Source organism: Hesperophylax consimilis, chromosome 31 (genome assembly GCF_061612785.1).
Source record: "Hesperophylax consimilis isolate HC1 chromosome 31, BYU_Hcon_1.0, whole genome shotgun sequence".
NCBI lineage: Eukaryota > Metazoa > Arthropoda > Insecta > Trichoptera > Limnephilidae > Hesperophylax > Hesperophylax consimilis.
The window spans coordinates 11,169,181-11,301,813 of record NC_142866.1 but is presented as its reverse complement, the minus strand read 5'-3'; the positions used below and the strand labels follow the sequence as shown (position 1 = coordinate 11,301,813).

Here is a 132,633-nt window from a genome sequence, read left to right as displayed (position 1 = left end):
GTTTGAAATATCGATTCCCAATTCAATTAAAGTTGAGGTTACAATATTTGTCATTTGTTGTGATTTATGGCCTGTGTTTTGAATGAACATGATAGGTGTGGCGAGGGCGGCTGCGGGGCGTGTGTGCTGTGTGTGAACACGCTCTTGCATATCGCTATTTCGTACGTAGAATATTTAGGTACTTAGGAAGTAATTTCTTGTTATCATCTGTGACTTTTTTGTCACGATTGGCCGCCCCTAATATCTGGCCGCCCTAGGCCCGGGCCTACATAGGCCTAAGGGCAAATCCGCCTCTGGAGACTATATAGTCATAGTAGTAGAGTTTCTGAATTTCGAATAAATACGGCGTTGTTAATTACCGTAAGAATTCAATAACATAGTACTGAAAATGGTTAGGTCAGTGGCGGATTAACCCTAAGGCAAAGTAGGCACGTGCCTAGGGGCGCCAGTTACAAAGGGCGCCCCTAGAATTAAAAAAAATATATATATAAACTTAATTTTGTAAGTAAGTATGCACCTGCTTACACAATATAAAAGATTATTTACTTCTGTAGAGATGCAGAGCTTCCAAAGCATACTCGCCTTCTTGATTATTCCTCCATGCCTCCATCGCATGATTTTTTAATAGAAGACCGCTCGCTCGTGGATTCGTTCGCGGGCGTTGCTAGATTGCAGGGCAAAGGGCGCAGCGGGGGCAGGGGCTAAGCGGCCGGCACCGGACTTCCGAACGGATGACGGGGTGACAATCACACTCATCACTTTCAGCTTGGATGTCGCCGGTTACACGCGCTTCTATTGATTACGTACTCGCAGCGGTATTTGTGTGAATTAATTAGTACATTGCGTTTTAGTTCATTACCCAAATAATGAGTGAATTGAAGAAGAAACCTAGTGGTGCAGCTTATAAAAGGAAGGCTAAGGAAAAAGAAGAAAAAAATCAAACTATTATAAAGCATACGAAACATATTGAGACATTTTTTTCTAAATTAAAAAGTGATGATTCGGAATTTTCTAACGCAATTCACAGTGCGTCTTCTACCGAGTCTATTCAATGTGAAATTCCTACTAGTTCTAAACAACACGATTTGTCCATGCTGCCTACTCCGTCAGCCGCGACTGGTCGGGCTACTTCAGAGTCAAGTTAAAAACATAATTTTCACGTAAAAACATCAATTTTAAACAATTCTCTAGCCACCACCCCCCCCCCCCCCCATGAATTTTTTTTTCGGGACAAATTTTATTTTCTTGAAATTCTCTAGCCACCCCCCCCCCCCACGAAATTTTTATTTTCACGTAAAACCCACCTAACTACAAATTCGGCTACTTTAGGTACATGTTAAAATTTATAATATGTGGTCGCTAGAGGGGCGCCGATGAGGTGCTTGCCTAGGGCGCTCTCAACAGTTAATCCGCCTCTGGGTTAGGTACTAACTTACTTATGTTTGTAATTGGGTACCTAAGCCTATTGAGTTATTGGCAGAGATGTGCTTTATTTCAAATAAATCCATTTCAAATGGAAATGCAAAATGGGTATTTTCCATTTTGCATTTTAAATGGTTTTCTAAAAACCATTTTGCATTTTGTATTTTAAATGCTTTTCTCAATGCATTTTCCATTTTAAATGCTTTTTTGCAACATTCTTCCTACTATCTCCACTCATCTTTTTTTCATAAGCCCCAAATATCAGTCGGTCCTCAACCTCGTTATGAGAGATAATTTACATTTGTCAAGTTGCTCCCTGGTAGGAGCCCTGGCAATTGAGTGATACCATTACAAAAAATACTGATTCAAATACTGAACATGGGGCCTTGACGCTGTAATATTAAATGTTAGATAGCAGTTTCTATGTTTTTACGTTGGCAACATTAGTCCAGCACAATTTTTTTGTGGTTTCATAATCCGTAGTAATATGTTTGTTCTACATTGATGTCCATTATTAAATGACAAAATTGTATAATTATTTTGATTGTTTGACCTAAGAAACCATTTTGCATTTTCAATGCATTTTGAAAATAGGTATTTTGCATTTTGCATTTGAAATGCTTTTCTAAAAACCATTTTGTATTTTGCATTTTCAAATGGAAAAGTTTTGACCCATTTCCATTTTGCACTTCAAATGGTTTTGGGTACCCATTTTGCACATCTCTGGTTATTGGGTACCTACTACGAACTACGAATTAAATACCGAAGTACGGGTTTTCTTTAATGAAATCACTTTAATGATTACGATTTCACTAATTATCATAATATTAAAAAAAACTTGACATTTTATGCATAAGTTTGTTTAATGGTGAAAATATGTACCCAGTGTTTTATTTTATGAAATCATAATTAATTTATTTATTAAAAAAATAGTATATTACCATAATAGTATCTTCCGCAAACTAGATTGGGAAAAATATGGTATCAACGTGCAAGGTGCAAAACTGAACCACCTAAGATTTGCAGACCATATAGTCCTATTCGAGGAAAACCCAACGCACCTAAATAAAATGATAGAATCACTAAACAAGGAAAGTGTGAAAGTCGGCTTATGCATGAACAAAGACAAAACAAAATTGCTTACAAACTCTGATCCAGTAACTATAAAAATTGACAACCAACCACTCGAATATGTGTCAGAGTACATCTATCTTGGACAATTAATATCACACAAAGATCAAACCACTAAAGAAATCGAGCGAAGAGTAGCAAATGGATGGAAGAAATACTGGTCTTTGAAAGAAGTCTTGAAATCCAAGGAACTAAGTATGCAAATAAAAAGGAAAGTCTTCAACACGTGTATAATTCCAGTCATCACCTATGGATGAGAAACTTGGGCACTCACCAAACGCCACAGAGAAAAGTTGGAACGCTGCCAGAGAGCCATGGAGAGAAGTTTGACAGGAATAAGAAAACAGGACAGAGTGAGATGTAGCAAAATAAGGGAGATAACTAATGTTGCCGATATAGTTACCCAAATAGACGACCAAAAATGGAGATGGACAGGTCATATGATCCGAGACCCACAAGAGAAATGGTGTAAAAATGTCACTGACTGGTATCCCAGAGATGGCAAGAGAAGTAGAGGACGTCAACACATGAGATGGGAAGACGACCTAAAACTCACGGCTGGACATCAATGGAGAAGAGTAGCGCGTGACAGGTCCCAATGGAAATTGTTAGAGGAGGCCTATGCCAAGAGGCAAACTGAGCTTCGGGATATATTATAACAAACAAAATATTTCTAATATTAATGTACCTAACAGAAGTTCAGAATAAAAGGCTTATTATTATTATTATTATTATATTACCATAAAATCATTCGCTCCAAAAATGGCAATTTTTATGTGAAACCGCACAAGTGTCCCAACTGATCCCGACCGTTGGAGCCAGTGAGACTACAGTATACTGAGGAGTATAGCGCCCTTCATGGCAGCAGGACGCGTCCTAACGCGTCTTCCAACCGTTTTTTGTATTTTCAAGGGAAATGAAGAAAAATCCCTTAAATTATCCTTTCTCTTATTTTTAAAATCAATCAAACCTCATTTTAACTTAAATAAAAACAAACTTAAAAGCAGTTATTAGAACTTTATAATATGTGATTTGAGTGCAGTATTTTAAAAGTGAATATTCGGAAATTTTGCTCAAAAATATTCGATATTCGAAACGAACATCGATCGGTAAATGGAACCTGATGTTTTCAACGGAATTCTCGGAAACTCTGAAGGCAAGTGTTTTGCTAAGCCCAGGGTAATTTATTATCCCGACCGTCGCTTTTGCAGAATGCACCACTATAACAATCACCAGGAACATGATGACATGGAAATGAATGATGGACTCGCCGAACGTCACAGCAGTGCTGCCAGGGTCTCTTATCTATGTGAGGTGTCAGCGCTTTATTAGCAGAAGACACACACCTGGACGGATGACGAACCTCGTGCTGGCACTGTTGGTGGATGCGGTGGACTCTCTCGCTGCAGCAGCTGGTCCAGTTTCTTCACCACAAAAGATTCTTGCTGCAGAGTCTCCATTTTCTATCTTCGTCGAACGTCACAGCGGTGCTGCCAAGGTCTGGTATCTCTGAGAGGATATTGTGTCAGCGCTTTGTTAGCAGCAGACACACACCTGGACGGATGACGAACCTCGTACTGGCACTGTTGGTGGACTCTTTCGCTGCAGCAGCTGGACCAGTTTCCTCACCACCTAGATTTATTGCTGCAGAGTCTCCATCTTCTATCTTCGTGTCACCTGTTCCTGTACTTAACTTAACTTTATTTTTGTAATATTTATATTTTTTGTAATACCTGCATCAACTGTAAAGCGCCGCTGAGGTGATATCTCACAGAGCGGCGCGATACAAATTGTCCAATAAATAAATACGGCAATCCCAATTGGGGCATGTTGCGAGGCTAAAGGTAATGGGGAGGGGAAGGAGATGGGAGGAGGAAGGTGTGGAAGTACCTTACTATTCGGATATGGTCACAAAAACATGTTTCAATTCGTAATGGTGTTCTTGCACCAGGGCGATACTGAGAGTATCTTTCAGTCTGGAACATACCACAAATATACTATATATTATAATTGTGAAATAACACAAATTAATCAAATAAAATTTACATGCGCACGCCGGGATTTGAACCCGCGACCTCCAGCTTTCTAGTTGAGAGCAGAGGCGTCTCCAGGGGTCCAGAAGTGGAAGGTCAATCAAAAAAATATGAATATGAAATGTTAATACATATTGCTAATGCCTAGTGAATATCATAAATAATAAATAAATAAATAATTGTTTATTCCAGAATGTGGGGAGGTTAGTGCAATCCCACACAATCCATAAAATATAACTACAATGTTATATACAGAGATACAATTAAGTACAAATAAAAACGCCAATTTATGTAATTAATTTGCCGGTACCCACCTATTCTGAAGATGGTAGTTCAATATTGTTTAATTTTAGATTATTTATTTACAGATATAACTAATTAATGTTTTTTTTCTTTTAGATATTTTCCTATTAAATGTTTTAATGTCAATTAGTATTAACTCCAAAATCAGTTGATTCTTTATCAGTAGGCTTTAAAAGTAAACAATGAAAGCAAAAGTACCTATACATTCATTTTATTTCACCCCAAATGTCAAATCAACAAATTACAATGCGTTTTCAACGCCGCGGCAAGGCTTATCACCGGAGTATCTAAAAACTCCCACATTTCAGAGCATCTCGAAAATCTGCACTGGCTCAAATGTCCTGAAAGAATCCATTTCAAGGTATGCTGGATGGTATTTTAGTCACTTAACGGAATGGCTCCGGCTTACTTATCAGAATTGTGTATTCCAGAAGATTCCAATTCCCGACAGTCAACCCTTAGGTCAGCAACGTCATCAGTTATCGGAAGGTTGAAGGAAACAAAGCGCACACCAGATACTAAGTTCGGTGAGCGTGCTTTCGCCGTGTCAGGACCTAAAGCCTGGAATGGACTGCCGCATGATTTGAGAATGATCGCAGACTCGACAGAATTTAGGTCTAAACTTAAAACGCACCTTTTCAGACAGTCGTATCCATAATTTCAGAAACCTCCACTTTCACAGTCGACGGCAATTTAAATTAACAAAATGTAAAAAATACTAAAAATAATAATTAAAAATAAATAAATATAAATGATAACAACTAACAATTTGTAGGCTTTTTAAGACAGTTAAAATACAGTTAAATTAAAATAAAAACTATAGCAGACTTAAGGTCATGCGATGACCAGTGTTTTTTGATATAGTGTCCTCTGCGTGCAGTTTTATCTTTTATAAGCATAAACTTTTTAATACAAGTGTGTTTGTCGGAAGTGACTTGCCAGGTAAGTATGTTTTGGTATCTTTTCTAAATAACAAATGTAGATCATAGGAAATAAATTGTACAGCGCCCTTGAGGTGATTTTTCACAAAAACGGCGCTCTACAAATTATCCAATTATTATTATTATTATTAATGCACTGATAAAAATGATAACTTTTGTTTTTAACATGTTTATTTTTCTCTCTTGTAACATAAACTAATTGTCACTTTATTTGAATAGGTTTGTCAGGATTCAATGAAGTGCTTGCGATTTCTTTCGATACGATATCCACAGAATTTTACATTTTAAATTATTCGAAGCAAATGGATAAACATAATTAATATAATAATAACAGAAAAAACTTACGACCGACATTTTTCACATCTCCCTTACCTTAATAATCTTAGGTCGTATCTATAATAATCCGTAATAATCTCTATTTCACCACGGTCATGTCGGAAAACCCCTTGATAATAAATTTTGTATGATACTAAGCATACGTCAGACATGGTAGTGTTTACCTAATTCGTCTGTATAGCAAAGAGAAAGAAAGGAGATAGCTTTGGGATAAAACTTGATGTGACTAGGTACATACAGTAGCTTCTCATTTGGACGCTAGATGGCACTGGAACTCACTATTACCGTATGAATATTAAAAATAAATAGTTATAAATCCTTTGTATATATTAATACTATTGCAGCATATTTTGGGAGGTCTTTGACCAAAAGACCTTTGTAGACGAGCCGCCACTGGTCGAGACCCTTACGCCTCGACCATGGAGGCCGTGAAATGGTTATTAGCTTTAGGCGAGACGGTTTTGCAAGCCGTCTTGAAAGAGACCTCCACCTTCGGCTTGTTATCCCTTGACCACGGAGGTTGTCCGGTATTTGCGTGTACATAAACCAAAATGCTAAGGTTTTCGACCTGAGTATTGTGATTGCGTACACCATTCAAGATGGTTAAGTCCTAAGAAAACGGTGCTGTTATATCTAGCGGCCGTAATGTGGCAGTAGATCATGTCACTAAAATGTTGTCTATAAAAATATAAAACCAGATGGCTTTGATTTTCTAGAGAGCGTCAACAGTTGATTGTGAGCGTAACGTCAAATCCGCCTAACGGAGGCCCCATTTGCATGACAGCCACAATAGCGGTGAATCTAGGATTTAATCATTATTTCCCCAGAAAATATCTTCTCACATTATATTATGTTATGTTCTATTGGAGGAAATACACACTTTTCCTCCAAGCACGGAATGTGGGATAGTACTGCATTTAAAGGTGCTGTACTATTCTAACTCCATGAAATCGGGTAAAAAATAAATAATTTATTTAAAAACCCGCATCATTAATCAAAAACACTAATTTTTTATGTGTGTCCGTCTGTAGATGTAGTTTAATGAATGCTAGAACTCAGATTGACTTTGAAATTGTATCATTTTCAAAATTGAAGTTCTATTAAATTAGGAAATGGTAAAAAAAACCTAGGAAAAAAAAAAAAAAGTTTTTGACACAGAAATTCCAAGTTTTGTTAATTTTTCTTTTTGACTTTTTTTCGTGGAATGCTCAATCCCCACTACCCACCTGTGGAAGCATCGACACTCCACAGACGTTTAGGTTTGGAAACATAGCAAGATGATCAGATCAACGGAGAAATGAATGCCATTAGAAAATATGACACAAAAGTGAACTGCAGAAGAAGTCGGGGATCTCTAAGAAAGTCATGGGAAAATAAAGTTAAAAAATACATTAGTCAGAACAAGACAAGAATAAAAATAAAAGATGAGAAAAATATGAATGTTTATGATTTATTGAATATTATATTACAATGATAAATAAATATTAAATTATAAAATGCTCTACCAAATTAAGAATCGCTCAGAATTGCCCGCCCTTACTATTGGCTATCCGCTGTTCAATGAACGCATTTTTTGCTTGTTTCACTGTTGGTTGTTTATATTTCGCGCCAGTCTCAATGATAAAACTGCTAATCCAGAGCAAGAGAACAATATAAAACCGTTAATAACCATTTTATGTCTGTGGTTGAGGTTAGGTCTTTGGGATTAAGCATTGCAATTTTGTTCCTTCTTTTTGCAGGCATATTTACAAAATTTACAATTATTTTTAAGATATTAAGTTTTAATGTTGTTGTGCAAAACATTAAAGTAAATAAAATAAGAGTTTGATTCTATTTGACAATGATCTTTTACGTTTTTTTTTTTGTTTCATTCTTCAGCTTCATTCTAAATCGATAACATAAATAATTATTCGAAACGTTTCCCGAACTATCCAATTGAAAAACAACCATTGTTGCACACACTAGAAGCGTGTAAAATGAAAAACCGACATTTGTTTATGTCACCATCTCTGTAAAACATATAATATATTCATCGTGTAGTCTCCCCAACGGTCATGACCTAAGCGTCCCTAAGCTTTGTTCGATACCTAATTTTTACTCTGACGAAAAATATAGTGCCAAAATATGTTCTTCAAATTGACCCAGCGAATCGTGTGGACTTGTGAATGAAAGCTTCTATTAGAGACAAAAGATGTCATTACTCGTCACTCGCCGCCGCCGCTGTTTAACATTACATATTAAATAAATTAAGAAAAAGGCCAGTTGTTTTGATACACATTGATTATTATTGTTATAATTTTGGGGGGTCAAACACCAATTGACCTAAGGGAAGAACTGCCACTGCATACACATGAGACTGTTAAGGAATTGGAGAAATTTGATTCCCAACGCAGTGCAAGAATATGCATTTTGTTTAAAGGTCCTTTCCACTAATGGCTATAGCTGTGTGAAATGCTGAATTTAGATAATATGTTTAGTAAATATACAATAGCCTTCCTTCATCCTTGGACAGTGTACCGTGTGGGATGCATATAGACAGATGTGAAGAGATATTGTATAATAATAATATATACCTTGGAGGGGTTTGTGGGTATGCTTGCAGACACGGAGTGGTGTGTGGTATTGCTTTGGATCTATGTTAAGCCGCATGACATATTCTGGCCCGTACCACACCAGCAACTCCATGCCGGCATTGATATTCTTCACAGTCAAAACAACAAAATATTCCTTCTGTCACAGATTAATATGTCTGCTTAAATGACTTGAATAATTAGACGAGTATAGGCACTTTCCACAGACACAATGTTTCTTCTCTGGATGGGGAACAGTGATGGAGTGTCCCTTACTTATGGATGACTGTGGCTTTTAGCATTTCATTCTGTTAGAAATAAGCACTAGATTAGCATAACATTCTTCCAGATTATTCAAATTCTTTGTTAAATAAATATCATTACTTGTGTCTCTTCAGAAAGTAAATTGCTTCATAAAATAATATTTATTCACAATGGCTCATTAATAAAATGTGAGATACAAAGCTGAGAATTTATTTAATAATGATAATAGTTTTAATTTGATGCAAAAGAACCATTTATAAATATATTTAGGTGGCTTCCGTGTTGCAATGCCCAACAAATGAATGCAAATAGCGCAGTATAATATAGGTAGTATGCTTGCTGAGCTGAAGTGTAGAATATTTGCCCCTTGTGTTGGAAGGCCTGCAAGTTCTGCTAGCGGAGTTTGTGCAAACAGTTCACGTTGTGCAGCCAGTTAGCATTGTTCACATACTGCCTTCCTCCTTTTGGTCTGCGCACCAGAATGGTATGCTTGATTGAATAATGGTGATTGGTATATTTGTGATAAATGGTAATTTATAGCAGTAGAACAGTACCTGCCAAGAGTAGTGCAGTACCGTATAGTGGTACAGCCGCAGGCAGAGGTTCCACCGCCCAAGCGCCGCGCCCCGACCCCGGGAATCCTGAGGGCTGCTGCATTACATGCAGGAGGGCAGCCGAGCTGATCCGGTATCAACAGCAGCGGTCCGTGCAACGGTCAGAACATCCGGAAGAGTGACACTTGCAGGTGTATGTGTCGTCTTCTTGCTCAGTTCATATGTAGTTGATCCTTTTCTGTCGTCTCAGCCGCCCCTTCTAGATGAACACTTCAAGCAAGCACGTGTTCATGAAGACAACCAACACAACCCACACCAAATATGAACATATATTATATCTCACAAAGCTCACCTGTCTGGAAGCGTCCCTATCTAATCCTACAAGGCTCGCCATTATCTTCTTCTTCAGAGCGGAGTAAATCTTAGCTTGTTTGTACAAGACGTACATACACTCGGCTCCATGGCGTAGCTCCTTCGTCATAACGCTTTCCTTTTTGGTGAAATTGCCTTTCAAGTTTAGGTTTTCTGGGCCATTTTAATTATATTAAAGAACTGGGTATCTGAAATCTGTGAATTAGCTTTTCACTAAAACTGCACAAAATTGATATAAAGCATAAGATATAAACGCTAAGACAATGAAAAGTTTGGACCTTAAATAAACCACTAAGTGTTATCAATTTCATACTAAAGAACCATTTATAAATGAGCTCAGGTGGTTGCTGTGTTGCAATGCCCTACACATGAGACTGTGAAGGAATTGGAGAAGTTTGATTCCCAACGCAATGCAAGAATATGCATTGTGTTTAAAGGTCCTTCCACTAATGGCTATGGCTGAGTAAAATGCTGAATTTAGATAATATGTTTAGTAAATTCACAATAGCCTTCCCTTCATCCTTGGACAGTGTACCGTGTGGGATGCAGATAGACAGATGTGAAGAGATATTGTATAATAAAAATATATACCTTGGAGGGGTTTGTGGGTATGCGTGCAGACACGGAGTGGTGTGTGGTATTGCTTTGGATCTTTGTTAAGCCGCATGACATATTCTGGCCCGTACCACACCAGCAACTCCATGCTGGCATTGATGTTCTTCACAGTCAAAACAACAAAATATTCCTTCTGTCACAGATTAATATGTCTGCTTAAATGACTTGAATAATTAGACGAGTATAGGCACTTTCCACAGACACAATGTTTCTTCTCTGGATGGGGAACAGTGATGGAGTGTCCCTTACTTATGGATAACTGTGGCTTTTAGCATTTCATTCTGTTAGAAATAAGCACCAGATTAGCAAACCATTCTTCCAGATTATTCAAATTCTTTGTTAAATAAATATCATTAGTCATGTCTCTTCAGAAAGTACATTGCTTCATAAAACAATAATTATTTACCACCTGTAATTAATACATATTATAAACTTTTACCCTCACAATGGCTCATTTAAAATATTATATACAAAGCTGAGATTTTATTTAATAATGATAATAGCATATGATGCTAAACTAAAGAACCATTTATAAATATTTATAGATATTTATAGAACCCATTTATAGATGGCTTCCGTGTTGCAATGCCCTACAAATGAGACTGCAGAAATTGGAGAAGTTTGATTCCCATCGCATTGCAAGAATATGGATTGTCTTTAAAGGTCCTTCCACCAAGTGCTATGGCTGTGTGAAACTCTGAATTTAGATAGATAACTAACTAACCCTCTCTGCGATTCTCGGCAGGGGTAGGTTTGTTCACATACTGCCTTCTTTCGTTTGGTCTGCACACCAGAATCCTATGCTTAATTTAATAGTGGTGATTGTTATATTTGTGGTAAATGGTAATTTATAGCAGTAGAACAGTACCTGCCAAGAGTAGTGCAGTACAGTACAGTAGTACGGCCGCTGTCGGAGGTTCCACCGTCCAAGCGCCGCGCCTCGCCCCGGGAATCCCCTAGGGCCGCTGCGTCACATGCGGGGGGCAACCGAACTCCATTTCTATTGTTTTATTATCCGCTATCAACAGCAGCGGTTCGTGCAACGGGCAGAACGTCCAGAAGCGTGTGTCGCACTCATCACACCCTGGAAACACAACACACACATCATACTCCACTCCACCACTAGACACAAGTACAAAACTTAACTACTCTTAGGGCCGGTTTTATAACCATCCGTTCGTTACGCTTAATACCATTTTTAACTAATATTTGGTCTACCACCTTATTTTGCCGTTTTATAAACGTTCGCCAGGTCAACGATTGGTCATAACCCACTGATTTTGGTGAGTTAAATGGGCAACGACCCGTTTTGTTAGCGCTCAAATGCTTTTTGACAGCTGTCAGTAGGTAGTTGTTGTATTGTTGGTTGTCTTTTGCCCGGCGTTCGCTTATTTGAAACCGTGCACTATTTTAATTAAAAGATAGTAGGTATAACGTAATTTGAATTTGTGAAATGGATTCCTCATCAATTGACAATGTAAAAATAATTTGGTTAGATAATGCGTACGATGCATAAAACTACATAATAATCATAACCAATCCACTACATTATATAATTATTAAATATAAATTTACATAGTTTTGAAGTATATTGTAGAAGTGGGTTAATATTGTGTGAACAAATATTGCAAACCCCTCCAAACTTTCGAAATAACGACCGCTTTTGACAGCTAAAGCAGCTAAAGCATAGCTAAAGTAATAACCATAGATGAAAACAATATCAGAGACAATTATTTACCAAAAACATTGCCAGTAAAAAAACTTTCGGACAAAATGTAACCGTTGACCGCTGATAATGCAAATTTGTTTATAGTACCCAAAAGAAGATAACGAACGGATAGCGGTCCGCTAACGAAAAACAGTTTGTTACGTAACAGAAATTTGGTACTTCGTTTATAAAACCGGCCCCAGGTGTATGCATCTTCTTGCTCCTCCTTTTCTGTCTTCTCAGTCGCCTCTTCTGTATGAATACATATGTACATATATTATAAAGGCACGCTGTCTGAAGGCGTCTCTATCTGATAGCTTGTAACAGTGCCATTATCTTCTATTCTTCTTCTTCCGAGCGGAGTAAATCTTAGCTTGTTTGTAAGACGGCTAAGACGTACATAAACTTGGCTCCATGGCGTATTTCATCCGTCGTAACGATCCATTCCTTTTTGGTGAAAATGCTTCTCATGTTCAGGTTTTTTGGGTCATTTTAAACATTATATTAAAGAACTTGGGTATCTGAAATCTGTGAATTAGCTTTTCGCCAAAACTGCACAAAATTTATATAAAGTAATTAAATATAAATTAGCATGTAAACACTGAGACAGCGAGAAGTTTGGAGTTGTTCGGACTAGTCATGGACTAGTTCAGAGGCGCAATTCAGTCCCGCCAAGTCCCGCGCACAAATAAACTCATAAATATACCACTCTCTGAATAAACTACACTGGTCCTGCGGAAATGGAAAAAGTTGTGTCCACAGAAGAAAAAAAATTTACGAAGTAAACACTAAAATATATATTTTTTAAATCGGAGTTTTAATTTTGTTTAATCAATTAAATGAGTATTTATAATTAAATGAGTAAGAATTAATATCTATGGAACGTGACCCGTGACGTCACCGATGACCGGTCTCAAAAAGCATATTTTTTTACAACCAGCGCTGTATTTTGTATGGAAATCGAGTCGTTTTTAAATCTTAAGATTACCCGCTTTTAACATCGAATAACACGAAGTAAAGTGTTATCATCTCGTCACTAAGTTACCGTATTGAATAAAAGTGAAGAAATGTACGCATGACCGAACCTGATAAAAACCTGCATTAAAATATTTTTATCGGTTCATATGTGAATGTGGACCAGAGTTAATTTATTTATTTATAATTAACGCCACATTAGCCATTTAGACACATGAAAGTTATTGACAGTCATAGTACAATATGGAAAGAAAGAGGAGAAAGAAAAAAAAAGGAGGTTAATTAATTAAAAAATACAGTATGAAGTTATTAAAAGAAATAAAGAAGAAACATAAAACATTTTATGCAGTTCTTTCAAACACGTAATACCCGGAGGTTGAAAATCAAACACATGCGGCGGTGGTGGGTCCAGATTGACCCGGCTGAAATGATGAAATTAAAAGGCTTTTTATGCATTTTTCGTTCATATCCTTACTTTTATATGATATTATGTAGTTCCTCATTAACTCATAACATATCCCTTGTGTTTCTTGTATGAAGATGGAAGTTTTAGAAATTAGTATTCCGTAAATTTTGCGGTTCGTCGATATACAGCGGCGCGGACATCCCGCGCAACAGCTAATCAACGACTGAATCGACGACGGCCCCGACACGGCCGATGCGGGTGCTGGGTGACGGTCAGGGGAATGAGGAGGGCAGTGCGGGAGAGGGGGACAGGAAGCGTTCGTCAGTGGAAACAAACATTTTTATTTCTGAAATAATTATTAAAATTTTCGATGGTGTGCATTTACAAGAATATCGTGTATTATTTAAAATACCAGAAATAAATCACTTATTTGATAACTTCCTTGTGGCTGTACCTCTAATAGAAAGATTTGTAAAGAGAAAATAAATTCAATTTATAGCCATATTAAACGATGATTGCTTATGCAAATATTAGAAAATATTATAATATAATGGCATTCAAATTCAAGTTGAGTATTTACTTTCCTCACACATTTATTGGTCACAATTAAAACCATTGAATGACACACATTAAAAAATACTAAAACTTTTATTTTTCAACAAAACAAATTTAAATTAACAATGTTCATTTAAAAAAACGGAATAAAAGCAATATTCTAAATACGAAAATACAAAAATGATTCGACGATTAATAAAATTTATATACACACACAAAACACCAAATGGATTTATTATTACAAATTCAGCAGCAAAATAATTATATAGCACTACCAATTATAAAAAGTTTAACAGTTTTTTATTAGTTAAAAGATATTAAAAATGCTAAAATTCACAAAAATAATTCATCGATATATTATATCATTCAATAAATGTCATCGAAACGTATATTGCTAAAAATATAGCGGAAGCGATCTCTAGATAAAGCGGAGGGGAAAAAATGCTGCCGGAATAAATCCTCGGTAGTCCAAAGTTCGCTTAGTTCTAACTTTCGGCCGCGATTTCTTCCTGAAGCCAAAAGAACTCCAAAAATGCATACATTTCTGTCTTCGTAATGTTAGGAAAGCTGGAATTTTTCGGATTGAGCTGACAGAATTTATTCGTATTTTCAATAATTTCCTCCACCATTTCATTTGAAATAAACAAATCAAAAGCATCTCTGATGGATACTATGTTCTGGCTACCGTTTTTCAATCCAGGGGTAGAAGAAATAATGTTATGGCTTCTGGTACGTGAGCTGGCTGGTGGCGCAGAATTCCATCGCAATCCGGAATTCGACACGTATAAATGTTGATCTGCAACGGATTCATTCGAATTTCCTACACTAACTTCATTATCACTTCCATTTCCACTTTCAAATATTTCCTCTAATAATATTTCTTCCGGATCACTTTCAAATTCTGGATCCAATGTTTCGAATTCTAAGTCGCCATCATCACTGATCTCACTGTTCGAAATGTTAAGTAGCTTTTCGATCTCATTATCAGATAAATAATTTTGCTTTGCCATTGCGTTCGTACGCTACGAAAAAAAAAATTAAAACAAAGTCACAAACAAAAATCACAATACTAGAAATGTGCCCGAATGGTTAACAACATCTGCGCGGGACTGTGAGAGACAAAGACGGAAGGACAGAGCGAGAGATATGCTGTTTCGTCGGCTGCTCGAATTCAACTGAGAAGAAATGGAGTTTTTGCGTGTTTTTATTCACAATTATTCTTATAACTTTTTTAAAACGTGTCCGATTTTAATCATTTTTGAGTCGAAATGTGGGTAAATATTTGATGAAAGAATAGACCAAAGGAAATTAGCCTAGACGAGATATTTGCGGCAAAATCTTTTTTTTTAAAAACACTGGGTCAAACCAGACCCATCACCGGAGTCGAGGTGTTAATATATGCACTTTTAAAATGTTTAGTCAGTACAGATAAATAATTCGATAGAGGCATTGCCATAGTCTCACTGTTCCCAACCGTCTGGAGCCAGTGAGAATATGGCATCCCTAATTGGGATATGTTGTGAGGTTTGAATGTAGTGGGGAGGGGAAGGAGATGGGGAAAAGTAAGGTGGGGACAAACTTGGATACTCAGATATGATCACAAAGCCATTTAGATTCTAAATGGTAGTAATACTCCAGAGCGATACTGAGAGTATCTTCCACTCTGGAACGTGCCGCAAATATACAATGCATTGTTTTAAATGAGTAAATTGTGTAATAACACAAATTGATCAATGCTTTGATTAAAACTACGCCCAGCACAAAATTGTGATCCTTTGATTTTTGCAACACACACGTTTTCTTTCAAAATGCGTCAGCAGATGAATCCACAACTGGAATTTTATCGTTACATTCTGAACACAAAACTGATTTTAACTTTTCTTGTGCCTAACTTCAAATAAAACTACACCCAGAACACGAAAATGGTTTCTAATGATTTCTGCAGCACGTAGTCTGGCACTAGAATTTGCATTTCAAACCTGAGAATGGTTTTCTTTGAAATGCGTCTAGAGATCGATTCACAACTTTAATTTTTTACATTCTGAAAACAAAACTGGTTTAAGTTAAAAGTGAATTCTTGTGCAATTCCCCAACTTTAATTAAAACTACACTCAGAACGCGAAAATGGTTTCCTCCGGTTTGTGCAGAACAACTAACTTCAAACACAAAAATGGCTTCGATCTAAAATTTGTCTGCCGATGAATCCACAATTCTAATTTTATCTGTGAGTGAGTCCCTGTTTAATTAGCATTACACTTATAATTTCTTAAAACACATTTGATAAAATTAAAAGAGGAAGTTGGATCGCTTATTTATTTATATCTAAAGTGCATTATATATGGTAGAATGGTTAATGTATGCATTCCTGTAACATGGATGCGTGGGTGCACAAGTAAGTATTCGTAAACTATATTATACTTTTCTAGGTTTTGAAATAATGTCTCAAAAATGTATCTGAAACACCGTGAAAGAAAACCGTTCTGGCGTCTGAAAGATTTTTCATGCCCTTATTAAATTTTAAGGCAAGGGTTACAGCATGTAAGTAGGTTAGATACAAAACTAAATTATGTTTGATGAAAAATTGAAAATTTTGATTCGGTCAGATATAAAAACCCAAAATAATCTCCATTTTAAAAGATTGAAGATATTCAATGAACTACCGACGGATGAGTTTCGTAGGTAGTGCCTAAATGCTAGAATGAGTAAGTTTTAAATGTAGTGTAAATTAAAAAAAAATCCTACTCTCCTTTCCTACCTTAAACTTGACAGGTAAAAAAAAACTTTTACATACATGGTGTTTTTTTATGAAAAAACAATACTCATAAAAAAATTACAATGCTAATTGTTTTTAGTAGATGATATTAACATCTAAATGAAAAGCTTAACAGGAAAACATGGTTTATTAATCATTCAAAATAATACGTTTTTAAAAAAGCATGGATTTTTAAGCTTGAAACGTTGCTTTATTTTTGAGTTATGGCATCACTGACTAACTGTCAAATAAAGTTTTGACAACTTGCTTAATTGCCCAATTGTCATCGTTGTCTACAAACATTAGTTCTACTTTATCAACAAGTTCGGCCAAAATTCTAAATTCTAAGTCTAAGGCTCCTATGTGAGTGGTTTATTGGTGGCTCCTACGTCGGGTGGGGTGACGAAGGCACGATTGTCTTCAAAAAAGCCTTCAAAAAGGTTCCTGCGGCATACGTTGGGATAGGTCGTGTTCTTCCTGCGCATGTTCAGTGAATTTCGGCGCATAATGCAGCTAATGCATTTTATTAATAGACACTATTTCGAGTGCATTATAATACTTATCGATTATCGCAGGCTATTTCTCAAATGAACAACGTTAATTTTACTAACTTAGATTCAATTAGATTGTGAATACCTCTTTGCTCAGAGAAATCCATAATGACATACACTTTTCAATTTAACTATAATTTAATTATACATTTTTTTATATGTAAACAAATTATGTGATTTCAAGCTAGTGAGTGAAAATATTTAATATAATGACGTGTGCAGTTTTAAAATTTAAATAACTTTAAATAAAGTATTTAAAAATGAACATAACCCTAATATTTGTTGAATTTTCATTCAACAGAAAAATAAACATCATGGGTATGTGCATGAAACTGAGATTTCCAAAGATTTTGTTGAATTAGAAAATTACTGCCTAGCTAGGTAGGACAGCATAGAAGATGTACACTTCTTCGGAGTGCTCTTTGAAGTATGTTGGCGACCATCTTGACAAACTTCTCCTGTTCCTCAGCCGACCGGAGGAACGGGAAAAACTGCACCTCTACACATTGAAAACCGTTCCACTGATGATTATTCTTCTGAGACCGAAAGGCAAAATCGAGACTGATGTAAAGTTCTTAAGTGGTTCCTAGAAGAAATTTTCTGATTAATATTTTGGTAAAGTATGATATGTTTATTTTTTAATTTTATTTATTTTTATCATCTTATTCATCAGGCGGATAATTCTTGTCTTCTAAAGAATTGAAGCATTTCATGGGTTTAACGATACTTGGTCATATCGTCAGCTTGATTCGTAGAAAGCGTAACTACCATTTGTCAAATTTTACAGGAGGCGCAATAAACTTTGTAGTGAAAAAAATTAAAGACAGGTTATTTATGTTCAGAACATAGCATATTTTTCTGCATTTATTTTCAATCAATTAACATTTGTAATTTAACCTTTAAGGTTTAAAAATATATTTACCAACATGTCCCAATGACATGGTGAAATTTCGTGGAATTTCGGAATGCTCCCGAGGTATCTAAAATGTGCCACACATTCCAAATTTTTTTGGTTATCGTTAAAAAAAATACCACTTTTGAAACTAGATAAACAATGTAAAATTATCTTTGAAATGTTTGTATTTGAAATAAACATTGACATTCATAAAAATAAATTTTTAATATGAAACATGAAAATGTTAACAAAAAAACTTACTGGGACATTTTGACTCGGAACGTCCATAATTTAGAAAGAATTCGATATTCATAAAACACATTGTTTTATGTAGGTAATTAATAAGAAAACTATCACTTCACTTTTTTACACTGTCCATACAATAAAAAAATATAAATAATTTTCAACTGCCTATGAAAAAATCCGTGCATTTGTAGTCATACAATTTGGACATTTTTATTTATTTTATCGATGTAATAATTTATAAATATTTGATACAAACTGTGAAGAATAATTATTTATCTTTCCAATGACGAACAAATCACATATCTACACATTATAGAAAAAAGATAAAAAATATGTGCATAATGTATGGACGCTCCGGTCAGATCTGTCCTTCAGAGGCTCTAATGGAAAATGATGTTTGTGGCTAGTAATGTCCTTTCGAGGCTTGCTTTCTATATTAAAACTGAGTTAGAAAGTTTACTTAATTCTGCAAAATAGTGCCATGGACATTTGTAAACCTTTTACAAAGTCCCGATTGTAGTATTGTGAATGAGTGAACAAACTCCAATCTACAATTAACATGATTACTGTATGCAAACCCCTAACTCACTACATAAAGCGTGCTGTTCCCATTGAGTGATAGTGACCTTTAACATGGTTTTAGGCCGCCTCGCTGAAGGCAGTGTGACTGCTCAACCTCATCTCAGATTCCGACAGAAGAAAGGAAGATTGCATCTGCGATACCTCAGCCAGATACACGGAAGTTATGCTGGGACCTAAACATTCTCGAATATTCCTTGTGAAAGCAATGCGTGAGTTCATTTTACATATTATAATAATAAATAATTCAATATGTCAGCTATCTTATACTAACATTTAAATGTTCCTAACATTCCTTATTTAGCATTTGTTGTAAACTAACTAACTTAATAATCATACTAGAGGTATGCAGAAAGGAAAACCACCATACAACTCTGGATTGGCACACACTACTTGCTACATTTGCATTCATACATCATCTCATTCTGTTATTCTGATTCTTGACATGGCTGAACAATTAGGTTCACTTAGGATTGGTTGTTTGAACAATTCATCAAATTTCAACACTCATTTTCAAGTTCTGCGAAAGATTTTTTCAGGTTCTTTTTTATTTCAGTTCTGTCAAGCAACTAGCCTATAATGATATAATAACAGAACTTGAATACGAGTTTCACAGAACCCGAAAATGAACGTTGAAATTTGATGTATTTTTCAAATTCTCCAGAAATGGAAAGTCATTTGAAAAAATATGTGTGACTTATCTTTATTTGCATTTTGGTAAATGCCCATATAATATAATTTTTTTACAATCGATTATTCATCCAATTACAGCACAATCTTCTCATTCTGACACTCTTAACATTTAGGAAGATAATTATACAAAAAAGGTCTTAAGGTTATTTAAGAGGATTCAAATACATCCACTGTTGCAGAAGTTTCATTCTACAGCACCATTCCTTGTGTCATGCTATGCTGTGCTAGAACATCTGTTTTGCCAGTGGTACCACCACTCGTATAATCAAGTCGTAGCGACCACTATATCTGAATAGCATTCAAAGAGGAATGGACTATCAATAGAATTGTGAATTATATTTATACAAATTATTAAAAGATTTAATAATTATTTATCTTTCCAATGACGAACAAATCACATATCTACACATTATAGAAAAAATATAAAAAATATGTGCATAATGTATGGACGCTCCGGTCAGATCTGTCCTTCAGAGGCTCTAATGGAAAATGATGTTTGTGGCTAGTAATGTCCTTTCGAGGCCTGCTTTCTATATTAAAACGGAGTTAGAAAGTTTACTTAATTCTGCAAATTAGTGCCATGGACATTTGTAAACCTTTTACAAAGTCCCGATTGTAGTATTGTGAATGAGTGAACAAACTCCAATTAATATGATTACTGTCTCTACAATTAACATGATTACTGTATGCAAACCCCTAACTCACTACATAATGCGTGCTGTTCCCATTCAGTGATTGTGATCTTTAACATGGTTTTAGGCCGCCTCGCTGAAGGCAGTGTGACTGCTCAACCTCATCTCAGATTCCGACAGAAGAAAGGAAGATTGCATCTGCGATACCTCAGCCAGATACACGGAAGTTATGCTGGGACCTAAACATTCTCGAATATTCCTGGAGAAAGCAATGCGTGAGTTCATATTACATACAGGGTTTTCCAATAAGAGGTGTTATTTTGATATTCAATCGTAAAAGATCAATGGTTTCGTTGCTTGTGTGGCACGTAGCGCCGTCTTGTTGAAAGTAAACGTTGTCCAGATCAATACCATCCAATTCCGGCCATAAAAAATCATTAATCATCTCTCAATAGCGCAATCCATTCACCGTAACTGTTGCTCCAGCCTCATTTTCGAAAAAGTAAGGTCAATTGACTCCGCCGGACCATAAACCGCATCAAACAGTCACACATTGAGGAAAGAGAGGCTTTTCAACAATAACTCTTGAGTTTTTCGAGCCCCAGATGCGACAATTTTGCTTGTTGACGAAGCCACCGAGGTGGAAACGGGCCTCATCACTCAAGATGATTTGCATTTGATTCACTCAAGTGAATTTTAATAATTTCAATACGTTGTTGAAGCGTGTATCGTACCATTTTTATTAATGGCGCAGTTTCTACTTGTCAAATGTCAAAAAATGACAGCCTCAAAAGTAACATCTACCGAAATAGCGGGTTATTCAAAATAACATCTCTTATTGAAAAACCCTATATTATAATAATAAATAATACAATATGTCAGCTATCTTATACTAACATTTAAATGTTCCTAACATTCCTTATTTAGCATTTGTTGTAAACTAACTAACTTAATAATCATACTAGAGGTATGCAGAAAGGAAAACCACCAAACAACTCTGGATTGGCACACACTACTTGCTACATTTGCATTCATACATGATCTCATTCTGTTATTCTGATTCTTGACATGGCTGAACAATTAGGTTCACTTAGGATTGGTTGTTTGAACAATTCATCAAATTTAAAAACTCATTTTCAAGATTTTTTCAAGTTCTTTTTTTATTTCAGTTCTGTCAAGTAACTAGCCTATAATGATATAATAACAGAACGTGAATATGAGTTTCACAGAACCCGAAAATGAACGTTGAAATTTGATGTATTTTTCAAATTCTCCAGAAATGGAAAGTCATTTGAAAAAATATGTGTGACTAATCTTTATTTGCATTTTGGTAAATGCCCATATAATATAATTTTTTATTATTTTACAATCGATTATTCATCCAATTACAGCACAATCCTCTCATTCTGACACTTTTAACATCTAGTAAGATAATTATACAAAAAAAGTCTTAAGGTTATTTAAGAGGATTCAAATACATCCACTGTTGCAGAAGTTTCATTCTACAGCACCATTCCTTGTGTCATGCTATGCTGTGCTAGAACATCTGTTTTGCCAGTGGTACCACCACTCGTATAATCACGTCGTAGTGACCACTATATCTGAATAGCATTCAAAGAGGAATGGACTATCAATAGAATTGTGAATTATATTAATACAAAGTATTACAAGATTTGCATGCTGTCTAGTTTCTAGGCTAAATCTATTTGTTGCCTCAAGTAAGTCTATATTGTGCATGAATCTCGGATAATTTCCAAGCGTCCACATATAGACGTACCTGATGAATTTTTTCTGGATTAGTTAATTTTCTTCACAATCTATATTAGTCCAGTCAGTGAGGAGTTTTACCTTGCAAAAGGTTAGGTAGTAGCGATTTTGATATATGTTGTTAAGATTGGGACTCTAAGGAAAAAAAAAAGTTTTCGACCTTGGGAGGGTCGAGCTCGACCCGCCATCTTGGATTGAAGGTGCCAAAATTTGTTTTTTTCAAAATAATTGTGAAGTGGTCGTTTTTAAAACCAAATTGTCGAAGGCAAACTTAAAGACAACTAAATTACCTACATTTTTTGTGGAAAGTTTTTTTTTGTAAGTCTAATAGATAACGAGTTACAGTGGCGGAAATGTGAATATTTGTCTAAAAAATAATGAAATTCCCAACATTGTAAATTTTTCGGGTTATTCATTACATAATTATAATAATTTTGCTAACTCATTTCCACACCACCATGAGGTAGAGAACATGTCGAATTTTTTTTATTGTGGTATCCCCAGTAGGTCTACTTCACAGATTATTATTACTATGAATTATGTTACTATAAATTATGTTACTTAATAACAGTCTTCGTCATCAATGTCATCATCTAACTCATTGCCTGTGATACTGAGATTCTGGGCTTCCATTGACAAAATCTCTTCTTCTTCGTCCTCGACATCGATGTGAACCTCTGGCGAATTTCGGCATGTTTGACCATTACAGCACCCACATACAATAGAACACTTCAATCCAGCTTTCCTGCAGCTACATGCAACGCCGCATCCTTTTTTACAATTGCATGAAATAAATTTTAATAAAGTCTCGGGTGCTGGTTTCTTTGTCATTCTTACTGGAACAAGCCCGTTGGTGTCACGTTTCCAGCCCCAGTTTTCTGGATTTTTTTGGATTCCATACCATTTTTGGACTTGATGGTACGTTCTAAATGCATGGTACCGTGCAGCGTCGTTCGTTGGTGGTAAAGAGGCAAGATTGAATTTGCTTTTTGTTGTCGACTTTGCTAAACGTTTGTAGCGGACTTCTTCCAAGGTTTCCTTATCCATGTCACCCCCGTACAAAGCAACAAGAAAGCGTGTTCCTGCAACTGCTATGTCTTCTGGTGTTGCATCATGTTGTTTGAAGATTCCTATCATGGCATTGAGTCTTGTGTCGTTTTGCACAAGCGAACAAAATTTTGTTTTTCCTTGGTTGAAGAAGGACGATGTTGTATCGCAGCCGCTAAAGGCATGAAGAAACAGAATATTCTCAGCCGCCTCTTTGTATTTCACACTATTCGCGGAATACAGTCTTTCAAAAGTTTTGCCTCTCCCAGGTTTGCGAAGATATATACTAATTTTGGGTGGTACATATGCTGTCAGCAGAACTAGGAGATCAACGTCTTCGCCAATAATGAAAACAGCGTCATATGATGAACACAAGGAAATCGCAGTACTGACAATCAACTCATCAGCATCTTCTTCAGCCTGCTTAACTGTAAAATCTAGTCTTTCAAAAGTTTTGCCTCTCCCAGGTTTGCGAAGATATATACTAATTTTGGGTGGTACATATGCTGTCAGCAGAACTAGGAGATCAACGTCTTCGCCAATAATGAAAACAGCGTCATATGATGAACACAAGGAAATCGCAGTACTGACAATCAACTCATCAGCATCTTCTTCAGCCTGCTTAACTGTAAAATCATTCTGTATAATATTGCTTTGTAAGCATCGAAATCAGACGGACTTTGTTATTTTCATTGGCTAAAAATCGTTCTTGTGAAACTTGAACTGGCATTGTTTCATCGAAAAGAACATCTGCAGACATGAGCATCCAGGCAACGTCCTGTAACCAGGACTCAATCAGTGTTGCCAAGTCAGCTGTAGACTAGGATCCCACTATAACAAATCAACATCATCGAGCTACACGGATGATGCTATATAAGTATATTGTAATGTAGAAATACGTTAAAATGATATTGTGTAATATGTTAATACAAAATTTATCAAGAAAACTGGAGTTTTACAATTTTTTGTCAAAATTTTCTTCTTTCAACCGCTGTAACTCGTTACCTATTAGACTTACAAAAAAAAAAACTTTCTACAAAAAATGTAGGTAATTTAGTTGTTTTTAAGTTTGTCTTCAGCAATTTGTTTGTTAAATCAACCACTTCATAATTATTTTGAAAAAACCAAATTTTGGCACCTTCAATCCAAGATGGCGGATCGAGCTCGACCCCCCCAAGGTCGAAAACTTTTTTTTTTCTTTAGAGTCCCAATCTTAACAACATATGTGAAAATCGCTACTACCTAACCTTTTGCAAGGTGGAGCCCTTTTTTATCCCCCACTGACTGGACTATATCAATTTGTAGGTAGATATGTCATGAACTCGCAACTCAAATTACGTATTATTTTAATTTATTAAATTGAAGTCACTACAAAATCCATGTACATACTTGCAGGCGAATCATTTTAAAGACGATACAGTTGTTTACACCAGTGGTCCCCAACCCTCGGTCAGCGGACCGTTACCGGTCCGTTAAAAAAAAACTAAAAAACAATAAAATGGTACCGGGCCGCGAAAAATCACTTATTCTGTTGAAAACATCTTTACGCTACGTAACCGCTGACACAATACCATCGAACACAATTCAATAAAAATTATTAAAAACGCTCTAGAATATTAACATTTAATTTAACCACCCTCAGCGGGCCGCGGTAAAATTTTCAGATGTTGACCGGTCCGCGGTGACAAAAAGGTTGGAGACCAGTGGTTTACACCATTAGTATCCAAAGTTTAATAAAAGGCAATATTATAGCATCTGCCTGGCTTTTGAGCCGGCATTTAAGTTAACACCGAATAACTCTGTCAATGAAAGAATAGTTGGGAAGATTTTCCAAAAGTATCTCAGCAACACATTGTAATAATTAGTAAAATATGTATGCATTAAAATAGGATGTCTGTGTAATTTCAGATTTTTTGTGACAACAGCATCTCTTGTGCAACTGAGCGTGCTTGAGTATCGAAAAGAGTGGGTCTTCCAGGTGAAAAATCCAGGTACATTTTAATTCATTTGAAGAGTTGTCAGTTGTATGAATATGTATGCGTATCATTATGTTATATCGACATGGTCCATGTAAAGTAATTTAAAATAATCGCTTTATTTAAAGTAGCAGATTTATAGAAAGACTATTTTGCATTTGTTGTGTCAATATATTTATGTATATGTATTGAGAATCATGTATTGTTTCATAGTGCTTTCACACAAACGAAGTATTGAATTCAGAATAATTGCGCAGCGATTGAATGAAATATGACTTCTCTAAATTGATTTTTTTGTTTTGAGAAACAGTATCCAACGACATATTTTATGATTGTATTTTTATTTGAAAAAATAAAGTAAAAATGTAGGTTATATTTTGTTCTGCAGTTCCTTAATATATGATTGCTTAGTGTTACACTTCACTCCTGTACTCACTTTTAGTTCACTATAGTTTTTTTTTTGCTCCCTTGGTTAAAGATGTACACTTCTTCGGAGTGCTCTTTGAAGTATGTTGGCGACCATCTTGACAAACTTCTCCTGTTCCTCAGCCGACCGGAGGAACGGGAAAAACTGCACCTCTACACATTGAAAACCGTTCCACTGATGATTATTCTTCTGAGACCGAAAGGCAAAATCAAGACTGATGTAAAGTTCTTAAGTGGTTCCTAGAAGAAATTTTCTGATTAATATTTTGGTAAAGTATGATATGTTTATTTTTTAATTTTATTTATTTTTATCATCTTATTCATCAGGCGGATAATTCTTGTCTTCTAAAGAATTGAAGCATTTCATGGGTTTAACGATACTTGGTCATATCGTCAGCTTGATTCGTAGAAAGCGTAACTACCATTTGTCAAATTTTACAGGAGGCGCAATAAACTTTGTAGTGAAAAAAATTAAAGACAGGTTATTTATGTTCAGAACATAGCATATTTTTCTGCATTTATTTTCAATCAATTAACATTTGTAATTTAACCTTTAAGGTTTTAAAATATATTTACCAACATGTCCCAATGACATGGTGAAATTTCGTGGAATTTCGGGATGCTCCCGAGGTATCTAAAATGTGCTACACATTCCAAATTTTTTTGGTTGTCGTTAAAAAAAATACCACTTTTGAAACTAGATAAACAATGTAAAATTATCTTTGAAATGTTTGTATTTGAAATAAACATTGACATTCATAAAAATAAACTTTTAATATGAAACATGAAAATGTTAACAAAAAAACTTACTGGAACATTTTGACTCGGAACGTCCATAATTTAGAAAGAATTCGATATTCATAAAACACATTGTTTTGTGTAGGTAATTAATAAGAAAACTATCACTTCACTTTTTTACACCGTTCATACTATAAAAAAATATAAATAATTTTCAACTGCCTATGAAAAAATCTGTGCCTTTGTAGTCATACAATTTGGACATTTTTATTTATTTTATCCATGTAATAATTTATAAATATTTGATACAAACTGTGAAGAATAATTATTTATCTTTCCAATGACGAACAAATCACATATCTACACATTATAAAAAAAAGATAAAAAATATGTGCATAATGTATGGACGCTCCGGTCAGATCTGTCCTTCAGAGGCTCTAATGGAAAATGATGTTTGTGGCTAGTAATGTCCTTTCGAGGCCTGCTTTCTATATTAAAACGGAGTTAGAAAGTTTACTTAATTCTGCAAAATAGTGCCATGGACATTTTATTAATTTTTGTTTAAAAACAAAGTGGATTTTTTTTAACGAATTTACGAGTTTTACTATTCCAAGTGGACTAATTTTAATACCAAATGGCATAAAAATATTATTTGCGAGAAAAACGAAGTTACGTCTGTTACGGAGTGTCTAGTCTACGTCTAAGTCTACGAATTAAGCCGACAATATATCCCATTTAGAACTGGCTGATACGATAGTGCGGGAGAGTTTACTTGGAAAATTGGATTTTTAGAATATTTTTCTGTGCATTTATGGCATGAAACTATTCTAAAAATAACAAAATTCTGGAAAAATACCTTTTTTTTCTGCAGGTATGAAAGAGATATTTATGCCAACTGCAAAATAAATATAAGTTTCAGCAAAGACAAATTCCGGGAGTAAGTCTATCTGCCTCTGCCAGCTACTTAACCAAAATGTTTACCATTATGTATTTCAGCGGAAGAACTTTTCCAATTTTCATAAAGAATACATTTTTCAACATCTTTGTGAATGTTCTTTCAAAATCCACACTGAAATTGTTCCGTTCACAGGTTTTTAGTGGGATAGACTAGACTTTATTCTTAAGAAGATATTTATTGAAGACAAACTTTTTTTTAAAGATATTTTGTTCTAAATAAGTAAAAAATCCTCCATACTTTGCTAGTTTACTACTCATGTTTTGCTAGTTTCCTGTCATGGCTACTCTTTGCCCGGGTCTTGCAAACCCTAGTAAGTACATCAGTTTTATTTCTACAGGACAACAAGGGTGATCGACAATGTCAGATCAAATTCTTCTACAATCTCCTTCATCAACTCCAAGCGTCACTTAACGATCATCTCTGACACGACTACTCCCGGTCAGTGTAGATCTCACCCAGCACAAAACCGTCGCCGAATCTGTAATGATCTCCAGAGTTTGAAGATTTCACTTGAGAGTCAGATTTAATCCCTTAAGGAAGGAAAAGTACCAGCATTTACAAGACTTAAAACAGACATTAGAAAAGGATTACCACTCCTTTAACGATAACCTTCCGCATCATTAAAATCATTAAAATGCATCTAAATAGACTGCCTCGACATGCACATACATTGTTGTGTTTTATTTTGTAAATGTAAAATTCCTATCTCCCAAATTTTCCGCTAGGTTGTTCATAAAACTGTTCGCAGAAAAGTATGTATCTTTTGTAAAATGCGTATCTCCATTCTCGGTTTTTACGTAAACTTCCCAACTCCGATTTGAAATAGAAAGCCTTAACTTACAAAAGTTTAATGATTGAAAATAAATTTCCAAATATATTATATGTTCGAAACATAAATAAAAAGAATAAGCCGTCTTTCATTTTTTTTCACTACGAGGTTTTTTGTGCCTCCTGTAAAATTTTACATTTGGGAGTTACGCATTCTACGAATTAATGCGACGATATGTGATTCCCCACAACAATTTTTCGAATTCCATGGGGGGGGGGGTGGCTACAAGATTCCATTTCGGACGCAAAAAATGTTATATCAAAAACCGGTTCTCGTTCTGAGTAGCCTAAATAGCGATAAATCGCCTTCGTTGGCAACACTGGTGACCGCGCGCAAGCTGCATTGTTTGTTTTACCGCGGGCCCGCGACACTTTTTCAAATTTTTTTATTTTTTTTTATTTATTTATATTTTACATGTATATTTACAGAATAAAAATATCCATTAACAAAGATACATTATACAATCATAATTGCCTAATTAGCAATTTAAATTTAGTGATGCGCAGGTGGAAAATGTCGATGTCAGAGGCTAGTGAGTTAAGAAGGCCTATCATTCTTCCGAGAGGCATTGCTGATGGTAAGTTAGTCCTACATCTCGGAAGAATGAATGGTTTGTGTCTACGCGCTCTTGCGAAGTTATCAGGGACGTAAAATAAAATTTTATTCAAAATTTCTGGATTGTTGATGTGACCGTTCAACAAGTTATAGGCCATCATCAGCAACGCAGCTTTCCGCCTGTTGACAAGACTATCGATACCTAGCATTCCGGAAAGGAAGGCTGATGGGTATAAATAGGGATAGTACCCGAAGTCTCTAAGATAAAGATAACGTAGAAACTTCTTTTGTACTTTCTCTACCATAGAAGTGTACGTTGCATCCCCTGGTCCCCATATTATTGAGCCACTTTCCAAAATACTACGTACTAGGCTAAAATATAGCAAGCGAACCACGGCAGAGCTGCAGAAATGCCTGGAGTTACATAGCACAAATCCAAGCATTCTCAAAGCCCTGCTGCATATCGTTTCAATATGAACGTGAAATGTTAAGTGTGGGTCAAAGGTTATTCCCAAATCTTTCGGTTCAGAAATATGTTTAAGAGAACATTGGGACATCCTATAGTTGTAATAAATCACAGTGTTTGCTCTAGTATAGCACATTATGGCGCATTTCTTAAAATTAAAACCTAATTTGTTAATTTCACTCCATACCACGATAGCATTTATGTCTCTCTGGAGCTGTGCGCAGTTTTCTAAGGTCCGGATTCTTAAAAATAGCTTCAAGTCATCTGCAAATAACAAAAATTTCGCAAACTTTATAGCATGATGAATGTCATTAATAAAAAGGGAAAAAAGTAAAGGACCAAGATTAGACCCTTGAGGAACCCCAGAGTTTGTGGGAAAGTACGACGAGTTAGAAATACCATACGTTACGTATTGCTGTCTACTTGATAAATAGCTTACAAATAAATTTAAAATTTTTACCGAGAATCCAAAACGGTCTAATTTATTTAAGAGTATCAGCGGGTCTACGGTATCAAAAGCCTTTGCGAAGTCGTTGTATGAGACGTCAACTTGGTTGTTACCGTCAAGAGCTTGAGATACATATTCCGTAAAGACCATCAGATTTGACACAGTCGATCTGCCAGATCTAAAACCATGTTGTTCGTCTATTAAATAAGGTTCTACTTGGGCGTAGATATATTTATGAATTATTAGTTCGAACAATTTTGCCGGAGAGGAGAGGATCGCTACTGGTCTGTAGTTAGAGACCAAATATTTATCCCCATCTTTATACAGTGGTGTAACTTTAGAGATCTTCCATAAATTAGGAAATGTTCCCGTGCTAAGTGAAAAATTAAAAATGTAAAGCAGGGGTATTAATAAAGGCTCTATACAACCCTTTAATAAAAATGACGGAATAAAATCAGGTCCAAATGACGTTTTCGCTTTGAGTTTTTTAACTGCAGCTAACATATCAGATTTTGTGATGTTAGGAATATCAACATTCTGCGCTGCTGATGATGTATAAGTCCCCGGTTTAAATGAACTTAAATCCGTAACTTGCTGACTGTAAACCGATTTAAAATAGTCCGCAAATGCTTCGGGAATATCAATTCCCGAGTGTGATTGTCCATTCCAAGTGACATGGTCGACAAACCCACCATCACTTCTTTTGGATGAGACATATTTCCAGAACGACTTGGGATCAGATTTGATGTTTTTTTCAATGATATTTATGTAATTTGTATGGGCCAATTGCATACTGCGTTTAACTTTAGCTCTAAGACAACAAAACATTTCACGTTCTCTTACTAGTCCAGTTTTCTTCCATTTTCTAAAATGTCTGAACTTTCGCTTTATATCACTAATAATTTCATTGGAAAACCATTGAGGATACTTTCTTTCATTCTTCGGAATGCGTTTCCTTTTGAAGCACATATCGAAGTAATTATAAATAGTAGAATAGAAATAGTCTACGGCTAAATTAACGTTATCAAAATTCAACAAAAGTTGCCAATCGTGCGATTGTAAGTGATTATAAATCTGTTTAAAATTGCCATTTTCGAATTTCCACCCGCGCATTTTACTCATAAATTTATTATTATCATTAACTGGTTCATTTTTACTTTTTTTTTTCATATAAAGAAACTCTACGTCCAGTGATGGATGGTAAGGATCTTCGCTAACTAGCGAAGAAATAGACTTGCACACATTCAAATCAAAGTTACTCACAATTAAGTCTAATGAACGTCCTTTTGAATTTAATACAAAGTTTTTGTTTGACATTTGAAACAAATCCAATACATACGAAAATTCAGAAGTAGTGTTTTTGAAATTTAAACACGAGTAGAAATTAAAATCACCTATTAGCAGTATTTTTTTGTTATTTAGTAATTTGTGATTTGAGATAATATTTTCAAATAGGCTAGTATACCTTTCAACAGGTGATGCCGGTGGAATGTAAACAATACATGTGTATATTTTCAATCCATTTAAATTAATTTTCAGCCACATATTTTCTCCGTCAGTCTCGAGATGTTGAAGTCTCTCGGCACGAGGTCCATCGTTATTCCGCCGCAAGGCGACCAGTACTCCTCCTCCTCTTGTCTGTCCTGTGTGACGGTCTCTTCTGTGTACTTCATAGCGCTCATCAAACAGCTGTGCATTATATACACTACTGTTCAGCCAGGTTTCTGTAATTACAATGATGTCGGTCTCTTGCCCTAGCACGCTCATTAGGAAGTCCTGCGATTTCGACCTGAGTCCACGGGCATTCTGGTAGTAGAGAGACGAATGAGTGACATCATCATCGCCATCTAGTCACTTCCGGGCGCTCGGTTCCTTATCTTGGTGAGATGCAGTTTGCGGCGTCGCAGTAGTTTCTCGCGGTTTAAAGTACCTGTAGTGTCGTACCGGCACTCCTCGTGGCCACAGGTCTTCCTGCAGGAGCTTTTCATACAATTCCTCCTTTATTCCGATTCGAAATGCAGCGTATTCCTGAGAGTGTGCGACGAATTTTTGAATTTCACAACCCGTAATTTTATTCACCTCTAAATGCTCACGTATGTGATCCACTGTAGTATCCTTTTCAATCCTAGATATAATTATATTCTTGATCCTTGGAACTACTTTCACATTGGAGGTGATCTGAGAGTTACCGACGATCAGGTTCCTCGCTGTCTGTTGACGTTTTTTGCGTTTGATAACCACCCATTCTTTTTTATTAGAAAGAGCTGATTCCGATTCGAGCTCTGTAGCTGGATTCAACTCTAATTCCGATAATTCCGTTTCCTTTGCGAGGGCGCCACTTGCAGAGGTAGCCGCGAGTTGGCTTTGAATTATTTTGGTAGCCGCTCTAGTCCGTATACGTTCTTTGGTCACTGCGTCGGTCGGCGGGTCAGCGGGAGCATTGCGGGGGGCTGCGTGCGGCGGGGGGGCCGTGGCGTTGGCTGTAGCGCCCGCTCTGTGGCGGACGGTAGACTCAGGTGTTGTAGGTAGTTTTGTATCTTCGCCGTTGTTCACAGAATTCACGTTTGACACTTGCCGATTCAAAATTGCCTCCACGCATTTCACACGAGTCAATAGTTCATTAATCATTTTGCTTTGCTGAAGCACAATGCTCCTTAATTCATGGAGCAAGGAATCACTCATATTTAAGCTCTAAAACGCGTAGTAATTTTAAAAAAATTGGCGCGATGTAGAGACGTGTACGTTCCGTGCGATGTGCGACTGCGTTAAATTGGCGGATTGGCGGGTTTTTTGAAAATATTTTGTTTTGCAGTTCCTCAATACATGATTGCTTAGTGTTTCACTTCACTCCTGTACTCACTTTTAGTTCACTATAGTTTTTTTTTGCTCCCTTGGTTAAAGATGTACACTTCTTCGGAGTGCTCTTTGAAGTATGTTGGCGACCATCTTGACAAACTTCTCCTGTTCCTCAGCCGACCGGAGGAACGGGAAAAACTGCACCTCTACACATTGAAAACCGTTCCACTGATGATTATTCTTCTGAGACCGAAAGGCAAAATCAAGCCTGATGTAAAGTTCTTAAGTGGTTCCTAGAAGAAATTTTCTGATTAATATTTTGGTAAAGTATGATATGTTTATTTTTTAATTTTATTTATTTTTATCAATTTATTCATCAGGCGGATAATTCTTGTCTTCTAAAGAATTGAAACATTTCATGGGTTTAACGATACTTGGTCATATCGTCAGCTTGATTCGTAGAAAGCGTATCTACCATCTGTCAAATTTTACAGGAGGCGCAATAAATTTTGTAGTGAAAAAAATTAAAGACAGGTTATTTATGTTCAGAACATAGTTCATTTTTCTGCATTTATTTTCAATCAATAAACATTTGTAATTTAACCTTTAAGGTTTTAAAATATATTTACCAACATGTCCCAATGACATGGTGAAATTTCGTGGAATTTCGGAATGCTCCCGAGGTATCTAAAATGTGCTACACATTCCAAATTTTTTTGGTTGTCGTTAAAAAAAATACCACTTTTGAAACTAGATAAACAATGTAAAATTATCTTTGAAATGTTTGTATTTGAAATAAACATTGACATTCAAAAAAATTAATTTTTTAATATGAAACATAAAAAAGTTAACAAAAAAACTTACTGGGACATTTTGACTCGGAACGTCCATAATTTAGAAAGAATTCGATATTCATAAAACACATTGTTTTGTGTAGGTAAGTAATAAGAAAACTATCACTTCACTTTTTTACACCGTTCATACAATAAAAAAATATAAATAATTTTCAACTGCCTATGAAAAAATCCGTGCATTTGTAGTCATACAATTTGGACATTTTTATTTATTTTATCCATGTAATAATTTATAAATATTTGATACAAACTGTGAAGAATAATTATTTATCTTTCCAATGACGAACAAATCACATATCTACACATTATTCTCTGATTGAATATAACCAAATACAGTTTTAAAGTATTAGTTTATCCGGGATTTATTGTAAATTAATTGTTTATATATTTATATATACACATTGTTGCATTGTATTTATAATAACCATTTCTATTGTTCTCTTTTATGTATTTTGTATTTATATTTTTTTTATCTATGTATATTCTGTATTTATAATAAGTAAAACAATTGTTATTCTTTTGTAAAAGCCGCTATAGTCGGCGTTAATAAATAAATAAATAAATAAATAAATTATAGAAAAAAGATAAAAAATATGTGCATAATGTATGGACGCTCCGGTCAGATCTGTCCTTCAGAGGCTCTAATGCAAGGCTGCCCAACCTTTTTAACAGTTGGGCGAAATTGACGATTTTGAATCACTGGCGGGCCACTGAATACCTGACGGTTCCTATTTCCTGGGGGGGGGGGTTGTTAGAGAATTTCTATAAAACATAATTCCCCACAAAAAAAATTCAAAATGAGTGCTCCCCACAAAATATTTGAAATCCTTGGGGGAGGGGGTTGTTAGAGAATTTCTATAAAACATAATTCCCCACAAATAATTCAAAATGCAAATCCATGGGGGGGGGGTTTGTTACGGAACTTCGCTGAGAAAAAATTCCGCGCACCCAAAAACATCATATCGTCGCATTAATTCGTAGACTGCGTAACTCCAAATTTTTCGAAAATACGTTTTTAATGCCATCTGGTGTTAAAATTAGACCCGCATCGACTAGTAAAACTCGAAAATTTAAAAAAAAATTAACCTTTTAGATAAACACAAATTAGGAAACTGCGTAAAATTATGGTGCCATTTTTACTCGCGAATACTTCGTAACTCCTTAATTCAGTATTGGCCGGTGAGCCGTGCACGCTTGTTGTGTTTTTGACTGAGGAAATTTATCTACGGTGTAATAGTTTTACCGTGAAATTAACTGAGATAAGTTGATTAATCAATTTTGAACATTTTATAACCTTAATTTCAATTGTGAAGTCACGAATAGTGTTTTGTATCTGTAGTCTAAACTGACGTCTTCTGCGCCGTGTGACGCTCTGCCGTAGCTCTCTTGTTTTATGTGCCTCTGCGGTTTCGTAAATACCTAATAGGTCCTTGTTCTGTGATTATCTCTTCTTCAAGGTCACCATCTCTTTGCAAGTGGATCTCCTCCTGATGCATATCCGGATCCGGTTCTTCACTGTCCTCTTCAAACAAACCCAAAATATTTACGGTGGAACGTGCGGCAATTCCATCTCGTCTCTCCTCAGACACAGTCCGTTCTCTGTCAGGCATCTTCCGCGGGTCAAGCACATGTCTCGGTATGCCATCTACTTCGATGTTGTTGACTGAAGTAAGTCCTGTCACCCTTCCATGCACGATGTGCATCTCCCATCTACTGGTTTAACCGCAAGAAGATCGCCCACTTAGAGCTCAGTCAATACTTCCTCTTCTATATTCACTTGCGCAGAAGGGTGTCTCCACGAGTGTGAAGTGTGAACTATACTAGACAGCGCAATACCTCGATCATCCTGACTTTTTGCAGCCAAAGATTGTACAGAAACACTGCCTGCAGGGGATCGCTTCCACTTCTGGCTGCAGTTCTCTTTATTGTTTGATGATGTCGTTCAACTATACCGTTTCCAGCTGGTCGGTATGCCGCGCAAAATCTTTGACGAACATTCCATCTCTTACACTTATCTGTAACACTGTAGGAACAAAATGCAGTACCATTGTCCATGAGAACTACTTTGGGCGGGCCTCTTTCCCGAAACACTTCTTCCAAATGTCTGATAATCGAAGCTGCATTATCTGACTCGATTTCCCGCCACACGGCAAATCTACTTGGACCGCAATCGATAAATGTGAGTAAACATTTCCTACCGAAATGAGTAACATCAACTGCCAAGCGACTCCAGGTTGTCACAACATTAAGATTACCCGCTTCATGGGATGATGGTGGAGGGTCAATTGTCCTGCATTGTACGCAGGAACGCACGCATCTATCGACGTCCTTTCTTCTCGCCTCGGGATCGACCAGCCGGGCAAGATGAAGCGTTCACTTTACTCCAAAGTGATGCTGAGCATGAAGAGTTTCTACGCTTAAAGCACATGTTTGCTCACCAGTTCCACTTTCAAGTCTCTCCCACCTATCTTCACACTCTGAGGAGTCTCTTTCACAACGTTTCCTGTCATGGCTACTCTTTGCCCGGGTCTTGCAAACCCTAGTAAGTACATCAGTTTTATTTCTACAGGACAACAAGGGTGATCGACAATGTCAGATCAAATTCTTCTACAATCTCCTTCATTAACTCCAAGCGTCACTTAACGATCATCTCTGACACGACTACTCCCGGTCAGTGTAGATCTCACCCAGCACAAAACCGTCGCCGAATCTGTAATGATCTCCAGAGTTTGAAGATTTCACTTGAGAGTCAGATTTAATCCCTTAAGGAAGGAAAAGTACCAGCATTTACAAGACTTAAAACAGACATTAGAAAAGGATTACCACTCCTTTAACGATAACCTTCCGCATCATTAAAATCATTAAAATGCATCTAAATAGACTGCCTCGACATGCACATACATTGTTGTGTTTTATTTTGTAAATGTAAAATTCCTATCTCCCAAATTTTCCGCTAGGTTGTTCATAAAACTGTTCGCAGAAAAGTATGTATCTTTTGTAAAATGCGTATCTCCATTCTCGGTTTTTACGTAAACTTCCTAACTCCGATTTGAAATAGAAAGCCTTAACTTACAAAAGTTTAATGATTGAAAATAAATTTCCAAATATATTATATGTTCGAAACATAAATAAAAAGAATAAGCCGTCTTTCATTTTTTTTCACTATGAGGTTTTTTGTGCCTCCTGTAAAATTTTACATTTGGGAGTTACGCATTCTACGAATTAATGCGACGATATGTGATTCCCCACAACAATTTTTCGAATTCCATGGGGGGGGGGGTGGCTACAAGATTCCATTTCGGACGCAAAAAATGTTATATCAAAAACCGGTTCTCGTTCTGAGTAGCCTAAATAGCGATAAATCGCCTTCGTTGGCAACACTGGTGACCGCGCGCAAGCTGCATTGTTTGTTTTACCGCGGGCCCGCGACACTTTTTCAAATTGGCGGATTGGCGGGTTTTTTGAAAATGGTTCACGCGGGCCACTTATAATTCGTTCGCGGGCCACATTGTGGCCCGCGGGCCTGGGGTTGGGCAGCCTTGCTCTAATGGAAAATGATGTTTGTGGCTAGTAATGTCCTTTCGAGGCCTGCTTTCTATATTAAAACGGAGTTAGAAAGTTTACTTAATTCTGCAAAATAGTGCCATGGACATTTTATTAATTTTTGTTTAAAAACAAAGTGGATTTTTTTTAACGAATTTACGAGTTTTACTATTCCAAGTGGACTAATTTTAATACCAAATGGCATAAAAATATTATTTGCGAGAAAAACGAAGTTACGTCTGTTACGGAGTGTCTAGTCTACGTCTAAGTCTACGAATTAAGCCGACAATATATCCCATTTAGAACTGGCTGATACGATAGTGCGGGAGAGTTTACTTGGAAAATTGGATTTTTAGAATATTTTTCTGTGCATTTATGGCATGAAACTATTCTAAAAATAACAAAATTCTGGAAAAATACCTTTTTTTTCTGCAGGTATGAAAGAGATATTTATGCCAACTGCAAAATAAATATAAGTTTCAGCAAAGACAAATTCCGGGAGTAAGTCTATCTGCCTCTGCCAGCTACTTAACCAAAATGTTTACCATTATGTATTTCAGCGGAAGAACTTTTCCAATTTTCATAAAGAATACATTTTTCAACATCTTTGTGAATGTTCTTTCAAAATCCACACTGAAATTGTTCCGTTCACAGGTTTTTAGTGGGATAGACTAGACTTTATTCTTAAGAAGATATTTATTGAAGACAAACTTTTTTTTAAAGATATTTTGTTCTAAATAAGTAAAAAATCCTCCATACTTTGCTAGTTTACTACTCATGTTTTGCTAGTTTCCTGTCATGGCTACTCTTTGCCCGGGTCTTGCAAACCCTAGTAAGTACATCAGTTTTATTTCTACAGGACAACAAGGGTGATCGACAATGTCAGATCAAATTCTTCTACAATCTCCTTCATCAACTCCAAGCGTCACTTAACGATCATCTCTGACACGACTACTCCCGGTCAGTGTAGATCTCACCCAGCACAAAACCGTCGCCGAATCTGTAATGATCTCCAGAGTTTGAAGATTTCACTTGAGAGTCAGATTTAATCCCTTAAGGAAGGAAAAGTACCAGCATTTACAAGACTTAAAACAGACATTAGAAAAGGATTACCACTCCTTTAACGATAACCTTCCGCATCATTAAAATCATTAAAATGCATCTAAATAGACTGCCTCGACATGCACATACATTGTTGTGTTTTATTTTGTAAATGTAAAATTCCTATCTCCCAAATTTTCCGCTAGGTTGTTCATAAAACTGTTCGCAGAAAAGTATGTATCTTTTGTAAAATGCGTATCTCCATTCTCGGTTTTTACGTAAACTTCCTAACTCCGATTTGAAATAGAAAGCCTTAACTTACAAAAGTTTAATGATTGAAAATAAATTTCCAAATATATTATATGTTCGAAACATAAATAAAAAGAATAAGCCGTCTTTCATTTTTTTTCACTACGAGGTTTTTTGTGCCTCCTGTAAAATTTTACATTTGGGAGTTACGCATTCTACGAATTAATGCGACGATATGTGATTCCCCACAACAATTTTTCGAATTCCATGGGGGGGGGGGTGGCTACAAGATTCCATTTCGGACGCAAAAAATGTTATATCAAAAACCGGTTCTCGTTCTGAGTAGCCTAAATAGCGATAAATCGCCTTCGTTGGCAACACTGGTGACCGCGCGCAAGCTGCATTGTTTGTTTTACCGCGGGCCCGCGACACTTTTTCAAATTGGCGGATTGGCGGGTTTTTTGAAAATGGTTCACGCGGGCCACTTATAATTCGTTCGCGGGCCACATTGTGGCCCGCGGGCCTGGGGTTGGGCAGCCTTGCTCTAATGGAAAATGATGTTTGTGGCTAGTAATGTCCTTTCGAGGCTTGCTTTCTATATTAAAACGGAGTTAGAAAGTTTACTTAATTCTGCAAAATAGTGCCATGGACATTTTATTAATTTTTGTTTAAAAACAAAGTGGATTTTTTTTAACGAATTTACGAGTTTTACTATTCCAAGCGGACTAATTTTAATACCAAATGGTATAAAAATATTATTTGCGAGATAAACGAAGTTACGTCTGTTACGGAGTGTCTAGTCTACGTCTAAGTCTACGAATTAAGCCGACAATATATCCCTTTTAGAACTGGCTGATACGATAGTGCGGGAGAGTTTACTTGGAAAATTGGATTTTTCGAATATTTTTCTGTGCATTTATGGCATGAAACTATTCTAAAAATAACAAAATTCTGGAAAAATACCTTTTTTTTCTGCAGGTATGAAAGAGATATTTATGCCAACTGCAAAATAAATATAAGTTTCAGCAAAGACAAATTCCCGGGAGTAAGTCTATCTGACTCTGCCAGCTACTTAACCAAAATGTTTACCATTATGTATTTCAGCTGAAGAACTTTTCCAATTTTCATAAAGAATACATTTTTTAACATCTTTGTGAATGTTCTTTCAAAATCCACACTGAAATTGTTCCGTTCACAGGTTTTTAGTGGGATAGATTAGACTTTATTCTTAAGAAGATATTTATTGAAGACAAACTTTTTTTTAAAGATATTTTGTACTAAATAAGTAACCAGTCTTCCATACTTTGCTAGTTTACTACTCATGTTTTGCTAGCGACATTCTGCAATGGATAAAATCTCATTTGTAAACCTTTTACAAAGTCCCGATTGTAGTATTGTGAATGAGTGAACAAACTCCAATCTACAATTAACATGATTACTGTATGCAAACCCCTAACTCACTACATAATGCGTGCTGTTCCCATTCAGTGATTGTGACCTTTAACCTAACCTAACCTAACTCACTACATAATGCGTGCTGTTCCCATTCAGTGATTGTGACCTTTAACCTAACCTAACCTAACCTAACCTAACTCACTACATAATGCGTGCTGTTCCCATTCAGTGATTGTGACCTTTAACATGGTTTTAGGCCGCCTCGCTGAAGGCAGTGTGACTGCTCAACCTCATCTCAGATTCCGACAGAAGAAAGGAAGATTGCATCTGCGATACCTCAGCCAGATACACGGAAGTTGTGCTGGGACCTAAACATTCTCGAATATTCCTTGAGAAAGCAATGCGTGAGTTCATTTTACATATTATAATAATAAATAATTCAATATGTCAGCTATCTTATACTAACATTTAAATGTTCCTAACATTCCTTATTTAGCATTTGTTGTAAACTAACTAACTTCATAATCATACTAGAGGTATGCAGAAAGGAAAACCACCATACAACTCTGGATTGGCACACACTACTTGCTACATTTGCATTCATACATCATCTCATTCTGTTATTCTGATTCTTGACATGGCTGAACAATTAGGTTCACATAGGATTGGTTGTTTGAACAATTCATCAAATTTCAACACTCATTTTCAAGTTCTGCGAAAGATTTTTTCAAGTTCTTTTTTTATTTCAGTTCTGTCAAGCAACTAGCCTATAATGATATAATAACAGAACTTGAATACGAGTTTCACAGAACCCGAAAATGAACGTTGAAATTTGATATATTTTTCAAATTCTCCAGAAATGGAAAGTCATTTGAAAAAATATGTGTGACTAATCTTTATTTGCATTTTGGTAAATGTCCATAAAATATAATTTTTTATTATTTTACAATCGATTATTCATCCAATTACAGCACAATCTTCTCATTCGGACACTCTTAACATTTAGGAAGATAATTATACAAAAAAAGTCTTAAGGTTATTTAGGAGGATTCAAATACATCCACTGTTGCAGAAGTTTCATTCCACTGCACCATTCCTTGTGTCATGCTATGCTGTGCTAGAACATCTGTTTTGCCAGTGGTACCACCACTCGTATAATCAAGTCGTAGCGACCACTACATCTGAATAGCATTCAAAGAGGAATGGACTATCAATAGAATTGTGAATTATATTAATACAAAGTATTACAAGATTTGCATGCTGTCTAGTTTCTACGCTAAATCTATTTGTTGCCTCAAGTAAGTCTATATTGTGCATGAATCTCGGATAATTTCCAAGCGTCCACATATAGACGTACCTGATGATTTTTTTCTGGATTAGTTAATTTTGTTCACAATCCATATCAATTTGTAGGTAGGTATGTAATGAACTCGCAACTCAAATTACAAATTATTTAAATTTATTAAATTAGAAGTCACTACCAAATCCATGTACGTACTTGCAGGCGAATCATTTTAAAGACGATTCAGTTGTTTACACCAGTGGTCCCCAACCCTCGGTCCGCGGACCGTTACCGGTCCATGCAAAAAAAACTGAAAAACAAGCAAATGGTACCGGGCCGCGAAAAAAAACTTATTCTGTTGAAAACATCTTTACGCTACGTAACCGCTGACACATAACCATTGAACACAATTCAATAAAAAATATTAAAAACGTTCTAGAATATTAACATTTAATTTAACCACCCTCAGTGGGCCGCGGTAAAATTTTCAGATGTTGACCGGTCCGCGGTGACAAAAAGGTTGGAGACCAGTGGTGTACACCATTAGTATCCAAAGTTTAATAAAAGGCAATATTATAGCATCTGCCTGGCTTTTGAGCCGGCATTTGAGTTAACACCGAATAACTATGTCAATGAAAGAATAGTTGGGAAGATTTTCCAAAAGTATCTCAGCAATACATTGTAATAATTAGTAAAATATGTATGCATTAAAATAGGATGTCTGTGTAATTTCAGATGTTTTGTGACAACAGCATCTCTTGTGCAACTGAGCGTGCTTGAGTATCGAAAAGAGTGGGTCTTCCAGGTGAAAAATCCAGGTACATTTTAATTCATTTGAAGAGTTGTCAGTTGTATGAATATGTATGCGTATCATTATGTTATATCGACATGGTCCATGTAAAGTAATTTAAAATAATCGCTTTATTTAAAGTAGCAGATTTATAGAAAGACTATTTTGCATTTGTTGTGTCAATATATTTATGTATATTGAGAATTCAGAATAATTGCGCAGCGATTGAATGAAATATGACTTCTCTAAATTGATTTTTTTGGTTTGAGAAACAGTATCCAACGACATATTTTATGATTGTATTTTTATTTGGAAAAATAAAGTAAAAATGTAGGTTATATTTTGTTTTGCAGTTCCTCAATACATGATTGCTTAGTGTTTCACTTCACTCCTGTACTCACTTTTAGTTCACTATAGTTTTTTTTTGCTCCCTTGGTTAAAGATGTACACTTCTTCGGAGTGCTCTTTGAAGTATGTTGGCGACCATCTTGACAAACTTCTCCTGTTCCTCAGCCGACCGGAGGAACGGGAAAAACTGCACCTCTACACATTGAAAACCGTTCCACTGATGATTATTCTTCTGAGACCGAAAGGCAAAATCAAGACTGATGTAAAGTTCTTAAGTGGTTCCTAGAAGAAATTTTCTGATTAATATTTTGGTAAAGTATGATATGATTATTTTTTAATTTAGCATATAATTTCTGCATTTATTTTCAATCAATAAACATTTGTAATTTAACCTTTAAGGTTTTAAAATATTTTTACTAACATGTCCCTATGACATGGTGAAATTTCATGGAATTTCGGAATGCTCCCGAGGTATCTAAAATGTGCTACATATTGCAAATTTTTTAAGGTTGTCGTTAAAAAAAAAATCACTTTAGAAACTAGATACAATTATCTTTGAAATGTTTGTATTTGAAATAAACATTGACATTCATAAAAATAAATTTTTAATATGAAACATGAAAATGTTCACAATAAAACTTACCGGGACATTTTGACTCGGAACGTCCATAATTTCGAAAGAATTCGATATTTATAAAAACACATTGTTTTGTGTAGGTAAGTAATAAGAAAACTGTCACTTCACTTTTTTACACTGTCCATACAATAAAAAAATATAAATAATTTTCAACTGCGTATGAAAAAATCCGGGCATTTGTAGTCATACAATTTGGACATTTTTATTTATTTTATCCATGTAATAATTTATAAATATTTGATACAAACTGTGAAGAATAATTATTTATATTCCAATGACGAACAAATCACATATCTTCACATTATAGAAAAAAGATAAAAAATATGTTTATAATGTATGGACGCTCCTGTCAGATCTGTCCTTCAGAGGCTCTAATGGAAAATGATGTTTGTGGCTAGTAATGTCCTTTCGAGGCCTGCTTTCTATATTTAAACTGAGTTAGAAAGTTTACTTAATTCTGAAAAATAGTGCCATGGAAATTTTATTAATTTTTGTTTAAAAACAAAGTGGATTTTTTTTTACGAATTTACGAGTTTTACTATTCCAAGTGGACTAATTTTAATACCTGTTGACGCAACAATCTTCCTTTAAAATTGTCCTTGATATTTTCCCATCCTATTACCTACAAGTACCTGTCATTATCCGACAATACCCACGTTTGTGTGACATTTACAACAATAAACTTAACTGTCAAATCAGTTTATTGATGAATCCAGTGTGATGAACATCTCTTTGTGATCATCTCCTGTGAGTGAACCAACATCAACATCGTTGACGAACATAAAAGGGGTAAGTCGGATTCCTTCCTTATTCCCTGTTCACCATCTCTAACCATCGTTGTGTCAACTTCAAGTTCACAATTAATTTTACAGTCCATTCTTGATTCGCCTTGCGATTACATTATTTGGTCCATTTCGAGCAGGATTGAATTAGAAATTAAATTCATTAGATTCAAAATTATTATTGTCGTTGCGTATTGGCTGTTTTCTGTGTAAAATCATTATTCTTACAAATTAATGAGCAAAATGGCAGATAAGAAGGTCGCTATATTGAAGGCTCGTAGAGATCGTATGTTAGCAAGAATTCAAATTACACATCAATTGATTCCTTTTTTAGACCAAGATAAGAAGAAAAGGGAAATCTTTTTAAGCCGTTGTAACAAAGTGTCTGAATGGATAGAAGATATAGAGTCATTACATAATGAAATCGAAGCTATATTAATCGAATCAGACAAAGCAGACGATTGTTCGGAGATTACCACAGTTTCCGGGGAATTGGATGTCTTGTATTTTGAAATTTTATCTGAAAAAGAAAGCCGTAAGAATTTAAACATTAAATTAGAATCAAGTTCTGCAAATAATATTAACATCTTAAAACTACCCGCAATTCAAATCACACCTTTTGATTCCAATATTAAAAATTGGCATAGTTTTCATGCATTATTTGCGAGCTTGGTACACAATAATGCGATGTACACAGACATTGAAAAATTCCACCATTTAATATTGTTACTGCGGGGAACCGCATTGAATTTAGTAAAAACATTACCTTTAATTGCCGAAAATTATCCAATAGCTTGGAATATTCTACTGCAGAAGTATGAAGATAGTAGATTATTATTTACATTTTATGTAGACGAGATGATGAATTTTAAACCGTTACCTAATGAATCGATAAACGGATTAACACATCTCTTAAATACTTTTCAAGAGAATTTATCTGCCTTGAATGCAATGAAACATGAAAACTTATTTAGTAAATTTGTTGCCCACATAATTGTACGATGTTTGGATCAAGACACCAGACGACAATTCGAAACTTCACTTATGCGAACACAATTACCGGAGACATCTCAATTATTTGAATTTTTACACACTCAAATTAGAATTCTTGAAGCATAAAACCCAATCACTACGAACATACCTAAACTAAAGGCGTCGGTTGCGAGAAAGTCCTTATTGACTGCAAGTCCTAGCTCTGACTTGTGCGCTATATGCAGAGAAAATCACTCCATTTATAAATGTACTAAATTTCATGAAATGTCTCCAATTGAAAGGAAAAATCGGATTAAAGAGTTAAATCGATGTTTTAACTGTTTAAAGTTGCATAGATTCGGTGAATGTAAAACACAGTCTAACTGTAAAATTTGCAACAAACGACACCATTCTATGTTGCATTTTGAAACACCCTCAAAGGGTGAAAATGTGACTACCACGTCATTGACTGCAGTCACAAGGTCAAACGGACATGTGAATAAAGCACACACTGTACTATTGAGCACAGCAGTTGTTCACATGCAAAATAAATTCGGAAAGTATGTACCTATTCGAATTATTATCGATAACGGGAGCCAAGTCTCTCTTATAACTCAGGGTTGTGCCAAGAGGCTAGGTTTATCTATATGAAAATATAAGATTCCATTAAATGGATTAGGACAGACAGCTGTCAACTCATGCACAGGTATAACATCATGTGTTATCAAACCTGTTAATCAGCAAGCACCTACGTTATCCGCGACACCCATAGTGATTCAGGAAATTACTTCATGGATGCCATTTGTTGCACTGGATAAAAGTGTGAAATCGCGATTTCTCAATTTAACGTTGGCCGATCCAAGTTTTGATCAGCCGGGTCAAATAGATTTTCTACTCGGCGCCGATCTGTATCCAAATATTTTGGATGATCAATCGCATATCGTTCGGGGTAACCCTAGTGCTTTAAATACAGTTTTTGGCTACATTATTCTCGGGAAAGTTGAATGTCAATCAACCGATTCATCGCCAATGTCACTTTTGACATTGTCCGACATGTCATTAAATGATACAATGAAAAATTTCTGGGAAATTGAAGAAGCTCCGGTCATTTCTGAATTGAACCCCGATAATACCAAAGCGGAAGAAATATTTCAGAAGGAGCATTACAGACAGACAGATGGAAGATATGTGGTTCCGATTCTTTTAAAATCGGACAGTCATTTACCGCAGAATACCTACAGCTTGGCTGAATCACGAATGCGCAAGTTGGAAAAGCGTTTTAACCGGGATGCGACGTTGGCGTCAAATTATGCGGATTTTCTTGATGAATATGAAAGTCTAGGTCACATGAAACGTGTAACACCCCACTCTGGGGCAAATTATCTACCCCATCACGCTGTAATTAATGAAAAAGGTAAAATTCGCGTGGTTTTTGACGGGTCTGCGAAGGCCTCCGATGTGTCATTAAACGACATGCTGTATAGCGGTCCAAAACTACAAACAGAAATACCATACATGATATTAAATTTTAGATTTCATAAGTACGTCTTTACTGCCGACATTTGTAAAATGTACCGGCAAATTTTGATTATTCCTGATCACCGTAAATATCAGCACATCCTTTGGCGCAATTCACCGCATGAACCGATGAAAGATTATGAACTTCTAACTGTAACCTACGGTTTAACATCTTCTCCGTTTTTGGCCATTTCGATTCTACGTCAATTGGCAAGAGATGAGAGGAAAAGCTATCCTGCCGCTTCGAGGGCACTGTTAGAGAATTTTTATGTTGATGATTTGGCGACTGGTGCGGATTCCATTGAATCGGCTCGCCACCTCAAGGATGAAATTGTAGCCATTTTAAAATCAGCCAAACTAGAGCTCAGCAAATGGGCAAGCAATTGTTCAGAATTACTCGAGCATGATTCTGAAACTCAACAACCATTAATGAATTTCAACAAAACTCAATCGAATGTTAAAATATTAGGCGTGTATTGGAATCCCGAAGTTGATTATTTCTCTTATCACATTTCAATACCAAATTCGGCAGTATATTCGAAACGGAATATATTGTCAACCCTTGCTCGGATATACGATCCGCTAGGGTGGTTGTCTCCTGTAATCTTCACGGCAAAAAGGATTATGCAGGAATTGTGGAAGTTGAATGTGGGCTGGGATTCCGAAGTTCCACTCCACATCCTTTCCACGTGGAAAAGCTTTGTGGAACAACTTCCATTGCTACAACATTTACGAATCCCACGTCATTACCATACGAACCTAGATAGTCATTGTATTCTCGTAGGATTTTGCGATGCATCCCAACTAGGTTATGCCGCTGTGACATATTTAGTTGTTAAAAACGATAACTCCAGCCACTTGTTGATGGCCAAATCCAAGGTCGCACCTTTAAAGTCATTAACAATCCCTAGACTAGAGTTATGTGCAGCTGTGCTGCTATCAAAACTTATCAAATATATATTGTCGTCAGTACATTTTGCCACGCAAATTAAAAATGTTATTCTCTTTACTGACTCGACGATTGTCTTATCCTGGCTCAAGACGCCACCACATTTATTAAAAACTTTCGTCGCGAACCGTGTTGTTCAGATCCTTGACAATACACCAAGAGCAATTTGGAACCACGTTAATTCAGAGGATAACAGTGCTGACTATGGGTCCCGAGGTACCCTTCCCGTTCATTTTATAGAACATCAATCTTGGCTTTCAGGTCCGTCATGGCTCCGTAATCCATTCGAGGATTGGCCTACGGCGAGGCCACCATCTATTCCAGTAAGTGAATTACCGGAAATTCAACCCCCGAAACCTACCGTTTTTAGTGTAGAATTAAAATCATCTTCTATTATAGCGATGTATTCCTCATTATCAAAATTAAAGAAAGTCATTGCTTGGATCCTTAGGTTCAAAACAAATTGTCTATCTGACGTTTCCCAAACGGCGAAACAGAGCCTGAATCATGCGGTACTTACCATTGAAGAACTTGACAATGCACTCATGAAGATGATTAAACTCGAACAGGAAGTCTTTTTTCACAACGATCTTATTATATTAAGTTCTAATCAAATGTGTTCTTCTGGTCTTCAAAAATTGAAACCTTTTATTGACTACCATGGTATTCTCAGGGTGGGCGGTAGGCTAACAAATTCTGCACTTCCATCCGAAATCAAACATCCCATTTTACTACCTAAATCTAGTCATTTGACCTGGTTGTTAATTGATTACTATCACCGCGCATATCTTCATGTCGGACCGCGTACTCTCCAATTTCTTATTCAACGCAAATATTGGATTATGTCCGGTCGTACCGTCATTCGATCCCAGTTATCAAAATGTGTCACTTGTTACAAGTTTAGGGCCACCGCACATCCACCTATGATGGCGGATCTGCCATCCTTTCGTGTCCAACCTAGTCGTCCCTTCTCTCGTGTAGGCGTCGATTTTGGTGGACCTTTTCTGCTAAAGGATCATAAACGTCGTGGAGCCAAAACCACCAAGGCTTATTTATGCCTATTTATCTGCATGGCTACCAAGGCATTGCACCTTGAGGTCGTGTCAGATCTCTCCACTGATGCTTTCATCGCATCCTTAACCCGACTTACTAATCGACGGGGTTTGTGTTCCGAGGTCTACAGTGACTGCGGCACAAATTTTGTAGGAGCAAAACGATACCTAACTGGGGTATTCAAATATTTTCATTCTTCACCTCAACGTGAAGTAATTTCAGACTACCTTGCCCAAAAGGGCATTCTGTGGACATTTAATCCTCCCGCCAGTCCGCACTTTGGTGGGCTGTGGGAATCCGGAATCAAATCGGTAAAACATCATTTAGTATGAGTTGTCGGTGATACTTCCCTAACATTTGAGGAGTTTACCACGCTTCTTACTTCCATCGAAGCTATTCTAAATTCACGCCCTCTCTGCCCCTTATCGGTCGATCCAGAAAATGTCGATGCCCTTACACCCGGCCATTTTCTGATAGGAGGATTCCTTTTGGGACTTCCCGAATATGACCTGTCCGATACTGAGTCAAACCGATTAAGTCGTTGGCAACACATACAAAAGATGTCTCAGCACTTTTGGCGACGTTGGAATGTAGAGTACCTTAATACTCTACAACAACGTGCAAAATGGTTGAACGACCAACCCAATTTAAAGATTGGTCAATTAGTGCTAGTCAAGGACGAACGACTTCCTCCCATGCGATGGACTTTAGGGCGAATTATCGCAGTTCATCCGGGGAAGGATGACATTGTTCGAGTTGCCACACTCAAAACAAATAAGGGCAACCTTGTCCGTCCAGCGGTTAAATTATGTCCCTTGCCCATAGAATAACTCATTTTACTTCAATACTCAGCTACATTTTTATCATAGAGCCATAAGTACTAGGTTGCTCTATTAATATGTTTTTTTTTTTTTTCATTTTTATAATTTTTTTTTTTTTGATAAATACACAGAGGATAGCCAATATGCTTGCGTCTCATAATAGTATTCTTTATTTTTTTTGATTGATAACATAGTCCGTGACTATTTGTACCCAAAAGACAGCCGGTGTGCTTGCGTCTTCTAATTTTTATTATATTTTGATTGATCTCATATGCAGTACCGGGGCTATATTTTGTTTGTTAATTTTGTTCCAAAATTAGGTGGGCGGAAATGGTGACGCAACAATCTTCCTTTAAAATTGTCCTTGATATTTTCCCATCCTATTACCTACAAGTACCTGTCATTATCCGACAATACCCACGTTTGTGTGACATTTACAACAATAAATAGCCCAATTTACAACAATAAGAGCCAAATAGCATCCGCATTTAATGAGTTTTTTCTCTCAATAGGAAAAAAGCTAGCAGCTACCATTCCGTAATTCCCGGATGACTGTAATACCGTATTTGCGGAACCGAAGGCTTGCCAATCCTTGTACATGGCTAGGACAAACAAAGATGAGGTACTGAGGATCATCTCTAAAACTAAGCTGAAAGCAGCACCGGGACTCGATGGAGTAACACCATCAGTTCTTAAGACTTGTAAAGAAGAATTAGCGGGTCACCTTACAGAACTTTTTAATTGGTCACTGTCCTCGGGAAAGTTTCCAAATGAATTAAAGCTTGCGAAGATAATACCTATACACAAAGGAGACTGTAAAACATGTATCTCTAACTACCGTCCTATATCACTTCTATCGGTTTTTTCAAAAGTATTTGAGACCATAATCAAAGATAGACTCCTAAAATACATATCTGCGAATAATATCCTTACACCACAACAATATGGCTTTCGGAAAAATTCTAGTACTCAATGTGCCGCCTTTGATTTTATCTCCAACCTTCAACAGTATATAGACCAGGGTGAATATGTGGCAGCCATAATTATAGATCTCAAAAAAGCCTTTGATACGGTCGATCATGAAATACTCTTAAAGAAATTGGAATATTTGGGAATTGTTGGGAAGCCCCTAAATCTCCTCCGAAGCTACTTAGATGATAGATTTTGTCTTGTTGAAGTCAAAGGTGTCTTGAGTGGCTTAGGTAAAATCACATGTGGAGTGCCACAGGGATCAATTCTTGGGCCTCTGCTTTTCTTGCTATATGTCAATGACATAACTAAATGTGGTATCTCTGGAAACCTCCAACTTTATGCGGATGACACTGTAATCTATTATCACAGTACAAGCCTGAGTGACCTGGAGTCTCAAATGAATGTAGATGTCTCAATTCTAGCTAATTGGCTGCGTATTAATAAATTGAGCCTCAATATAAAAAAAACGCACTACCTAACTTTCGGTAATAAGGATTATGTGCCCATGAATATCACACTTGGAACTGAGAAGCTCCAAAATATAGAAGTCACGAAATATTTAGGGCTATTAATAGACTCTAAACTTTCGTGGAATTCCCATGTTGAGCATGTGAAATCTAAAATATCCCCAATAACCGGCGTACTGTACCGACTCCAAGGTCTTCTCTCTACATCTCTACTACGGGCCACATACTATGCGATGATTCACTCCCATCTGAGTTATTTAGTTAGTATCTGGGGCACTATTACTAAAAAACAAATATCAGAAATACAAGTGATTCAAAATCGAGCAATAAGGAATATCTACCGTCTACCGTGGGATACACATATCAAAGATATATATTTAAAGACAAACATACTTCCTTTTACGGTTCTACCTAAATACAATATCACTTGTACAATATTACAAATCATACATAGATCCTCACACACTAACATCAAACCAGCATTTAATTCAGACATACACCAGCACAAAACACGGTCCCAAAATCTTATACACCTAGCATCGTCTACCCACACAACAAAATTTGGTATTAACTCATTACAATATATTGCATATAGACAATACAATGCATTACCTAATGAAATAAAGCAATCAGTAACTAACAAAAAAATATTAGTTAAAACGCTTAAAGATTATTTCCTGAAAATGTTTTTAAACCAGTGAATTTTCGCTCGCTTTCATATGTTGGTTTACTATGTTTCATGTGTATAGATGTCTCTCAGTATTTCTAAAATCTCTATTCTTAACAATATATTTTTCTTTTTTTTTCGACAATGCACTTTTCCTTTTTTATTTATTTTTCTTTTACTTTTCAATATGTTGTATTTTTTTTAAAAGTGTAATATCCTTGTAAAATGTATTTTATGTGTCTGTACTTCCCGTAATGAGTTTTATCTCAACTCATTGGGAATAATGTGTTACTTACCATGTTTTTTGTAATACATTATAAATGAATAAATAAATAAAAAAATAAAAAATAAACTTAACTGTCAAATCAGTTTATTGATGAAGCCAGTGTGATGAACATCTCTTTGTGATCATCTCCTGTGAGTGAACCAACATCAACATCGTTGACGAACATAAAAGGGGTAAGTCGGATTCCTTCCTTATTCCCTGTTCACCATCTCTAACCATCGTTGTGTCAACTTCAAGTTCACAATTAATTTTACAGTCCATTCTTGATTCGCCTTGCGATTACAATACCAAATGGCATAAAAATATTATTTGCGAGAAAAACGAAGTTACGTCTGTTAGGGAGTGTCTAGTCTACGTCTAAGTCTACGAATTAAGCCGACAATATATCCCTTTTAGAACTGGCTGATACGATAGTGCGGGAGAGTTTACTTGGAAAATTGGATTTTTCGAATATTTTTCTGTGCATTTATTTATTTATTTATTTATTTATGCATTTTTGGGAAATCAACAGTTTATATTTTTACAGATTGTACATAAGTAAAATAGCCAAAATAAAACCAATTACGGATTTCCTCCTTGTGACTTTACGTAAGACAGCATTAGAAGAAATAATTAAATTTATGAGAAATGTGAAGTTATAATTATATAAAATAAAAAAATTGTATAAATAATAGAACAAAATAATACAACAAAAATAACAAAAATAAAGGGGAAAAAAAAACTAAAATTTATATAAAATAAAAGATTATCGATACATTGGTAACCATAAGAATACAAACAATATTGTGCATATTAGTTGGTATGTAATTTATTTTAATATTGTTCAATATGTTGTAGAAGACGTGAGTTGCGGATTGAGTATTCAGATGGTTCAGATTATGATCCCAATCAATTTCGTTTAGTTTTGTGTTTATCATTGAATAATCTGCTTTTCTAAATTGTAATACTTGCTTTGTGTTAGTTTTCAGATTTTTATTTTTAATAGGAATTGAAATTAGCAGTGTTTTATGATAAATATCTTCTGGTACTAATGAAATGTTATTGTGAGTAATTTTCAGTTGTATGTTACTTAGAGCTAAATCAAGAATGCGATTATTTATATTATTACTCTGAGAGTTATATTGTTGCAGATTATTAAATGATAAAAATTCTATAAAGTTAAAATGGGCGGGATTTAATGAATTGATGGGTTCAGTGTACATATAATCACAGTTGTCATTTATTGGTAACCAAAGTAAGTGAGGTAGGTTGTAGTCTCCCACTATAATGAAACTGTCATTATTGTTATCCGTCATAATCTGTGATACTTTGTTTATGTGAGAAGTAATATTTATAAGATGTTTATTGTCAGGTGGGATGTACGAAGTACATATGTGAATTTTTTTACCAGGAAGTGATATAGTAACCCATATGTCTTCCGCTTCAGAATCCCATTCTAGTTTTTGATCAGAAATTAATTTACTTTTGACTGCAATTAAAACTCCACCACCGCGATTTTGATTGAGGTTATGATAATCTCTATCTCGTCTGTAAATATGGTACCGTGGATCGAAAAGTTCCTCATTAAAGATTGAATTGTTAAGCCATGTTTCACTGAGACATATAATGTCATAGTTGTTTAATAATACATTTTGAAGAAAAATATGTGTCTTGGTTCTGAGACCTCTTAAGTTTTGATAGTATAATTCTAAAGATTCCATTGTATTAAGTATATAGTGCAGTTAATATAAAGTTGCTGGAAAGTTAGTTGATGGAAATATTGTATGTTTTTAGTTTTTCTAGATCATTATAATTATTTATGCAATGGTGATTTGTGTTTTCATTAAGTCTTACATAAATTTTACAATTTTTGATCCAACAGAATTTGAATTTATTAATTTTGGTAAACTCTCTGACCTTTTTGTAGAGTACTTTGTTTTTATGAGTTAAATGTTCATTTATATAGATCCGTTGTTTTCCATAAAAGTTAATATCCTCTGCTTTTAGGCCCCTTCTTGTCCGGATTGCTGCTATGATTTCGTCTTTCTGTTTCCTGCCCTTTAGTTTTACTATAATATTCCGCGGTCTTCCTTCAATCTTCTCCTTGGGGGTGACTCGGGTGGCGTATTCAATGTCGTCGCTTACTATATTTAATTCTGAATAGATCCTTTTGATAATCTCCGTCAGGTTCTCTTGTTTTTTTTCTGGTATCCCAATGATCTCTATGTTATTAATGCGTGCGTGTTGTTCGTTAGCATCCAATTGTTTTTGTAATTCTTTAAATTCACTTTGTATTACGGCGTTTTGTTCCAGAGTTTTTTCAAGGTTGTTGTTTTTTTTCGTATCAATTTTTTTTTCTAGAGTTAATATTTTATTTTTTAATTCCTCGATTTCTTCTTTATACTCGTTTCTGATGATTTCCAGAAATTGTACCTTAAATTCTTCAAACTTTTTGTCAAGAAGTTGGAGGAGTTGGGTGTCCGTAGTATTTAGTGTTTTTGCAGTTGCTCGTGTAGTCATTTTGGCACGAAATATTAATTAGTATAACTTCACTTCACTATTAAAGCTATTAAAATATAGATATTTAGATTTTAGCTAGAATTTTTTATTTTATTTTGAGATATTTCAAGAGTGAAATAAAAACACGACAGCTGTCATTGAATGTTATTGTTGTAATGAAATGTTGAATGTTGTAATTTATGGCATGAAACTATTCTAAAAATAACAAAATTCTGGAAAAATACCTTTTTTTTTCTGCAGGTATGAAAGAGATATTTATGCCAACTGCAAAATAAATATAAGTTTCAGCAAAGACAAATTCCCGGGAGTAAGTCTATTTGCCTCTGCCAGCTACTTAACCAAAATGTTTACCATTATGTATTTCAGCGGAAGAACTTTTCCAATATTCATAAAGAATATATTTTTTAACATCTTTGTGAATGTTCTTTCAAAATCCACACTGAAATTGTTCCGTTCACAGGTTTTTAGTGGGATAGATTAGACTTTATTCTTAAGAAGATATTTATTGAAGACAAACTTTTTTTTAAAGATATTTTGTACTAAATAAGTTACCAGTCCTCCATACTTTGCTAGTTTACTAGTCATGTTTTGCTAGCGACATTCTGCAATGGATAAAATCTCATTTGTAAACCTTTTACAAAGTCCCGATTGTAGTATTGTGAATGAGTGAACAAACTCCAATCTACAATTAACATGATTACTGTATGCAAACCCCTAACTCACTGCATAAAGCGTGCTGTTCCCATTGAGTGATTGTGATCTTTAACATGGTTTTAGGCCGCCTAGCTGAAGGCAGTGTGACTGCTCGATCTCATCTCATTTTCCGGCAGAAGAAAGGAAGATTGCATCTGCGATACCTCAACCAGATACACGGAAGTTGTGCTGGGACCTAAACATTCTTGAATATTCCTTGATAAAGCAATGCGTGAGTTCATTTTACATATTATAATAATAAATAATTAAATATGTCAGCTATCTTATACTAACATTTAAATGTTCCTAACATTCCTTATTTAGCATTTGTTGTAAACTAACTAACTTAATAATCATACTAGAGGTATGCAGAAAGGAAAACCACCATACAACTCTGGATTGGCACACACTACTTGCTACATTTGCATTCATACATCATCTGATTCTTGACATGGCTGAACAATTAGGTTCACATAGGATTGGTTGTTTGAACAATTCATCAAATTTCAACACTCATTTTCAAGTTCTGCGAAAATTTTTTCAAGTTCTTTTTTTATTTCAGTTCTCTCAAGCAACTAGCCTATAATGATATAATAACAGAACTTGAATATGAGTTTCACAGAACCCGAAAATGAATGTTGAAATTTGATGAATTATTCAAACTCTCCAGAAATGGAAAGTCATTTGAAAAAATATGTGTGACTAATCTTTATTTGCATTTTGGTAAATGTCCATAAAATATAATTTTTTATTATTTTACAATCGAGTTTTATTCTATTCGTCCATTATTCGTTCATTATTTATTTTATTCGTCCAATTACAGCACAATCTTCTCATTCTGACACTCTTAACATTTAGGAAGATAATTATACAAAAAAGGTCTCAAGGTTATTTAAGAGGATTCAAATACATCCACTGTTGCAGAAGTTTCATTCCACTGCACCATTCCTTGTGTCATGCTATGCTGTGCTAGAACATCTGTTTTGCCAGTGGTACCACCACTCGTATAATCAAGTCGTAGCGACCACTACATCTGAATAGCATTCAAAGAGGAATGGACTATCAATAGAATTGTGAATTATGTTAATACAAAGTATTACAAGATTTGCACGTTGTCTAGTTTCTACGCTAAATCTATTTGTTGCCTCAAGTAAGTCTATATTGTGCATGAATCTCGGATAATTTCCAAGCGTCCACATATAGACGTACCTGATGAATTTTTTCTGGATTAGTTAATTTTGTTTACAATCTATATCAATTTGTAGGTAGGTATGTCATGAACTCGCAACTCAAATTACATATTATTTTAATTTATTAAATTGGAAGTCACTACAAAATCCATGTACATACTTGCAGGCGAATCATTTTAAAGACGATTCAGTTTTTTACACCAGTGGTCCCCAACCCTCGGTCCGCGGACCGTTACCGGTCCGTGCAAAAAAAACTAAAAAACAAGCAAATGGTACCGGGCCGCGAAAAAAACTTATTCTGTTGAAAACATCTTTATGCTACGTAACCGCTGACACAATACCATTGAACACAATTCAATAAAAAATATTAAAAGCGTTCTAGAATATTAACATTTAATTTAACCATTAAATTTGACCGGTCCGCGGTTACAAAATGGTTGGAGACCAGTGGTTTACACCATTAGTATCGAAAGTTTAATAAAAGGCAATATTATAGCATCTGCCTGGCTTTTGAGCCGGCATTTAAGTTAACACCGAATAACTATGTCAATGAAAGAATAGTTGGGAAGATTTTCCAAAAGTATCTCAGCAACACATTGTAATAATTTGTAAAATATGTATGCATTAAAATAGGATGTCTGTGTAATTTCAGATGTTTTGTGACAACAGCATCTCTTGTGCAACTGAGCGTGCTTGAGTATCGAAAAGAGTGGGTCTTCCAGGTGAAAAATCCAGGTACATTTTAATTCATTTGAAGAGTTGTCAGTTGTATGAATATGTATGCGTATCATTATGTTATATCGACATTATCCATGTAAAGTAATTTAAAATAATCGCTTTATTTAAAGTAGCAGATTTATAGAAAGACTATTTTGCATTGGTTGTGTCAATATATTTATGTATATTGAGAATTCAGAATAATTGCGCAGCGATTGAATGAAATATGAATTCTCTAAATTGATTTTTTTTTTTGACTAACAGTATCCAACGACACATTTTATGATTGTATTTTTATTTGAAAAAATAAAGTAAAATTGTTGGTTATATTTTGTTCTGCAGTTCCTCAATATATGATTGCTTAGCGTTTCACTTCACTCCTGTACTCACTTTTAGTTCACTATAGTTTTTTTTTTGCTCCCTTGGTTAAAATACACTGTAATTTAATACTAGCTTTAACACTAAGGAATAGACAAAAACCTGAGAACCTGCGCAGAAAAGTCCCACAATGGCTGTGCTGCAAACCGTTTAAACTTTGATTTTCTGTGCAGGGTCTTGTGTTTTTGTCGAATCTTTACCGTTACCGAGCTAAGTTTAACATTTTTTTTACAGTCTAGATTACCATGAGCAATTATTTATTTAATTCTTGCTGCTAATTATAAAGATAAAACTTGTTTTTATTCACAAAAGTGAAGACAATTTATTGAAAGAAAAAAATTCTATGTAATTCTAAGCGCCTTGTAAAACTTAACATTATACCTAGCGTCACCAAATACATTTTCAAAATGTTTATTTTATCCTCATTTTTATTTTGGTACTGTTATTCTAACAAAAACTTTCACAAACAGACAAGGAATTCAAGAATAATCTATACACTTCCACGGTTGATGTTCAGCTTAATGCCACAATGTCAATATGTACAGTAATAATACCACAACCATCAGCGGGACTCTGAAATCTACTTCTCTCCTTGGCTTAGTACTTGCAAATATAACTCTGCCAAATATCAGGCGAGAGATTACAAGAAGGCTCTGCAAAATAGCGCAATACCTTAGCATAATGATGTTGTCTCGCACCCTGTCCCGCAAAACCCTATTCGATGGAAGGAGGGAGGCTCCTCCATTTAGCTCGCGCTCCATAAGAAAGGTGGAAAATATTGAAATAAAACAACAATATTCCTAAAAATACATAAATAATAAGTAGAGATAGGTTTATTTGGAAAAAAAAAATTAATTTAGCAGCAACTTTCCTTCTAAGTTTTTCATTGGTGTGTGGCTCATAAACTTATCCGTGCAAGATTTTGAAGAAAGAAAGAGGTGAATGCTCAAAAATTTTTTTGCTTAGATAGTATTAGGTGATCAAGTTAATTTACCACCAAATAATATATTACATTTTTAAAACACATGGTTATAAAAAAAAATGAAAATGTTCCTTCATATTGAAGTCCAGTAAGTTGATAGTCAACAACAAGCTAAAGATTGTCTGTGTAGTTACTATTATATAATATACGCTGTGTCCGGAAACTCGCAGTATAAGCGAGAAACTTTCCCACTTGTACTCGCAGTATAAGTGGGAAACAATACACTGCCAAACAAAAAACTGGTGACACATTCCTTTCTTTGAGATGTGTGTGGAAGATGAGAACATGTGTGAGGACAATTTTTAACAAATGTGCGGCCGCACACGTGCATTTTAGGGAACATGGTTTAGGAGTAGAGAACATAAACCACAAAAAAATGTTCTTATGAATTCATATTTCCCTCGAAGGTGGCCTTCTTTTTCAGTAAAAATGATTTGGAAGGATTCAGTCTTTTTTTTTGATTACTAAATAGGAACTATATTGTGTTGCGTGCACTTCCATGTACCGAATATGGGATTGTTGCAGTGAATTTTGTTGCGTGCGATTGTTTCCTGCAACTAAATTGCCAGTGATGGAGTGTCCCCTGCTTATGGATGACTGTGGCTTTTAGCATTTCATTCTCTTAGAAATAAGCACCAGATTAGCAAACCGTTCTTCCAGATTATTCAAATTCTTTGTTAAATAAATATAATTAGTCATGTCTCTTCAGAAAGTACATTGCTTCATAAAACAATATTTATTTACCACCTATAATTAATACATATTATAAACTTTTACCCTCACAATGGCTCATTAATAAAATATTAGATACAAAGCTGAGAATTTATTTAATAATGATAATAGCGTATGATGCTAAAGAACCATTTATAAATATTTATAGATATTTATAGAACCCATTTATAGATGGCTTCCGTGTTGCAATGCCCTACAAATGAGACTGCAGAAATTGGAGAAGTTTGATTCCCATCGCATTGCAAGAATATGTATCGTCTTTAAAGGTCCTTCCACCAAGTGCTATGGCTGTGTGAAACTCTGAATTTAGATAGATAACTAACTAACCCTCTCTGCGATTCTCGGCAGGGGTAGGTTTGTTCACATACTGCCTTCCTTCGTTTGGTCTGCACACCAGAATGGTATGCTTAATTTAATAGTGGTGATTGTTATATTTGTGGTAAATGGTAATTTATAGCAGTAGAACAGTACCTGCCAAGAGTAGTGCAGTACAGTACAGTAGTACGGCCGCTGTCGGAGGTTCCACCGCCCAAGCGCCGCGCCCCGCCCCCGGGAATCCCCTAGTGCTGCTGCGTCACATGCGGGGGGCAACCGAATCCGAATCCGGTATCAACAGCAGCGGTTCGTGCAACGGGCAGAACGTCCAGAAGCGTGTGTCGCACTCATCACAACCTGGAAACACAACACACACATTTACACACATCATACTCCACTTCACCACTAGACACAAGTACAAAACTTAACTACTCTTAGGGCCGGTTTTATAACCATCCGTTCGTTACGCTTAATACCATTTTAACTAATAATTGGTCTACCACCTGATTTTGCCGTTTTATAAACGTTCGCCAGGTCAACGATTGGTCATAACCCACTGATTTTGGTGAGTTAAATGGGCAACGACCCGTTTTGTTAGCGCTCAAATGCTTTTTGACAGCTGTCAGTAGGTAGTTGTTGTATTGTTGGTTGTCTTTTGCCCGGCGTTCGCTTATTTGAAACCGTGCACTATTTTAATTAAAAGATAGTAGGTATAACGTAATTTGAATTTGTGAAATGGATTCCTCATCAATTGACAATGTAAAAATAATTTGGTTAGATAATGCGTACGATGCATAAAACTACATAATAATCATAACCAATCCACTACATTATATAATTATTAAATATAAATTTACATAGTTTTGAAGTATATTGTAGAAGTGTTAAAGAAGTTTTAATTTTGTTTAATCAATTAAATGAGTATTTATAATTAAATGAGTAAGAATTAATATCTATGGAACGTGACCCGTTACGTCACCGATGACCGGTCTCAAAAAGCCTATTTTTTTACAACCAGCGCTGTATTTTGTATGGAAATCGAGTCGTTTTTAAATCTTAAGATTACCCGCTTTTAAAATCGAATAACACGAAGTAAAGTGTTATCATCTCGTCACTAAGTTATCGTATTGAATAAAAGTCAAAAAATGTACGCATGACCGAACCTGATAAAAACCTGCATTAAAATATTTTTATCGGTTCATATGTGAATGTGGACCAGAGTTAATTTATTTATTTATAATTAACGCCACATTAGCCATTTAGACACATGAAAGTTATTGACAGTCATAGTACAATATGGAAAGAAAGAGGAGAAAGAAAAAAAAGGAGGTTAGTTAATAAAAAAATACAGTATGAAGTTATTAAAAGAAATAAAGAAGAAACATAAAACATTTTATGCAGTTCTTTCAAACACGTAATACCCGGAGGTTGAAAATCAAACACATGCGGCGGTGGTGGGTCCAGATTGACCCGGCTGAAATGATGAAATTAAAAGGCTTTTTATGCATTTTTCGTTCATATCCTTACTTTTATATGATATTATGTAGTTCCTCATTAACTCATAACATATCCCTTGTGTTTCTTGTATGAAGATGGAAGTTTTAGAAATTAGTATTCCGTAAATTTTGCGGTTCGTCGATATACAGCGGCGCGGACATCCCGCGCAACAGCTAATCAACGACTGAATCGACGACGGCCCCGACACGGCCGATGCGGGTGCTGGGTGACGGTCAGGGGAATGAGGAGGGCAGTGCGGGAGAGGGGGACAGGAAGCGTTCGTCAGCGGAAACAAACATTTTTATTTCTGTAATTATTATTAAAATTTTCGATGGTGTGCATTTACAAGAATATCGTGTATTATTTAAAATACCAGAAATAAATCGCTTATGCATCGCTTATTGCTTATGCAAATATTAGAAAATATTATATAATGGCATTCAAATTCAAGTTGAGTATTTACTTTCCTCACACATTTATTTGTCACAATTAAAACCATTGAATGACACACATTAAAAAATACTAAAACTTTTGTTTTTCAACAAAACAAATTTAAATTAACAATTTTCATTTAAAAAACGGAATAAAAGCAATATTCTAAATACGAAAATACAAAAATGATTCGACGATTAATAAAATTTATATACATACACAAAACACCAAATGGATTTATTATTACAAATTCAGCAGCAAAATAATTATATAGCACTACCAATTATAAAAAGTTTAACAGTTTTTTATTAGTTAAAAGATATTAAAAATGCTAAAATTCACAAAAATAGTTCATCGATATATTATATCATTCAATAAATATCATCAAAACGTATATTGCTAAAAATATAGCGGAAGCGATCTCTAGATAAAGCGGAGGGGAAAAAATGCTGCCGGAATAAATCCTCGGTAGTCCAAAGTTCGCTTAGTTCTAACATTCGGCCGCGATTTCTTCCTGAAGCCAAAAGAACTCAAAAAAATGCATACATTTCTGTCTTCGTAATGTTAGGAAAGCTGGAATTTTTCGGATTGAGCTGACAGAATTTATTCGTATTTTCAATAATTTCCTCCACCATTTCATTTGAAATAAACAAATCAAAAGCATCTCTGATGGATACTATGTTCTGGCTACCGTTTTTCAATCCAGGGGTAGAAGAAATAATGTTATGGCTTCTGGTACGTGAGCTGGCTGGTGGCGCAGAATTCCATCGCAATCCGGAATTCGACACGAATAAATGTTGATCTGCAACGGATTCATTCGAATTTCCTACACTAACTTCATTATCACTTCCATTTCCACTTTCAAATATTTCCTCTAATAATATTTCTTCCGGATCACTTTCAAATTCTGGATCTAATGTTTCGAATTCTAAGTCGCCATCATCACTGATCTCACTGTTCGAACTGTTAATAGCTTTTCGATCTCATTATCAGATAAATAATTTTGCTTTGCCATTGCGTTCGTACGCTACGAAAAAAAAAATTAAAACAAAGTCACAAACAAAAATCACAATACTAGAAATGTGCCAGAATGGTTGACAACATCTGCGCGGGACTGTGAGAGACAAAGACGGAAGGACAGAGCGAGAGATATGCTGTTTCGTCGGCTGCTCGAATTCAACTGAGAAGAAATGGAGTTTTTGCGTGTTTTTATTCACAATTATTCTTATAACTTTTTTAAAACGTGTCCGATTTTAATCATTTTTGAGTCGAAATGTGGGTAAATATTTGATAATAATAATAATAATAATAATAATTGGATAATTTGTAGAGCGCCGTTTTTGTGAAAAATCACCTCAAGGGCGTGATGAAAGAATAGACCAAAGGAAATTAGCCTAAACGAGATATTTGCGGCAAAATCTTTTTTTTTAAAAACACTGGGTCAAACCAGACCCATCACCGGAGTCGAGGTGTTAATATATGCACTTTTAAAATGTTTAGTCAGTACAGATAAATAATTCGATAGAGGCATTGCCATAGTCTCACTGTTCCCAACCGTCTGGAGCCAGTGAGAATATGGCATCCCTAATTGGGATATGTTGTGAGGTTTGAATGTAGTGGGGAGGGGAAGGAGATGGGGAAAAGTAAGGTGGGGACAAACTTGGATACTCAGATATGATCACAAAGCCATTTCGATTCTAAATGGTTGTAATACTCCAGAGCGATACTGAGAGTATCTTCCACTCTGGAACGTGCCGCAAATATACAATGCATTGTTTTAAATGAGTAAATTGTGTAATAACACAAATTGATCAATGCTTTGATTAAAACTACGCCCAGCACAAAATTGTGATCCTTTGATTTTTGCAACACACACGTTTTCTTTCAAAATGCGTCAGCAGATGAATCCACAACTGGAATTTTATCGTTACATTCTGAACACAAAACTGATTTTAACTTTTCTTGTGCCCAAATTCAAATAAAACTACACCCAGAACACGAAAATGGTTTCTTACGATTTCTGCAGCACGTAGTCTGGCACTAGAATTTGCATTTCGAACCTGAGAATGGTTTTCTTTGAAATGCGTCTAGAGATGGATTCACAACTTTAATTTTTTACATTCTGAAAACAAAACTGATTTTAAGTTAAGAGTGAATTCTTGTGCAATTCCCCAACTTTAATTAAAACTACACTCAGAACGCGAAAATGGTTTCTTCCGGTTTGTGCAGAACAACTAACTTCAAACACAAAAATGGCTTCCTTCTAAAATGGGTCTGCCGATGAATCCACAATTTTAATTTTATCTGTGAGTGAGTCCAGTTTAATTAGCATTACACTTATAATTTCTTAAAACACATTTAATAAAATTAAAAGAGGAAGTTGGATCGCTTATTTATTTATATCTAAAGTGCATTATATATGGTAGAATGGTTTATGTATGCATTCCTGTAACATGGATGCGTGGGTGCACAAGTAAGTATTTGTAAACTATATTATACTTTTCTAGGTTTTGAAATAATGTCTCAAAAATGTATCTGAAACACCGTGAAAGAAAACCGTTCTGGCGATTTTTCATGCCCTTATTAAATTTTAAGGCAAGGGTTACACCATGTAAGTATGTTAGATACAAAACTAAATTTTGTTTGATGAAAAATTGAAAATTTTGATTCGGTCAGATATAAAAACCCAAAATAATCTCCATTTTAAAAGATTGAAGATATTCAATGAACTACCGACGGATGAGTTTCGTAGGTAGTGCCTAAATGCTAGAATGAGTAAGTTTTAAATGTAGTGTAAATTAAAAAAAAATCCTGCTCTCCTTTCCTACCTTAAACTTGACAGGTAAAAAAAAAACTTTTACATACATGGTGTTTTTTTATAAAAAAACAATACTCATAAAAAATTACAATGCTAATTGTTTTTAGTAGATGATATTAACATCTAAATAAAAAGCTTAACAGGAAAACACGGTTTATTAATATTTTGAGGTGACTAATAGTTTTTAATTATATTTATTCAATATATAAAGTGTTATTTCTTTATGATACTCAGAAAAAAGTACATTTTTCAAAGCTTTGAAATAATTGTAAGCGATTTTTACATATTTTTGAAGTTTTCATAAAATGTTTATTTAGAAACGCAAATATTTACCTATTACAATACAATACGATAGTGGATTTCATAATCTTTCCAAAACATTTTTTAGAATGAGGCTACGTTTCCCAAAACGTGAGTTATGAAGCTTTTAGCAAAACTCGTAAATAACACAAAAGATATTACGATTTGACAGTTCTCAAAGAAACACATAGTAGACAAAAGTCTTTGTCTGAGAGGTTAATCATTAAAAATAATACGTTTTTCAAAAAAGCATGGATTTTTAAGCTTGAAACGTTGCTTTATTTTTGAGTTATGGCATCACTGACTAACTGTCAAATAAAGTTTTGACAACTTGCTTAATTGCCCAATGTGCCCAATGTGTAGGTTCATTTATGTGCCCAATTGTCATCGTTGTCGAGAGTGGTATATTTATGTCGTTGTCTACAAACATTAGTTCTACTTAATCAACAAGTTCGGCCAAAATTCTAAGTCTAAGGCTCCTATGTGAGTGGTTTATTGGTGGCTCCTTCGTCGGGTGGGGTGACGAAGACACGATTGTCTAGCCAAAAAGCCTTCAAAAAGGTTCCTGCGGCATACGTTGGGATAGGTCATGATTTTCCTGCGCATGTTCAGTGAATTTCGGCGCATAATGCAGCTAATGCATTTTATTAATAGACGCTATTTCGAGTGCATTATAATACTTATCGATTATCGCAGGCTATTTCTGAAATGAACAACGTTAATTTTACTAACTTAGATTCAATTAGATTGTGAATACCTCTTTGCTTAGAGAAATCCATAATGACATACACTTTTCAATTAAACAATAATTTAATTATACATTTTTTATATGTAAACAAATTATGTGATTTCAAGCTAGTGAGTGAAAATATTTAATATAATGACGTGTGCAGTTTTTTAATAAATAACTTAATAAATAACTTTTTATTAAATAACTTTAAATAAAGTATTTAAAATTGAACATAACCCTAATATTTGTTGAATTTTCATTCAACAGAAAAATAAACATCATGGGTATGTGCATGAAACTGAGATTTCCAAAGATTTTGTTGAATTAGAAAATTACTGCCTAGCTAGGTAGGACAGCATAGAAGATGTACACTTCTTCGGAGTGCTCTTTGAAGTATGTTGGCGACCATCTTGACAAACTTCTCCTGTTCCTCAGCCGACCGGAGGAACGGGAAAAACTGCACCTCTACACATTGAAAACCGTTCCACTGATGATTATTCTTCTGAGACCGAAAGGCAAAATCAAGCACTGAAGTAAAGTTCTTAAGTGGTTCCTAGAAGAAATTTTCTGATTAATATTTTGGTAAAGTATGATATGTTTATTTTTTAATTTAGCATATAATTTCTGCATTTATTTTCAATCAATAAACATTTGTAATTTAACCTTTAAGGTTTTAAAATATTTTTACTAACATGTCCCTATGACATGGTGAAATTTCATGGAATTTCGGAATGCTCCCGAGGTATCTAAAATGTGCTACATATTGCAAATTTTTTAGGTTGTCGTTAAAAAAAAATACCACTTTAGAAACTAGATACAATTATCTTTGAAATGTTTGTATTTGAAATAAACATTGACATTCATAAAAATAAATTTTTAATATGAAACATGAAAATGTTCACAATAAAACTTACCGGGACATTTTGACTCGGAACATCCATAATTTAGAAAGAATTCGATATTTATGAAAACACATTGTTTTGTGTAGGTAAGTAATAAGAAAACTGTCACTTCATTTTTTACACCGTTCATACAATACATAAACATAAATAATTTTCAACTGCCTATGCAAAATAGTGCCATGGACATTTTATTAATTTTTGTTTAAAAACAAAGTGGATTTTTTTTTACGAATTTACGAGTTTTACTATTCCAAGTGGACTAATTTTAACCTTTTAAATGCCAGTAGGTAGAAGTGTAGATGTGCACAGCAGGCCGTGAATTTTTAATCAAAATAAATCATTTTTAAATCTTATTTTTATAAATTAAAAACATTACACCTTGAAAGGATATTTAAATGACTTACCAAATTTATTCAATATTCGACGTTTTTGCTTCCCTTCACTTAGATAAATATATTTAAAAAAAAAACGGGACATATGTATGATACAGACGCTCAAAGAAGAGCGAGTAAACTCGCTATTTTTCTATGACTGGCCTGCTGGGCACGGCCAAGAATGCGAGTAAACTCGCTCTTGGCACAGAAGCGGTTAATACCAAATGGCATAAAAATATTATTTGCGAGAAAAACGAAGTTACGTCTGTTACGAAGTGTCAAGTCTACGTCTAAGTCTACGAATTAAGCCGACAATATATCCCTTTTAGAACTGGCTGATACGATAGTGCGGGAGAGTTTACTTGGAAAATTGGATTTTTCGAATATTTTTCTGTGCATTTATGGCATGAAACTATTCTAAAAATAACAAAATTCTGGAAAAATACCATTTTTTTTCTGCAGGTATGAAAGAGATATTTATGCCAACTGCAAAATAAATATAAGTTTCAGCAAAGACAAATTCCGGGAGTAAGTCTATCTGCCTCTGCCAGCTACTTAACCAAAATGTTTACCATTATGTATTTCAGCGGAAGAACTTTTCCAATTTTCATAAAGAATACATTTTTCAACATCTTTGTGAATGTTCTTTCAAAATCCACACTGAAATTGTTCCGTTCACAGGTTTTTAGTGGGATAGACTAGACTTAATTCTTAAGAAGATATTTATTGAAGACAAACTTTTTTTTAAAGATATTTTGTACTAAATAAGTAACAAATCCTCCATACTTTGCTAGTTTACTACTCATGTTTTGCTAGCGACATTCTGCAATGGATAAAATCTCATTTGTAAACCTTTTACAAAGTCCCGATTGTAGTATTGTGAATGAGTGAACAAACTCCAATCTACAATTAACATGATTACTGTATGCAAACCCCTAACTCACTACATAATGCGTGCTGTTCCCATTCAGTGATTGTGACCTTTAACCTAACCTAACCTAACCTAACTCACTACATGATGCGTGCTGTTCCCATTCAGTGATTGTGACCTTTAACATGGTTTTAGGCCGCCTCGCTGAAGGCAGTGTGACTGCTCAACCTCATCTCAGATTCCGACAGAAGAAAGGAAGATTGCATCTGCGATACCTCAGCCAGATACACAGAAGTTGTGCTGGGACCTAAACATTCTCGAATATTCCTTGAGAAAGCAATGCGTGAGTTCATTTTACATATTATAATAATAAATAATTCAATATGTCAGCTATCTTATACTAACATTTAAATGTTCCTAACATTCCTTATTTAGCATTTGTTGTAAACTAACTAACTAACTTAATAATCATACTAGAGGTATGCAGAAAGGAAAACCACCAAACAACTCTGGATTGGCACACACTACTTGCTACATTTGCATTCATACATGATCTCATTCTGTTATTCTGATTCTTGACATGGCTGAACAATTAGGTTCACTTAGGATTGGTTGTTTGAACAATTCATCAAATTTCAACACTCATTTTCAAGTTCTGCGAAAGATTTTTTCAGGTTCTTTTTTATTTCAGTTTTGTCAAGCAACTAGCCTATAATGATATAATAACAGAACTTGAATACGAGTTTCACAGAACCCGAAAATGAACGTTGAAATTTGATGTATTTTTCAAATTCTCCAGAAATGGAAAGTCATTTGAAAAAATATGTGTGACTTATCTTTATTTGCATTTTGGTAAATGCCCATATAATATAATTTTTTTACAATCGATTATTCATCCAATTACAGCACAATCTTCTCATTCTGACACTCTTAACATTTAGGAAGATAATTATACAAAAAAGGTCTTAAGGTTATTTAAGAGGATTCAAATTGTTCACAATCTATATCAATTTGTAGGTAGGTATGTCATGAACTCGCAACTCAAATTACATATTATTTTAATTATATTAAATTGGAAGTCACTCCAAAATCCATGTACATACTTGCAGGCGAATCATTTTAAAGACGATTCAGTTGTTTACACCAGTGGTCCCCAACCCTCGGTCCGGTAAAAATAAATTTTTAATATGAAACATGAAAATGTTAACAAAAAAACTTACTGGGACATTTTGACTCGGAACGTCCATAATTTAGAAAGAATTCGATATTCATAAAACACATTGTTTTATGTAGGTAATTAATAAGAAAACTATCACTTCACTTTTTTACACCGTCCATACAATAAAAAAATATAAATAATTTTCAACTGCCTATGAAAAAATCCGTGCATTTGTAGTCATACAATTTGGACATTTTTATTTATTTTATCCATGTAATAATTTATAAATATTTGATACAAACTGTGAAGAATAATTATTTATCTTTCCAATGACGAACAAATCACATATCTACACATTATAGAAAAAAGATAAAAAATATGTGCATAATGTATGGACGCTCCGGTCAGATCTGTCCTTCAGAGGCTCTAATGGAAAATGATGTTTGTGGCTAGTAATGTCCTTTCGAGGCCTGCTTTCTATATTAAAACGGAGTTAGAAAGTTTACTTAATTCTGCAAAATAGTGCCATGGACATTTGTAAACCTTTTACAAAGTCCCGATTGTAGTATTGTGAATGAGTGAACAAACTCCAATCTACAATTAACATGATTACTGTATGCAAACCCCTAACTCACTACATAATGCGTGCTGTTCCCATTCAGTGATTGTGACCTTTAACCTAACCTAACCTAACCTAACCTAACCTAACTCACTACATAAAGCGTGCTGTTCCCATTGAGTGATTGTGATCTTTAACATGGTTTTAGGCCGCCTCGCTGAAGGCAGTGTGACTGCTCAACCTCATCTCAGATTCCGACAGAAGAAAGGAAGATTGCATCTGCGATACCTCAGCCAGATACACGGAAGTTATGCTGGGACCTAAACATTCTCGAATATTCCTTGAGAAAGCAATGCGTGAGTTCATTTTACATATTATAATAATAAATAATTCAATATGTCAGCTATCTTATACTAACATTTAAATGTTCCTAACATTACTTATTTAGCATTTGTTGTAAACTAACTAACTTAATAATCATACTAGAGGTATGCAGAAAGGAAAACCACCATACAACTCTGGATTGGCACACACTACTTGCTACATTTGCATTCATACATCATCTCATTCTGTTATTCTGATTCTTGACATGGCTGAACAATTAGGTTCACTTAGGATTGGTTGTTTGAACAATTCATCAAATTTCAACACTCAATTTCAAGTTCTGCGAAAGATTTTTTCAGGTTCTTTTTTTATTTCAGTTCTGTCAAGCAACTAGCCCATAATGATATAATAACAGAACTTGAATACGAGTTTCACAGAACCCGAAAATGAATGTTGAAATTTGATGTATTTTTCAAATTCTCCAGAAATGGAAAGTCATTTGAAAAAATATGTGTGACTTATCTTTATTTGCATTTTGGTAAATGCCCATATAATATAATTTTTTTACAATCGATTATTCATCCAATTACAGCACAATCTTCTCATTCTGACACTCTTAACATCTAGTAAGATAATTATACAAAAAAGGTCTTAAGGTTATTTAAGAGGATTCAAATACATCCACTGTTGCAGAAGTTTCATTCCACAGCACCATTACTTGTGTCATGCTATGCTGTGCTAGAACATCTGTTTTGCCAGTGGTACCACCACTCGGATAATCAAGTCGTAGCGACCACTACATCTGAATAGCATTCAAAGAGGAATGGACTATCAATAGAATTGTGAATTATATTAATACAAATTATTACAAGATTTAATAATTATTTATCTTTCCAATGACGAACAAATCACATATCTACACATTATAGAAAAAATATAAAAAATATGTGCATAATGTATGGACGCTCCGGTCAGATCTGTCCTTCAGAGGCTCTAATGGAAAATGATGTTTGTGGCTAGTAATGTCCTTTCGAGGCCTGCTTTCTATATTAAAACGGAGTTAGAAAGTTTACTTAATTCTGCAAATTAGTGCCATGGACATTTGTAAACCTTTTACTAAGTCGCGATTGTAGTATTGTGAATGAGTGAACAAACTCCAATCTACAATTAACATGATTACTGTATGCAAACCCCTAACTCACTACATAATGCGTGCTGTTCCCATTCAGTGATTGTGATCTTTAACATGGTTTTAGGCCGCCTCGCTGAAGGCAGTGTGACTGCTCAACCTCATCTCAGATTCCGACAGAAGAAAGGAAGATTGCATCTGCGATACCTCAGCCAGATACACGGAAGTTATGCTGGGACCTAAACATTCTCGAATATTCCTGGAGAAAGCAATGCGTGAGTTCATATTACATACAGGGTTTTCCAATAAGAGGTGTTATTTTGATATTCAATCGTAAAAGATCAATGGTTTCGTTGCTTGTGTGGCACGTAGCGCCGTCTTGTTGAAAGTAAACGTTGTCCAGATCAATACCATCCAATTCCGGCCATAAAAAATCATTAATCATCTCTCAATAGCGCAATCCATTCACCGTAACTGTTGCTCCAGCCTCATTTTCGAAAAAGTAAGGTCAATTGACTCCGCCGGACCATAAACCGCATCAAACAGTCACACATTGAGGAAAGAGAGGCTTTTCAACAATAACTCTTGAGTTTTTCGAGCCCCAGATGCGACAATTTTGCTTGTTGACGAAGCCACCGAGGTGGAAACGGGCCTCATCACTCAAGATGATTTGCATTTGATTCACTCAAGTGAATTTTAATAATTTCAATACGTTGTTGAAGCGTGTATCGTACCATTTTTATTAATGGCGCAGTTTCTACTTGTCAAATGTCAAAAAATGACAGCCTCAAAAGTAACATCTACCGAAATAGCGGGGTATTCAAAATAACATCTCTTATTGGAAAACCCTATATTATAATAATAAATAATACAATATGTCAGCTATCTTATTCTAACATTTAAATGTTACTAACATTCCTTATTTAGCATTTGTTGTAAACTAACTAACTTAATAATCATACTAGAGGTATGCAGAAAGGAAAACCACCAAACAACTCTGGATTGGCACACACTACTTGCTACATTTGCATTCATACATCATCTCATTCTGTTATTCTGATTCTTGACATGGCTGAACAATTAGGTTCACTTAGGATTGGTTGTTTGAACAATTCATCAAATTTAAAAACTCATTTTCAAGATTTTTTCAAGTTCTTTTTTTATTTCAGTTCTGTCAAGCAACTAGCCTATAACGATATAATAACAGAACTTGAATATGAGTTTCACAGAACCCGAAAATGAACGTTGAAATTTGATGTATTTTTCAAATTCTCCAGAAATGGAAAGTCATTTGAAAAAATATGTGTGACTAATCTTTATTTGCATTTTGGTATATGCCCATATAATATAATTTTTTATTATTTTACAATCGATTATTCATCCAATTACAGCACAATCCTCTCATTCTGACACTTTTAACATCTAGTAAGATAATTATACAAAAAAGGTCTTAAGGTTATTTAAGAGGATTCAAATACATCCACTGTTGCAGAAGTTTCATTCCACAGCACCATTACTTGTGTCATGCTATGCTGTGCTAGAACATCTGTTTTGCCAGTGGTACCACCACTCGTATAATCACGTCGTAGTGACCACTATATCTGAATAGCATTCAAAGAGGAATGGACTATCAATAGAATTGTGAATTATATTAATACAAAGTATTACAAGATTTGCATGCTGTCTAGTTTCTAGGCTAAATCTATTTGTTGCCTCAAGTAAGTCTATATTGTGCATGAATCTCGGATAATTTCCAAGCGTCCACATATAGACGTACCTGATGAATTTTTTCTGGATTAGTTAATTTTCTTCACAATCTATATTAGTCCAGTCAGTGAGGAGTTTTACCTTGCAAAAGGTTAGGTAGTAGCGATTTTGATATATGTTGTTAAGATTGGGACTCTAAGGAAAAAAAAAAGTTTTCGACCTTGGGAGGGTCGAGCTCGACCCGCCATCTTGGATTGAAGGTGCCAAAATTTGTTTTTTTCAAAATAATTGTGAAGTGGTCGTTTTTACAACCAAATTGTCGAAGGCAAACTTAAAGACAACTAAATTACCTACATTTTTTGTTAAAAGTTTTTTTTTTGTAAGTCTAATAGATAACGAGTTACAGTGGCGGAAATGTGAATATTTGTCTAAAAAATAATGAAATTCCCAACATTGTAAATTTTTCGGGTTATTCATTACATAATTATAATAATTTTGCTAACTCATTTCCACACCACCATGAGGTAGAGAACATGTCGAATTTTTTTTATTGTGGTATCCCCAGTAGGTCTACTTCACAGATTATTATTACTATGAATTATGTTACTATAAATTATGTTACTTAATAACAGTCTTCGTCATCAATGTCATCATCTAACTCATTGCCTGTGATACTGAGATTCTGGGCTTCCATTGATAAAATCTCTTCTTCTTCGTCCTCGACATCGATGTGAACCTCTGGCGAATTTCGGCATGTTTGACCATTACAGCACCCACATACAATAGAACACTTCCATCCAGCTTTCCTGCAGCTACATGCAACGCCGCATCCTTTTTTACAATTGCATGAAATAAATTTTAATAAAGTCTCGGGTGCTGGTTTCTTTGTCATTCTTACTGGAACAAGCCCGTTGGTGTCACGTTTCCAGCCCCAGTTTTCTGGATTTTTTTGGATTCCATACCATTTTTGGACTTGATGGTACGTTCTAAATGCATGGTACCGTGCAGCGTCGTTCGTTGGTGGTAAAGAGGCAAGATTGAATTTGCTTTTTGTTGTCGACTTTGCTAAACGTTTGTAGCGGACTTCTTCCAAGGTTTCCTTATCCATGTCACCCCCGTACAAAGCAACAAGAAAGCGTGTTCCTGCAACTGCTATGTCTTCTGGTGTTGCATCATGTTGTTTGAAGATTCCTATCATGGCATTGAGTCTTGTGTCGTTTTGCACAAGCGAACAAAATTTTGTTTTTCCTTGGTTGAAGAAGGACGATGTTGTATCGCAGCCGCTAAAGGCATGAAGAAACAGAATATTCTCAGCCGCCTCTTTGTATTTCACACTATTCGCGGAATACAGTCTTTCAAAAGTTTTGCCTCTCCCAGGTTTGCGAAGATATATACTAATTTTGGGTGGTACATATGCTGTCAGCAGAACTAGGAGATCAACGTCTTCGCCAATAATGAAAACAGCGTCATATGATGAACACAAGGAAATCGCAGTACTGACAATCAACTCATCAGCATCTTCTTCAGCCTGCTTAACTGTAAAATCATCCTGTATAATATTGCTTTGTAAGGATCGAAATCAGACGGACTTTGTTATTTTCATTGGCTAAAAATCGTTCTTGTGAAACTTGAACTGGCATTGTTTCATCAAAAAGAACATCTGCAGACATGAGCATCCAGGCAACGTCCTGTAACCAGGACTCAATCAGTGTTGCCAAGTCAGCTGTAGACTAGGATCCCACTATAACAAATCAACGTCGTCGAGCTACACGGATGATGCTATATAAGTATATTGTAATGTAGAAATACGTTAAAATGATATTGTGTAATATGTTAGTACAAAATTTATCAAGAAAACTGGAGTTTTACAATTTTTTGTCAAAATTTTCTTCTTTCAACCGCTGTAACTCGTTACCTATTAGACTTACAAAAAAAAAACTTTCTACAAAAAATGTAGGTAATTTAGTTGTTTTTAAGTTTGTCTTCAGCAATTTGTTTGTTAAATCAACCACTTCATAATTATTTTGAAAAAACCAAATTTTGGCACCTTCAATCCAAGATGGCGGATCGAGCTCGACCCCCCCAAGGTCGAAAACTTTTTTTTTTCTTTAGAGTCCCAATCTTAACAACATATGTGAAAATCGCTACTACCTAACCTTTTGCAAGGTGGAGCCCTTTTTTATCCCCCACTGACTGGACTATATCAATTTGTAGGTAGATATGTCATGAACTCGCAACTCAAATTACGTATTATTTTAATTTATTAAATTGAAGTCACTACAAAATCCATGTACATACTTGCAGGCGAATCATTTTAAAGACGATACAGTTGTTTACACCAGTGGTCCCCAACCCTCGGTCAGCGGACCGTTACCGGTCCGTTAAAAAAAAACTAAAAAACAATAAAATGGTACCGGGCCGCGAAAAATCACTTATTCTGTTGAAAACATCTTTACGCTACGTAACCGCTGACACAATACCATCGAACACAATTCAATAAAAATTATTAAAAATGCTCTAGAATATTAACATTTAATTTAACCACCCTCAGCGGGCCGCGGTAAAATTTTCAGATGTTGACCGGTCCGCGGTGACAAAAAGGTTGGAGACCAGTGGTTTACACCATTAGTATCCAAAGTTTAATAAAAGGCAATATTATAGCATCTGCCTGGCTTTTGAGCCGGCATTTAAGTTAACACCGAATAACTATGTCAATGAAAGAATAGTTGGGAAGATTTTCCAAAAGTATCTCAGCAACACATTGTAATAATTAGTAAAATATGTATGCATTAAAATAGGATGTCTGTGTAATTTCAGATGTTTTGTGACAACAGCATCTCTTGTGCAACTGAGCGTGCTTGAGTATCGAAAAGAGTGGGTCTTCCAGGTGAAAAATCCAGGTACATTTTAATTCATTTGAAGAGTTGTCAGTTGTATGAATATGTATGCGTATCATTATGTTATATCGACATGGTCCATGTAGATTAATTTAAAATAATCGCTTTACTTAAAGTAGCAGATTTATAGAAAGACTATTTTGCATTTGTTGTGTCAATATATTAATGTATACAGTAGAACCCCGTTAATTCGAACCCCGATAATTCGAAAAAACGCGTAATTCGAAATTATCGCAAAAAAAATTTCCGCAGAAAAATTTTTTCATACAAAATTTTTTTTAATTCGAAATTCGTTAATTCGTAATTCGAAATTTATTTTTGTCCGCACACGAATATTTGTTCGTGTAATTCGAAAAAATTTAATTTTTGCGAAAATAAATCATAATATTTCGTAAATCTGAATCTAAAAGTCAGCCGTGGCGGTAAAACGCCGAAAAATGTATTTTTACGTGGTTATACATCGTCCTAATTAGTATTATTATTTTGTAAATCTGAATCGATTTACACTGGAATGTCGTATTTTTTCAAATTTATTTCGAATATCCGAGTTTAAAGGGACGAGAAAATACATTTTATGCGGATATATGTCGTAATTTTACGAGTTTACGCCAAATATCTGCATTTAAAGGGTCGGCCGCGACGAAACTCGGCCGCGTAATTTCGATTTACGCGTAAATATATCGTATTTTTACTAACTTTACTTCGAATATCCGCGTTGAAAAAATACGGCGCGACGGAAATCGGCAGAAAATTTTCGATCCATGCCGAAATATGACATATTTTTACGAATTTACTTCAAATATCTGAACTTAAAAGGCCGGCCGCGACGAAAAACTGCCAACAAAATTCGATTTACGCGGAAATATATCATATTTTTACGAATTTATTTCGAATATCTGAATTTGAAGAGCCGGCTGCGACGGAATACGGCCGCGAATTCTCGTTTTACGCGGAAATATATCGTATTTAAACGAATTCAAATTCAGATATTTGAAATAAAGGGCCGGCCGCGACAGAAGATTACCGCGAAATCTCGATTTACGCGGAAATATATAGCATTTTTATGAATTTATTTCGAATATCTGAATTTGAAGAGCCAGCCGCGACGGAATACGGCCGCGAATCCTCGTTTTACGCGGAAATATATCGTATTTTTACGAATTCAAATTCAGATATTTGAAATAAAAGGCCGGCCGCGACGGAAAATTACCGCGAAATCTCGATTTACGCGGAAACATATCGTATTTTTACGAATATCTCAATTTAAAGGGTAGGCCGCGACCGAAATCGGCAGCAAAATCTCGATTTACGTCTAAATATATAGCATTTTTACGAATTTATTGCGAATATCTGAATTTACAGGGCCGGCCGCTACGGTAATCGACCGCGAAAATAAAGAAATAATTGGTATTAATACGAATTTACAACTAAAATACCACCCGGATTTGAAGAGGCGGCCGAGAAAATCGATTTTCGGCGTATTTTTTTTTTTTTTTTTCATAAAATTTCGAATTACGTGGGAATTCGTTAATTCGAAATTTGATTTTTGATGTCCGCTGGATTTCGAATTAACGAGGTTCTACTGTATTGAGAATTCAGAATAATTGCGCAGCGATTGAATGAAATATGACTTCTCTAAATTGATTTTTTTGTTTTGAGAAACAGTATCCAACGAGATATTTTATGATTGTATTTTTATTTGAAAAAATAAAGTAAAAATGTAGGTTATATTTTGTTCTGCAGTTCCTCAATATATGATTGCTTAGTGTTACACTTCACTCCTGTACTCACTTTTAGTTCACTATAGTTTTTTTTTTGCTCCCTTGGTTAAAGATGTACACTTCTTCGGAGTGCTCTTTGAAGTATGTTGGCGACCATCTTGACAAACTTCTCCTGTTCCTCAGCCGACCGGAGGAACGGGAAAAACTGCACCTCTACACATTGAAAACCGTTCCACTGATGATTATTCTTCTGAGACCGAAAGGCAAAATCAAGACTGATGTAAAGTTCTTAAGTGGTTCCTAGAAGAAATTTTCTGATTAATATTTTGGTAAAGTATGATATGTTTATTTTTTAATTTTATTTATTTTTATCATCTTATTCATCAGGCGGATAATTCTTGTCTTCTAAAGAATTGAAGCATTTCATGGGTTTAACGATACTTGGTCATATCGTCAGCTTGATTCGTAGAAAGCGTAACTACCATTTGTCAAATTTTACAGGAGGCGCAATAAACTTTGTAGTGAAAAAAATTAAAGACAGGTTATTTATGTTCAGAACATAGCATATTTTTCTGCATTTATTTTCAATCAATAAACATTTGTAATTTAACCTTTAAGGTTTTAAAATATATTTACCAACATGTCCCAATGACATGGTGAAATTTCGTGGAATTTCGGGATGCTCCCGAGGTATCTAAAATGTGCTACACATTCCAAATTTTTTTGGTTGTCGTTAAAAAAAATACCACTTTTGAAACTAGATAAACAATGTAAAATTATCTTTGAAATGTTTGTATTTGAAATAAACATTGACATTCATAAAAATAAACTTTTAATATGAAACATGAAAATGTTAACAAAAAAACTTACTGGAACATTTTGACTCGGAACGTCCATAATTTAGAAAGAATTCGATATTCATAAAACACATTGTTTTGTGTAGGTAATTAATAAGAAAACTATCACTTCACTTTTTTACACCGTTCATACTATAAAAAAATATAAATAATTTTCAACTGCCTATGAAAAAATCTGTGCCTTTGTAGTCATACAATTTGGACATTTTTATTTATTTTATCCATGTAATAATTTATAAATATTTGATACAAACTGTGAAGAATAATTATTTATCTTTCCAATGACGAACAAATCACATATCTACACATTATAAAAAAAAGATAAAAAATATGTGCATAATGTATGGACGCTCCGGTCAGATCTGTCCTTCAGAGGCTCTAATGGAAAATGATGTTTGTGGCTAGTAATGTCCTTTCGAGGCCTGCTTTCTATATTAAAACGGAGTTAGAAAGTTTACTTAATTCTGCAAAATAGTGCCATGGACATTTTATTAATTTTTGTTTAAAAACAAAGTGGATTTTTTTTAACGAATTTACGAGTTTTACTATTCCAAGTGGACTAATTTTAATACCAAATGGCATAAAAATATTATTTGCGAGAAAAACGAAGTTACGTCTGTTACGGAGTGTCTAGTCTACGTCTAAGTCTACGAATTAAGCCGACAATATATCCCATTTAGAACTGGCTGATACGATAGTGCGGGAGAGTTTACTTGGAAAATTGGATTTTTAGAATATTTTTCTGTGCATTTATGGCATGAAACTATTCTAAAAATTACAAAATTCTGGAAAAATACCTTTTTTTTTCTGCAGGTATGAAAGAGATATTTATGCCAACTGCAAAATAAATATAAGTTTCAGCAAAGACAAATTCCCGGGAGTAAATCTATCTGCCTCTGCCAGCTACTTAACCAAAATGTTTACCATTATGTATTTCAGCTGAAGAACTTTTCCTGCCTTGAGCACTCACACAGAGCGGCTCAATATAGCACAAAAAGGAGTATTAAAGACTATACTGAAAGTTCCGCTTAGAACTCCGACAGAAGAAATATTCAAAAACTTCAATGTTTACAATGTACAGAAACTATATTCAAAAAATATTTTATTTAAACTGAAAAAAAACATATCCGAATACTCCACTGCCCAACATAAATACACAACCAGGGCAAAAAGCGAAAATATCCAGATTACTCCCAGTTTGAACACATCCTTTGGACAGAGAAATAATAAATTCCATGCTATAAAATTGTTCAATGCTCTACCAAATGAAACCAAAAAAATAAACGAAATGAGTATATTTAAAACAAAAGTCAAAACATGGCTTAGAGATCAAAGTAATAATCAACTTACAAACATTATGAAGACAATGTAAAGACAATTCAAAACTAAATACAAAAATTTAAGAAAAACTACAGGCCGCCTCAGAACAGGAAACCCTAGTGAGGAGGACTGTGAAAAAAATACAAAAAATATACTTATATTATACTTTAAACCTACATAATGTACAAATTTTGCTATTGATATTAATAAAAAAAAAATAAAAAAAATTTTTTCATAAAGAATACATTTTTTAACATCTTTGTGAATGTTCTTTCAAAATCCACACTGAAATTGTTCCGTTCACAGGTTTTTAATGGGATAGACTAGACTTTATTCTTAAGAAGATATTTATTGAAGACAAACTTTTTTTTAAAGATATTTTGTACTAAATAAGTAACAAATCCTCCATACTTTGCTAGTTTACTACTCATGTTTTGCTAGCGACATTCTGCAATGGATAAAATCTCATTTGTAAACCTTTTACAAAGTCCCGATTGTAGTATTGTGAATGAGTGAACAAACTCCAATCTACAATTAACATGATTACTGTATGCAAACCCCTAACTCACTACATAATGCGTGCTGTTCCCATTCAGTGATTGTGATCTTTAACATGGTTTTAGGCCGCCTCGCTGAAGGCAGTGTGACTGCTCAACCTCATCTCAGATTCCGACAGAAGAAAGGAAGATTGCATCTGCGATACCTCAGCCAGATACACGGAAGTTGTGCTGGGACCTAAACATTCTCGAAAATTCCTTGAGAAAGCAATGCGTGAGTTCATTTTACAAACAGGGTTTTCCAATAAGAGGTGTTATTTTGGTATTCAATCGTAAAAGATCAATGGTTTCGTTGCTTGTGTGGCACGTAGCGCCGTCTTCTTGAAAGTAAACGTTGTCCAGATCAATACCATCCAATTCTGGCCATAAAAAATCATTAATCATCTCTCAATAGCGCAATCCATTCACCGTAACTGTTGCTCCAGCCTCATTTTCGAAAAAGTAAGGTCAAATGACTCCGCCGGACCATAAACCGCATCAAACAGTCACACATTGAGGATAGAGAGGCTTTTCAACAATAACTCTTGAGTTTTTCGAGCCCCAGATGCGACAATTTTGCTTGTTGACGAAGCCACCGAGGTGGAAACGGGCCTTATCACTCAAGATGATTTGCATTTGATTCACTCAAGTGAATTTTAATAATTTCAATACGTTGTTGAAGCGTGTATCGTACCATTTTTATTAATGGCGTAGTTTCTACTTGTCAAATGTCAAAAAATGACAGCTTCAAAAGTAACATCTACCGAAATAGCGGGCTATTCAAAATAACATCTCTTATTGGAAAACCCTATATTATAATAATAAATAATACAATATGTCAGCTATCTTATACTAACATTTAAATGTTCCTAACATTCCTTATTTAGCATTTGTTGTAAACTAACTAACTTAATAATCATACTAGAGGTATGCAGAAAGGAAAACCACCATACAACTCTGGATTGGCACACACTCCTTGCTACATTTGCATTCATACATCATCTCATTCTGTTATTCTGATTCTTGACATTGTAGCAGTGCGTACTTCTGGACGGGCAGTTCCTACCCGATTAGAATTAACATTGGTCAACATTCTACGATTGGCTCTACTGTTTCAAGCTATTGGTGCAGAGCGCACTTCATCGACCTCAGTTGCTTGCTGGACTCGTGGGATTACGGTGTGTTCGTACAGCGCTGGAACAATGAGGGTCTACTGTGCGAACTACGAAAGGTCTTTTTCACTTATATCTTTTAACAATGTACTTATAATTTAAATAGGGATTACTCATTTTAACTTCTTGCGTAGTTATTTTATAACTCGCTGGCGCCCGCTCAGACATTCTTTACAAGATTTAAGTGTTTTTAAATTCATTAATGTTACATGTTCGTTAGTCAAAATTTTATCAAGATGGCGTTATTTTCACGTACATTCTTGTCACGCTCTGAGATAAGTTGTTTGATAGAGTCTCATGTTTATTTTATTTGATTAATCATTTTAATTATTGTTTTAATAAATTAGCGTCTGTTGATATTTAAAGTATTCTATTTTTTAATCATCCTTATCAGTTCTCATCACTACCTTCCTACTTGAGTTTTGCGTGTGCGTGGATGACTAGATAATTGTATTCGGTAATTTGCCAATTAATGTCACAATCGAAAGACCCATCATTAATTTTATACAATGAATCTCTTCATCACGCACCCATAGCATAAATGTTACAAATGGCAGCCCTTGTGGGTGAACCTAAGTTTGACTAATTAATAAATGCAGTATTTTTCTTTCATTGTTTTAATCTTGTATTGGATGTCTGATTTTTTTTTTTTCATAATTTTCTTGTATAATCCCTTGAAAAAGACCTTTCGTTTTGCATGGTAGATGTTCGGGTGTTGTTCGGAATACATCGTGTCACTGAGATTTTATTAATTTTTCATATTACGCAGCTTTGCAATCTGGCACAACTCATGACGTTTTCGTCTTATTATCGTGTTCGTTAGTACGCTGACGTCACACTTATTTTATTTTTTTTGTTTTGCGGTGATTGTGGTTGTTGTATTGTTGCTTGCATGTTCTAATGATTTTTTTCTACCTACCCTGTTAGTTAGGTATGACGGATTCGACCATTGTAACAAGAAGTCGTGCGTTAATCATGTCAAAACCAGAGGATGGCACTTCTTCGGCAAATTCGGCGGTCGCGTCTAACACAGTTCCGGTTCACAAATGGAACTTAACCTTCGACGGTACGGGGAACGTACATAATTTCATTGAACGGGTCAACGATTTGTCGATATCTCGGAACGTAAGTACAGCTTCTCTTTTTTCATCTGCGGTGGAACTTTTCACAGGTCATGCTTTAGACTGGTTTAGAGTCAACCGTTCTTCTTTTAAGTCATGGTCGGACATTGTAATTGCTCTAAAGGAAGAATTCGAGCTACTGGACCATGAAAGACGTTTAGTTGCTCAGATCAGAGCCACGTACCAGCAACAAAAAGAGAACCTGGGTTCATTCATAACACGTGTCTTGACTTTAAACAATCAATTGTCGTCGAAATTACCAGATGACGAAATTCTGGAAATATTGCAATGTAATATGTTACCGAGATACATTCAAAAATTATCGCTCTCTGTCATCTCGGACATTAATTGTCTGAAAAAATTGGGAAAAATGATTGAACTTGCAGACAGTCGGTCTGATTCCAGACCTTCCCCGCCAAATGCAAATACTGTTAATTATAATAATGTTCCTCATTCCTCCTCTAATAATTCATTTAGCAGAGGGAATAACAGAATGTCTCAGAATAATCCCAATTTCAGGAATCATCGTCAATCTTTTGAGTTCAGTAAACGTAGCCCGTCAAATATGAGTTCTAGGGAGGTGAGATGTTTCCGCTGTGGCCGTCCTGGGGTGAAGGCGCCTTCATGCAACTGCCGGCAGGCAAAAAACTAGATGTCCTGGGGGTCCTGTCTACGGGCGGCAAGTCGACACCGTTCGCTGACATCACCGCCAGGCATCGGCTTGCTGTGCTGTCGGAAACCAGAACTTTCTTCAAGAACCTTTGGACTTCGAAGGTGGTGAGTGCGGCTAAAAGGGATGGCCGTCCACACATCATTTTCCAAGTTCTGGGTTCCAACTTTTCTGGCCTTCTTGACTCTGGTTCGCATATCTCAATTATTGGTAATAATTTTCATCGTCAATTTTTAAATCTAGGGTTAAATCTTTCTGTTCTTAAGAAAACATTTTCACTCACTTCTGCTACGGGTCATACTGTGGAGTGCGTTCACAAAATTGCGGTTCCGGTAGTTCTTGGTAACGTTAAGAAAATTTTTAATTTTGTGGTTATGCCAGATATAAAATCTAACATCATCCTCGGTTGCGACTTTTGGAAAGTTTTTAACATTTGTCCCAAGTTAACTAAATTAATGACTAATGACTCTGACAACAGTTGCGTGTCTGAGGTAAGAGGACTGGATAGCTTTGAGAACTTAGATTCATCTCAACAATCAATCTTAAATAACGTTATACTGGAATTTAAAGCCTTTTCTAGTAATCGTTTGGGTAGAACGTCTCTTGAAAAACATGTCATTGACACGGGTGATTGTCAACCTATTAAGCAACGTGTTTATCCGATATCTCCTCATTTATTGCCGGAAGCTCACAGAGAACTTGACAGACTATTAAATCTGGGAGTAGTAGAACCCAGCAATAGCTCGTGGAATAATCCTATTGTTTTAGTGCCTAAGAAAAATGGTTCTTTTAGACTTTGCTTGGATAGTAGAAAACTCAACGCGGTCTCGCGGCGGGACGCTTATAGTCTACCGTTGATATCTGATATCTTAAATAGTCTCGGAGGAGCACGTTATCTATCAACTTTAGACCTTAACGATGCTTTTTTTCAAATCCCGTTAGAGGAAGATTCTAAAGAGAAAACCGCATTTACTATCCCGAAACGAGGCCTATTCCACTTTGTAACAATGCCTTTTGGTCTTCATGGTGCAAGTTCTCGGATGATGAGGCTAATGGACAAGGTTTTGGGTCCGGAGTTCGATGGGAAGGTCTTTTGTTATCTAGATGACATAATTATCATTAGCTCTACCTTTGAAAAACACATTGATCTTTTAAGACGGGTTAAACAAAAGTTACAAGCCGCGGGTTTGACTATTAACGTAGAGAAGTCAGTCTTTTGTCGTGACTCCCTTAAATACCTAGGTTTCGTGATTGATAAGGATGGGTTGAGAACTGACCCGGGAAAAGTAAAAGCAATCGTTGACTTCCCCATTCCAACGTCGCAAAAGAGCTTGCGTAGGTTTATCGGTATACTTTCTTGGTACAAAAGGTTCATTTTAAATTTTTCCTTAATTGCAGCACCTTTGCATAATTTAACCAAAAAGGAGTTTGCTGGTAAAAAATTTGTATGGAATGAACAGGCTGATGCTGCCTTTACTAAATTAAAGAATATTCTGGTCAAGGCTCCTGTTCTTGCTTGTCCCGACTTTAGTAAACCCTTTACAATTAGTTGCGATGCATCGAACACCGGTTTGGGGGCGGTCCTTTCTCAATCGGACGTTAATGGTATAGAACACCCTATTTCCTTTATTTCCAGATCACTATCTGCACAGGAGAAAAATCACTCCACAACCGAGAAGGAGTTAAATGCTATGATCTTTGCACTAGAGAAATTTAGGGGTTATATTGAAGGTTCGCCTATTCCTGTCAAGGTGATCACTGATCACTATAGTCTAAAATGGCTTACAAACTTAAAGTCTCCGTCGGGTAGATTAGCGCGGTGGGCGGTTAGACTACAGCAGTTCAATTTTGAAATAATTCATAGGAGCGGTAAAGACAACATTGTTCCGGACGCACTGTCTCGTGACCCTTTACATGTTGACTTGATTAATCAGTCCTTTTCCACTTCCGACCGTTGGTACTTAAGTTTGAAAGATAAAATTTTGGCTAATCCGGAAAAATTTCCAGCGTTTAAAGTTTGCAATGGTGTCATCTTCAAACACATTCAGAGCATGGAGGCTCTACACAGGTCTTATGACTGGAAGGAAGTTCTCCCAAAAGAGTGTAGGAAAAACGTCATCGTTCAAAATCACGTTCCGCCTTCTTGTGCACATTTTGGCATCTTAAAAACGTTAAACAGGATTAAACTTAAATATTACTGGCCAAAAATGGCAGCTGATGTGAAGTCTTTTGTAAGTAAATGTCATACTTGTTTAGGTTATAAAAGTTCTAACTTACTGCCTCCTGGGTTGATGGGTGACCCGAAACTGGTGCAAAGGCCGTGGCAAATGATTGCGACAGATCTATTAGGTCCTTACCCTAATTCTTACAAAAAGGGTTATACTTACCTTTTAGTGGTTTCTGATTTCTTTACCAAGTATACTAGACTTTTTCCACTTAGGAAAGCAACGGGTAGTGTTATTGCGGAAATTTTGGAAAATGATATCTTTTATAAATTCGGTGTTCCAGATACGATTGTTTTGGATAATGGCCCACAATATATATCGCGTGACATGAAAGCGCTGGCCAATAAATTTCATATCCGTCACTTGTTTTATAATTGCAGATATCACCCGCAGAACAATCCTGTTGAGCGTGTAAACAAGGTGTTGGTAGCAGCCCTGGGTTCTTTTGTGGGATCTGATCACAGATCCTGGGCGTGCCATCTACCTGAAATTGAACTGGCCATAAACACGGCTGTTCATGAAGTCACAGGCTATACTCCGTTCTTCCTTAATTTTGGTAGAGAGATTGTAATTTCGGGAAATGACTACAAAGGTGTAGACTTTAACGCGGAAGACATTAGTTTCTCTAAACGCGATTCATGGGCATCTGATTTACATGAATTAAATGACATTTTCTCCCAAGTTCGCACGTCCTTAAGACAATCATACGAACGTAATAAGGTTCAATATAATCTGCGTCGTAGGGACGTTCAATATGAGGTTGGGGACATTGTCTGGAGAAGGTCATTTGCTTTGTCAGACGCTAGTAGATACTTTTCAGCAAAATTAGCCCCCAAATTTATACGTAGTAAAATTATTTGCAAGATATCGCCGGTTGCTTATCAATTAGCGGATATGACAGGGAAACCCGTGGGAACTTTTCATGTTAAGGATATAATCAAGTTAGAAGAAGCTAACTGACCTTGGGGTGGGTTAATTGATGAACTATTTTTCTTATGTTGTAATCGTTATACTTTTATTTGAGAATTAATCCCTTTTCTCTTGTTATATATTAGGTTATTGCTTGCCTAGCCCTCAGGTTTGCAATTTTTCTTGTGTTCTCTCTTTGTGAGGACATGACTAGTATTTTTGTGTCTTCACATTGAGTGGATTTTTGTATAAGTTTTGTTTTGTCCTTGTGTACATGTGTAGTATGTGTTTTGGGGAGTAATTTGTCCATTCCGATTCAACGCGGGGGATTGACGTTTTTTAATCTCACGCATTGAATCCACATTTTTTTTGGATTTGAGTGCAATTATAGTGTATTGAACATTTTGTGATCTCACGATTTGAATCCATTGTAGTATTTAATGCGTTATCCTAGGGCAGTGAAGTTCACAATCTCAGTTGGCCACTGTTTTGTGCTATTTTTCTGTTCGAGGGATCTTTTAATAGCTGATTTTACTTGGTGAGATGATAATAATTGTTCTTTAATGAATTAAGTACGCGATGGCGACTTTGTTTTGAGGTACGGTTTGTCCTTTCTAGAGGGACATACTGTATTTCAATTATGGCATATACGAAGCTGTATTTCGGTTTAACAGTTCTGTACCGAGTTTGGTCCTCGTGTCATTTTAATTGTGTGCATGGTTGTTCTTTATATGTTGTTCCTTAGTACTTTAGTTTGCCTTGGTGTTGGTTGACTATTTTAATTCATTAATTTAGAAAATACTTCATGCAGTTTTCCGCGATAGCCTCAGATGCTCATAACATTCTATTTTTCTCTGGTTTTAGGAAACCATTGGCATGGTGTTTTCTTTGATTTAGTCATTGTTTAATACACTTTTCAAACATTTTTTAAAATTTTATGTCATAATAATTTATTTATTTATTTAATATTTATTTGATATTTAGTGAGTTTTCACTCGCTCAGGTTATTTGAGATTTACAGAATCTTATTTTTTTTTAACATTTAAAAATTGCATCCTTTCATGAAGTTTCTTACTTTTATTTGCTCTTAATGTCCTTGGCTTGAATTATGATTAAAATGATATTTTTTCATATTATTAAGAATGTAAATGAGTAATTTATTATTTTTTTTTTTTTTTTACATTTTCTTTTAACAAATACTATGCGTTTTCACATGCAATTGCTGTGGCTTCTCTCTGAGCTCAAGATAAGTCGCATCAATTTCATTTGGACTTAGCTGTATTTTTATCAATATTGGGTCATCAAATATGGTTCTGGTTGAGCCGGTCACTTTTATCTTATTATGAATTTGGGTTTGTTTCTGGGATAACTTTATAATTTTTCATCTCTGCTCGCAGAGGGCAGTAACATCAATGTGGATTTAGACGCTATTATTTTCATTTTATAGTGTTTTTTAGCTTCAAATTTAACTTTTGGTGGGCGCTCAGCTTTCTCTTTTAGCTAGACTCGTTTTATAAAATTTTTTATTAAATTTTGTTAGTCTTTACTACAGTTTATCTTTTCATTTGTTATTCTATTCAAGTTTTTGTTTTCACTTCAGTAGTTGTTAAATTCCTTGCTCAGTAATCCATTTTGTCAAGCATAGCATACCTTTCTTTTCACTTGCCTCAAGGAAGTCAGTCGCCTTCATCACTCTTCGGTTCTTCACGTCAAGATAACTCAAGATAATACAAAATTTCAAGATTTACAAACTTTTATCAATTCTTCGAGGAAGCAATTTTGTACAAGTTCGAGCCTTCAGGGAAGCAACATTCTTCTACGGGAAGAGTTTAATAGGATTCTACCTGGCCGTTCACTGCTATCAGAAAGAGGGTGCAGCTTCTCAAGATTGCATTTGTTGTCAACATTGGAGAATGATGATACAATTATCGGGGCTCATTATCTTCGCCAAGCAAGTTCAATCTTTTTCACTGATGTCAGAAGAGGGTCTTTCAGATATTCCATCAGCGAGAATTCTTCCTTCTACTTCCTGGGTGTTGGCGCTTCAATCCTTGCTCAGCGAGCACATCACGGACTTCTACAGAACGTGCTGGACTCTTCTTCTAAGGCATTATCTGAATTTTGTGACTCCTTACCACTTATTGGACTTGGATTTGGAGGCATGAGGAGAAATTCAAAAAAAAAATTATCGTGCCGAAATTTTTTTTCCTTTGGAAGGGGGGTAATGTAGCAGTGCGTACTTCTGGACGGGCAGTTCCTACCCGATTAGAATTAACATTGGTCAACATTCTACGATTGGCTCTACTGTTTCAAGCTATTGGTGCAGAGCGCACTTCATCGACCTCAGTTGCTTGCTGGACTCGTGGGATTACGGTGTGTTCGTACAGCGCTGGAACAATGAGGGTCTACTGTGCGAACTACGAAAGGTCTTTTTCACTTATATCTTTTAACAATGTACTTATAATTTAAATAGGGATTACTCATTTTAACTTCTTGCGTAGTTATTTTATAACTCGCTGGCGCCCGCTCAGACATTCTTTACAAGATTTAAGTGTTTTTAAATTCATTAATGTTACATGTTCGTTAGTCAAAATTTTATCAAGATGGCGTTATTTTCACGTACATTCTTGTCACGCTCTGAGATAAGTTGTTTGATAGAGTCTCATGTTTATTTTATTTGATTAATCATTTTAATTATTGTTTTAATAAATTAGCGTCTGTTGATATTTAAAGTATTCTATTTTTTAATCATCCTTATCAGTTCTCATCACTACCTTCCTACTTGAGTTTTGCGTGTGCGTGGATGACTAGATAATTGTATTCGGTAATTTGCCAATTAATGTCACAATCGAAAGACCCATCATTAATTTTATACAATGAATCTCTTCATCACGCACCCATAGCATAAATGTTACAACATGGCTGAACAATTAGGTTCACTTAGGATTGGTTGTTTGAACAATTCATCAAATTTCAACACTCATTTTCAAGTTCTGCGAAAGATCTTTTCAAGTTCTTTTTTTATTTCAGTTCTGTCAAGCAACTAGCCTATAATGATTTAATAACAGAACTTGAATATGAGTTTCACAGAACCCGAAAATGAACGTTGAAATTTGATGTATTTTTCAAATTCTCCAGAAATGGAAAGTCATTTGAAAAAATATGTGTGACTAATCTTTATTTGCATTTTGGTAAATGCCCATATAATATAATTTTTTATTATTTTACAATCGATTATTCATCCAATTACAACACTATCTTCTCATTCTGACACTCTTAACATTTAGGAAGATAATTATACAAAAAAAGTTTTCAGGTTATTTAAGAGGATTCAAATACATCCACTGTTGCAGAAGTTTCATTCCACTGCACCATTCCTTGTGTCATGCTATGCTGTAGACAAGGGCAGATTCATTCACAATAATGAATCAATTCAGTCTTATTCACCTGGTCAAGTGAACTAATTCATTGAATTCATTAATTTAATTCCTTGATTCGACACTTCATTTTGGTTTTGTACCTAGATTGCTCACATTTAGGAAACTTAAAGAAAGCAATAATGTATCATTTTTTCGCATTCATGTAAATGTGTTCGTTTTGAAAAAAACATTTTAAATAAACACACAAAAAATATCTAATATAGGGAGTTATTTTGTACATTGCAGAAGTTCATTTATAACTTTACTTAGAAAACCTGTATTTGTAAGCTTTACACTTTATAGCACAGAGTTCTTAATTCGAGGAGAGCTTTCGAGTAACTTTAGTAAAAAAAGATATGTCGTTCCACAAAATAAACATGTTACAAACTTTTTAATAAATATGTTATTTTACGAACAAAAATAAAAAGTAATTTTACAAGTCACTAATAAAATCGTTGAAATGGGTGCCGCAAAGGAAACGGAAGGCGCAGGGCGCTGGACCTGGACAGGAATAGTCGGATGTTTATTTTTTAACTGCCATTTCTAAATTGTGGAGCAATGCATCCCTCCATCTACTTCAGAAAAGTAACACCGAAGTTCGATCCTTTTTCTAGAAGACATCTTGGCTATTCAATATGTTGCTTTTTCCTATAAAAAACAAAGGTAAAACATCATTAAACAATACCAAAAATAAAAAGTCCCACTCGATTTTTCCTTTTTTTGCATAGAAAATTTTTGCTGGCAAACTGAATCCAACAATAAAAATTATTATTATCTTTCTTCGTAAAACTATCTATATATTTACTACAAAAAGTAGGTACCTTAAGGGGGGGCTAGGGTTAATTCGTACGAAAAAAGGCATTTTTTTGTGAATTTTTTGTGACAACACAGTTAAAATCTCTTTTTTAAATCTAATAATACAGTAAATTATGACATTTTAAGAATGGTGTATAAAATTTTCACGGAGAAATATAAAAAAATACGGCAATGGCAGCAATTATTCGGACGTGTCTCAAAAAAAAGTAGAATGGTGGTGCCCCTCATAACTCGGTGCTGGGTCATCTGAAATCAAAAAATTAAAGTTCATTCGTTAGATAATAGTTTTTCCCAGGTAACGCTGGGAGGGTTTTTCGAAATTTTAATTTTTCACTTTTTTGGAACACTTTGAAGGGAAAAACGCTATTTTTAGTGAAAAAAATCGGCTAATTTGTTATTGTAAAATAATAATTATTAACAAATTTGAAAAAAACTCTCCAGCGTTACCTCGTAAATTATGTACAAAAATAGTTTTCAAAATTTCAAAAGGATCGGTGCAGTAGTTTTGAAGTTATGACGGGCACCGACTTTGAAAACGGGAGTTGTGGGAAAAACGCTTTAAAGTTTTGAAGACTAAAAAATCTGGTATTAAACGTTTATAAGCAAATTTTATCGGCTTACCTCACACTGAATCATCAATGCCAGGTCCATAAAGGATGTTGCTATCATCCATGATGTCTAAAGCACCTCTTTGCTCCTGTCTACGACGAATCCTGCCTTCTTTAGTTTGTCTCTCAGCTTCCTGCTCTGCTCGGCTTATACGTATGGTCGGGTAGGGGTTAAAATCCGACAGGTATAAAAATACTCGTAACTTCGTCAATTTTGCTCCAATCAACTTGAAATTTGAACACAATATTCTTAACATATTAAGCATTTATTTTAAAAAATTTAAAAAAAATGCAAAAAAAATAATTTTAAAACCCTAGCCCCCCCTAAGATAACCTTTATATAAAAAATATATTATTATCCCACTTTTGTATATCCGACCCGTTCACCTGGAATAAGCTTCAACCACATATATATTATTTTTATTTATTTTAATGTTTGCAAGTACTTACCTCAATGGTAATTTTAAATCCATGCACCAAATAAAAACTAATTGAAAGTCTGAAATTGAGTGGCATACAATTCAGTACAAAAATACAGAAATCAAAACAAATTACTTGTTATCATCACACACAATTCGACAGTCAACTGATCTCGTTTTACGTCTACAAGTAGGCAGGTACATAAAAAACATACTTATAAGAACAATAACGTAAACATTGTTTTGTTTCTAAGCGTAATGCATTATTTTCGCATGTAGAAGGGAGAAGAATACAGGAGATACTTTCGCTTTTTTACTAGGATTCAGATTCCGAAGTAGAAAGTTTTCACCTGACTAGGTACTAAATCGAAGGTTTAGCCACGCGGGAACTAACGACGAACCGATTGACAGTTGACATAGTGCAATGAATTAGGAACTTCTGACTAGTAAGTGTGTTGTGTCTATCTGCGACATTAATGACTTGCGTTCTTGCAGACGGTGCGGACGGACCTGTAACTAGTAAGGAAAGGGACTCGATAACGAATAGGGAATTGGGAACTCTGTCTCGAGTGTCACTGTCTCTGTTCTGTTTTACTTATTCCCTGAGACTGGGATTGGGCGCTTGTCCGGACAGACTTGGTACATGGGACATAGGATTTGTGTCTACGACGGATCACGTCACAACTGAAAACGGAATAAATTCATTAATTCCTTGACTGGGGACTCGATGAAAAGAGTCTTTTGGATTACGGCGCGGGACGCGGGATACTAGATACGCGATTTAGTGCGATAGGGCACAGTACATATAAACTCCGCCATAGTACCGTAATATTATTTAATTAGATTTCTATAAAACCCTATAATATTTAAATCATTTAAAGTGCACATCATTATTAATTATTACCTTATTATCATGAAATAATTTAATTGTAAAATGTTTAGAAAAAAATGCCAAAGATAAGGAATTATGATTCAATTCCTTTTGAAAATGAGAATAAGATCGATTGTGTTACAAGATGGGATTAATTCATGGAATTAATTCAATCAATTTTGCCCACCTCTACTATGCTGTGCTAGAACATCTGTTTTGCCAGTGGTACCACCACTCGTATAATCACGTCGTAGTGACCACTACATCTGAATAGCATTCAAAGAGGAATGGACTATCAATAGAATTGTGAATTATATTAATACAAAGTATTACAAGATTTGCACGCTGTCTAGTTTCTACGCTAAATCTATTTGCTGCCTCAAGTAAGTCTATATTGTGGATGAATCTCGAATAATTTCCAAGCGTCCACATATAGACGTACCTGATGAATTTTTCTGGATTAGTTAATTTTGTTCACAATCTATATCAATTTGTAGGTAGGTATGTCATGAACTCGCAACTCAAATTACATATTATTTTAATTTATTAAATTGAAGTCACTACAAAATCCATGTACATACTTGCAGGCGAATCATTTTAAAGACGATTCAGTTGTTTACACCAGTGGTCCCCAACCCTCGATCCGCGGACCGTCACCGGTCCGTGCAAAAAAAACTAAAAAACAATCAAATGGTACCGGGCCGCGAAAAACCACTTATTCTGTTGAAAACATCTTTACGCTACGTAACCGCTGACACAATACCATTGAACACAATTCAATAAAAATTATTAAAAACATTCTAGAATATTAACATTTAATTTAACCACCCTCAGCAGGCCGCGGTAAAATTTTCAGATGTTGACCGGTCCGCGGTGACAAAAAGGTTGGAGACCAGTGGTTTACACCATTAGTATCCAAAGTTTAATAAAAGGCAATATTATAGCATCTGCCTGGCTTTTGAGCCGGCATTTAAGTTAACACCGAATAACTATGTCAATGAAAGAATAGTTGGGAAGATTTTCCAAAAGTATCTCAGCAACACATTGTAATAATTAGTAAAATATGTATGCATTAAAATAGGATGTCTGTGTAATTTCAGATGTTTTGTGACAACAGCATCTCTTGTGCAACTGAGCGTGCTTGAGTATCGAAAAGAGTGGGTCTTCCAGGTGAAAAATCCAGGTACATTTTAATTCATTTGAAGAGTTGTCAGTTGTATGAATATGTATGCGTATCATTATGTTATATCGACATGGTCCATGTAAAGTAATTTAAAATAATCGCTTTATTTAAAGTAGCAGATTTATAGAAAGACTATTTTGCATTTGTTGTGTCAATATATTTATGTATATTGAGAATTCAGAATAATTGCGCAGCGATTGATTGAAATATGACTTCTCTAAATTGATTTTTTTGTTTTGAGAAACAGTATCCAACGAGATATTTTATGATTGTATTTTTATTTGAAAAAATAAAGTAAAAATGTAGGTTATATTTTGTTCTGCAGTTCCTCAATATATTTTTTTTAATTTTTTTATATTTACTCCACACAGGAGGCCCTGAAGAAAATAATTTCCCTCAGGGCATATGTCATCTTTGGAGATGCTGTGTGGAGGGTCTTTTTGTGGAGAGGAAGGAGTGAACATGGGTCTTGAAGAGTCCCATGTTGTAGGAGGGAGGAAACACAGAGGCCGGCAGTTCGTTCCACAGCCGAGCTGTTGAACTTAAGAACGAATCGTAGAAGCGACCCGTTCTCATGTGACAAGTGTCAACTGTGTACAAATGTTGTTGGGCGCGCGTTTGGCGTGTATATGATTGCTTAGTGTTTCACTTCACTCCTGTACTCACTTTTAGTTCACTATAGTTTTTTTTTTGCTCCCTTGGTTAAAGATGTACACTTCTTCGGAGTGCTCTTTGAAGTATGTTGGCGACCATCTTGACAAACTTCTCCTGTTCCTCAGCCGACCGGAGGAACGGGAAAAACTGCACCTCTACACATTGAAAACCGTTCCACTGATGATTATTCTTCTGAGACCGAAAGGCAAAATCAAGACTGATGTAAAGTTCTTAAGTGGTTCCTAGAAGAAATTTTCTGATTAATATTTTGGTAAAGTATGATATGTTTATTTTTTAATTTTATTTATTTTGATCATCTTATTCATCAGGCGGATAATTCTTGTCTTCTAAAGAATTGAAGCATTTCATGGGTTTAACGATACTTGGTCATATCATCAGCTTGATTCGTAGAAAGCGTAACTTCCATTTGTCAAATTTTACAGGAGGCGCAATAAACTTTGTAGTGAAAAAAATTAAAGACAGGTTATTTATGTTCAGAACATAGCATATTTTTCTGCATTTATTTTCAATAAATAAACATTTGTAATTTAACCTTTAAGGTTTTAAAATATATTTACCAACATGTCCCAATGACATGGTGAAATTTCGTGGAATTTCGGAATGCTCCCGAGGTATCTAAAATGTGCTACACATTCCAAATTTTTTTGGTTGTGGTTTTTTTTAAATTTTTTTTTTATTTATTAACATTCAAACCTGCTAAACTACTTATGTAGTTTGTCAGCAGGTACATAATGACAACATTTTTGCAATAACATGGTGCAATGGTAAACAGTATGTAGGTATGTATAATGTTGATGATAAATAAAATTAACAATAAATGACAAGTTGATTAAATTAAAAAATTGTATAAATATAAATATATGAGAAGCAGTATAAGCCTCATATAACAAAAACAAGCACAAATGAATTTAATATGAACAAATAAATATAATCAAGTGAATATAATGAACAAGTATTTCTATGGTTTTAATATACATAAGGTAATACAAATTTATAACGATTTTCCATTTCCCTAGAATGAGAATTCCAATTAGGAAAACAAGGTCTTCAGTAGTGCATCAATATAAATCCTCAGTATCTAATAGCCATTTCCTTAGATTATATTTGACTTTGGCTGTAAAAACGTTTATATTTTTAATTGTCATTGGTAGTTTATTAAATATTCTTGGTACAATAAAGTTTAGGGTTCTTTCACCGTATTTATTGGTACATTTCGGGACCACCAGTCCTTCATTTTGGGTGAATCTTGTATTATGTTTATGGAAAACTCTTTCCCTATACAAGGAATCAGACAATATAAGATGTTGACTTACAATATTATAAAACAATAATCCTCTGACAGGTAAAACATTCAGAGACTTGTATATTAATTTAGTGTCGTTTCTGTGTGCATTGGTATATTTATGGATTAACAATTTTGTAAGGGAGTTTTGTAATGTTTGGATATAACTTATATTAGTTTTACAAGAATGTCCCCAAGAAGTGATTCCATAACGGATTGTGGATTCAGCCAGAGATAGATAGATTAATTTTAAAGTACTTACAGGCACAAAATATTTTATTTTATAAATTCTACCCACAATAGACCGTAGACGTTTACAAACATTAGTAATGTGTACATCCCATTTCATGTGGCAGTCAATAGTAACACCCAAATATACATAATTTTTGACAAAATCAATGGTTTCACATGAACAGGGCTGTGCAACATTTCTGTGTAAGCAGTCAAAAGTATGTGTATATAACGAAGGGATTAAATTGTATCTGGAGTGTGGTGATCTTATGTGCATAATTTTAGTTTTTTTGGCATTTATTATGAGACCCGCGTCATGAGACCATTTTAGGAGAGCAATAAAATCAAGCTGCATAAGGTTCATTGCAGTAATCAAATCCTCTTGTGATATTACGAGTGCCGTATCGTCTGCGTACACAAAATGTTTAACGAAAGAAAACAATTTACTCATAATTGAGACGTATATAATTTACAAGGTTGGCCCTAAAATTGACCTTTGAAATATATTTTCTTTTGCTAAATTTTTTTAGAATTTTTACTGTTATTTGTCGATCTGATAATAAATTTTTTAACAAAACTAGTAGCTTTCCTCGTATTCCTATTGCATCCATTGTTTCTAAAAGTTTATTTGTATCAATGGTATCAAACGCCTTCGAGTTATCTATGAATAAAACCAACACATGTTTTTTTAAATTTAATTCATGATTTACGTGATTTGAAAATTCCTGAAGCAACATTTCCGTACTTTTTTTCTTTTGAAAACCAAACTGGTTGGGATCTAGCAAGGAGAAGAATTCTAAATATTTGTTAAGTTTTGTAGAAATGTATTTTTCAAGTATTTTTTCTAGGGCTGGCAAAATGCTAATTGGCCTATAATTTTGTACATCTGTATGTTTGCCGCCTTTGTAAATCGGTCTAATGATACTACTTTTAAGTTCATCTGGAATCACTGCTTGTTTTAAAATTATATTGATAAAATGAGTTATGACAGGCCCTAAAATATGTATATATTTCTTAATGTCAAACATTCGAATGTTGTCAATCCCTGGTGACTTTGAATTGTTTAGTTTGCTAACAATGATATTAATTTCTTCGCAGGTAGCTCTAGGTAGGTACATACTATGTTGAACTTCTGTCGGTCTGACGGTCGAAGCTATATAATCACATTTATGTATCATAGAGCTAACACTGCTCGTAAAATATTCAACAAAATTATTTGCTACGGTTTCTTCATTATGCGTGTTTAATATATATTTTGAGATTATTTCGTCACAACTGCTTTTAGACTTGCGTCCTAATATTTTATTTACTTCATCCCAAGTTTTTTTGGTATTTCCGAAATAATTTTTAAATTTATTGTTAAAAAAGGTAGACTTGCATTTAATGATTTCTTTTGTAACCTTATTTCTGTAAGTTTTATATTCTAATTCAAAGAATTTATTGGTAGGAGTATTTTTCCACCTTCTGTACAGTAAATCTTTTTTTTTAATGTTTTCTAATATATCGGAAGTTATCCAAGATTTTATTGCGAGGGGTCTTTTTTTGGGTTTATAATACATAACGATTTTACTTTGTTCATACAAATCCTGAAAATTATTTTTAATTTTAGTGTATAACATATTGCAATCTTGTTCCTCAAGCAAGGTATGCCACTTAAAATTATAAATATTTTTGTCAATTTTGTTTTGGGATAAGATCGATATTTTTTCCCCGTGTTCTACGACTTTTTTCCTTTCAATATATTTAATATTGACTGCAGTTAAAAAATGATCCGCTATGTTGATATTATTACATACACATGAAGAAAGAGTATTGCTTTGTTGACATCCGCTATTAAAACGTACAAATATGTGGTCTAAACAGGAACGAGTAATTTTTCCTGCTAGAACCGCTTCCCTAGTTACGTTACAAATGCATTTGGTTAAATAATTGTCAGACATTATATTTTCATAGGACATAATAAGTGGGTTTTGATAATTTAAAAGATCTAGGTTAACATCTCCTATAAGTACAATATTTTCTCTGGGTCTTATATTAGACAGAATGGAAGATATTTCATTGAGAAATTGAACTTTGTTGGAGTTGGGGGGGCGGTATATTGCTATGATGTTTAAAATATTCTTGTTTGGAAGTGTCATAGAGCCAAGCACACATTCAAAATGATTTGTTTCTATTGACTTCTGTTGAAATGTGAGTTCATCTCGAACGTACAACAATATACCTCCACCCGATTTTTTACTTCGGCAATAATTGTAACATTTAAATCCAGGAATATTATACAGACAGACTAGCTCTGATGTTATAGCCGTTTCACATAACATTAACGCATGAATATGTTTCCAACAAGAATTTAAGTAGACATTCAGAGTATTCCAGTATTTATAAATTGATCTAATATTCAACTGAACAATATTAATATTTTCCATACTATAGTTAGTATGAACATTTAGCTAATCCTGGAAATCATTAGTATTATCGAATTCTACCTCGTCATCTTCTTCAACATAATTATCGGCCATAATCAATAGTGGCAAAGTCCTTGGAAAGGGCAGCTTTGTAGGCCGGGCATGAGTCCTTGTCTCCAGTCGGATGTGCTGCGGGCTTCCCAAACCTGGTACAGGTAGCACAAACTGGCTCGGCGGCAGCTTTTGGGCAGTTTATCCTGGCGTGACCTTCGCCTGCACAGTGTCCACATCTTTGCTTGTCCTTGCAAAACTTGAAAGAATGTCCGATCAATTGGCACTTGGAGCATATTGTAAGGCCAATAAAATCACGGACACGGCACACATTCCAGTCCACAAAAACCTTCTCTTGCTCCACCAACACATGTCGTGTGCGAGCAGGAACCTCGTAGACTCTGTGGCAAGTTGTTCCTGTTCGAGCGCCAGCTAGGTGACTAAGCTTACAATTTTTGATTGTGGACTCTAGGTCTGCTTTGTCCTGTACTCCTGCTAAGGCACTTTTCAGGAAGCACTCGTCTGTTAAATCACGAGGAACGTTGAAAAAAATCACTCGTCGATGCCATTTTGTAGGTAATCTGGCGCTCAGAGTGTCCGAGTTAGTTAGGCAAGGGGTTTTCAAAATTTTTTCTTGATCTTCTTTAGTGGCAGTATGGATCACAACTCCTTTGTTTCGGATACTCCTCATACCCGTAACGCGAATCCCAAGATTTGATGGTCGCAACACGTCCTTTAGAAGCTGCTTTGTACCTTCACTGTCTTTTACAGAGTCCAACTTTGGGAAGATGCATACAGCTGGTTTGGGGGTCCCAACTTTAGGTCCTGAGCGGTTGATTGGTGGTGCCGTCTTCTGAGGATCATTTTTGACCATGTCCGCAAATGAAAGGCTTGCCTCCGTGGCATCAGCTACTCTGCGCATCACCGGTCCCAGATCCGACTCCAGCTGCAAGATTTTTTGAAGCCTATGTTGGTTTTCTGCTTTTTCAATGGTAGTTTCTCCTTTTGCCACCATTAAGTTGGCATTGGCTGTTGCCAGATCAGCTTTGAAAGCCTCTCTTTCTAACAGCAGCTGTGATACTGATCGGAAAACTTCAGATATGTATCCGCTTATCCGTAGCTGTTGGTCCTTTGACACTCTAGACTGCTTTTCCGCAAGGACATCTTGGAGTGCTCTAAGACTGGCTTGTGTGTCGTTTAGTATCTGCACTGAGGACACTGGGATACTATGGGTCTCCTTTTCAGATACGTCTGAATAATCAGATTCGCCGTCAGATTCCTCGTTTTCAGACACTGGAGAAATCAGTTCCGAGGCTATTTTGTGTGATGAGGATGTTGAGGACATCATGATTCGTTTTTTCCGTCGATGGCTGCACTCATCAGGCAAGGGTTGCACTGGGTTGGACATTTCAAAGAACACAAGAACACAATCCTAGGTTAAGTTGCAAAATGTTGTTAAAAATGTTTAAAATCCAGTGAAACAGATATTTTTTTTCACAAACCCAAAAACGCAAAACCTCTGGCACTTGTATCATCCATACAAACACAACTTTCACACGAATTATTCTGCTTTTTTATGATTTTTTGCGAGAGCAAAGTAAACACGAACAGTTGTCACTGTGATTATTGTTGCACGTTAAAAAAAATACCACTTTTGAAACTAGATAAACAATGTAAAATTATCTTTGAAATGTTTGTATTTGAAATAAACATTGACATTCATAAAAATAAATTTTTAATATGAAACATGAAAATGTTAACAAAAAAATTACTGGGACATTTTGACTCGGAATGTCCATAATTTAGAAAGAATTCGATATTCATAAAACACATTGTTTTGTGTAGGTAATTAATAAGAAAACTATCACATCACTTTTTTACACCGTTCATACAATAAAAAAATATAAATAATTTTCAACTGCCTATGAAAAAATCCGTGCATTTGTAGTCATACAATTTGGACATTTTTATTTATTTTATCCATGTAATAATTTATAAATATTTGATACAAACTGTGAAGAATAATTATTTATCTTTCCAACGACGAACAAATCACATATCTACACATTATAGAAAAAAGATAAAAAATATGTGCATAATGTAGGGACGCTCCGGTCAGATCTGTCCTTCAGAGGCTCTAATGCAAGGCTGCCCAACCTTTTTAACAGTTGGGCGAAATTGACGATTTTGAATCACTGGCGGGCCACTGAATACCTGACGGTTCCTATTTCCTGGGGGGGGGGGGGGGGGGGGGGGGGGTTGTTAGAGAATTTCTATAAAACATAATTCCCCACAAAAAAAATTCAAAATGAGTGCTCCCCACAAAATATTTGAAATCCATGGGGGAGGGGGTTGTTAGAGAATTTCTATAAAACATAATTCCCCACAAAATATTCGAAATCCATGGGGGGGGGGTTTGTTACGGAACTTCGCTGAGAAAAAATTCCGCGCACCCAAAAACATCATATCGTCGCATTAATTCGTAGACTGCGTAACTCCAAATTTTTCGAAAATACGTTTTTAATGCCATCTGGTGTTAAAATTAGACCCGCATCGACTAGTAAAACTCGAAAATTTAAAAAAAAATTAACCTTTTAGATAAACACAAATTAGGAAACTGCGTAAAATTATGGTGCCATTTTTACTCGCGAATACTTCGTAACTCCTTAATTCAGTATTGGCCGGTGAGCCGTGCACGCTTGTTGTGTTTTTGACTGAGGAAATTTATTTACGGTGTAATAGTTTTACCGTGAAATTAACTGAGATAAGTTGATTAATCAATTTTGAACATTTTATAACCTTAATTTTAATTGTGAAGTCACGAATAGTGTTTTGTATCTGTAGTCTAAACTGACGTCTTCTGCGCCGTGTGACGCTCTGCCGTAGCTCTCTTGTTTTATGTGCCTCTGCGGTTTCGTAAATACCTAATAGGTCCTTGTTCTGTGATTATCTCTTCTTCAAGGTCACCATCTCTTTGCAAGTGGATCTCCTCCTGATGCATATCCGGATCCGGTTCTTCACTGTCCTCTTCAAACAAACCCAAAATATTTACGGTGGAACGTGCGGCAATTCCATCTCGTCTCTCCTCAAACACAGTCCGTTCTCTGTCAGGCATCTTCCGCAGGTCAAGCACATGTCTCGGTATGCCATCTACTTCGATGTTGTTGACTGAAGTAAGTCCTGTCACCCTTCCATGCACGATGTGCATCTCCCATCTACTGGTTTAACCGCAAGAAGATCGCCCACTTAGAGCTCAGTCAATACTTCCTCTTCTATATTCACTTGCGCAGAAGGGTGTCTCCACGAGTGTGAAGTGTGAACTATACTAGACAGCGCAATACCTCGATCATCCTGACTTTTTGCAGCCAAAGATTGTACAGAAACACTGCCTGCAGGGGATCGCTTCCACTTCTGGCTGCAGTTCTCTTTATTGTTTGATGATGTCGTTCAACTATACCGTTTCCAGCTGGTCGGTATGCCGCGCAAAATCTTTGACGAACATTCCATCTCTTACACTTATCTGTAACACTGTAGGAACAAAATGCAGTACCATTGTCCATGAGAACTACTTTGGGCGGGCCTCTTTCCCGAAACACTTCTTCCAAATGTCTGATAATCGAAGCTGCATTATCTGACTCGATTTCCCGCCACACGGCAAATCTACTTGGACCGCAATCGATAAATGTGAGTAAACATTTCCTACCGAAATGAGTAACGTCAACTGCCAAGCGACTCCAGGTTGTCACAACATTAAGATTACCCGCTTCATGGGATGATGGTGGAGGGTCAATTGTCCTGCATTGTACGCAGGAACGCACGCATCTATCGACGTCCTTTCTTCTCGCCTCGGGATCGACCAGCCGGGCAAGATGAAGCATTCACTTTACTCCAAAGTGATGCTGAGCATGAAGAGTTTCTACGCTTAAAGCACATGTTTGCTCACCAGTTCCACTTTCAAGTCTCTCCCACCTATCTTCACACTCTGAGGAGTCTCTTTCACAACGTTTCCTGTCATGGCTACTCTTTGCCCGGGTCTTGCAAACCCTTGTAAGTACATCAGTTTTATTTCTACAGGACAACAAGGGTGATCGACAATGTCAGATCAAATTCTTCTACAATCTCCTTCATCAACTCCAAGCATCACTTAACGATCATCTCTGACACGACTACTCCCGGTCAGTGTAGATCTCACCCAGCACAAAACCGTCGCCGAATCTGTAATGATCTCCAGAGTTTGAAGATTTCACTTGAGAGTCAGATTTGAAATAGAAAGCCTTAACATACAAAAGTTTTGAAATAGAAAGCCTTAACTTACAAAAGTTTAATGATTGAAAATAAATTTCCAAATATATTATATGTTCGAAACATAAATAAAAAGAATAAGCCGTCTTTCATTTTTTTTCACTACGAGGTTTTTTGTGCCTCCTGTAAAATTTTACATTTGGGAGTTACGCATTCTACGAATTATAATGCGACGATATGTGATTCCCCACAACAATTTTTCGAATTCCATGGGGGGGGGGGTGGCTACAAGATTCCATTTCGGACGCAAAAAATGTTATATCAAAAACTGGTTCTCGTTCTGAGTAGCCTAAATAGCGATAAATCGCCTTCGTTGGCAACACTGGTGACCGCGCGCAAGCTGCATTGTTTGTTTTACCGCGGGCCCGCGACACTTTTTCAAATTGGCGGATTGGCGGGTTTTTTGAAAATGGTTCACACGGGCCACTTATAATTCGTTCACGGGCCACATTGTGGCCCGCGGGCCTGAGGTTGGGCAGCCTTGCTCTAATGGAAAATGATGTTTGTGGCCAGTAATGTCCTTTCGAGGCCTGCTTTCTATATTAAAACGGAGTTAGAAAGTTTACTTAATTCTGCAAAATAGTGCCATGGACATTTTATTAATTTTTGTTTAAAAACAAAGTGGATTTCTTTTAACGAATTTACGAGTTTTACTATTCCAAGCGGACTAATTTTAATACCAAATGGCATAAAAATATTATTTGCGAGAAAAACGAAGTTACGTCTGTTACGGAGTGTCAAGTCTACGTCTAAGTCTACGAATTAAGCCGACAATATATCCCTTTTAGAACTGGCTGATACGATAGTGCGGGAGAGTTTACTTGGAAAATTGGATTTTTCGAATATTTTTCTGTGCATTTATGGCATGAAACTATTCTAAAAATAACAAAATTCTGGAAAAATACCATTTTTTTTCTGCAGGTATGAAAGAGATATTTATGCCAACTGCAAAATAAATATAAGTTTCAGCAAAGACAAATTCCGGGAGTAAGTCTATCTGCCTCTGCCAGCTACTTAACCAAAATGTTTACCATTATGTATTTCAGCGGAAGAACTTTTCCAATTTTCATAAAGAATACATTTTTCAACATCTTTGTGAATGTTCTTTCAAAATCCACACTGAAATTGTTCCGTTCACAGGTTTTTAGTGGGATAGACTAGACTTAATTCTTAAGAAGATATTTATTGAAGACAAACTTTTTTTTAAAGATATTTTGTACTAAATAAGTAACAAATCCTCCATACTTTGCTAGTTTACTACTCATGTTTTGCTAGCGACATTCTGCAATGGATAAAATCTCATTTGTAAACCTTTTACAAAGTCCCGATTGTAGTATTGTGAATGAGTGAACAAACTCCAATCTACAATTAACATGATTACTGTATGCAAACCCCTAACTCACTACATAAAGCGTGCTGTTCCCATTGAGTGATTGTGATCTTTAACATGGTTTTAGGCCGCCTCGCTGAAGGCAGTGTGACTGCTCAACCTCATCTCAGATTCCGACAGAAGAAAGGAAGATTGCATCTGCGATACCTCAGCCAGATACACGGAAGTTGTGCTGGGACCTAAACATTCTCGAATATTCCTTGAGATAGCAATGCGTGAGTTCATATTACATACAGGGTTTTCCAATAAGAGGTGTTATTTTGATATTCAATCGTAAAAGATCAATGGTTTCGTTGCTTGTGTGGCACGTAGCGCCGTCTTGTTGAAAGTAAACGTTGTCCAGATCAATACCATCGAATTCCGGCCATAAAAAATCATTAATCATCTCTCGATAGCGCAATTCCATTCACCGTAACTGTTGCTCCAGCCTCATTTTCGAAAAAGTAAGGTCAAATGACTCCGCCGGACCATAAACCGCATCAAACAGTCACACATTGAGGATAGAGAGGCTTTTCAACAATAACTCTTGGGTTTTCCGAGCTCCAGATATGACAATTTTGCTTGTTGATGAAGCCACTGAGGTGGAAATGGGCCTCATCACTCAAGATGATTTGCATTTGATTCACTCAAGTGAATTTTAATAATTTCAATGCGTTGTTCAAGCGTGTATCGTTCCATTTTTATTAATGGCGTAGTTTCTACTTGTCAAATGTCAAAAAATGACAGCTTCAAAAGTAACATCTACCGAAATAGCGGGCTATTCAAAATAACACCTCTTTTTGGAAAACCCTGTATTATAATAATAAATAATACAATATGTCAGCTATCTTATACTAACATTTAAATGTTCCTAACATTCCTTATTTAGCATTTGTTGTAAACTAACTAACTTAATAATCTAACCTATACATAATCACGTAAACACCTCAGCACAGGTTCTCCTAGTGAGGTGTTCACGAAACATTCAATATTACTCACATACAGTATCACCTTCTCAAACCTACCTAACACACAACATATTATGGTTATAAGTTTGAAATGTATCATATATAAATATAAATAATTATGTGAAACTGTAAATTATATATAGAAATAAATTAAATTAAAATTAAATTAAATTAAAATCATACTAGAGGTATGCAGAAAGGAAAACCACCATACAACTCTGGATTGGCACACACTACTTGCTACATTTGCATTCATACATCATCTCATTCTGTTATTCTGATTCTTGACATGGCTGAACAATTAGGTTCACTTAGGATTGGTTGTTTGAACAATTCATCAAATTTCAACACTCATTTTCAAGTTCTGCGAAAGATTTTTTCAGGTTCTTTTTCATTTCAGTTCTGTCAAGCAACTAGCCTATAATGATATAATAACAGAACTTGAATACGAGTTTCACAGAACCCGAAAATGAACGTTGAAATTTGATGTATTTTTCAAATTCTTCAGAAATGGAAAGTCATTTGAAAAAATATGTGTAACTAATCTTTATTTGCATTTTGGTAAATGTCCATAAAATATAATTTTTTATTATTTTACAATCGATTATTCATCCAATTACAGCACAATCTTCTCATTCTGACACTCTTAACATTTAGGAAGATAATTATACAAAAAAAGTCTTAAGGTTATTTAGGAGGATTCAAATACATCCACTGTTGCAGAAGTTTCATTCCACAGCACCATTCCTTGTGTCATGCTATGCTGTGCTAGAACATCTGTTTTGCCAGTGGTACCACCACTCGTATAATCAAGTCGTAGCGACCACTATATCTGAATAGCATTCAAAGAGGAATGTACTATCAATAGAATTGTGAATTATATTAATACAAAGTATTACAAGATTTGCACGCTGTCTAGTTTCTACGCTAAATCTATTTGTTGCCTCAAGTAAGTCTATATTGTGCATGAATCTCGGATAATTTCCAAGCGTCCACATATAGACGTACCTGATGAATTTTTTCTGGATTAGTTAATTTTGTTCACAATCCATATCAATTTGTAGGTAGGTATGTAATGAACTCGCAACACAAATTACGTATTATTTTAATTTATTAAATTGAAGTCACTACAAAATCCATGTACATACTTGCAGGCGAATCATTTTAAAGACGATTCAGTTGTTTACACCAGTGGTCCCCAACCCTCGATCCGCGGACCGTCACCGGTCCGTGCAAAAAAAACTAAAAAACAATCAAATGGTACCGGGCCGCGAAAAACCACTTATTCTGTTGAAAACATCTTTACTCTACGTAACCGCTGACACAATACCATTGAACACAATTCAATAAAAATGATTAAAAACGTTCTAGAATATTAACATTTAATTTAACCACCCTCAGTGGGCCGCGGTAAAATTTTCAGATGTTGACCGGTCGGCGGTGACAAAAAGGTTGGAGACCAGTGGTTTACACCATTAGTATCCAAAGTTTAATAAAAGGCAATATTATAGCATCTGCCTGGCTTTTGAGCCGGCATTTAAGTTAACACCGAATAACTATGTCAATGAAAGAATAGTTGGGAAGATTTTCCAAAAGTATCTCAGCCACACATTGTTATAATTAGTAAAATATGTATGCATTAAAATAGGATGTCTGTGTAATTTCAGATGTTTTGTGACAACAGCATCTCTTGTGCAACTGAGCGTGCTTGAGTATCGAAAAGAGTGGGTCTTCCAGGTGAAAAATCCAGGTACATTTTAATTCATTTGAAGAGTTGTCAGTTGTATGAATATGTAGGCGTATCATTATGTTATATCGACATGGTCCATGTAAAGTAATTTAAAATAATCGCTTTACTTAAAGTAGCAGATTTATAGAAAGACTATTTTGCATTTGTTGTGTCAATATATTTATGTATATTGAGAATTCAGAATAATTGCGCAGCGATTGAATGAAATATGACTTCTCTAAATTGATTTTTTTTTTTTTGAGAAACAGTATCCAACGACATATTTTATGATTGTATTTTTATTTGAAAAAATAAAGTAAAAATGTAGGTTATATTTTGTTCTGCAGTTCCTCAATATATGATTGCTTAGCGTTTCACTTCACTCCTGTACTCACTTTTAGTTCACTATAGTTTTTTTTTTGCTCCCTTGGTTAAAATACACTGTAATTTAATACTAGCTTTAACGCTAAGGAATCGACAAAAACCTGAGACCCTGCGCAGAAAAGTCCCACAATGGCTGTGCTGCAAACCGTTGTAAACTTTGATTTTCTGTGCAGGGTCTTGTGTTTTTGTCGAATCTTTACCGTTACCGAGCTAGTAAACCGTTATGAGCTAAGTTTAACAGTTTTTTACAGTCTAGATCAGGGGTCTCCAAACTACGGCTCGCGGGCCGTGTCCGGCCCGCCGGTGTCATCCATCCGGCCCGCGACATCTTATGACCATTTTCATCAATCAGGCCCGCGACAACTAATGGCTAAGACCTTACTCAGAAGGGGCAAATTCACCGCGAATTTTTTCGTGCGAATATATATGCTCATTGACGAGGTACTGGGCACCAATACATTGCGTCCACAAGTATAACGCGAAAAATACGGGCGCAAATCGTGTGTAGTTCGCCAGACTTACTTCCAGTTTACGCGGGAACTGCAGAGCGAGTACACGTATCAAGGGAAATGGAGCGGCAAAATTGTGACAAGGAATGGTTCCAAATGCTCGCGCGTTTCACGCTCCTTCTGGATGCAATATACGCGCAAAACGATACGTGGCAAAATCGCCCCCTGGTCTTATTGTTTAAATTGTGATTGTGATAAGGTGGATAAAAAACTCAGAATGATAGTATCTTGGTTTTATTTACATGCTAGGCAAAGCTTAGTGATAAGTATAATACGCAGAATACGCTTGTTCACTCCTTGCTTATCTGCGGAATTTTAGGTTGGGGAGGTTCTTACAAAAACAATCTAAACTTAGTAAAAGTTTCACAAAGAACCATAGTTAAAGTAATCCTTAAAAAAATCTAACTTCTCAACAGAATCACTATTTAAATTATTTCCAGTACTAAATGTCGATGACATATTTAAGCAAGCTTCTATTATTAAAATTTGTAAAGAAAAAAATAATAAAGAATATGAAGAATTTTACACACTAATGAGAAATGGAAATCAATTTATTACACCAAATTTTAAAACAACACAAATGCACAACCGTTATATTTACCAAGCTATAAAAAACTATAATAACCTTTCTTCTGAATTGCGCTGTATTTTCAACCAATCAGAACAAATAAATAAAATCAAACAATTTTTCAAAAAAAAAAAATATTAAAAAATAAATATTTTATATAAAATATATTATAAAATGTAACCTAAGTAAGAATCGTGGCTCCCTTATCAGGCACAAGAGCTCCTCTTTAGCTCGTCAAAATGTAACCTGTAATGTTTTATATTAAATTTAAAAAAAAGAAGACTCACTAAAGCATATTAACTAACAAATAAGTGTAATGAATCTTACTTACTTTATAAACATATAAAATACTAATGGGATTTATGTAATTATGATTTTCCACTGACGATAATTTGTAGTTGTGGATCAATTTTAGTGGTAGCAATTATTAAAAGAGCTTTAAGATGCTCATCGGTTAACTTAGATCTGTAAACATTCTTTGTGTACTTCATTTTGGAGAATGTTTTCTTACACAAGTAAGTAGTACCAAAAACAGAAAATAGCCAATGAGCTAATTTATGCAAATTATCAAATTGTGCCAGCGAAAGACTCTTGTAAAATTCCAACAAAGATGAGTTTTGAAATTTGTTCTTAATTATATCACTGCATTGTAAATCAATAATTTCCATTTGAAGTTCCGTGGTCAAGGTTTCGATGTCGATATCAAGAGGATTTTGAAAAATCTTGATTTGATTCGCAATGATATCAAGGTCTGAGAAACGAGTATCAAAATTTATCTTCAAAGCACTCAAAGCTCCGATTGCAAAATTGACGGAAAACTCAGTCTCAGTTGTATGGCTAAATATTTCACATGTTTTAAATTGCGTGAAACATTTTTTATTTAATTGTGATTGAAACAGCATTATTTTCTGCCGGAACGATTTGACATTAGTATATAAATCAGGGAGAAGCTGATTTTCTCCTTGCAATCTCAAATTCAGTTCGTTCATATGTTTTGTCAAATCGACATAGAATGCTTACTTCCACAGCCATTCGCTATTTTGCAATTCGGTAAGAGGGCGATGTTTTTCATTCAAAAAAATTTCGATCACTGATTGAAGTTCAAAGAAGCGCTGAAGGACTTGTCCGCAACTTAGCTAGCGTACGGCAGTATGATATGGCAAATCATTTTCTCCGATCTCTTTAATAAATTCAAGGAATTCTCGGTGATTCAGCCCAGTGGATCTGATGAAATTAACAATTGATATGACTGGTTTAAAAACTTCGGGCATATCCAAACATTTTCCGCATAGAGACTGTTGATGAATGACACAATGTAAGACTAATGGTTTTGAACCACCATCATTTTCTACAACCTTTGACACAAGAGCCACTACTCCTTTATTTTAACCACACATGTTTTTTCCTCCGTCAGTTGTGATAGATTTCAAGTTTTTCCATCGAAGATTCTTTTTAATAATGGTATTTTCAACACCCTTAAAAATATCTTCACCATAGTTGTGCCGTAAATACTATCAATATCAAGAAGTTTTTCATACACTTCATAGCTTTTATCTACTCCTCAAATAAAAATCAACACATGAGCAGTATCTGACACATCCGTTGATTCATCCAAGGCCAGAGAATACCACTCAAGATGTCCATTTTTGTCAGACAGTTGAGATGATATATTTTCTGCGATGTCTTCTACCCTCCGCGCTACAGTATTTGCTGACAAACTGAGAGTTTTATATAAATTTACCTTTTCAGGGCACATTTCTTCGGCTACTGCAATCACACATTCTTTGATCATTTCTCCATCGGTGAAAGGTTTTCCACGTTTTGCGATTTCAAGAGCCACACAAAAACTGGCACGAGTTACAGCCTCTTGTTCATTATTGAGTTTCGTAAACGAAGATTGCTGCGATTTTAATCCACGCTTCAAAGCTTAAAATTTTTCTGTCGGAGGGAAAGGAAAGGAAAGGAGTTACGCACTACCTTATTTCATAACAGACAGGTCCGCTTCATTCGGTTTCCCCAGGTGGACTGACTCGCGGTCGCCGGTCTCGCCGCTAGCGATGGATATAGGGTACTACCACTAATTATTTCTACTGTAACTACAAGATGTCGCAAGCGTCGCAGTAGTGACAATACAATACAACACAATTTAGTAATTGAACACTAGCGTAAGCGCAGTGTTGCCAACTTAACGGATTTCACGTCATATCTGGGGGATTGGAGGGAGATTGGAGTGAAATGATTAATGAAGAAATATGATCCCTGGAAATTTTATTCTCCACTTTTTACTTTTACTCCCCCCCCCCGTGGACGAAAATATGGGTGTCTAGAAATTAAAACAGTTTTGGCCCTCCGAACTCACTGGAGTAGTCAATGTGGCCCTCCGGCTGAAAAGTTTGGAGACCCCTGGTCTAGATTACCATGAGCAATTATTTATTTAATTCTTGCTGCTAATTATAAAGATATAACTTGTTTTTATTTACAGGAGTGAAGACAATTTATTGACGGAAAAAAATTCTATGTAATTCTAAGCGCCTTGTAAAACTTAACATTATACCTAGCGTCACCAAATACATTTTCAAAATAATTATTTTATTCTCATTTTTATTTTGGTACTGTTTTTCTCACAAAAACTTTCTCAAACAGACAAGGAATTCAAGAATAATCTATATACTTCCACGGTTGATGTTCAGCTTAATGCCACAATGTCAATATGTACAGTGATAATACCACAACCATCAGCGGGACTCTGAAATCTACTTCTCTCCTTGGCTTAGTACTTGCAAATATAACTCTGCCGAATATCAGGCGAGAGATTGCAAGAAGGCTCTGCAAAATAGGGCAATACCTTAGCACAATGATGTTGTCTCGCACCCTGTCCCGCAAAACCCTACTTGATGGAAGGAGGGAGGCTCCTCCAGTTAGCTCGCGCTCCATAAGAAAGGTGGAAAATATTGAAATAAAACAACAATATTCCTAAAAATACATAAATTATAAGTAGGGATAGGTTTATTTGGAAAAAAATAATAAAATAATTTTGCAGCAACTTTCCTTCTAAGTTTTTCATTGGTGTGTGGCTCATAAACTTATCCGTGCAAGATTTTGAAGAAAGAAAGAAGTGAGTGCTCAAAAACTTTTTTGCTTAGATAATATTAGGTGATCAAGTTAATTTACCACCAAATAATATATTACATTTTTAAAACACATGGTTATAAAAAAAAATGAAAATGTTCCTTCATATTGAAGTCCAGTAAGTTGATAGTCAACAACAAGCTGAAGATTTATTATATCTTCAGCTATTAGATCATACATAAAGATAGTTGCCAATAAAAATGTGCGGTGAAAAAAATTAAGACAATGTTAGTAGTTCTTATTCGAAGTATGATACAGTTAAAAATGACCGAGGGGAATAGGGTCCCATTAGCTCAGTTGGTAGAGCACTGTCACGGAAAGACAAGGGTCCTGGGTTCGAGTCCCAGATGTGACCGTTTCCTTTTCTGATTTTTCTGTTTCAGATTTTCGTTTAGAAATCACTAATATTGTCTTCAATATTTAAAGCTAAAGATTGTTTGTGTAGTTACTATTATATAATATACGCTGAGTCCGGAAACTCGCAGTATAAGCGAGAAACTTTCCCACTTGTACTCGCAGTATAAGTGGGAAACAATAAACCGCCAAACAAAAAACTGGTGATATATTCCTTTCTTCGAGATGTGTGCGGAAGATGAGAACATGTGTGAGGACAATTTTTAACAAATGTGCAGCCGAACACGTGGATACCTTATAGGGAACATGGTTTAGGAGTAGAGGACATAAACCACATAAAAATGTTCTTAAGAATTCATATTTTCCTCGAAGGTGGCTTTCTTTTTCAGTAAAAATGATTTGGAAGGATTCAGTCTGTTTTGATTACTAAATAGGAACTATATTGTGTTGCGTGCATTTCCATGTACCGAATATGGGATTGTTGCAGTGAATTTTGTTGCGTGCGATTGTTTCCTGCAACTAAATTGCTTGTTTGCACCTGGACTAAGAAAATACCTAGTAGTACGTTGGTACCCAACATGCTATGAGGTGATAACAATTCTGAAGTGTATGCTGAAGCTAATTGGAGTGTTCTTCAGCGTTCTTATCAGAGGAGAAGTATAACTGAATTAACCACTCGAGCGATTGATTGTGTATATGTACATATACCATATTATTTAATTAATATAATTCCACAAAATATCATGTGACACAATTATATGACTGCGGTTTAAAGCCAATGAATTCACCTATATTTCGCCATTTATTCCATATTTTTAGGTTCCATAAATTTGGCACATTACGACAAGCGATCGCTCTAAACGTTTTTGCAAACTTGCCATAGTATGCCTAAATCGCTCGAGTGATTAAAACGTTTGGTGTGGAGACTGTGTGATTCAAGTAAATCTGCTATATCCCAGTCTATTTAATATCACTCTTGATAAATATGTCAGCATGGTCTGTTTCCTGAAAAAATAGAATGCACAATGTTGAAATGAATAATAAATTTAACAAAAAACACAGAACCACATTAGAACAAAACACAGCAACGGATTCAAAATACTGTCACACAAAAAATAATTCGACAATGCAAACTTCTATACACTTTTTCACGGTTTTATTTTCAGTACATATTGTTATTAGCAAAAAACCAAATTAACTTTTTGATGCCATTCTTTTATTTATTATCTTACATATTTAATTTCATTTATAAAAGTACTCATATTATGCTTTATGAAAATATGAAGTTGGAAGGTTTGCAGGTTCAATTCAAATTGTAAATTTTTATTTATATGGACGCAGCTTTAGTGATTTTGTTTGTTACGTTTGGTGAATCTTTAAAATGGCTCTATAGTTGTTAAAACAGCAGCCAAAAATATGGAATTTCGGAAGGTTTTCATTGTAAAAACATTCTTAAGACTCTTTCAAAACAGAGGTTTAAAGTTTATAAACCAAAGTTGTAAATTTAAATATAATGCCCATAAATTTACAATAGTTGTATTTGATTCTTCTGAAAGGCAGAGCGGCTATAGCGCAATCCCAGAGATTTTTAGGTCGATTTCCATCAAAGCATAGTGATACAATGGTGATATTAACAATGTCTGAAAAGTTTTACAATAATTTCTGTAAAAAAATCACAAGATATAAAATAATAATTAAAATATGTATATTCCATGACCGAGAATGATGATGATTATTGCACCACCAACTATTTTAACGACAAATGTGCAGGTAGTGAAAATAATAAGATTTATGTACTTTAGAATTTTAGAACTTTATATACACATAATGACGTATACGTGGCATCGTAAATAGAAAATATTATTTAATTGTTTTACCTACAAAATTGTCTTTTAAAAAATAACACAACGAATGGAAAACACACAAACAAATTTACAGACTTAATTTAAATACGAAAACCACAGTGGTCAAGTCAAAACAGGACCTGCTAGACTCGGTCAAATATTGTTAGATTATACATATTATGTAACTTGAGAAAGTTTGTCTGAATTTAGGAAATCGTCAATTGCGAAAAGCGTTTTAGAAATCATTTGATTTGGTAGCTAGTTTTAGGGTACCATGTCAAAACAAAGTGATTACATAAAATGGATACACCATAACAACTATGTATGTAGTTGCATTATAATATGTGTAATACCCCTGCGATCTATTTGCCCATGTTGTGTTTGTTTTATTGCTTCTTTGGTCATTTTATGTTTTGTCAACAGTGAGACTCCGGATTACTCGGTACTAATTATGGTGAGTATGAAGAGGTGATGCTGAGAGGTCCCAACATCGATCCAGGTCTGCAAGCATCGACTTCAGAGACTACTGGACCCGGCTTCCCACTTGACGAAACTCTTGCCATTGGCCACTGGCCATTACATTTTACTCTAAACATAGTGTCTGGAAAAAAGTGGTACAGGTGGAAAATTGTGGACAATTTGAATATACATATAACATTCTATTTAGTTATATTTTCAAAATGTGATTCACCAGTTTCCCGCTTGTACCACTAGTTTCCGGACACCATAGCATTACTGCTTGTGCGAATTTGTTATTTCATAAAACTTTGTCAGCATAATTACATTTGTCATTGTTATTCAATTTGAAAGTCAGGGTATCTATTCCCCAGTCTCGATCGCTCGCAATTTCCGCCGAAAGTACATACACTGGTAGAGTTTGTTATTCTTGAGCCTCACCGAAAGTACATACTACACGCCATACGTCAAAATTCATTCGACTTAAACGAGTGGGTCGAAGCAGTAGAGATCGGCAAAACTGTCAAAATCTCATTGCATCCTGGTGAATTGCCTTATACAAAAAAAAAAAAAAAAAATCGTTTCCCGCGTGCAGATTTGCCAGACATCAACTCTGCGTCTGCACCAACCAGCTCTATTAAAAGATTTTTCTGGCATTTCGATATGTATCCACCACCGCCATTCATTTCAGAGAAAGTGCAGTAGCAAATAAAAACGTTGACAGAACGACGCGGCAACGGTTTGTTTTTGACATTTCAAATTAACTCCATAGAAACCTCAAACACATCAGAAACATAGACAATATTCACAGGGTTGCCAACACAGTCATCTCTTCAACCGTGCGACACTCAAGAATGTATAAATAGAACTTATGACAAAAGTCGTAGAGATTTTCGTTCGTAGATGGCGCATAGCGAGTAATTCGTGGTAGAGACTCTGGAATAGACACCCAGGTCTTTCTTCAGAAATGATTTGTTTAAATATAGAAACCATTTTTAACAATCTGTTTACAAAATTTAAAAAAAATCAATCAAAATAATTTGATTGTTAGCTGAATGCTAACAATAATAAATTTTTAAATTATATTGTCGTGAAATTAATTTCTTTCCTACCCTGTTTGTCTGATTTCTTCTCATTTTGTTATGGAGTATTTTTATTGATTTGTATTGAAAATAAATATTTTGAGTGACACTGTTAGAAGTCCCTAGAAATGTATTTTGTATTTATGGTGAGAAGTAAATCTTTCCATTTACTTCACAATTTATTTATTAACTACATTTTTTGTTATTTTAAAATTTATTCAAGTATAGGTAGCTGTTTTCTAAGTGTGGATAATAAGAAGAATGTTAATATTTCTATTTTTGAAACTGACAATTCATGGTGGAATTCCATTATAATATATTATAATAAAACAAATATGAAACTTTTTTCCACACTAATTTTATTGACCGTAACCGGTTTCAGCTCGTTAAAAAGTCTAGGTTTTGTACTGAGAACATGCAAATTTTTCAAAAATACTAAGACATATCTGACTCTCTACAATTCACATGTTCGTCCTCACCTGGAGTACTGTTCACCGGTTTGGAACCCGCGCTATATTGTTTATGTTAACAGGTTAGAAAGAGTTCAGGAACGATTTCTCAAATTCCTCAATTTTAAATCATTTGACATATACAACTCTTACGACGAAATCGAGAAACATTTTCGAATCACGAAACTACTCAACAGGAGGATTGTCGCTGATCAGATGCTCTTGTATAAAATTATTAACTCTAAAGTTGACTGCCCGGAGTTGCTGAACAAAATAAATTTCCATGCGCCAATTCGATACAGCAGACAAAATACCCTTTTCTACATTGATAGATGCAATACCAATTCCAACCAAAATGAATTTATGCAAAGGACATGTAACTACTATAATAATAAATTTGCAAATATAGACACTCGTGCTGACATATTCACTGCTAGTTACTATCACTACAGAATTTCATTGTATCACATTCTAACTCATATTAACCACTGTTAAAATGATTGTACCTAATATTTTAATATTACCTGCGTGGCAACTTTTCCTCATCCCTCTCCTCCCCTTTCCCGTTCCAACCCAAGTCTATTTAAGTATAGTTAAAATCACTTTTATTTATTGCTGTTTATGGTAGGCATATTATAGGTTTATCGTTTGCAGGTTAGTTTTATGTTTCTATATATATCTGTGAACATTAATAATTGGTCTGTTTTTTGTTATTCTCTTATGTATATTATATTACTAAGACTGTTAATGTTCCTAAAATAAATAAATAAATAAATAAAGCCATTGCCAGACTGGTACAAATTATTCTTAGTCTACGGTTTATTTATTTATTTTATTGATACACGATTTAGAGAGTACGTGTGGTTTTTTGTGATATTTCACCCTCCATGCTAGGGATGACCCTGTGTTATGGCGGGTGAATTTTACAGTTTGCGGACAAAAAATCTATACATTACCATAATATAAAAAAGAAAAATGATGTATAGCTAGTTTGGGTTGCAAGAAGAGGATGGAGAAGTTAGAGAAATTATAAGAAGATGAAAAATTTGAGAAATTATTAATAAATAGATCACACTATTATAAGGGGGAGGGGAAGAGTTCCAAACCATTAATTGATCATGAAATATTACATTTTTGGCAAGGTCAAGAGAACCAAACACTTACTTGAATCAGAACATTTCAATAGTTGGAATGGAAGAGTATGTGTAAGACGATGTATGAATGTAGATATATACAGCCTTATTGATAAATGTAGTGTAAATTTTACACAATTGATAAACATCCGTGTATGTAAAATCCTTACTAATAAACTAAATTATACTGATATTTAACAGCCATAAAAAGTTATACACATTGTTTATACAGCGGAAGATTAGTTTATTTTTGTATTTTTCGTTGAATTTAGAAATATTTCCAAGCTTTTTTAAATATGCCATGTGTTATTTCTCTTTCAAAATGTCATAAAAACAAATACCATTTTAGAAACTAGATACAATTACCTTTGCTTTGTTGTTTTGTCATTGAAATGTAAATTAATGTTTAAAAATTGAAATATTTTAATTTTACATATGATAAAAGCTGAAAAAAAACCACATGTATTTTTACTTCAAACGTCGAAATACTTGACAGAATATAAAATTTACTTTACACATTATTTTTATTTACGGATTCCTAATCAAATAATGTGTTTTTTAAATTTCTTATTCAAAAATACATAAAAATATATAAGGATTTTTTTCAGCCTTTTCATTTGTGAAAATAAAACTGAAACTTCGCTTTTTGTCTCGTTTTGAAACAAAAAATGATACTAAATTTACTCAGAATTCCCAGAGAATAACCACTACTTCCTTTTCTACCCACACCTGTCTCTATATACTTGACAATTTAGTTTTTAGTACATTAATTGTCCTGATGAAGAGAACATCGTTCTCGAAACATGTTGACTTTATATAAAAAATAAAGATTATCGTGGTAAAAACAAAGTGTTTTAATTATTTTATTAATAAAATGGTGCCACAAAGTGAAATTGCAAAATTTGAAGAAAAAAATTATATTTTGGATTCATTGTTTGCAAATAAAAGCATTGATATCTTGGGTTCATATTTTCCTAAACATGCATAATGCATTTATGTTATTAAAAACATATCACTTTCATGGAATCCTCATTATATTAACAGTTGATTAATAAGTAATATATAAGAAATAACCTCACTTTTTCAAGGCGGGAATCTCATGCACCAGTCTACCAAAATGCGACATTGCAAGTTTTTTTCCAGCACAGTTAAAGACATTTTTGATTACATAGTAAGAATTAAACACAGTGCAAGCATAGTCTTTATTCAACGTGCAACTAAAACACCGTTTAACGGTTGGGAAGTGTTTTTTTTTATTAGTAAGGCTGATAAGTAATTGATTGTGTTATGAAGATAAGATTTTTGAGGATAATAATAACATTGTGGAATTTTCAGATTTCCCGAATGATGTGAATATGTTTTGTAACAATTTGATTTGTTCAGAGTATTTTTTTTCAGTTGTTTTGTTTTATTTGTATATAAATAGTTCAAGAAGTGTTACATTTATATAAGCGATTTATATAATATTATTTATGCTAAAAATTGCTTAGCAAGGTTAACCAAGAATATCAGATAACCTGAACGGTTCAGTCAATCAATTATTTTTGAAATAATTATAAACATATATTATAGTCTTGTCCAATGAAGTTAAGCAATTGTCGCTGTATTTATTTTTAACATTTATGTAATGATAATAATGTAATACAGGGTGCAGAAAAACAGACAGTGCAAAAACAGACCGTGCAGTTCTTCAAAAGTGTGAGCCCGATGTTTAAATACTTTTCCTTCAGATAAGCGCTACAGAAAGATGTCGCAAATGCTCAAATCAGGTGAGCCCGCAAGATTGAAACAATGAAAGAATGGTCATTTTCCGGTGTTGTCCAAACCATTGTAATGACTGAAAACGGCACAACCCTCTCAACACAGTGACATTCCTCCCGGGTACCTACCCCACCACATGGGACATACCGGACCGTCAAAACCGGACTGTTTGTTTTTCTGCATTCTGTATAAACATACATTTTTGCGCCCCTTTGGTGATTTTGCATAAAAACTGAGCTATACATATTTTCCAATTATTATTATTATTGTTATCATAGAATGTTACTTTTTGCTTGTTGGATATTTTACTAGATAATATTGTTCTAAAAGCGAATAAATTATGTCACAGATACCTTTAAATTGTACACAATTTATAAAATAAAATATAGTCCTATCACCTAGTGAGACTAATACCTACTTAGTGCAAAATGTTTGCTAGAAAAACAAGCGCCGTAAACTTGTATTTTTTTTCTTAACACATATCATTTACAAGGTACAAAATAATTTCTAAATATTTAATTCTAATTTTGATTGGCATATTTAATTATGCCATTGCGTAAAATAAAACCAAATTCTTAAATAAATAATGGAAAACTGTAAAGCATTTTTATCACCTTATTTCAGATCTATTATTTTCCACCTTTCAGTTCTCCGTTCGGTGCGAACTTGGGAAGAGCAAAAAGGAAATGTGTTTAAATTCATAAAATCATTCTTTATGCTGTAATTATACATACAACATTTTTTTTTAAATCTTGAAAGATTTTTGCCATGTAATCAATGTTTAATAGAAAATTTGCAAAAGTGACAATGACCATATTGGAAACAATATTGGTGGTAGTGGAAAACAAGTTTTTTTTCTAACAGACTTTTCAGGTTTCCAAGAATTATTTTTGAATTAATGTACTGTGACGAATCAAATTTTGTCACAAATAAATATGAACGTTAAACTGAGTATGTCCCGCAGTGTGCGCCCAAATACAAAGAAAGTGTTGACAGACGGGGGTTGTAAAGAAAGAAGTGAGAAGTGCGGGGTAGGGCGACAGGTCCTACGAGCTCAAGAAAGAAATACAGTCAAGATCGAGGCGGGAGAGAGAGGAGATCGAGACAGGAGTGGTGGTGAAGTACGCGCTCCCCGCCCAGCGGTGTGATGCTGGGCGGCGGATGAAGAAGTTACACGGGGGTTGTAAAGAAAGAAGTGAGAAGTGCGGGGTAGGGCGATAGGTCCTACGAGCTCAAGAAAGAAGACAGTCAAGATCGAGAGGGGAGAGAGAGGAGACCGAGACAGGAGTGGTGGTGAAGTACGCGCTCCCCGCCCAGCGGTGTGATGCTGGGCGGCGGATGAAGAAGTTACAGTCGAGTCAGAGAAAGTGGTTTTCAAGTGTTATCCTCCGCCCGGCGACGTAATGTTGGGCGGGAGACGAAGAAAGTGCGGAGATCAGACGCGGCCGGGAGGGCCTGAGCTGCAGAACGGCAGAGGCTGCCACCTAGGACTTCGGCCTTACCAAGGCCATCGAACAGAATCAACTCAGTGACAACAGTGTAGCTACAGTGAACAATGACAATGCGAATAGTGAAGAAGTGATCCGAACCATATGACAACTAGTTAAGTTATAGATGTAAGTAGATCTAAGTATAATTTTGATTAAGTATTAACACTTGACAAACCCTATTAAAATCGAGACTTATAATTATTAGATGTTCTTAATTAAATTCACCTCCCTAGTCCCCACCCAAGCGACACGAATTGGCGAGAAGGCAGAACATACGAATTGGTAAGTATAAGAACAGCAATATATTTAAGTATGATTCTGAGCTAGATGCCGGAGGAGATGATAACATGACTATTGTTACAGTACCTGTTGCGAGACCTACAATTCAAGTAATTATTTCAAAATGTGTGTTAAAAAAAATATATTTTTTTGTAATTATGTAAATCATCGATTGCTTTCATAAAAATATATTATTTTCTTTTAATATCCTATATTTGTTTTATCCCATGTCCTTTAAAACTTTGATATCCCTTTTGAATGACCTTAAATTACATTGATTGTTACAGTCATGGAGACACCTTACAAGACAGAAAACTAACTCATGATTGGTGAGTTAACTAGTCATGATAGTAAGCATTGAAATCATTGATATAGAATACCTAGATTGGCCCCTCCACGCCATCAATATCCCGGCCACTTGCATAATTCCCAACAGTGATTGATATCTGTCGGCATATCTAGGGATTCTCTATTGAAAACATAAAAATTATGCTATTATACAGGGACATACTTAACGTACTTTAACCTTTCCTCATCTGTGGTGTGTATTTACTACACATTGCTTCTAATAACTTTAATAACTCTATAAATATAATGAATTCTGGGTTCAGATTTAAGGTATTCCTCCGTTATACATAAATGTATTAAATTTTATTAAAATTGCACTGAATTAAAAAATAATATTTTAGATAGTTTTCAAATTTAATTAAAAATCAGAGATTTTTGTTAAAAATCGGAAACAAATACACCAATACAATCAACCGTGTGATACTAATACGCGAAGAGTGTGCGAGGAAATGACACGCTATTGATGTCCCGCTTTAATTTGCTATGCGGGAACATGAGACATCCACACGTCTGCAGTTGTATTTTGATTTAGACCATCGATACCTGCCGACCGCACAGCTGCGTTTGTGCCAGCCGCCAGCCACTAGCCAGTCGGCCGCAAACCGTCGTTAGATGTGGACTCCTCGCAAGTTTCTTTAGCATCTGCCGATGGTTTTTTCATGTTTTCAGCAATTAAATTACAATTATTATCACTTTTGATATAAAATATAATAAAAATAATCGATTAGCTATGAATATTCATATTTTTCCGAAATTAAATCGCTTATTTTGAAATGTGTATTGACTACACAGCACCGGAAGGAGTAAGGGAAATGTTAACCAGTGATTCCTGACATTATTTGTAGTAAAAAATGTTAATAAAATTTGTCGTGGTGGGAGGTTGGATGGTTATTTGGCTATGTGATCAGTGATGACACGTGGAAGAATTTTTTGAGTTGTTTGATTTTGAAGAAAAAAGTTTGGAGACCTAAATTTCATTACCTTTTTTACTCCAAATAATGTCAGGAATCATTGGTTAAAGTAAGTCAAATACGCCCCTTAACACCCGTATAAGCTGCATTGCCTAACTGAGTGCGATTGGTTCAATATTTGCGCTTAAGACCCAAATTAGTTTAACAAAATGCATCACAAATGTCCAGTAGGAAAAAACGGTTTTGAATTAATACAAATAATTTGTCTTACTACAAAGGTTTTGCCCCAATACAAATGATCTCATTCGATGCTGAGCAATCAGACGAGTCTTGTGTACTGGCACTACATTTTGTGTATTATAGAACTTCAGTTCAGAAATACAACATTTGTATGACTTGCTTGGGGCTTCAGATTTCAATGGTGAGTTACTACATTTGTGTAGGTTAAGTGCTTCGTAATACTACGAATTCTTCAACACAAATTGAATGAAGTGTTTATTTATTTATGTGAAATTACTTAATTTATTTGTATTATGCTTACTGACAACTACTATAATCTGCCGTTATATTTAATAGTTGAAAGTACAATATCATGCTGAATAATTTTCCCATATTCTTAGGTCAAATTTAGTAGTCCGCCGAGTGCATAGATTCGAGCTTTGTACTCATTGGATTTTCTTACTCTTAATACATTCAGTTACTATATTGTCATCTAGCTTGCTAGAGTTAACCATTTTAGCACCAGGGTTCATTATTGCTGGTTTAGGAAATTTAAATTAGTGCTCTGTGCATTTTAGCAAATGTCCGTTGTGTTTCTGTTTGTTTCGTTCTGTTACATTTTTTGTTCGAATAAGTTTACAAAATGGAGTTTTTTCGCAAGCGAAAACACAACATTAACCCGTCAGGCTAATTTATTCAGTTTTACGAACAAACAGCCATTGCCCATAGTGTCAATTTGTTCGCTTTTTGGAACAGCTCATATAATCTCATAGAAATCATTGTATCGCCCTTACCTTCATAATTCGAAATATGATCTAAACCAGAGGTCCCAAACATGCAGTGGACCCCCTTTTACATCTCATGCACCCCTAATTTTTTTTCATGGTGAATGGTCTATATTGCAAATAATTGGTCATAACTGTTAGGACGAGAAAAAAAGGACACTTTACATCTAGAAATTAACCACAAAATTGTTTAGATGAAAAAAAGTAAGGTGAGTCATTTTCAATTTAATAAAATAATCGACTATTTTATGTTTCATTTCAAAATTAAATATTTCAAAAACAATATGTTTATTTTTAATAATAAAATTTGAAATCGTATTTCATCACGTTTCAAAAACAGTCTATCATTTTCGGATAAGAAATATCCCATTTATTTGGATTTTATTGAGAATCAGAAATTCACACAAATTCTTACACTTTCTGAGAACAGAGGTTTGAGGGTTTAACTTTAATCCAAAATTTTTGAACACACCATTGTTTGTTTTTAGGAAAATTTTGTTTTGATTTTTTACATAATATTTTATATGCATGATACTTGCCCAGTTTTTGCAGTGGCAGATTAGTGGGAGAGTACTGTTTTATATAATATGTAAGTACTAAGGTAAAGAATGAGAACAAACCGGTGATAATTCTTTATGTTTTCTTATCCTACTTCTTCCAATGTCTGGTCGCGTCGTCTGCATTTAGTTAAAATCTATCTACGGTGAAAACAGGATACGAGGTGGTGAACATTTCGCTGAGATTGATCAACGCATAAACAGGTATCGTTATCAGATATTATGAATCTATGAAGGTACGACCGGTCAGTGGCTGAGCTGGCTTCGCGTTTGGTTCCTACCTAGGCATTGTGAGTTTACTTCTTTGGCTGGCTAAGTCCTCCATCACGATACAAGGAACATTTTCCGCTTACTGTGATGGTAGAACAAAAATTTTAAAATATTGTTATTCGTAACCCCGGAATATTTAATCAAAATAATCTTTCTTTAATCAAAAAGATAGAATGAAAATAATATTAAGAGATAGTCAATAACAAATTTAAAGAGGCAGCTAATGCAACACTGCATAATAATACCCCGAAAATAAATCGCAATAACATTGTTTATTTTATCTTTAGGTTACGTCTTGTTAGTTATACATACTTATTACTTTCTTTAAGTTAACTACCGTCTCTCTTAATAATAATATTGATAACCACTCGAGCGATGGAGATTTCCGGGTGTTCGATTTTCGATTCAACCACTCAAAATAATTAATATCATACCTCCAAATATTAATTTTGATACATGAACTGCTTATTGCGGCTTAAATCTACCCAGATTTCACTATTTATCCCATGTTTAATTGAATAAAAATAGATATTTGGGGATTTTGTAAGGAGACGAGAATGAAAGATGCCAGGTATCTGCATCGAGGGACTGTGGAATCCAGACATTACTTGCATTGTGCTGAGTGCATGTCTTATGTCTTTGTTTCTTTTCTTACCTCTTCTAGTCTCTAATTAGTCTTTTCTTTCTTCTAGCTTCCTCTTCTTTCATCTTTGTTTTTCTTGCCCCTTCTTGATGTAGCGAAAACTAGCGCAGACCCATGAAACATCACAGGATAGTTTGAATTCTTAAAAAATAAGTTCCAGTTTTGAAATACACAATTAAAATAATTTTCTGTTAAAATACTATATTATAGGTAGGTAGGTACCTATCTTTTTTTTCCACTTGTTTTAATTCTTCATGCAATCAGTACTAATTAAAAAAAAAACACTTAAAAAAATGGCAAATTTGAGTTCCATGAACCAGATTTTATGCAGGACTAATTTGGCACAGCTCATACAACTGATTTGATAATAAGTCAAATAATATAAAATGTCAGAAAACAATAAAGTGTGTTGCGTTGAAAATTTCCTTAATTTTATTTATCAGGTGTTTTTTTTATAGGTATAATAACTTAAAATAATTTTTTTTATGAATAAATAATTTATTACTTATTCATAAAAAAAATTCGAGCATCGGATCATATTTGCGCCGCGGCTGGCAAACAATTTATTTATTTATTACAAGCTGCTCCCCGCCACGCATCACTGTGGCTCAGTATATGTGTGCAGATAGAGAAACAATAGCGCTTGTTGCTTTTAAGTCTAACAGATGGCGCTGTTTAAAAAAAAAGTTTATACTTGCCTTAGGTGATAAAGAAGCACGTTTATACATGTCACAGGTGAGATCTATATAATATGGGCATATAAAAACACACACGTATTTGAATGCAACGTTGTGTCGAAATATCAAAGCAATCGGAAAAGAACTTTTGGAGATTTAAGATTTTGAACCAACGAACATTTACACTTTATTTATAGGTATAGATATTTAGATATGTAGATTGAAATTCCCCAAACTAGGCAAATGCCCGTATTATGGTGGTAACATAATACAAAAAAATAATTAAATAACAATAATATATATATCTATGGTTGTTTGTTTTAACAGTTGGCTTAATACAATAATAATCTAAGCAAATCGTCATCGAATTCGCTCCCCGAATCGCAAGTAACGACGAAACTACGAATTGCATCGGCTGACAAGTAAAACACGCCGCGTACTTAAGAACTAGAGACCACCCGTCACGTGGTCACACGCGTATCCCTCCTGCTGTCAACAAAGGCGATAGGTCAAGAGAGACCAGTTGGAGATGTCAAAGGGTCTCTCCAAACCAGCCTCTCCTGATCCAGCACGCCATGCAGTTGGTGGGCAGGCGCATCCTGAACATATCGTACCCGATGAACCCCTGCTAAGTCACCAAACGTGGCGAACCACTTGAGGTGACCTATGGCAGAGGTGTCGGTTATACAATACATGGTTCCCGGAGCAGCGGCACCCAAACCCGCCTCTCAAATTACCGGATGAACTGGACAAAGCTTGTAATATAGAAGAAAAAATATGTAATAATGTTGATCATTGCAAGCTTGTGTTTAAACACGTAACAAACTCATTTGTAATCACGCACTTAAATATTAGAAGCATAACCAAAAACTTTACTGAATTAATATGCAAATAAAAAACTAAACTTGACTGCAGAGTTCTGACTGAGGCCCATCTCAATCGAATACATTTAGATAATATACAACAATTACCGAACAATTACACGAAAACAGACATTTACAAGAATAGTGGTATAGTTTTATACATAAACCAAAAACTGTATATGCATAAGACTGCTTATGTTTATGCTCGATGAACTTGAAAAGTAGTCAAAAATTAGAAAACATTGTTCTTATTAGTGCCAGGAGTGTTTAGAAAGTGGTTTGAATGGTAGAAAAAGTCGGGACGCCCGAGGAATACTTAACGCAATGTCTACGCACCGGAATGAGAATTAAGAGGAAGCTACAAGCCAAACATGTGTATATTCTTGGTATACCGTATATTATTTATTTATTATTCATTAACGCCCTATCGGGCTTTTACATAGTAAATTGACAGTATATGTAGGTAAGTGTAACATAGTACATGGATAAAATAGCATAACTAAAAACAAAAAAATAAAAATCAAATGACAATACTAAGATTAACATAAATCTAAATGAAGTAATATTGTAAAAAAAGTAAAGTTTCAAGTATAAAGTATGTATATACATTGTACATTCGTATATGCATATAATTATTCATGTTTGTTGCAAAACCACTAAGACTGAAAACAGTAAAATAATTTACTCTTAAGGTAATTAGAAAATAAATATATGTAATATACTGATATATATATAATAAAACAAATGTTTAAAAAAAAGAACAAAATAATAGGTAATAGGCATTAAAATCGCTTGACAAACGGAGTCTAGAATCGTTCGATTTCAAGCACAAAACTGGTATTTATTTAGTTTGTAAATAATTTGATAAGAAAGTAAAAAAGTTAATCAAGTGAAACTGTCACAGATAATCTTATAAAACTGTATTTTTAAAAAGTTGTTTCATTTACGCGTTCATACATTTCTATTGAAAAAAAATTTTTTTTAGTAGTTTACTTTTATATTTTTTATTGAGTAATTTATTATTTTATTTGTATTCTACTCAAGCTAAACGATAGGAAAACCTTCAATTTATGTAAAGCATATTTTATGCTTTTCATAATGTACACCAATTCGTTATAAAGATTAATCAAAATAGCATTTAGCTTCGCCTTAAAGTCGATGTAATTTTGTTTTTGAACGGTAACATTGTGGTATACAGTAGTCAATGGTGAAAGAAGGCAGAGACGCCCGAGAATTACATTAGCAGAATTACACATTGTGGGGTCCACTATTAACTTATAAAGAAGTAAATATGACACTTACAAACTGTCTACCATTACAAATAAGAAATCAGGATTTATCAGATTATTGCTGTATACTAGTGATGCAACAGAGCTCTGCTTCCGCTTCCGCTTCTGCAGAAGTTCCGCAAGTTTTTCACTTCCGTTTCCGTTTCTGGTTCCGCAAACTTTATAACAGAACTCTAAACGGAGAATACAGCGAGGAGCGCGGAGGCGGGGGGCGCGGGGACGACTGGACAGGGGGCGGGACACAAACGTGTCGCAACGAGTTCGTTTGTTTATAGTTTATGTATTTTGGCAACACTGGGTTTATTTATTTAGCGATCCGTCTGATTGACAATCCGTTGTTAACAGACCGATTGCCTTCTCTAATGCATAGACGCAATGTAGGCATGCTGTGTCTTTTCTACAGGTATTTCAATGGAGCTTGCTCCAAGGAGCTAGATCCATTGATTCCTGACGCACCGGTGCACGTGCGCGAAACTTGACGGACACGAACTGAACACCCGTTCACGGTTGACGTTGGCTTCATGAGAACGGGCCGTTTTTACGACTCGTTTTTGTGTAAGTCGGCTCGTATGTGGAATGAGCTACCGGCATCTGTTATTCCTCCCTCCTATAATCCGAGCCTCTTCAAGGCCCGCATTAACAAATCCCTTCCTACAGCCCCTACCTTATTCCGCCTCACAACGCCGCCCAACCGGGTGGTGACATAGTTCCCCTGTCTGTACACTGCACAGGCAGGGACACTCTTGTGAGGTGTCACATAAAAAAAAAAAATCATGATTCTGCATTCTGCGCATCACCACACCTCGTGACAGTCGTGACGTTTAGTAAATCTTCTGTTATTCTACTCTACTTATTAATGTTGTGTTTAGTGCAATCATGAAACCAAAAACAAGTCCCGTTTGGAACTATTTCGTTGAGATTGATGACTCAAGTGCCAAATGCGAACTCTGTCAAAAAGTGTATTCGCGAAAAGGTCGCACGACTACAGCTTTAAAGAGTCACCTAAAATCTAATTTACCACTGTTTAATTTAGTACACTGTTTAAAAAATATAATTTACCACTGTTTAATTTCGAGTACTAAAAGTACAAAATACAAATTTAACTAAACAAATCTTAAAAAATAAAATTGTGCTTTTTCTTCATAGTATTAACACTTCCGCTTCCGCTTCTGCTTCTGCTTCCGCTTCCGCTAAGATTTACTTTTGACATCTGTTTCCGTTTCTGCTTCCGTTAAGACACTTCCGTTGCATCACTACTGTATACCGAACACACGGCTCGAAAATTCAACAATTTATTAAGAACCTCAAAAATCTAATAAATAATAACACATGTCAAAATACTATAGTGACCGGTGATTTTAAAATAAACATCGCTCAAAACTCAAACAGCGTCCAAAAATAATTGAAAGACTAAATTATTGGCAGAATTCTTGAAATTATTCAATGTACATAACTCAAAACGATACGAATTCGAGTTATTCTCAAATAGGGAGGTATTGATTAACACCAAGAAACATGTCATCTATCTATCTATATAAATTATGTACTAAATACACAATTTGGCTGTCCTGAAACGGGAATCCTTCCCAGTTGGACAAACAAAGGTTAATTTTGTTTGTAATTTATATATACAGGGTGTATCGGCACGTACCCGACAAACTTTAATCAGCTATTCCTCAGCACATTTGGAGTAAAAAATGTTATGGGCGCTTTGCTGTCCGGTAACATTTTTTTCCAATAAAAAAATAAATAAATAAAAAATCCTCACTCCGTCACTGTCATTTGCATTGTTTCTCGTGTTCAACAGCTGTTATTAGCAAGTGTGTCAAAAAGTGTCCTCGCTCTTTCGTACACACTAAATAATAATATGTAGTTAAAAATGAGACGAATTGTGCCGTGCCATTTCGTTGTGATTGTAAAAGCGCGCCAACGTAGGTACGTACGTACATTATTCAACGAAACTCGAACAAAATATTGTCAGACGGGTTTTCAAACTTTGACAAAGGATAAAACATTGGTGACATGTGGTGAAAATATGAATGGTAATTTTTTTATTAAAAAAAATGTTACCGGACAGCAAAGTGCCCATAACATTTTTTACTCCAAATGTGCTAAGGAATAGCTGGTTAAAGTTTGTCGGGTACGTGCCGATACACCCTGTATATAAAAAATAAAATAAAATAAAATAAATAAAACCTTGAAATTTTGACACAACGTTGCTCGTTCCACAACGTATGTGGAACGAGCTACCGGCATCTGTTTGTCCTCCCTCCTATAATCCGAGCCTCTTCAAGGCCCGCATTAACAAATCCCTTCCTACAGCCCCTACCTTACTCCGCCTCACAACGCCGCCCAACCGGGTGGTGACATAGTTCCCCTGTCTGTGCATTGCACAGGCAGGGACACTCTTGTGAGGTGTCACATAAAAAAAAAAAAAATTCAAATACGCATGTGTTTTTATCTTAATAAATAAAAATCACGTGTCACTGTGTTCGTACACGCTAATCTCCGAAACCGCCCAACCAATTTCAATGAAAGTTTGTCAATGGTTGGTACTAACTTAATATACAGGATAGTTTTGGAAAAAAAAAATTATTCAACGAAATTTCTTTTTGTGTTCAGATTTCTCATCCAAAAATACATTCAACTTCAAAATTTAACTTTCCTACACAGATGGCGGTCTGTGGCAGGAAAACGTCTTATATTATAAAATGCATAAAATTTAAATTCAAAGTTAAATTCTAACTAGTTTCTAATCTTAATAGTATATAAAAATTCAGCCTCGTATGTTTGTGCTCGCAAAACTCTAAAATTAGTCGACCGAGATCGCTTAAATTCAAAGTTTGTTGTTATAAGTGCCAGGAGTGTTTAGAGATGTTTAAATGGCAGAAGTCGGGGACGCCCGAGGAATACTTAACGCAATATCTCTGCACCGTAATGAAATACGGTGTTAAGATTTGTTTGGACTTGATTAAGTCTTCAATAACAGACGCATGGTTTTTTTGTTTTTACTGCAGAAAACTGCATTTCACTTTATTTAATGTTACAAAGAGTTAAATTATTCCCGACCCGGACAAAACACTTTTACTAATGGTCTGTAGACCATAATGACTGCTTGTTACTATTTTATAGGAGAGAAGAAAAACGAATCCAGTCGGCGAGGCTTTTTATACTCTAACCAAGTAAAACACATTGACAAGCTAATTGTAAACAAACACTGTCAAAGAAAGCCAATTGATAAGGCAAAACATCTGTTTTATCTGTTAGCCCTAGTTTTACCTCTGACCGCTAGGTGCTAGACAGGAGCCTGTAAAGTAACTGGTGGTGAACTTTGCTAATGGTTCGTACATTTTTAACATACGGAGTCGAATTAAAATCGATGTAATGTAGTATTTTAACAGTTACATCGTGGTATTCAGTAGTGAATGGTGGAAGATGTCGGACGTCCACGAGGAAGACATTAGCAATAGCGAAACATTGCGGGGGATCCACTAGTATTTTATACATTATATAGATGTCGCCTAGTAATTTTTTTTTAAAAAAACAGCCCAATCCGGTAACATGTTAACCTTAATTACCTGTATATTATTAGATATTTAGAAATAACACTTACACTAATAATATTACCTTCGTTATTTAAGGCGATGCCATACGTAGTAATGCACAATCATGTGTTTTTGGTTTGAAAATTTGGTCGCTTAGAAATGTTTCAGATGCTTTAATTAAATACCTGCGAGTAGAATACATCTTGGCCTTTGAAATGATCGAGTATTTTTTAGATAAGTCTTTTTATAAGTCCAGAAAAAAATAATGTATGATGCCTATGAAAACTGCTTTAAAGTTCAAAATCTCCTACTTACAAACTTATTTTCGGTTACGATTTTATTGTATAATGTGGCAAATTAATTTATTTATAAAATGATCGAAAAAAATTAAATATTTGTGCCTGAACATCCACAAAATAAAATAAAAGGCACTTTTTGGCCATGTTTTTTTCTTGCATACATCAAAACAGGCGGATGGTGTTGTTATTGATAGCGACTCAATTTAAAATATTACACGACTTAGTGCATCGCCTTAAACAAATAAATATGCAAAAATATTGATTTCTTACAAAAAACTGAATAATACTCAGTTTTGTGAAACATTTAAAATACTATTACCAGAAAAACCTAATAAAATAAATATGAAAAAATTACTTTTTAAATTAAAAAAATACCAATATCTACATACTACAAAAACTTCACTACGCCCTTTTGATTTCCCCACAGAATTATTATTTTTTTTCTGCTTTAGGTAAATTTTAATTAAGTCTAGTGAATTGTGCATGTATGTTAGATTGGATTTATTTTTTCAAAAAATTTAGAAAAGTTTTGAAGTGAAACTTCTTTACGCGCGTCATGCAATTTCGAGGACCGGAGTAAAACCGACTCATGACCGAAACGAAAATGCGGGTACCCCCACCACCGATTAAAGTTCATTTGATCTAGTCAAAGTTTTGAAGTAACATATAAATGCTTCTTAGCTCATCCCGACAACTGGCGTTGGTGGTGTAATGGTCAGCATAGTTGCCTTCCAAGCAGTTGATCCGAGTTCGATTCTCGGCCATCGCACATTATTTTTTTGTTTTTAACGCCTTTTTCATTCAATATCTTATTTTTTAGTAGGTCAGAACATTTTTTAAAAGAAAATAATATTGCAAAATAATAAAAACACTTATCTCACTGTGATAAAACATTACTCCGCTAGAGCGCGCTTTGCGTTATTGTGTTGGATTAAAATTATTATCTAATCCGTATATTATGATAATTGTATTACATTTATTTAATTAATTTATTTATTTTGATAATATGTAATAATTTACAGAAAAAAAAATTAAAACTATCTCCCTCTGATAAAATATCCGTTCGCTAGAGCGCACTACGCGATCTTGTGTGGGATTCTATTTCTGTACATTGTACATTATTTTTAAAAATATATTATATTTTGGGTGTGATGTAGGTAACATTATAAAACATAACAAGCTCTCATATTTTCAGAACCTACATAATATAATCAATTTATGCGGCTTTGCTTACAGTTGGTGCTCAGCGTGGTTGGCTTTCAATCAGTTAAGCGAGGTTCGATTCTCGGCTGTGGCATTTTTGAAGTGAAACCTTGTTGAGGTGGGGGAGCCGCTCACGAACGTTCTCTCTCTTCTCTTCTTTCCTCTCTCTCAGACACCAGCGAACTGCGCCACGCCAAGCATCAGCTGAAACTAGAAGTTTCACTTCTGTCTTGCGTAGGCTTGACACACCCACTTTTTTTATTTTGCTTCACATTTCAGTTAAGGCACAGGGATCAGGCAGGTAGGTAGGTAGATTGTTTGTGTACTAGATAGAGTGTGGTAGGTATGCCCTGCACGTTGCGGGTAGGTAGGCTAGTGTGGAGAGGCAGCGACCTAGATGTATACAGGAGACACCCCTCGGCGTGGAATGGACCTACCCCCGTTCCACATAAAATCGCTTCGTCTTTTTATGGACCCGGTTTACAGCCGCGCGCTTTAGATTGGACAGCTCTTCTATAGACGGAGGAATACTAAAGGCGTGTTCCTGAAACTGAAGGTTTTTTTATCGCTCTCTTTTACCAAACATAAAATCGTGGCTCTATAGAAACCCGACTAAAACTAAACTAAGACTAAACAAATTTCAAGTATCTCCAAGAATTGCATTTAGGAGCCACCTCTGGCCTGGAGCCCCAAACCTACCTACCCAGGCTGATGTGAAACATCGAAATATATTTTTATTGATGAGCCTATGAGTTTAGAGGCTGGCCGAATCAAGCGTCGTTCCGTGCAAGAGTGTCGTCCCGTCTTGCCACGCTTGCCACTCAAGAGTCAGTTTTAACCCCCTGGGCGTGCTAAAAGATGCTTCACATCAAAATTATAAAGAAAAAAATATTGTACGGCTGAGAATCCAACACCGATCAACTGCTTGCAAGACAATTATGCTGACCTACCAGCTATTTAGAGAACGATGGCATAAATTAATCGTGTGTATGTAGGTGGGTAATGAAAATACCAGAATTACGTATTTTTGAATTTTAGAATGTCATGTACATCACAGATGAAATTATATATTGCTTTAAATTATTTATCTATAGGTGTCCATCAACAAAGTAATAAATAATCTTATCTATACCGGTTTCAAACGCTTTTTCGTTAGTTAAAAATATAAAACAAAGTCATTATCCGTCTGTCTGTTTGTGCGCTTAGTTCTTCTACTATGCGATGGAGTTTGATAGGGTTTTCACATAATTTAGAGAATTTCTTCCGGAAGGTTATATATATAAACATAATACATACTTATTATATTATTACCTTAGATGGATACCTCACATCAAACAAATCACAAATAAACTTCTCAAAACAATACACATTTTCCTAAACATAAGAAACATATATAAAATAAAACAATTGAAAACAATATATTTTGCACTTTGCCAATCAATAATAAAATATGGAATTATTGCTTGGGGAGGAGCAACAAACTCGGCTACCAATTAAATAGAAACCGCACAGAAAACGATCTTAAAGGTAATACTAAAAAACATAGACTGACTGATACAGACCAAATATTCAACAGTTATGACGTACTAGATATACGCCAATTATACGTTAAAACACTACTAAACTACATTTTAGACAAAAAAAATAAATTTCAACATACACAAAATAACACTAATAGACCAGTTAGACAAGCGTACAAAGAAAACATAAAAACTCCGACAGTAAATTCAAGCTTTGGACAAAGACACTACAAATACCATGCAATAAAAGCTTTCAACAGTGAAAGACTTGAAATTAAAATTGAGGAAAATATAAATAAATTCATACACAAAATAACAAAATGGATTAAAGAACAAAAAAGACAGTATTATCAAAATTTCATAGCATAAAATAAAAATAAAACCTACACGTAATACACAAAACCAATATAAACACACGTCACTCACAAACACACAAGATTATTTACAATGTATTATTTTTTAATTTTAAATATATTATTATGCATTATGTATTTTTAATTTTAAATGTATTATGTAGATTATATTTTCATATTATAAAAATGAAGGCCTCAGCACGGGCAAGCCACCCAGTGAGGCCTACATTACTGGAAAACTTGAAATGTAAAAAATATTGTACCAAATAAAAATAAAAATAAATAAATTGAGAATAGAGAAAAGTGAAGAAACGCTGGGTACACGTCAGCTAGTAAATAATAAAAGTAATAATAAAAAATCATCATATTTTTGGATTCTCTGTGTGATTGCAGTTTCACTAGTTTCCCGTTTGTTTCTACCACTAGTTTCCAGACATCGTGTATAATGTTATATTTGTTGAAATTCATCATTACGATAACATGA

The 132,633-nt window shown here is 35.1% G+C and overlaps 4 long non-coding RNA genes across 9 annotated transcripts; 3 read left to right on the top strand and 1 right to left on the bottom strand.

Annotated features, from left to right (window-relative positions):
• Positions 1-7,670: 7,670 nt before the first annotated feature.
• LOC149409454 (uncharacterized) lies at positions 7,671-12,221 on the bottom strand. The gene is made up of 6 exons (XR_016305178.1): positions 12,117-12,221; positions 11,410-11,625; positions 10,518-10,822; positions 9,907-10,121; positions 9,555-9,824; positions 7,671-9,044 (listed from the first exon to the last, which is right to left on the bottom strand). It is a non-coding gene; the product is annotated as an uncharacterized LOC149409454 (long non-coding RNA).
• Positions 12,222-17,339: 5,118 nt separating this feature from the next.
• On the top strand, positions 17,340-66,931 carry LOC149409453 (uncharacterized). 4 transcript variants are annotated; one of them, XR_016305192.1, is made up of 12 exons: positions 17,340-18,103; positions 19,273-19,420; positions 20,661-20,808; positions 25,256-25,338; positions 25,802-26,018; positions 39,878-40,025; positions 41,639-41,721; positions 42,136-42,352; positions 54,442-54,589; positions 56,200-56,282; positions 64,884-65,030; positions 66,791-66,931. It is a non-coding gene; the product is annotated as an uncharacterized LOC149409453 (long non-coding RNA). The 4 variants fall into 4 exon arrangements; XR_016305191.1 differs by having other exon boundaries at positions 64,813-65,030; XR_016305193.1 differs by lacking the exon at positions 64,884-65,030.
• Positions 66,932-68,520: 1,589 nt separating this feature from the next.
• On the top strand, positions 68,521-119,084 carry LOC149409451 (uncharacterized). Of its 3 annotated transcripts, none has more exons than XR_016305197.1 (10): positions 68,521-68,669; positions 69,894-70,041; positions 74,291-74,373; positions 76,204-76,420; positions 78,892-79,039; positions 92,135-92,217; positions 92,926-93,142; positions 102,621-102,768; positions 105,168-105,250; positions 118,955-119,084. It is a non-coding gene; the product is annotated as an uncharacterized LOC149409451 (long non-coding RNA). The 3 variants fall into 3 exon arrangements; XR_016305195.1 differs by lacking the exon at positions 118,955-119,084 and adding an exon at positions 112,441-114,349; XR_016305196.1 differs by lacking the exons at positions 69,894-70,041; positions 118,955-119,084 and adding an exon at positions 112,441-114,349.
• LOC149409452 (uncharacterized) lies at positions 79,093-87,633 on the top strand. Its single transcript, XR_016305198.1, has 2 exons — positions 79,093-81,101; positions 81,674-87,633. It is a non-coding gene; the product is annotated as an uncharacterized LOC149409452 (long non-coding RNA).
• Positions 119,085-132,633: the final 13,549 nt, after the last annotated feature.